This window comes from Hylobates moloch, unplaced genomic scaffold, assembly GCF_009828535.3.
Source record: "Hylobates moloch isolate HMO894 unplaced genomic scaffold, HMol_V3 SCAFFOLD_20, whole genome shotgun sequence".
NCBI classification, from domain to species: domain Eukaryota; kingdom Metazoa; phylum Chordata; class Mammalia; order Primates; family Hylobatidae; genus Hylobates; species Hylobates moloch.
This window is the reverse complement of record NW_026652295.1, coordinates 19,212,533-19,356,711: the sequence shown is the minus strand read 5'-3', so window position 1 is coordinate 19,356,711 and position 144,179 is coordinate 19,212,533. Positions and strand designations below refer to the sequence as shown.

Below are 144,179 nucleotides of genomic sequence, written 5' to 3'. Positions count from 1 at the left end.
TAATGCATTTTGAGATATGCAAAGTTTGGCCTAGATTTTAAGTAGCTGGTATGTGTAAACTTTGGGGAAATTCGGCAGAGACTACTCAGTGGAATAAAGAGATGGCAGAAAATTGGGGCCTGAGGAGAAAGGAAATTCCCAGTGGGTGGCCTGGTCAGGGAGACCTTTAAGAATAGGAAAGTGGAGAATTTCTGGACTCTTACGTAATGTTCCCCTCTACTACCATAGCTGGAGACACATTTCATCTTTAAAAAGAGAACTAAACCTGTTTCCAGTTTAGGCTGGCATTGGGAGGAGATAAGAGAACAGACTAAAATATGCCCAGCAGTAACCAAGCCTCCCTCAAGAATCAATCTCCAGAAATACAAAATACTAGCCATGGGGTTAGGGCATGGAGCTATGTTCTCCATTATTTGAATTTCTAAATCCAGGGGCATCTTATAAAGTGGTAGACCTTAGGGATATGCAGGTAACAGATGCCTTCACAGATTTTTGATTACAAACAGACTCCTGGGTCCCACTCCCCAGATAGTCTGATTCAGTTGGTCTGAAGCCATGCCCGGGAATCAGTATTCTTAACGAGCTTCCCACAAATTCTGATGTGCAGCCGGGTTTGGGAAGTACTGGCTTCATCTTATTTTTTACATTTGAGGAAACTGAGGCTCAGGGTGGGTGGGTGGTTTAATGTCTTGCCCCAGGCATCACAGATCACTTCTGTAGCAGACATGAGGGTGGAAGCACCTTCTCTTGACCCACTAGGGTGTACTTCCCAGAAATAGACATGCTTTCTCTAAAAAACACCCAGTACAGGGTCTCAGAGGAGCCCTCTGTCTTTCCTGGGACATTTTCTCAGCTGAGAACACCCTCCTTAGGACTGAAAAGGAGGGTCCAGGTGAGTTGGGTGTGTCCTGGGGACCTATAAGTCTGCACTCTCTGAGTGTGGGTTGGCCTCCGATCCTACGCAGCCTCACAGTTTTATTCTAACTGCTGATCCAACCTGTGGAGGCAGACGGGGAACAATTTTCTAGAAAAAAGCCATTCTGTATCCACATGGCCCTCAGGATCCAATGGCCCCTTTTGTTCTCGAACAAAGAAAATTCATATGGGATAAGCACTTTTGGCATTACAATTTACACTGTCTAAGCAGTTGGCCGGCTACAATCAATCGTCCATTCATCCCTGGCTTTCTTTCGGTCTATTGTCTGCTTGACGGGCAAAATGACCTTTCAGCATTTCCAGCTGCAGTCCCAGGTTGCAACTGTCTCTGTGTCCGCTGGCCTGGAAAAGCCACCAGATGCTGGGACAAGTTTTCTGCATGGTCACTGGTAACCTTTTCCCTCCAGTCCTCCATGCTGCTGCCTGGGACTCTTCCTGGTGAGCCCTTCAGGATGCTCCTCTTCATCAAAACTCTGCTGGCTCCTGCTGTTTACACCATAAAACCCATGCCCTTCCCTTCCACCCTCACCAACCTGGGTTCCTGGCCCTCTTTTCAGGTAGGCAGCTGTTCCACGTGCAGCCAGAGTTTGTGACTTGGTGCCTTTGTACCTTTAAGTTCTGCTGCCTAAAAGAACATTTTTTGAATAGGCACTTCCCAAAACAAAAAGGGCAGAAGGCCTTTTAGGCAGAGAAAATGTGCTGTACAAGATGCTATTTTTCCTGTGAAGTCTTTCTCACTTCTAGCTTCTGCTCATAGATCCCCGATAATACCTTGTGTTGTGATTAGCTTGATGTCATTTGTTCTTCCCCAACCAGATTGCCAGGTGCCTGACAACTCATTTCTTCATACCTGGCAAGGCTCTGACTCAAAATGGTATTGGATCAATGTTAGTTGAACAAATGAGGGAATGAATGAATTCCATTAGCCACGGCAGGATTTTCTCTGGGATAATGAAGAGGGGCCATCTTGGACAGGTGGGTTGAGTTTGGGGTTCTGGCCCCTGCATTTAGTGACCAGCACTATAAATGGCCCTAGTGAAAATGAGCCAATAGCTCTCTATTTCCTAGTCCCTTAAAGTCCAGGCTTTCCCTTGATGGTGGTGCTCAATCCAGTTCTGTGGGCCTCTAGGATTCGGGTGGGGTAAGTCCAGCATGCTGGAACGAAGTTCCTACGAGTTTTCCATTTCCTGGGAGTCCATACTGGACTTTCGTCTTTTACAGCTTTTGGTAGTTAGTGGTTCTGTTAGAGACCATGTAGTGTCTCATTGTTTGTATAACCGAGAACGTATTCATCTGTGCTCCTCCCGATGAACTGGCTAGCCCTGCCATAACCAAGTACCACAGGCCGCATGGCTTAAACAACAGAAACATTGTCTCATGGTTCTGGCGGTTAGAAGTCTGAGATCAAGGTGTCGGCAAGTTTGGTTTCTTCTGAGGCCTCTCCTCTTGGCTTGTGGCTGCTGTCTCCCCACTGTGTCCTCACATGGTCTTCCCTCTGTGTGTCTTGTCCTAATCTCCACCCCTCTTTTTTTTTTTTTTTTTGAGACGGAGTCTCGCTCTGTCGCCCAGGCTGCAGTGAAATGGTGCAATCTTGGCTCACTGCAACCTCACCTCCTGGGTTCAAGGGATTCTCCTGCCTCAGCCTTCCAGGCAGCTGGGATTACAGGCGCCCGCTACCATACCTGGCTAATTTTTTTGTGTTTTTAGTAGAGACAGGGTTTTGCCATGTTGGCTAGGCTGGTCTCAAACTCCTGACCTTAGGTGATCCGCCTGCCTTGGCCTCCCAAAGTGCTGGGATTACAGGTGTGAGCCACCATGCTTGACCATCTCCTCTTCTTATAAGGTCACCAGTCACATTGGATTAAAGCCCACCCTAATGGCCTCATTTTAACTTATTTACCTTCTCAGAGACCTTGTATCCAAATCCATTCACATTCTGAAGTCCTGGGGGTTAGGACTTCAACATATGAATTCAGGAAGGATGCAGTTCAACCCATACAGACCTTTAGTGGTTCTTGCTGTTTCTGTGGTAATAAACTATGCTATGGTGAACGTTCTTTTGTATTTCTCTGGCGACAGGGTGGACATCATGAAGGGGCATTGCAGGATCTTAGTGTGAAGAAATGCACTCTCAGCTTGCTCGGGTGCTCTTGTTCTCCAGCTGGTTGTATGCATTTTTTCTTTCCCCAAAATGTGTAACAGTTTTTCTTTGTTTACATTCTCATCAGTACTTGGTATCAGCAGACTCTTATGTTTTGCCAATTGGATCAGTGAGAAAAAATGTATAGAGAAATGTAATTCTCAGGCCAGGCGCAGTGGCTCATTCCTGTACTTCCAGCGCTTTGGAAGGCCGAGGTGGGTGGATAACGAGGTCAGGAGTTCAAGACCAGCCTGACCAACATGATGAAACCCCGTCTCTACTAAAAAATACAAAAATTATCCGGGCATGGTGGTGCACGCCTATAATCCCAGCTACTCAGCAGGCTGAGGCAGGAGAATTGCTTGAACCTGGGAGTCAGAGGTTGCAGTGAGCCGAGTTTGTGCCATTGCACTCCAGCCTGGGTGACAGAGTGGGACTTGTCTCAAGAAAAAGTAATTCTCCCTCTTAGGCCGGCCCTCAGCTCTCTGGTTTCATCATCTGGATGCAGCCAGTGTTATCTTCTTACGTGGCCTTTCAGAGAAATTCTGTGCCCTGCATCAAACTTTTCAAGTTGTTGCAAATGTTTTATATCATAAGCATTTCTCCATATTATTGCAGAAAGCTCCTAAAAGTTGTTTTTGATGGCTGCATAATAGTGTGTAAATAAATGTGCCATAATTTTGAAAAGCATTCCCCTAATTGTTGGGCATTTGGTTTCTGCTACTTTATTTAAAATATATATTCCTTTTCGAAAAATTTGAAAATACAGAAAAGGAATAAGGCATCTATAATCCCAGCCCCGTTGGCATTTTATTTCTTTGTGTGTGTGTGTGTGTGTGTGTGTGTGTGTTTGTGTTGAAGGCTTGTTTTGTTTTGTTGTTTTATATTTCTGGTTGTTCTTTGGTATCAGCATTTATCTGTAGAAAAGTCTAATGCTTCCTATAGAGTTTGGAATTTTAATTTTCCATTTAACTTTACAGGATGAGAATGTCCACATGCCATAAAATCTCCCATCTCTTTCTCTTCTGCTCTAATGAGCATAGCAAGGAATGAAAACCAGTGAAGTTGTAATGGGGGTTGACTTGAATGCGGTTAGGTAATTTATTTAATTTTAAGTGGTAAATCACTTGCAAACCTTAACTCTTTAAACTATTGCTAGTAAGAAATTACTTTTACATATTGTATAGTCCATCACAGTGTGGAGATGGAGGCCTCCTTCTCTGAATCATTTAACCATTTGCCTGGCAAGTGACCATTTGTTTAGCCTCTCAGTAAGTAGGATGTATTTGTTCTTCCTAAGAGGTTAAAGTGGCAATTTCTAAGCCTTCTAAGCATTCAGAGTGTGAATGAATGAATGAATGAACAAATAAATGAATGCTTGACTTCCTAATTCAACATGGAAATCACCAGAAATTCTTGATTAATGCTTCCCAGCTTTAAGAGCATTCAGCCTCAGGCTTCATTTAAAGTCTACACTTTTTGCAGTATCTCTTGAGGTAGATTTAAGAGAAAACAAGGAAGCAGTCCCAAAACATATGCAAAATAACTAAGCCTTTCTCAATGATGAACAAGAAATTCCCTCTGTCCAAAGGATCTAAAATTCTTGACTTGGAATGTGATTTTTCTGAAGTGGTGTGAAATATGGACCTTTAAGGCAAAACAGCTTTTTTGGCCTATAAAGTTGAATGATCCCCAAACCCACCAAGCAGCTTCTTTTTATGAATGAGCTTCCTTCCTTCTCAGGCCCATCAAACTTGAATGGCTAATTAATGAAGATTATTTATCAACAATTTCAATGAGAAATGTTAGGAAGGGGAATCTAATAGAGAATGCCAATAAAATACATCAAACTCTAAAACTTTCTAGGACTGTTAAAAATCAATCTACAAGCATCAGTTGATCTCGTGAATAAAATATTTCAATCAAAATAAATTTGAAGTTTATTTTATCAATGTTAGGTATAGCTGAAGTTGAAATATCAAGCTTGGTTAACGTCATTTTGGTGTTTAAAAACTTTTAAGAACTTGAAATGATGATTTGCAAACTGGAGTCTCATGATACTTAAAAAAAATACCAATAAGCCTAGGACAGCCCTGAACTGAATAATTAAATGCATTAATAGCTTATGTAAACTCACTGCAGTAATTTGAACCTTATTCCCGGTAAGGAAGGTGTGAGGCAAACATTTCAAGAAGAAAGCGCTATTTAAAACCCCAGTGTGCTGCCTTTTGGATGTTGCTGAATCACTGTTTTTTTTGTGTGAATCTGAAGCAATGAGAGAGGTAGAATTACAAGAAAGTGCTTAGAGAAAGCTTTGCAAACAGAGCAGGGTAACAGAGTAGTCAAAATGTCAATCCTGCCTTTGTTTTTGCTGAGAAGTCCCTGGAAACAGGTGAGTGATTGACTTCTTGATTAATGCTTCCCAGCTTAAGAGCATTCAGCCTCAGGCTTCATTTAAAGTGTACGTTTTGCAGTATCTCTTGAGGTAGATAGACTTAAGAGAAAACAAGGAAGCAGTCCCCAAACACATGCAAAATAACTAAGCCTTTCTCAATGATGAACAAGAAATTCCCTCTGTCCAAAGGATCTAAAATTCTTGACTTGGAATGTGATTTTTCTGAAGTGGTGTGAAGTAGTGACATCTTGTGGCCATGTGAGGTAATTTCTGATGATTTCCATGTTGAATTAGGAAGTCAAGCATTCATTTGTTCGTTTATTCATTCATTCATTCACACTCTGAATGCTTAGAATGCTTAGCAATTGCCACTTTAACCTCCCTCGTTTTTTCTTTCTTTTTTTGTTTTTTTTGTTTTTTTGGAGATAGAGTCTTGCTCTGTCACCCAGGCTGGAGTGCAGTGGTATGATCTCGGCTCACTGCAACCTCCACTTCCTGGGTTCAAGCGATTCTCCTGTCTCAGCCTCCTGAGTAGCTGGGACTACAGGTGCGTGCCACCATGCCCTGCTAATTTTTGTACTTTTTAGTAGAGATGGAGTTTCACTGTATTGGCTGGGCTGGTCTCGAACTCCTGACCTTGTGATCTGCCCGCCTCAGCCTCCCAAAGTGCTGGGATTACAGGCATGAGTCACTGTCTGGTGTTTCTTTTGAACAGCAAATGATAGTCTTTCAGAGTAAAGGTCAGATTTTAATGACTCTATTGCTATAGGGTCAAATAATGAATTGTTTCCCTGCCCTGTCCTCTCTCTACTATAGGAAAAAAGCACACAGGAGGGTGTGTAAACTCAAAGGAGCAGAGATGCTGAAGGCAAAATAGCTTCATTTAGGCAAATTTCTGCCTCTACATGCTGTGGGACCATAAAAAACGTGAGCAACCTGCTCTGAATACTTTTCTTCTTAGGAGGAATGCTAGCAATTATAATTACCCTTCAGAATTGTGGGGATTAAATGAGTTAACCCATAACGTGAGTTATGAAGCTGATAGAATTCTCAAATGATGATATAGTGGAAATAGGTCATTGTGATATGGGGTCATATAAGTTCTTTGGAGATCAAGTTTCTTGTCTGTAAAAGGTGGGTATTAAATAAGCTGACCAGCATGGTTGCTTCTGCTTCTAACATTTCATAATTTGATGTTTTTCTTCACACTCTTCTGAACCTCTTTATTTCCAGTACTGAGCTTCTCAACACTTATTTTTTGGCCTATAACTTTGTAGTAAGTATTTTGTTTCCTGGGTAATAAGTTCTGAATGACTTAAAGCAAAATACAGGTGTTTTATACGTTATCTTCCACCACTGACATTTCAGTTTTATGATTGGAGCAGTTAACGCAAGTTTTTTTTGTAGGGGGGAGGTGCGGGGGCGGTAGGATGGAGTCTCGCTCTGTCACCCAGGCTAGAGTGCCAGTGGTGTGATCTCAGCTCACTGCAACCTCCATCTCCTGGGTTCAGCGATTCTCCTGCCTCAGCCTCCCAAGTAGCTGGGATTACAGGTGTGTGCCACCACAACCAGCTAATTTTTGTATTTTTAGTAGAGACAGGGTTTTGCCATGTTGGCCAGGGTAGTCTCGAACTCCTGACCTCAGGTGATCCGCCCACCTCAGTCTCCCAAAGTGCTGGGATTACAGGCCTGAGCCACTGCGTCCGGCCATTTAGGCAAGTTTCTGAATTTAGAAAGAAGCACAAAGCACAAACATTCTGGCAAATATTGAAGTCTTCACTCCGTGCCTAGCAGGCACAATAAATAACATGACTTGTTCACACATGGAAGTGTGAAGTAGGCATAGGTTCTCTTCTGGCCCATGGTTACTAGGCCAAGCAATGCAGTGAATTAATCTTTCTTTCTAGTTCTTCCTTCCCAGCTCACTTGTTTCTCAACAAAACCTGGGACTTGGATAAAATTCACGGATTGAGTTTATGTCTTACCATCATGGGGGAAAATATTTCAAAACAACTTATCTTTTAGGCAAGTTTATTCTTTCCTTCCTCCCTTCATTTTTTCTCTTTCTTGTGATTAGTTTTCCAAACACTGCAAGACTAGTTCCAGAACCTCATGGAAAGAGGTGACACTCTATTTCATCCCACGTTTTGTTTGTAATTCAGTTTATAAAGCCCTTTCTCTTACGTTATCTCCTTTGTTTCCCAAACCAACAATCTAAAGTTAGCGGAACCAGATGTCACTATCCGTTTTAAAATTAGGAACCTGAGGCCTGAAGAAGTTGAGTGAGTTTCCCATGGACATACCTCCAGTGAGTGATGGTAACAGAATTGAAACCCTGGGCTTTCCCCTAGGACTTAGGTCAGGTGTCGCCAGACTGCTCAAGTTCATTTTAAGAATGATATTGGCAGGGCACGGTGCCTCACACCTGTAGTACCAGCACTTTGGGAGACCGAGGCAGACGGATCACTTGGGGCCGGGAGACCAGCCTGGCCAACATGGTGAAACCCTATCTCTACAAAGAATACAAAAATTAGCCAGGCATGGTGGCGCATGCCTATAATCCCAGCTACTCGGGAGCCTGAGGCAGGAGAATCACTTGAACCTGGGAGATGGAGGTTGCAGTGAGCCAAGATCATGCCACTGCACTCCAGCCTCCATGACACAGCGAGACTCCATCTCAAAATAAATAAATAAATAAATAATTATGCCAAAAATTCTTCCTGCGCTATTTGAATAACTTATAACTTATATTTAAAATTTGTTTGTTTTGGTCATGTAAATAAAATTGGGAAGCAGAAAAAAGTAAGAAAAAGAAAAAAATGTTTTTTAAGCTTTGTTAATCTCCGAATGACGGATAATCCCTTTAGAGAGAAGGAAAGGCCGACAGACAGTCTTGGGTTATTTCCCATATGTAGACCCTGAGATGAGGATTGAATTTAAGTAAAAGTAGTTTGTTTGGGAAGTGATCTCAGGAAGGATTTGGAATGGGGCGGTGAGGCAGGGAAGGGATGGATGCTAATGCAGAGTGCATTGATTCGCAGATGACCACTGTGGGCTCTGGGGCTCAGCACACCAGGTACCTCTGTGAGACTGCACAGAGCACACCTCAGAGTCATTCCACTGGAGAGAAGAGGACGCTGGGGTGCTCATGGACCAACTCTCATTTGTCATTGACACAACTTCCAGCATCATGGAATGTCCTGCAAGCAGGAAAAGCATGCTCAGCAGTTGGAGAGCCCCTTGGCACAGTTGTAGAGGATTGTAGTAAGAAGCTGCTGCCTGCACAGGAAATGTGAGTGTTGAGAGTATGTGGGCAGGGCACGCTAGCCCTGTCCCCTCTACCCATACACCTGCTCTGCCTGTGTCTTACGTGATTACCGATTGTGATTCACACATCTAGCACCATGCAACGTGCTAACGGAGACGCAAAATATTTGTAAGGATCTAGTACCTCATCTTATCACAATAGGTTGATTGAAAATCCGTGCACACCTGAAAAAGTAGCACAGTAAGAAGGTTTATTGTCAAGTGTCAAAATGAGTAAAGCAGACGTCAAATACTACAGAAGCTCAGAGAAGGGAGTAATCAGCTGAGAAGTCTTGCTGAGGGATTTGGGTGGGAAGAATGAAGCTTGAATGTGGGACCGAACAGGCAGGTGTGCCACATCGTTCTCACCTGTCCTCTATACAATGGGAAGTTGAAAATTTCCCCCTCCTCTATCAAATTAATATATGAAGATAAGGCTGGGCGCAGTGGCTCACACCTATAATCCCAGCATTTTGGGATGCCAAGGCAGGCGGATCACGAGGTCATGAGATGGATACCATCCTGGCTAACATGGTGAAAGCCTGTCTCTACTAAAAATACAAAAAATTAGCTGGGTGTGGTGACACGCACCTGTAGTCCCAGCTACTTGGGAATCTGAGGCAGGAGAATCACTTGAACCCAGGAGACAGAGGTTGCCATGAGCCGAGATCGTGCCACTGCACTCCAGCCTGGGCGACAGAGTGACACTCTGTCTCAAAAAAAAAAAAAAAAAGAAGACAACTTAAAAAATAGTTTAGAGCTTATGAGGGGATGTGATTAAAGATCTAATATTTTTAAAATAATTGATAAAAATAATTGATAAAAATAATTGATTCAAAGTGACAAAGGTGCTACTACTACTACTAAACCAGATGGGTGGGGTGCTGTTAAAGCCATGCTTAAAGTTTGTAGCCTTAAATTTATATGTTAGGAAAGAACAAGGTATGGAAATAAATGATCTAAGCTTTCATCTCAGAGGTTAGAATCACGTAAGAAAATTAAACTCCCCAAAAAGTTAGAAAGGATAGAATAAAGATAAGAGGAAAAGTTAATGAAATAGAAAACAGTCAATAAAGAGGATCAGTAAGACTGAAAGTTCGTTCTTAAAAATGGAGCAATAAAATTGATAAACTCCTGGATATTCTGATTCAAGAAAAATAGATAGAAAACACAAACGACTATTACCAGCTATCAAAAAGGAGACAATACCATAGATCCTGATGCAAACAGGATCCTTTTCAAATGCAAATTTAAAAGATTATAAGAATATAACGAACAGCTTTAAACAGTAAGTTTGATGAGTTAGATGAAATTGACATGTTCTTTAAAAGGTCACAACTGACAAAAACTGACACAACAAGGAATATAAAAATCAGAATAATCTTATAACTGTTAAATAAATTGGATCTATAATTACCAACTTTCCCATGAGGAAAACTTTAGTCTCAGAATCTCACTGGTGAATTCTTCCAAATATTTAAGAAAGAAGTAATGCTAAACTTTTGCAACTTTTTCAAATAATAGTAAAGAACAAAGATAATCTCTAATGTCTGAATAACCTTGATACAAAATATAACAAACATTATAAGAAAACTACAGGTGAATCCTACTCAGAAACCCTGAACAAAATATTAATGAAGTGAATGGAGCAATATGTCAAAAGGATAATAAACCTTGCTCAGATTGGTTGATTTTAGAAATGCCAGTTTGGTCTAGCATTATAAAAACCTATATGATTAGCATGCTCACAGATAAAGAAGAAATATTATAATGATCATTTTAATAGGTACACAAAAAGCAATTGGATACATTCAAGATCTACTCAAGATGTTAAAATCCTTGGCAAGTCAGCAATAGAAAGGAGGTTCTTTTATCTAATGAACACACAAAAACGTACAACAGCCAACATGTGTGACAGTGAAAAGTTGAAACTTTTTCCTTGAAATTGGGGACAAGAAAACATGTATTAGAGTTACTAGTAAATGCAATAAGGCAAGAAAGAAATACAGGAGAAAAGGGTTGGAATGGAAGATATTTTTTATTAAATTGTGTTGTTATAGTTTTATACATAGAAATCCTATAGGAAATACATACAGATAAATTATTAGAATTGATAAGTGAACTTAGCAAGATCATGAAATACAAGGTCTATATACAAAAGTACTTCTATAATAAACATAAAAGAAAAAAGCAAAAAATCCAGACAAATAAATACATATTACAGGGCCCCATTTTATGTAAAGTCCAAAAACCAAGAAAAATTCAGGTATATTATTAGAAGTCATGACAGTTACTTTTGAGGAAGAGGAAGGGGTAGTGATTGGGTGTGGGCAGAAGGAGTGCTTCTAGGGGGCTGGTGCACTCTTTCTTGATCTAGATAGTTTTTCACAGATGTTCACTTTGTGATAACTGAGCAGCACACTTGTGTTTTGCTCACTAATTTGCGTGTAGAACATTTAACACAATAGAAAGCCCAGTTTATCAGTTTAGTAAGCAATAGTATCTATAAATAACATATAATTTTAACTTTAGAAACATTAAATTATTTGAAGGCAATTGGAAGAAAACCAACTAGCATTAATTTATAACCACAGAATTCACAAATAGTGGCAAAAAGTAATTTTGCCATTTTAATGGCAAAAACCACAATTACTTTTGCACCAATCTAATATAAATAATGAAACCTAAGCATGTGTCTTTAACAATTTCTGGAATACTACAGGTGCATCACTTCTTCCATCCTCTCTGGTTACATCTGTGTCATTAGTTATGTGATTATGTATGCAGGTGTCACATCTGTGACACTAATGGATTGGTATCTCTGCCTGTAGGAATCTAGGGTCTGAAAAAGGTGCTTGGTAAATTGACCTGGGATTGCAGTGACCTTAGCAGCCTCTTGTTTGGAATGTTCTTCCTGCACACTGCTTTGCCCTTTTCTGCTCCTGCACCTTCCCCAGTCCTGCCCTCCAGAGGCACCCAACTTCAACTCTTCATATCTTTCTTCAGTTATTTCATCTCCATATTTCTACTTAGCATCCTACTGACGTTTTTTCATTTACCCATTTTAGACCTCATTCGTTGACTTCCTATTATGGTACTTTGTACCTCTTTAAACCTCTATTCACTTCCCCTTCCTCTACTCTCCTAAGATTCAATATTTACATTGTGTTCTTATGTAAATATTGTCCATCCTTAAGCCAAGTGGTGTGTCATGATAACATTTCCTTTCTTGAACAACTTCTATTTTGCCTAGATTAATAATTGTCTGTTTATCGTTTGCCTAGTTTTCCTTATACCTATTGGCCATCCTTCCCAACTATCTCATATATCTCATGAGTATCTCTCAATATTATTTCTCACATGGTCAATATCTTCAGATTATTGATCAATTCCACTTTTTACCACCCCCCCCCCCCCCCCCCCCCCCCCCCGGAGATACCTTCCTAAAGCCTTCTGTTTTCCTTCAGTCTAGACTCCTTGCTTTCTTGGGTGGCTGCTCATCTTCATCCACCTGGGACTTGCCTTTGCCACCCTCCTCTATTGAATCCCCTGTTTCTTGGAGTCTTTTGCATAACTCTTTCTTGGTTTTCTCCATTTTTTTTTTTACTTCAATCTTTCTCCTGATGCTACTCCACTGGAGTAAGAGAGAAAGATTGTTCAGGAAAAAGATTGCATGAGATATGATGTCTAGTCTACTCAAAATTTATTAAGAGGTTGATAGGGTATAGAATTTATGGATGAAAGCCATTTTCCCTTAGAGGTTTAAGGAAAAATAAACCTCCATCAGTTGCTCCATTGTAGATTGTTTTTATTTTTGGCTCCAGAAGTTTTTAGTTATAGAAATGTGTCATGTTTTGATATTTCTTTATGTCTTGGTGTGGGTCATTCTTTATTTACTATTCTGGACATTTGGTAGATCCTTGCACAATGCAAAGTCAAGTTTCCACAGTACTGGGAAATTTTCTTTTATTATTTATTGGAAAGTTTCCTCCTTTTGCTATCCCTTCTCCCTCTCTGGGACTCTTATTAATCATATGTTAATTTATAGTTCATTATTCTTATTGAATTTAAACATTTCATATGCTTAATTTCAAATGTTTTGTATTCTCTAACTGTTCCCTTTTAATGGGAATTTGTTCACTTATCTCAGAGGAAGAACAATGACAGGCAACCACAGTGAGTCCTACAACTATGAAAAAGGGACATGGGACTCAACTTAGTGTGAGGGAACAGGGAACGCTTCTTTGTAGATGTGACATCTGTGCTCAGCTAGGCTTAACTAAGCAAAAAGGAAACTGGGGGGCACACATTCCGGGAAGAAGGAAGAGCCTATGTAAAAATCCTGAATAGGGAAGGTGTGCAGTGCATTAGTAAGGAACTGCAAGTGGCCAGTGTGATTAGAGTTGAGAGCAAGGGGGAAAGCAGCTCATACTGAGGCTGATAATGTAAGCAAGAACCAGACCATTCAGGGCCTCTGGCTACATCAAGGATTTCAGAGTTTATCTTAAAGGCATGAGAAGTTATTACAAAGTTCAAAGCAGAGCAGATCATGTAATGCTAAATTTTATGGGTGAAAGTTTGACGAGAAACAGAATATTTATATAGTGTCAAAGTAGTTTGCCACAAAATACTGACTGAGTGCCAAGAGAAAGTAAATAAATAGAGAAAGCTAACAGACACCACTCTAACCAAGTGATCAAAGTTACCGTTACCACTAATGGATGAATCAGCATCATGTGCCTCCTCATGTAATGCACTGAGAAGAACATAACATCACTCTGTGATACTTCTGCTAACAATGCATGCCTGGATCAGATTGTGGGAAAACATAAGACACACCCAATGGGAGGGACATTCTACAAAGTTTCCTGTATTCTTTTCACACACACACACACACACACACATACACAGTGAAGTATCAACAGACAGGGAAAGACTGAGGAACTGTTCCAGGTTGAAGGAGACTGAGGAGACATGGCAACATGTGATCTGGGATGGATTCTGGACCAGCACTTTTTTCTCTTGCTATAAAGGGCATTAGTGAGACAATTGGAAAAATTTGAAAAATATCTATAGATTAGACCTCAGATCAATGTCAATTTCCTGATTTTCATAATTGTACTGAGGCTGTCTCAAAGAATATCCTTGTTTTTACACACTGTAATACTTAAGGGTAGAAGGGCATCATGTGTGTAACTTACTCTCAAATGGCTTAGGAGAGAAAGTACAGATAGAATGAATGAGAATGAGAGTTACTATGAAAACAATAAATGAACCATGATAAAACATGATAAAATATTAATATTTGTTGACGCTCAGAATTCAGGAAGAATTAAAATTTGGAGAACCCAGGTGCAATAAATTCTTCATGTGCTTTTGCAACTTTTCTGTAAGTCTGAAATTATTTCACAATTTTAAAAGAGATTGCTTAGACTGCAGTAAGAGCAGCCATTAAAAGAGGACAAAAGGGGATACAGCACATGGAGCCCATTCAGCAGGCAGTGTAGGCATCTAAGAGAATGCTTACGGTAACTTGGTGTTGAGTGGTCGCAGTCGAGATGAGAGGAGTGGATGGAATCAAGAGGTATTAAGGACACGAAGTAGACACGAGTGGAGAAGGATGTAGAGCCAATGGGTGATGCCATTCACTGAAATGAGGGAGAGTAGGAGAAGCAGGCTTAAAGAGAATGCTGCTGAGTTCTATTTTGTACGACATATATAAGATATCTTTAAAATATACAAGTGGAGAGTTAGAGTAGGCAGTGGATTTGTAGCTCCAGAGATCAGGGATGGGTTCTGTGCTGAAGACAATAATTTGAGACCATTTAGCACATAGATGACAACTGAAGCCATGAGCATGGGTGATGTTGTATAAGGAACAAGTGGAATAGAGAAGAAGGCTAAGAAAGCCCAGCATTTAAAGGTTGGATAGAAAGGAAAACAAATGTGTTCAGCATTGGAATGAAAATGGAGATGCAACCACAGGTATTCACATGGTGAAAATAATTATAAAAGGATATTATATGCAGTTCTATAATGTATTTGAAAATGTAAAGAAAACAGATAATTTTCTAGCCAAAGACAAAATAACAATGACCAAACTTGGGCAGACTGTAACTGTAGAAGAGTAATTCTACATAATTACATAATACAATTCTACATAATTACATAATACAATTCTACATAATTACATAATACAATTCTACATAATAAATAATTGTAGAATTACTCTTCTACAGTTATAGTCTTCAGAACCACTTGTAGGGCCATTAAAGATCTATTTACCATTGAAAAAAGGAGACTTTTAAAAAAATAGTTGAGTTCTTTACAACTTTCAAAGAACAAAAAATGTCTGTTTCTACGGTCATAACCTTGGAAACACTCTTAGTTTGGAAGCAAAAGAAGGTAAAAAGAAATGATGAAAGACTGAAGAGGAGAAGAAAAAAAGTGCAATGATATGATAATTCAAAGAGACAGGAAGGCTAAATCCTTCCCTGGTTATTGGACTGGTATTAATCATAAATATTTTCCTTCTCGCTACTCGATAGGAATAGTTAGCAGTATCTCTGGATCAAGTCAGAATGTGACAAGCAGATGTTTGACACGTGTGACTAATTATATAATATGGAATATTTGCCAGGTGTTGAAGAGAAAAGTTGTAGTATGAAAATGTAGGTCTAATTAAGGTCTTATTTTCTAGGAATCTGCCATTGAAGATTTGGGCACAGTACTAGTATCTCCAAGAAGTTGAAGTTGTGTTTGGAGTTAGGCTGATCCCTCTTCCTCTCGTTTGCAAAGCCCGACAAAGGGAACAGGCTAACATAATCATATGCTGTGATCTGGTTTGTACTCTCACTGGATGGATCCTGGAAACAGACCATGGTAATGGCTAATCAGGGTGCTAGCAAAAGAGGTTGGTTGACAGAAGGATGGTCATGAGATATCACAGCCTGAATTGTTTTATTTCAGTTGGTTTTTGGGGAACAGGTGGTGTTTGGTTACATGGATAAGTTCTTTAGTGGTGATTCATGAGATTTTGGTGCACCCATCACCCAGGCAGTGTACACTATACCCAATGTGTAGTCTTTTATGCATCACCACACCCCCTTTCCCCCAAGTCCCCAAAATCCAATGTATCATTCTTATGCATTTGCATCCTCATAGCTTAACTCCCACATATGAGTGAAAACATATAATGTTTGGTTTTCCATTCCTGAGTTACTTTACTTAGAATAATGATCTCTGATTTCATCCAGGTTGCTGGGAATGCCATTATTTCATTCCTTTTTATGGCTGAGTAGTATTCCATGGTGTCTGTGTGTGTGTGTGTATGTATGTGTATATATGTGTGTGTGTGTGTGTGTGTGTGTATATATATATATATATTCCGTGAGTAGTAATTCATGGTGTGTGTGTACATTATATATATATATATACACACACACACACATCATATATATATGTATATACACACATATATATATATACATGTATATACACACACATATATATATATATATACACACCACATTTTCTTTATCCACTTGTTGATTGATGGGCATTTGGGCTGGTTCCAGATTTTTGCAATTGCAAATTGTACTGCTACAAACATGCATGTGCAAGTATCATTTTCATACAATGACTTCTTTTCCTCTCAGTAGATACCTAGTAGTGGCATGCTGGATCAAATGGTAGATCTACCTTTAATTCTTTAAGGAATCTCCACATTGTTTTCCATAGTGGTGGTACTAGTTTACATTCCCACCAACAGTGTAAAAGTGTTCCTTTTTCACCACATCCACACCAACATTTATTAATTTTTGGTTTTTTGATTATGGCCATTCTTGCAAGAATGAGGTGGTATTGCATTGTGGTTTTAATTTGCACTTCCCTCAACATCATTAGTGATGTTGAGCATTTTTCAATATACTTGTTGTCCATTTGTATATCATCTTTTGAGAATAGTCTATTCATATCTTGGCTCACTTTTTCATGGGGTTGTTTGTTTTTTTTCTTGCCAATTTGAGTTATTTGTAGATTCTGGATATTAGTCATTTGTCAGATGTATAGATTGTGAAGATTTTCTCCCACTCCGTGGGTTGTGTGTTAACTCTTATTTCTTTTGCTGTGCAGAAGCTTTTTAGTTTAACTAAGCCCCATCTATTTATCTTTGTTTTTCTTGCATTTGCTTTTGGGTTCTTGGTCATGAAGTCTTTGCCTAAGCCAAAGTCTAGAGGGGCTTTTCTGATGTTATCTTCTAGAATCTTTATGGTTTCATGTCTTAGATTTAAGTCTTTGATCCACTTTGAGTTGATTTTTGTATAGGATGAGAGATGAAGATCCAGTTTCCTTCTTCCACATGTGGCTTGCCAATTATCCCAGCACCATTTGTTGAATAGGATATCCTTTCCCCACTTTATGTTTTTGTTTTCTTTGTTGAAGATCAGTTGGCCGTAAGTATTTGGCTTTATTTCTGGGTTGTCTATGCTGTTTCATTGGTCTATATGCCTATTGGTCTGTATGTCTGTATGCTTATGTTTATACCAGTACCATGCTGTTTTGGTGACTATGGCCTTATAGTATAGTTTGAAGTTGAATAATGTGATGCCTCCAGATTTGTTCTTTTTGCTTAGTCTTGCTTTGGCTATGCAGGCTCTTTTTTGGTTCCATGTGAATTTTAGAATTTTTTTCTAGTTCTGTGAAGAATGATGGTGGTGGTTTTTTTTTTTAATAGAAATTGCATTGAATTTGTAGTGTGGTCATTTTTCTCAGTATGGTCGTTTTCACAATATCGATTCTATCCATCCGTGAGTGTGGGATATGTCTCCATTTGTTTGTGTCATCTATGATCGCTTTCAGCAGTGTTTTGTAGTTTGTCTTGTAGAGATCTTTTATGTCCTTGGTTAGGTATATTCCTAAGTTTTTTTTTTTTTTTTTTTTTTTTTGCAGCTATTCTGAAAGTGGTTGAGTTCTTGATTTGATCCTCAGCTTGGTCGCTGTTGGTGTATAGCAGAACTACTGATTTGTGTACATTAATTTTTTATCTGGAAACTTTGCTGAATTCATTTACCAGTTCTAGGAGCTTTTTGGATGAGTCTTTAGGGTTTTCTAGGCATGTTATCATATCACGAGCAAACAGCAACAGTTTGACTTCCTCTTTACCGATTTGGATGCCATTTATTTCTTCCCGTTGTCTGATTGCTCTGGCTAGGACTTTCAGTACTATGTTGAATAGAAGTGGTGAAAGTGGGCATCCTTGTCTTATTCCAGTTCTCGGGGGAATGCTTTCATCTTTTCCCCATTCAGTATAAGGTTGGCTGTGGGTTTGCTGATTTTGCTGAGAGTTTTAATCATAAAAGGATGCTGGATTTTGTCAAACGCTTTTTCTGCATCTATTGAGATGATCATGTGATTTGTTGTTAATTCTGTTTATGTGATATATCACATTTATTGACTTACGTATGTTAAACCATCCCTGCATCCCTGGTATGAAACCCACTTAATCATGGTGGATTATCTTTTTGATATGCTGTTGAGTTTGGTTTGCTAGTATTTTGTTGAGGATTTTTGCATCTATGTTCATCAGGGACATTGGTCTGCAGTTTTCTTTTTTGTTATGTCCTTCCCTGGTTTCAGTATTAGGGTAATACTGGCTTCATAAAATGAGTTAGGGAGGATTCCCTCTTTCTTTATCTTTTGGAATACTGTCAATAGGATTGGTACCAATTCTTTTTTCAATGACTATTAGAATTCAGCTGTGAATCCATCTGGTCCTGGGCTTTTTTTTTTGTTGGCAATTTTAAAATTACCATTTCAACCTTGGTGCTTGTTATTGGTCTGTTCAGAGATTCTATATCTTCCTGGTTTAATCTAGGAGGGTTGTATATTTCCAGGAATTTATCCATCTCCTCTAGGTTTTCTAGTTTATGTGCATAAAGGTTTTCATAGTAGCTTGGAATAATCTTTTGCATTTCTGTAGTATCGCTTGTAACAGCTCCCATTTCATTTCTAATTGAGCTTATTTGGATCTTCTCTTTTCTTTTCTTGGTTAATTTCGCTAATGGTCCATCTATTTTATTTATATTTTCAAAGAACCATCTTTTTATTTCATTTATCTTTTATATATTTTTTTCAATTTCATTTAGTTCTGCTCTCATCTTTGTTATTTCTTTTCTTCTGCTGGGTTTGGGTTTGGGTTGTTTTTGTTTCTCCAGTTCTGCAAGGCGGGACCTTACATTGTCTGTTTTCAGACTTTCTGATGTAGGCATTTAATGCTATGAACTTTCCTCTTAGCACTGCTTTTGCTATATCCCAGAGGTTTTGATAGGTTGTGTCACTATTATCGTTCAGTTCAAAGAATTTTTTAATTTCCATCTTAATTTCATTGTTGATCCAATGATCATTCAGGAGCAGGTTATTTAATTTCCATGTATTTGCATGGTTTTGGGGGTTCTTTCTGGAGTTGATTTCCAATTTTATTCTACTGTGGTCTGAGAGACTGATATAAATTCAATTTTCTTAAATTTACTGAGACTTGTTTTGTGGCCTATCATATGGTCTAACTTGGAGAATATTCCGTGTGCTGATGAATAGAATGTATATTCTGCAGTTGTTGGGTAGAACGTTCTGTAAATATCTATTAAGTCTGTTTGTTGTAGGGTATAGTTTAGGTCCATTGTTTCTTTGTTGACTTTCTGTCTTGATGACCTGTCTAGTGTTGTCAGTAGAGTATTAAAGTCCCCCACTATTATTGTGTTGCTATCTATCTCATCTTTTAGGTCTAGTAGTAGTTGTTTTATAAAGTTGAGAGCTCCAGTGTTAGGTGTGTATATATTTAGAATTGTGTCTCTATTTTCCTTTTGAACTAGTCCTTTTATCATTATATAATATCCCTCTTTGTCTTTTATAACTGCTGATGATTTAAAGTTTGTTTTTTCTGATATAAGAATAGGTGCTCCTGCTCACTTTTGGTGTCCATTTGCAAAGAATATCTTTTTCCACCCCTTACCTTAAGTTTATGTGGGTCCTTATGTTTTGGGTGAGTATCCTGAAGACAGCAGAAACTTGGTTGGTGAATTCTTATCCTTTCTGCCATTCTGTATCTTTTAAGTGGAGCATTTAGGCCATTCATGTTCAATGTGAGTATTGATGCGAGGTGCTATTCATTGTGCTATTTGTTGCCTCAATACCTTTTTTTTTTTCATTGTGTTATTGTTGTAGAGGTCCTGTGAGATTTGTGAGGTTATATTTTGGTGTATTTCAAGGATATGTTTCAAGATTTAGAGCTCCTTTTAGCAGTTCTTGTAGTGCTGGCTTGGAAGTGGCGAATTCTCTCTGCATTTGTTTTTCTGGAAAAGACTGTCTTTCTTTTATTTCTAAAGCTTAGTTTCTCTGGATACAAAATTCTTGGCTGATAATTGCTTTGTTTAAGGAGGCTAAAATAGGACCCCAATCTCTTGTAGTTTGTAGGGTTCATGCTGAGAAATCTGCTGTTAATCTGATAGGTTTTCGTTTATAGGTTACCTGATGCTCTTGTCTCACAGCTCTTTAGATTCTTTCCTTTGTCTTGACTTTAGATAGCCTGATGACTATGTGCCTAGGCAATGATCTTTTCGCAGTGAATTTCTCAGGTGTTCTTTGAGCTTCTTGTATTTGGATGTCTAGATCTGTAGCAAGGCCAGGGTAGTTTTCTTCGATTATTTCCTCAAATATGTTTTGCAAACTTTTGGATTTCTCTTCCTCAGGAACACCAGTTATTCTTAGGTTTGGACATTTAACACGGTCCCAAACTTCTTAAAGGCTATGTTCATTTCTTAAAAAGTTATTTTTTCCTTGTCTTTAATAGATTGAGTTAATTCAAAAGCCTTGTCTTCAAGCTCTGAAGTTTTTTCTCATGCTTGTTCAATTCTATTGCTGAGACTTTCCAGTGCATTTTGCATTTCTCTAAGTGTGTCCTTGATTTCCAGAAATTGTGATTGTTTTTTATTTATGCAGTCTATTTCACTGAAGAATTTTCCCTTCATATCCAGTATCATGTTCTTGATTTCTTTAAGTTGGACTTCAACTTTCTCTGGTGGCTTCTCGATTAGCTTAATAATTGACTTTCTTGACCTTATTCTTTTTCTGTCAATTCAGAGATTTTGTCTTGGTTTGATTCCATTGCTGGTGAGCTGGTATGATCTTTTGGGGGTGTTAAAGAACTTTGTTTTGTCTTATTACCAGAACTGTTTTTCTGATTTCTTCTCATTTGGGTGGACTCTCTCAGAGGGAAGATCTAGCTACGACTCAAGTGCTACTGTTCAGATTGTTTTGTCCCATGGGGTGTTCCTTGATGTGGTGTTCTCTCTTCCCCTAGGAATGGGGCTTCCTGAGAATCAAACTGTAGTGACTGTTTTTGCTTTTCTGGGTCTGGCCACCCAGTGGAGCTACTTGGCTCCGGGTTGGGGTACTGGGGAGTATCTGCAAGGAGTCCTGTGATGTGACCCAGCTTCAGGTCTTGCATCTGTGGATACCAACACCTGCTTCAGCGGAGGTAGCAGGGGAGTGAAGTGGACTCTGTGTGGGTCCTTGATTGTGTTTTTGTTTAGTGCCCTGGTTTTGTGTTGGCCTCCAGCCAGGAGGTGGTGCTTTTTCAAGAGCACGTCAGCTGCGGTCCTATAGAGAGGATGCAAACTTGCCCTAGGGACACCTGGTTAAGTATTCAGGTTTCCTAGGCAGTGAGCAGGGCCGTAGAGCTCCCAAGAGATTATGATCTTTGTCTTTGGCTACCGGGGTGGGTAGAAAAAGACCACCAGGTTGGGGCAGGGATAGGCATATCTGAGCTCAGCCTCTCCTTGGGCAGGGCTTGCTGCAGCTGCTGTGGGGGATGGAGGTGTGCTTCCCAGTCCAATGGAGTTATATTCCCAGGGAATATATGCCTCTGCTGAGTCATACAAGTTGCCAGGGAAGTGGGGAAAAGAGGGCAGTCACAGGTTTCACCCTGCTCCGATGCAGCCTGCAGTCCTAAAGGCTGGTCTCACTCCCACCGTGCCCCTACAACAGCACCGACTCTATTTCCAGGCAGCCGATGACCAGGGCTGAGAACTTGCTCCAGACCACGAGTCTCCCCTTTGAGAGAGCAAGTAGACTCACAGTTTTTCAGCATCTCAGGGAGCCTGCAGTGGTGATCCAGTTCCTTCAAAGGGTCTGTGGGTTCTCTCGGCTTTCCTGGTGTGTTTCTGTGGTAGTTCTTGGAGCAAAAGTTCATGATGTGAGTCTCCACGGGCTGCTCTGTCTACCTGAGTGGGAGCTGCAAGCTAATCTTGCCTCCTATTTACCATCTTCATCTGCCATTTTCAGAAACTCTCAACCATGGTTTTCTTGTCTTTCCCACAATGTCTGGCATAGAGTTGCCCTCAACGAATGTTTGTTGACTGACTTGACAAAATATAGGTAACCACTTCCCTTTCTGAAAAATCGAACATGCAGACAGCTTTTTAAATTATTTCCTGAGATTCTGGTTGAGTGAGTTCCTTGGGAGACCATATGGCATTTCTGTTCTTGGGCTCTATGAACTTAACTTTAAAATTCATTCTTCCCCAAGAAGAATGAATCATTAATACATCCCTTTGAGATCATTACTAGTATTATCCCATAATAAAAATGAAAAAAAAAAGAGACATTAAAAAAAACGAAGTCATATGGTCAAGGGCATACAGCCAGAAATGGCAGCAGCAGTATCTGCTCAATCTTCCCCAAGAAGAATGAATCCTATGTTTTATTTAAATGAGTTTGACATTTATGTATTACCTGGAATCAAAAGAAACCACTTTTCTGGATGTTTGGAATCTTTTACAATGATCATATATCATTTTTATGAGAAAAAATTTTAAAATGATAAATCAGTTATTCTTGTATAACTGGTAAAAAGCACCCTTCACATCTTCTCAGCTCTCAAGTCACAGTGCTGTCATGAACACTGGAGCAGATTAGAGTTAAAGTTATGAGCCTGGGATTCAGATGCTGCTGCTGCCATTTCTAGGTTGTATGCCCTTGACCATGTGACTTCATTTTGTTTAATGTCTCATTTTTTTTTCCATTTTTATTATGGGATAATACTAGTAATTATCTCAAAGGGATGTATTAAAGATTAAATGAATAGTGCATATAAAGCACCTGGCGTATGGCTAGTACTCAGCAAATGTTATTAGTAAATGCATTGAAGTTAAAATAATAGGGAGACTTAAGCACAGACAATTAAGCCCGTCTCTAAAGATAATTAGTGATACCAACAGAAACTAATCTTTACTGAGCATTTAATATGTGACTGCAACTATATTATAGTTATATAAGTTTTAATATGTAACTTATTATGTAAATAAGAGCTGAGGTTATCTCATTTAATTCTCACACTCTATAGGGTCAAATCAGAAACCTGATTGATGAATGGCTCTGAGTGTCATTGCTGAATATCAGGGGGCCAGGCACGATGGCTCACACCTGTAATCCTGGCACTTCGTGAAGGCAAGGTAGGCTGATCACTTGAGTGCAGGAGTTTAAGACCAGCCTGGGCAACATGGTGACCCCGTCTTTACAAAAAAAATACAAAAATTATCTGGGAGCAGTGATGTGTTCCTGTAGTCCTAGCTACTTGGGAGGCTGAGGGAGGAGAATCACCGGAGCCTGGGAGGTGGAGGTTGCAGTGAGCTGAAATCACACCATTGCACTCCAGGGAGTGAAAACCTATCTCAAAAAACAAACAAACAAAAATCTCATGGGAGAGTCTGATTGGCCCGCTGCGATAGGGTAGGCAGAATTATGCCCTCCCCCACAAAGATGTCCACACCATAGTCCCTAGAATGTATGAATATATTCCATGGCAAATGGGAATTAACACGGCAGATAGAATTATGGTTGTTAATCAGTTGACCTTAAAATAGGGAGACTATCCTAGATTATCTGGATGGGCCCAATTAATCACAAATGACACAAAATGAGAGACTCCACCCACCATTGCTGGCTTTGAAGATGGAAGAGGGCCCTGAGCCAAAGAATGTGGGCAGCCTTTAGAGGCTGGAATGGGGAAGAAAAAGGCTTTTCCTCTAGTCTCCTGAAGGGATGCAGCCCTGCTCAAGAACATTTATCCCAATAAAACTAATTTTAGCTTCTGACCTCCAGAACTGTAAGGTAACAATTTTGTGTTGTTTTAAGCCACTAAGTCTGTGATGCTTTGTTACAGCAGCTGTAGGCAACCAATACATGGGGTCAGCAATTTAAACCAGGGAAATACTGACATTGCTCTCCCAGAACATTGCTGAAGCCTCATAACTGGTCCTGCTTCCAGCCTGGCATCAGGCCCTGCCTCTACTCTCTTCTCAGCAATGCAGCCGGAGCAATGCCTTTGAAACATAGGTTGGGCTGCAGTGGTCCTTCAGTGGATCCCCTCTCCCGCCTCTCCTATACACCACTACATTCCCAGCACCTAGAATGGAGCCTGAGCATGGTGGTTCTTCAGTATGTGCTGTTAATGAAGGAATCGACTCTCTTAATGCCACAAAAGCTGGTGTCAGCAAAATGAAGATAGTTAAAAATCATCCTAATTTCCTATTCCTACTACAGTAGTTCTCCCTTATCCACAGGGCATATGTTCCAAGACCCCCAGTGTATGACTGCAACCTCCAATAGTACCAAATTCTCTATATACTATGTTTTTTTGAATCTGATAACCAAGAGGGCTACTAAGTGTGTAACGAGAGGGGAGCATCTCCAACGTGGATAGGCTGGACAAAGGGAGGATTCACGTTTCAGGTGAGATGGTGCAGGACAGCGTGAGATTTCATCACGCTGCTCAGAACAGTGTGCAACTTAAAACTTATGATTTGTTTATTTCTGGAATTTTTCATTTAATATTTTCAGGCTACAGGTGATCTCAGGTAACTGAAACTGTGGAAAGTGAAACCGCAGATCAGCGGGGACTATTGTGTTCGGAAATAGTTAACGATATCTTTGTGGCGAATATTCTTTCAGACATGATTCTAGGCATATATAAATACTAACAAGATAATATTTTAGCATCACTATTGTACCGTTTTGTTTTTTGTTTTACAGCTTGGACCTTTTTCCAGGTTGGCCCTAGATATTCATCAGACTTGGGAAAACTTAGGATTTTTTAAAAGAAGGTACACAAAGAGAAAGAATAAGGCCATTTCCAGCTTCTGGCATACAAAATAGATTAGAAGGCAACACAGTAAACAGGGTAGGGTCTAGAGAGAGTGTTTCCAAAATAACTTGATCCTCTCTCTTCCATCTCTTAAGGGCCTAACCTAGAGGAATCTGCTTATCACAAGACTTGCCACTTGTAAGCAAAAGGAGGGTAGGATGTAGGGAAAGTAAAGGAAGACTTCTTTTTTTCCAGCTCTAGATGAGGGTGAGAAGGAAACTGAGGGAGAGAGAGGGAGTCCATCCTGGTGTTCCGGGCACAGGCCCTGTGATGGGGAGGTATGTTTCATAAGGGAGGGTAACGTGGAAGGCAGAGGAGGTGACTCTTAGGACTCTGGGAAGAAGTCCCCTCTCAACACGTCCTAACCCCAGTTTGAACACAGCTGCACTATCTCAAAGGTGAGCACAGTCAGGCCAAGGGAAGCCTGAGGTTGTTTCTTGATTTCCTCAAGTTCTATGTGGGGTGGATGATGGATGGAGGCCCAGAGGGCCTGTTTTGGGAGTTTCTCAAGGTGAAGCCCAATGACTTGGCTACAAAGCTGGGTGAGCCCCTGGGCCTGCAGACTGGATGGGGAGCTTGAAAAAGATCTGGGGCCTGAGTCTTGTGAAGCCCAGGCAAACCCGAATCAATCAGGAAGGAGCTCCCATCCTGGGCAAGCTGAGAAAGAGACCAATGGCCACAGAAGTTAGCTGAGGGACAAAGGACACTGCCCCAGGCACCAGAGACTACTCAAGAGACCATCAAAGACCTGGCTTTTCCCTCCACCAAACACACAGTTCTCAGCTCGCATGCCTGGGCAACATCTAGGGAAGAGAAGTGGGTAAAGAGAGTATATTAGTAAGGGTTCTCCAGAGAAATAGAACCAATAAAAGCACTATATAAAGAGAGTCATTATAAAGAATTGGCTTACATGGTTATGGAGGCTAAGAAGTCTTAAGATGTGTAGTTGGCAAGCTGGAGACCCAGGAGAGCTGATAGTGGAGTTTCATTCTGAGGGTAAAAGCCTGAGAAGCTGATGGTGGAAATTCCAGGCCAAGTGTGACTCTGAAGGCATGAGAAGACCAATGTCCAGCTCCAAGACAGACAGAAAGACAGTGAATTCTCCCTTACTCAGCCTTTGTGTTCCATTCAAGCTTTCCACAGATTGGATGAAGCTCACCCAAATTGGGGAGGGCAATTTGCTTGGCTCAATCTCCCAATGTAAATGTGAATCTCATCCAGAAACACCCTCACAGACTCACCCATCATAATGATTAACCAAACGTCTGGGCACCCTGTAGCCCAGTCAAGTTGACACAAAATTAACCAGCATAAGAAGCCATGTAGAAACTGGGAAGTTTTCCTAAAAGAGACAGAGTATTAGTGAAAGGACCATTTACATGGTCAGATTGGATTGAGCTTAATCAAAATCAGAAATTTCGTTTTCTGTGTGTTTGTTTTTTGCTTTCTACTAACTGCTGAATGGGAGATTATGAAAGGGAATGGAGAGACACCAAGAAAAAAAACCTTACATTTTCTCTGCTTATTCAGCCATGGATAAATATATGGAAACACATTATATCTGTTCTGTAATCTGCTTTTTTGACCATGCAAATATACATCATAGACAGCTTTCTGGATTAATAAATATAGATCTCCATGAAAATTATCTTAAATATGTCCTTGGTATTCCATCGTCTATAAATGTCAAAATGTAGACACTCAGAACCCTATTGATGGACATTTGTTGTTTTTAATTAAACAGACACAATTCACTCCAGAAAGCTTTCAGAGACTTTCAGTTATAACTACAGCTTGGTTTTCTTTTTTTCATATATGGAGAAAAATAAATTGTATTTATTCTTTGGATATGGGAGTGTGGGGGAATAAAAAGAAAAGAGAATACGAATTTCACAGAGAGCTTGTAAATGGCTGTGGGATGTTCAGAGATGGGGCCCATGCATGCCCTGTACATGCCTGGCTACTTGTCCCTGCCCAACCGTGACCACACTGGCAAGATAACGGAGCAGGGTGGTGATTATTCATGCCTCTCAGAAAACTGTATTCATCTGCTCTGCACAGTGTCTCCACTCGGTGCTTGCCATTGCAGACTTCCATGTGCTCTCCAGGGGCCGACAGACAGGAAGAGGATAAAGCTGGGAGGATGGCATGCTTCCGCCTTCCTGCCGAGATAATGAACTGAAGGAGGCAGAGAAGCTGGGGCCACCTGAAGGACGACCGGCAGCCCTATCTAAACCGTCCAGAGCACAGGCTGCCATGGGCGAGCTGTTTATCGAGAGCCACATGTTCCCGATTGCAGGCTACTGCATGGCTACAATTAGACTTTTTGACTGATGGCCAGTTTAATGAGCCTATTTACAGAGGGTCATTCAACATAGCAATTACACCTATAAATCTATTTGCAGCAGGACTCGAATAACCTTCTGCACACAGCCTTGTATAAAACTGCTGTCTGATTAATTAACATTAATTTCCCCGCCGTATGGAACCAGCTGCAGTTGGTGTAAATGCTTCCAGCTCCTCTCGGCAGGCCCCCTGCGAATGGCAGGGGTTCTTATGGTGGGGGGAACGTTTCAGGGGCTGGGAGGGAGGGAAGGACCGGTAGTTGTGTTGTTGCTGTTCCAAAGAAACGCTTAGTTTTTCTTCCATCCCTCTGTTCTTTCTCTGGTCCTGTTTGATTGATGTTTCAGGGCAGTGTCATATATAGGGGGCAAAATTCAATTAATTGGATATGAAATATTTATAACCCTGCTGTATGTGTCTATCAGAAAAGAGCCCTTAATAGGTCTTCTCATTAGCATGAGCTGGTGACTCATTTCTCCGCTTTCACAGTCATTCGGAATTAAAATCCAATTAATCTAATATCCCTGTGAATGTTATTAAATTATTGGAAAAACTGCATTCAGGAGATAGGGTGAGGGGAAGGAGCCGGCCTTGTGGGTTCTCATTTCCTCTCTGCAAAGCACACAATGCCAGGGGGACCAGCCCCTCTTCCTTTGGGCGCTCAGCTTCCCGCTTTTGGGTTGTGTCTACACTTGGCAAATAAAGCACCGGATTGTGAATCAGGGACTCTCAGCTGCCAATGCTAACACTGCCAAAGCTAATAACACAACAACAACAACAACAACAGAAGCAGCAGCAGCATCAACAAAACCCAGAACACCGGTTTCTGAAACCAGCAAAGTATTTACAAAATGCAAGATTGTAATTAAGTGAAAAGGTAAGATTTGCACTGTTTTAAGCACCTCTAAAAGAAATGAGTCTCTTTAAGGTGGAAGCAGCTTTAAGAAGGAAGACTGAATTGGAAGCTCCCAGGCTCCATGCAGTTCTAGAATGCTGTGATTTTATGAATTCTTAGTCCGAGGACCCTGTGAAAAAGTCAGGAAGAACAGTCTATGATTTTACAGAAGTGATGAGTTGAACAAAAAGCTAAAGGCTCCTTGTATTTGGAAAAACAGGGACCATTGCTATCATTATTAACAAATGTTTTCATCACAGGGCATTTCCTTTGTCCAGTGGTACATGGAGACACTTGAAATTTTTTGCATTTTTTTTTGGAAAGGGAGAGAGAAAAAATTATGGCAATTATGGTAGGCAGTGTCCTGAAGTTCTGCCGATCAACTGATATTATGACGTTTTGGCCCATAATTTGGAGGTCGCCAACTCTAGACTTTAGTTATGACCATGACATAAGGATTCTAGAAACTCCTGAGAGAGCTCTTAAATCCCTCTCTCCTTGCAGAATCCAACACTGAAGTTGGACCAACATTGACTGAGTTCCTACTGTATGTCTGGGACTGTGCCAGGAGCAAGGGGTTACAGTGCTGTGGATTACATAAACATTTATAAACAGAAATGCTCCCCCAAAGAATGTGATGATGAAAAAGACTTGGCTCCTGGCTTTGAGAGGCTTCTAAGTGAAGGGCGACAGGCTAGTCAGAGACGACACCGGTGGCAGCCAAGAGATCTTTATTGGAGAGGTAGAGGTCAGGTCACGCAGGAGAGAGAGAGGAGAAGAGAAGAGAGAGAGCTGCTGGTGTGCTGGGTTTTATATCCCTTGGGCCTACGTGGGGCGGGCCCAAGGGAAGGCGGGAGATGATTCTTTCTGATTGGCCCTCCTTTGGCGGGTTCAGACAGTTCCCGGTCAAGGAGGGGAGAAGAACCTGGAACTGGCGCCATTAAGGTACCCCTGTTACCTAACATTCCTCCCTTTTTTGTTTCTTAAGTTTGGAAATGGGCGTTGTAGTTCGTCTGACTACTTCCTGCTGAGCGGGGGCGTCGTGGGGGAGGGGTATGGGAGGACTGTGGGGGTTGTGTATGGGGCACAGCAGGATCAGGCCAAGCAGTAGGGCGCTGTATGTGAACATCTCCTCAGTTGTGAAGTCCAAGAATGTTCCTTGTAGCCAGCCAAGGGGCAGGGAGGGGTCTGTCATGAGCCAGCAGTCTTTGCGGAGATCATCTAGGAACTGGTGGAACCGAGACATGGCGCTCAGAGTCTGTCTCTGGAGTCAGCCGCTTCTTCGCTGGTTGCTAGGAGTTGATAATGTGTAAGGAGAAGCTGGTTAAAGGTTTGGTTAGAGATGGATGAGACTTGCTGTCTCATGAATTTGAGAAGGCACGGAAGGAGAGCACAAGAGGACCCATGAGAGGGCCTAGAAATAGGAGGATCCAGGCTAGGAGGGGGTCTTTAGGGTGTCCCACAATGATGGGGATGAGTTGGCCCCTATTAGTTTCTTCCTAATGTTATGTAAGTTTTAATGTTTGTAAGAAGATGCAAGTACCACCTTTTTCAGCAGTGAGTAAATCTAGAGCTCGGCGGTTTGAAGTGTTACCCCTGCTAGGGATGTGATTTGACGTTGTAAAGCGGAATCTTGAGATCAGAAAACTGAGACACGCTGTAACCTAGGGAGGCAGCCCCTAGTCCTGAGCCTAGTAGGGAGGTGGTGAGGGATAGCCCAAGAATGAATGGTAGGAAAACTGCTCTCTTGTGTCGGTGTGCTGATGAGCCTTCAGAGAAGGGTAATAGGGTGAGTTGGGGAAAGAGAGTGACGGGAACACAGGGGCCAACAGTGGAAGGGTTGATAGACTTGTGTGGGGAGCCATTGCACCAGCCTTCGGGGGCTGGGAAGTTTGGAGGAGCGGTGGTGTAGGTGCAGTTGGTGGGGGGCGGGCAGGCGCCGCTGGGAGGCGCATCTGGTTGATCTGGGCCGGAGGCCAGAAGGTGGGGCGGAGGGTGGTGGTATGGGGGGGGCTCATCGGCTGGGTCGAAGTCGGGGGCAGAGGGAGGGTTTGGCAGTTTAAGAGCGGCAAGGAGCTGCTGGCGTTCGCAAGGGAGGCAGAGGTTAGGTGTGTCCCGTAGGAGGAAGAAGCCGTGAATATATGGGATCTCTACCCATTTTCCTGTTCGCATGCAATAGTTGTAGAGATCCTGAAGAAGATCAGGATCGAGAGAGCCATAAGGAGCCCATTTGTTTTGGTTGTCTAGGGGCTAGGTGGGCCAGTTTTGAGTGCAAAATTTAATTAGGTGTTTTGGTTTGATGTCTGAGGCGAGGCCAAGGGCCGACAAATTATTTAAAAGACATTGTAGGGGAGAGTCGGCCGGCAGGGACGCAGAGCCTCCCGTAACGAGAGGAAGGAATAGACGGCGACGAGCTAGGCAGGGCGCCCCCTGCTGGCCGCTTGCCGCAGAGCGAGTCGGAGCCTCCGGATCGATCTTCACCGAAACGGAAGGACTGAGGAGCTTCTGAGAGGCGGGAGGCCGTGGATCACTTGGTACCAGGATTTTAACGAGTGAAGGAGAGGGGCCCAGGCTGGAGACGCGAGGAGGAGAGGGAGAAAACTCTGTTCCCTGCAGGCCGAGGCGGAAGTGAATGATGGGGGCCTACCACTGCCGTAAGGGCGTCGGGCAAAATGTGTCCGTCACGGGAGCAGCTACGGTCTGGCGATTTGCCCGAGAGGTAGGCCCGGGAGGGGAAAACTTACCGAGATGAGGCCGGTGGTGGGCGAAGAGCTTGGCGAACAGGAAAATGGGTGAAGGCTGGCCGGAGGTCTAGACTGAGCCTGGGAAGGGGATCGGGGAATCCCGATCCGAGTCACGGCACCAAAATGAAGGGCGACAGGTTAGTCAGAGACGACACCGGTGGCAGCCAAGAGATCTTTATTGGAGAGGTAGAGGTCAGGTCGCGCGGGGGAGAGAGAGAAGAGAAGAGAGAGAGAGAGCTGCTGGTGTGCTGGGTTTTATATCCCTTGGGCCTACATGGGGCGGGCCCAAGGGAAGGCGGGAGATGCTTCTTTCTGAGTGGCCCTCCTTTGGCGGATTCAGACAGTTCCCGGTCAAGGAGGGGAGAAGAACCCGGAACCGGCGCCGTTAAGGTACCCCTGTTACCTAACACTAAGTGTGTAAACTGATAATTTAAAATATGATGGGCTGTCTCACTGCAAAGCAATGATAAATGCATGAGGTGCTGGATATGCTAACTACCCTGATTTAATCATTATAAAACACATGTATGTATTGAAACATCAAACTTTACCCACAAAATGTATAATTACGATGTGTCAATTTAAAACAATTTAAGAAATAGAATGGTTTGAAACGCTTTGCTACTGGAGCATAGCAGGGTGATGGAGGGGCATCAGGGAGATCTTCCTGGGACACCTACACTGACTCTGGGGTGTAACGGGGCTGTGTTCCTGGGTGGGCTTAGACTGTTTCTCTAATTATGACAGCTTTCTCCTTCTTGCTGTAGTTTTGTCTTTTCAAGAATGTCATATGAATATTTGATATGATTTGGATGTCATCCCCTCGAAACCTCATGTTGAAGTACAACCTCCAGTGTTAAAAGTGGAGCCTGGTGGGGAGCGTTTGGGTCACAGGGGCGGATCCCTCATGGCTTGGTGCTACTTTTTCGATAGTGAGTTCTCCCGAGATCTGGTTGAAGAAAAGTGTGTGGCACCTCCCTTCTCCCTCTCTCTCTTCCTCCCACTCTTGCCATGTAAGACACCAGCTCCCCTTTCATCTTCTGCCATGATTGTAAGCTTCCTGAGGCCTCCCCAGAAGCTGAGCAGGTGCTGCCACCATGCTTCCTGTAGCATTGCAGAACCGTGAACCAATAAAACCTCTTTTCTTTATAAATTACCCAGTCTCAGGTATTTCTTCATGGCAACATGAGAACGGCCTAACACAATATTATACTATACATAACCTGAGACTGACTTCCTTTACTCAAAATGATGCCTTTGAGACTCATCCAAGCTGCTGTACGTGTCAACGGTTTGTTTCTTTTGCTTAGTGAAGAGAATTCCACGGCATGGATGTTTTTCTGTATATCCATTCACCTGTTAGACATTCAGGCTGTTTCCCATTTGGGCAGCTGTGAATAGAGCTGTTCCAAATATTTATGGACATGCTTTTGTATGAGCATGTTTTCATTACTGTTGGGCAAATACCCAGAGGTGGGATTGCTGAGTTGTGTGGCAAACGTGTGTGTACCATTATAAGAAACTGCCAACCTCTTCCAAAGTGGATGTACTTTTTCCATTTCCTCCAACAGTGTATGAGTGTTCTGGTTGCCTCCCATCCTCACTAGCATTTGATGTTGTCAATATTTTACATTTTAGCCACTTTACTAGGTTGAGCTATTTCATCAAGGTTTTTATTTGAAATTCTCTAGTAGTCCATAATGTGCTTATTTGCCATCCTTATATCTGCTTATATGCTCTTTGGTGAAGTATCTGTTTACATTATGTGTGTATATATATATTACATATATAAAATTATAATTATATATTATATATGTACACATTGAATAATGGGAATGTACTACTTACTTGAAAATTAAAATCTACAAGTGGCTGCCCTGTTCCCAATGTTTCAAGGCCATTTCCCTGTTCAGGGAGGAGCTCTCAGCATGGCAAATCACTTCATGATGATTCCTCTTTCCCCATTTTGAAAAAGGGAGTGATAATATTTATTCCACTGACCCAGAGATTGCCCTCATGGGTAGGTCAGCGATAAAGAGATTTCAAGACCTTCCATGGTCCAGGGTGGTTAGTTGAAGAGCTAATGCTAGAACTGAAATCTTGGGTTCTCCAGTTCTCAAACATTGTCAGGGTAAGAGACCCAGTGAACTTATCTGCTGCTGGTTGTGGTGCCAAAACTCTTAGCAGATAAGTGAAACTTTTGTCTCAAAACATGGAACCATTATTTTGCATATGCATTTCTGAGTATTAAATTCACAGTTGGCAGAGGTTTAAGTAAACAAACAAGCCTACTATTTTATACCGGGATTACTTTTAGACCAGCCGGAGGACCCTCCCTGGAGCCATTTTTCTTTTATTTTATTGGTGGGAGCCTGGAGTCCTGTTTATTGTGAGTCCACTTGGCAGGAAATCTGTCAGTATCACTTAAGTGACGGAAAATGAACTCACAACCTCCCAATGGCTCAACATCAACTTAATTTACATCAGGAAACATTTTGAACTCTGACTATATGCCCAGCCTGCGTTAGGAATATCAAGGTAAGTCTCTGGTCTCAAGAACTCATCTGCAGTCAAATGCCATTTTTTATAAGGCACACTGTAGTGATAACCTAGGAGGTGGAGGGGGGATGCGAATCCTCATTTTATAGAAAAGAAAACAGATCCAGATAGGTTAAGTAATAACAAGTAGGCAATCTGGGATTTAAACTTAGGTCTGTCTGACTCCATTGCCCATGGTCTTTCCAATACACCAGTGATTTATTTTGCCATCAAATTTTAAAATGCATATTCATATACAATTTTATTGGCCATTTTTTTGGAGGAAATTTGGGCATTAAACTTTAGGTTGCTAAAATACAGGCTATCTAAACAAGTATAAAAGTATAAAATATCCACCCACCTTGGAATACATTTTAGTGAATTAACTCTTAATATCTTTAATATTTTTAAACCACAAGCCTATCATATCAAAGCCTTAAAGCAAACCAATACAGAGTGGTTAAGCAGCTTCCCACAGAGAATTCATCCCAATGGCCAAGAAACAGTACCATCTGCCTAGTGGACGCCACTAGTCGGAGAAAGGGTCTGCCTATTGCTAAATCTGTTTTATAGAAAGTATTTTTATAAACTGTTTAAGCCGAAAATTTAACCTACGATAGACCTTGCAGCAAGGAGGCAGCGGGTCCTAGTTGCCCAGGAACTTGGTTAAACAAGTCATTGGCAAAAGATGGCACATAGGCAAGAAGTCTCAGGAAGCATTTAAAAGTAGAAAATGTCAGAAGGCTGTGCCCTCCACATGAGCAGCCCCAAGGTCAGTTTGCCTACCTCCCCGCCGGTACGGCCAGAATTCAAGAGGCAAAGCATTTGCTCATTCTGGCCACGTCCATGAGACTGACATTTTCCACTACCATCTGAGTTCGATCTCTTTTTAAAGCATGTTAATGGTTTTTAAAGGAATCCTAGTAGCTCCAGTGTCACATCAGGTTAACAGAGTCTGTGCAGGTTTTGTGATCCATCTCAAACATCCTTCCAAATAACAGAACTGCATAGTTATACAAATAAAATAAAAGAGTAGGTAGCAACGAGAGAGACATTGTGATGTGCTGTAAACATGCTGAATTTTCAGTGGGATGCAGATTTTACAGTCAAGAAATCTGATAAAAACCCCCTCTTCCTGCCTCAATGATGATGTCCAGGTATGACAACATACTTGACAGATGTCAGCTTCCACTGTTAGCCAGTTTATGAAATAAGGCAACATTTCTATCTTTCTTTAAATTCTTTAACAGAATCTTGTCAAAATATATCCATAATTTTAGGCATTTGTACATGTAAAAAAAATTAGAAGTCCATCCACACTTGAAGAAAAACAGGGATGCAAAGTTCCCTCATTTTGTCATCGATTTTGAGTAACAATGTAAAAGTTGAGTTTGTGAGTGATGGTGTGTATCTCAGAGAAAGATTATAGCCAATCGTCCATGTATAGTGATGAAAAGTAAATAATTTTTTTAACTGAAATGTTTATTAAATCAATAACCAATATAAACCATCATTCCTAAGGATCCCGTTTTGCTTAGTGATTCATATTTCGTGTTGGCAGTAGTAGTTGCTTGAGTAGTTAATGCGGCTCTTTTGGTTTAACTGTGTTTCACCATGTTTGTGCTATTTTATGGAGTGCATAAGATCACAAGGAGCTCTTTTATACAGGAAAACACCTAAGAGGAACCCGTTTATTTGGTGGAAAGAATACAGCAATTTGGTGTGTGTATACTTCACTTCAGACTGCAGAGACTGAGGGCTTCCCCAGTACCCTGGAGAAGGCAACAAGGCATGTCCTGAGATTAATATCTCCATCACAAGTAAAAATAAATGTCATATGTACATGTAGAAAAACAGGGTCCTATTTAGCGGGAGTAGGTAAAGCTATTATCTTTAAATCTAAACATACAATGGGTTGGGAACTTGGTCTTTTGGGTAAATGCTTATTGAAGTTGAGGACTGATTCAAGTCAGTTTGATAAACTTGGCTCTGTTTCAAGTTAATAAACTCTTTTTGGATGTATTTCCATGATTTCTTTACTATTTGTATAACTAGTGTCCTCTCTGTCCTTCCTCCTTTGTGGACATTGTAATTCATAATCCCACTCCAAACCCATCAAAGACTTTGGTGTCCACTGGTGAGTGGGCTTTTTCAATGAGGAGACCAGATGGGTCTTCACTTGGCCCCACCCCATTGTGCCAGTGTCCTCTCCACCAAGAATGAAACCAGACCAATTTTACAATAAGCCAGATGCCCATAGAACTTAAGCTTGCGAAACTTATATTTAAACAATGAGACAGGCCTGCTGCCTGTTGCCCAACTCCTCTTCCTTGCCCCTCTTGCTTTCCTCCCCAACTATATAAACCCCTAACTTCAGTCGGGGAAAGAGACAGATTTGAGGCTTGTCTCTGGTCTCTCCAGCTGATGTTACCTGTGATAAAGCCTTCTTCCCTGGCAATACCCTTTGCCTCAGTGATTGGCTTTCTGTGCAGCAAACAACACGACCTAGGCTAAACCCCTGGCATTCAGTAACAAGAACAGAGCGTTCCCCTCTCAGTAGATAGGGAATTTAATGATGATCTGTCACCCTGATGCCCAGAGACCAGGATATCTTCATGCAGAGAGGCATTGTTTCGGAGAGTTTCTCAAACATCTGTGGCTAATACTCTTTAAGAGCCTCCTGTTCCCCAAGAGTCAAGAAAGAAAAAAACAACAACAAACAGAAAAAGCTGATATGTCCTTAAGCATCACTTTTTACAACAAATACTAAGTCTTCAATACAGGAAAACACTGTTTAGGAGAAAAGGTGTTAGGGATGGCAAGAAACGGATACTTAATGTTATTGTACTTAATTGATAATTAAGGGACATTGTGCCCAACGCGACAGAGAAGGCAAACAAGCTTTGTGTGACACATAGGAGGTCAGCATGGTGGGCCAGCTCCAGTCATCCTGCTGAGGGGTGTCCCTGGGGTACCTCACATGAGGACAGGCTTTCACATCCACTGGGACTTCTGCCTGGATCTTCTTGGCGAAGCCAGAATGTCAGGGCTGCCTTTCTCCCAACTTTGAGAATCCTTGAGTAGGTACATTTTCCTCTTTTGCCAACTCAACCCCTTCTAACCTTTGGAATAGCTTGGCCTCTCTGGGTGTCTGTCCTGCTGTTCAACTCACACACACAAAAACTAGCTTGAAAATCATCTGGCCTGCCTCAGCTCGTTTTGCTCTGCTCTTCTGGTGAATATATCTCTCTGCTGAGGAGGTGGCTTCCTTCCTGCTCTCAACCACAGTCAGAACTTCTATCTACAACTGAGGCATAGTGTGAGTTTAACTCTCTAGTTTAACAACGCTCTGCAGAATTAGCTTGTCAATTGAAAATGCCTCTTGTGGCCAGGTGTGGTGGCATGCACCTGTAGTCCCAGCTATTTGGGAGGTTGAGGTGAGAGGATTGCTTGAGGCCGGGAGTTTGAGACCAGCCTGGGCAACATAGTGAGACCTTATCGCTACAAAAAATAAAAAATAAATCACCCAGGTGTGGTGGCATGTGCCTGTAGTCCCAGCTACTCAGGAGGCTGAGGTGGGAGGACCACTTGAGCCCAGGAGTTCAAGGTTACAGTGAGCTATAATTGTACCACTGCACTCCAGCCTGGGTGGGAGCAAGACACTGTCTTTACAAAAAAAAAAAAAAAAAAAAAAAAGCCTCTGGCGATCTGCTTTCCATTCTATTTACAGGCCTTAATTGACGCTATTATGGAGCTTTATATTTTAAAAATTACTTTTATGGTTCATTTGATACAAAGATTAATAAAAGACTTTACCCTTATAAATACAACATACTAATCTGTAATGTATAAAAAGGAGGACCATATTAAATAGGTTTCTTCACAACCTGCTCCTTAACATAGGAATATATAATATGTTTTGCCCATGTTATTAGGTGTATTAGCTATCTGTTGCTGCATAACAAATTAGCCCAAAGCTTAGTAGCTTTTATACAACCAACATTTGGTATCGCCCACAGTTTCTGAAGGTCAGAAACACTTGAGCTGGGTGGTTCTGGCTCATGGTTTCTCACGAGGCTGCAGTCATCTGAAAATTGACTGGGGCTGAAGTGTTTGCTTCAAGCTCACTCACAAGGTCTCTGTTTGTTGCCAGGTGGGTTTCATCAAAGGGCTGCTTCAAGACACGGCAGCTGGCTTCCCCCAGAGTGAGTGATTGGAGAGAGCAAAACTGCAATGTCTTTTATAACCTAATCTCAGAAGTGGCATACCATCACTTCTGGCATGTTCTATTGGTCACAGTGCTCTATGGGTCACTAATATTAGTACAGTATGGGGAGGAGGGCTACACAAGGAGTGGGGATTGTTGGTGGCCGTGTTGAAGTCCGGCTACCACTCTGAGTGTGTGTGTGTGTGTGCTCTCATATTTCATCTGTAATTACTTTGCCCCAAAGATCTCCCCTCACCCTTACCCCTTAGTACACACAGCATGTAGGGCTGGACCAGCTTTTGCCATTCCAGCCTCTGCTCTTCTTTTCCCCTTTCACATTTCAACCTGCACTTGAGTTTTGCAGAATGACCTGTACTCTCACCCTTAGGCTTCTGCATTTTCTGCACATACCTCCTTCATCTACCTTCAGTTTAAGCATCAGCTCCTCTTAGAAACCTCTCTTGAACCCCCAGTCTAAATTAGCTACCCTTCCTAAGTGTTCTCATGGCACCCAGTTCTTCCTCTGCCAAATACTTCTATGTGGAATTTTAGAATCATGTGTTGATATGCCTGTCGCTGCTTCTTGAGCATGGGGTCTGGTCATTTATTAATAGACTTAGGATCATGATAGTCCATACTACATGGTCAACAACTTTTGCTGGGAGAATAAGTAAATGAATGAACACGTTATGAAAGTGCCTCAGGGCTTTGTGATCCATGAGAGATTGGCTGATAAGACTTTTGTTTCGCCATCACTGCCACCCCCACCACCACTAACATCATCATCATCATCATCATCACTATAGTTTTGTTGTTATCTCCCCAGTGAGCTCCAACCTATCCAGAGCTCTGCTGTGTGAGCTTTTCCAGATCCACAGCGTGCCAGCCAGCATTGCAATCAAGTTTTGTTTTCATTATGCAGGCTTCCTGTGAAGTTTTAAATTAATTTTAATCCTCTCCTCACTTTTAAGGCCTCTAAAAAGAGCTGTATTCCCGCCTTCCTTGGTAAACTGGGGCCTATCCCATTTCCCTAGGACGGCTTTCATTCTGGCGAGGGCTGTGTGCTCCCACACCCCTGCACCACTCCGTGCCAGGGCAGCGGGCTTCCAGACTTCCAAGCTGTGGGCGGCCCTCCACCTGGGCTCTGGGGAAGCATGCCCAGTCCATGAGAGCCACGCCAACACCCACCTGGGTCTGATGGATCCTCAGCTTTTTAAAATTCACTCCACAACATGCATTTTTTTTTGTTTTATTGTTTGCTTTTACCACTGTTAAAAGTAGACAATATGAAAACAATTATTCTGCAGAGCATTACACATTTCTAACAGCCTTCCTGAAATGTTTTTTCTGAAGCTGCCTCTATGGTTGTGAGAAATACGTGTAGTACATTTTTTTCTCCTTTCTTGATAGAGATTTCCATTTTATTGCTGAGAATGGGTTAGAAGTTATTCACAGACCCACTCAGGAAAATGAATATAAAGAAATGGAAGTTACTCTCATAATCTCTATCATTTATTTAGTGCTTGCTAGTTCCAAGCTTGGTGTTAAGTATTTTCACATACTTGGTGTCATTAGAGCCTCACGATAACCCTATGCAGCAGATACTATTAACCTCATTTTGCAGAGGTTCAGAGAGTTTAAATAATTTGCTCAAGATCACAGAGCTGGCCATGCTGAGATGGGGTCTTTTGTCCTCCGATTCTAAAGCTTACTCTCTTGTCACTACCCAAAGCTGTCTCTTTTCCAGCATTTTCCAACTGCCAATCTGCATGAATGTCTTGGTTGCCTGAAGATGAATTTGTCCACCGAGAGTGAAGAGTTTAGTGATTTGAGAAGCTGTGGAAAGTAAATGAAACGAGATACGGTGCCCATTCTGCTGCTGGGCTTTTAAAGAGAGAGGTGAGCAAAGCAGGTTTGTTGTTTTGGGCTTAGAGCCGAGCCTTCTGGGGCTGTCCCTGGGAAGAACTCTGCTGTGTTGTGGGGTAGAGCTTAGTGATGGCATGGTGCAGAGACAGGGCCTAAGGGGAGCTGTCTCAAAACCACTTCCTCCTCCAGGGTTCCTTCCCTGTGGGAGCCATTCTACTTCCCCACCCATGGGGAACCTCTCTCTGTATTTTTTCCCCAACACTATTTCTAGGATCCGGATACTAGTAGGTGCCGGGCAGGGATAGACGTCATGCTGGCTGATACTGCTAACCAGCTAAACTGTGTGGAGCCTCAGTTTCCCCCACTTCATGGTCAGCAGGCTTTTTAGAACAGGAAGAAATTTGGTGGTCTCTCTAGGAACCACGGCCAGGTTCCCACTGTTAGACACACACATAAGGGTCTCAGATTCATCTCAGGCTTGGGCCTCCCATGTGGTAGCCGAGCCATCAGGCTGGCTGTGAAATGCCTTATTTTATTTTCTGCCTAACATCAGGCTGCAAATGAAAATACCTTTTCAACCCTAGTATTATTACCCCTATGGATGGCACCTTTAATGTGCGCTATTCATTGTTATAATGGCCGCACCTGTGTAGCACACGCACACTGGAACTGCAGCAGCTGTGGACTGTAATTGCAAAACATTATTTTCTGTTTCTCCCTGAAAGCTTTTGTGCATGTGCGCGTGTGTGTATATCTGTGTCCGTGTGTTTGTTTCATCTATAATGACTCTGGCCCAAAGATTCCCCATCCCTACCCCCCTTTTTAAACATAAAACTAAATGTAAATACACTTATTTCTAAATGCACATTTCAGTGAAAGTCAGATGTAACCCCCCCATCCCTCCCCTACACACTCAGTAATGAGACTTCAGAGAGCTACTTCGGAGCGTGTGGTCTGTGGAAAGGTTCATGCAATCGCCGCTGCTGGGCGCAGTGGTCTTTATGCGCTCTGGCACACAGGCTCTCCCATGATTAATGCATTTGTTCCTTGATATTCAGCCCCTGCAGGACAGAGAATCAATTTAGCACTCACAGGCCCAGATTATCACCAGTACCAAAGACATTTCTGCACCAGGGGCTTCCCCATTCAAAACAAAAAGATTTCTTTTTTTCTTTTCCTTTTTTTCTTTTTTTTTTTTTAGAGACAGAGTCTTGCTCTGTCGCCCAGGCTGGAGGGCAGTGGTGCGATCTCGGCTCCCCGCAACCTCCGCCTCCCGGGTTCAAGCAATTCTGCTGCCTCAGCCTCCCAAGTAACTGGGATTACAGGCACGCACCACCATGCCCGGCTAATTTTTGTATTTTTAGTAAAGACGGGGTTTCACCATGTTGGCTCAGCTTGTCCCAAACTCCTGACCTCAGGTGATCCACCTGCCTCGGCCTCCCAAAGTGCCAGGATTGCAGGCGCGAGACACTGTGCCCAGCCCAAACAAAATTTCTAAGAAGAATGTGTTTTTTTTCTGTTTTCCTCCATTGGTTATCACGTCTGGTGGATGAGGAAAAGCACTGTCTGCGATTTGGTCGAAACAGTTGGCTTTTCTCCTTTCCGTGCACTTCTTTCATTTGCAGAGATGCCATGTAGTCCGCTGCTGCAATGACTGTGGGGGAAACCAAGGCAACGGTCTAGCACAGAATTGAGTTAACACCTTAGATCGTGCAGTAGGGCTCCTGGTCAGCCACCTGAAGGGCTGGAGAACAGAAGACAAGGCTATCAGCAGTGTTAGGGACATGCCACAAGTTGGGGCTTCACCACCGAATTTCCCACCTGCGAAAACATGGATGAGGTAGACAGGGCTGTCAATTTCATCAGCCACATCCTCAGAAAAACGAATAGAGCTTCTCTGAGAAGTACTGCAGCCTTCCTCTAAGCCCTCGGCAAGATCCTGAATGAAGAGGGACATTGGGTTTATTGCACATTTAAACAGCTCTGAGAAGATCAAGTAATGCGGTCCTCATCCAGCAGAGCAATAAACTTCGTCGTCTTGCAGACTCCTCCACGTTGGAGACACAAACCTCAGGCGTAAGCATGGGGAAGATGCTCAGTACTAAGTGGGCAGGCGCCTTCTTTGCACAATGCATAGCTGTTCACATAAAGCGTGTCCACCTTAACTGCCTTGTTTTATTGAAAACATTGGTAATGAGAATTGACTGATGGGAAGGGCCCATTACGGTAAAGAAATGTGAGCGTTTTACAAATTCTCAGGATAGGAGTACAGGTGTCTTTGTTTCTGAATGCTCAAAATATTACTGATGACTTTAAAATACATTGAAAAAAGTCAAATTCAAGACTGTTTGGTTAGATGAATTTGAATCTATTATTAAAAGAGAGAAGTGGTAATTAAAAAACAAACTGTAAAGAGAAAACCTGGTTGAGAATCTACCCACCATTCTTCAAACCCTGTAAGAGTTACGAAGTCCATGAATGAGATATTTTTTTAATCTGGTAAACTCTGTCAGTGTGAGTATTTCTCTCTTGAAGAATCTGCTTAATTGGCAAAGTGGGCTTTCTGTTCTGTTAGGCATATGATTAGTGCTTTTATAGTGACTTGATTTTTTGAGGCTATCAGTGCTGTGCAGGTAGAATAATAGAAAAGTCACAGCAAAATTATTTATTAACTCAATGTAAATGAGTTTATAAATAAGCTGGAGAGCAGGGTTGTGGTGAATGCTTACTGAGCTTTTGTCCAGAAGGTGGCAACATTTCCTTAAGAATTTGGGAGAAAATGCTGGCTTCAGAAAATGACGATTTATCTTAGGACATTGTGTTCTGTTCTCTTTTCAAAGGTACAGCACAAAATGCACGTCCCCACACCCATGCTCCCTCCTTATTCTCAACAGATTCCAGGGGAAAATCTTGCTGTTTCTTCTCTTTCTCTTTCTCTCTGGAGAGTAAATTTACATTGTTCAGATTTTCAAGGTGAAATGAGTTTATGCTGAAATGAATTTATGTAGCTGAAAATATTAGATTCTTAGTCTCCCCACTTCACTTCATCTCTCAGAAAGGTGGTGTTTCTGGAGAAAAGGGCCCATGTGAAGAGTCACTTACATTTCTGGCAGGTAAATCGGATGCCCACTCATAACCGTGAACACGTCTTACTTTCTGAAAATCCCAGCGAACCTCAAGATGACTATTTGCAGTGATAGCGCTTTGCTACACTGGATTGCGCTCGTTTCTTAATGTTTTGTTCATGCAAACATTAAGATTCAGCAGCAAGACAGAAGAGAGTGAGGACACTTGTTTGGGCTGAAGGAGTGAAAATAAAACAATGGATTAAGTTGTCCAGATACGAACATTCTGAATCCTGCATGCAGCCCAGTGTCTTAATAGCAAGTTGGGGAATCCCGCTCAGGAATTGGAAATGTTGGTTTGTTCATCTCTACTCCACCCCATCCCTATAGTTCCCCATTTCCCAGTATATTTTAATTTTGGGAAGGCATGGTGGTTGAAAACACACACACACATATACAAAAATGGGCCTGTTTTAAAGTAACTTTGAAAATTCATTACTTTACCCATGACTTTTGTTTCTGACTAGCATATCCATGTGTAACATATTTCTTTCCTGGTTCAAAAAGAAAGTTGGAGTCAACTGTTAGAAAAGAAAATTTGAGTTATTTAAATATTATTTAGTTATCAAAATTGCTCCAAATTACAAAAAAGAATAAAATAACATTTTGTTTGTTTGTTTGTGTTTTTGAGACAGGGTCTTGCTCTGTCGCTCAGGCTGGAATGCAGTGGTATGAACACAGCTCATGGCAGCTTTGACCTCCCTGGGCCCAAGTGATCCTTCCACCTCAGCCTTCCGAGTAGCTGGGACTACAGGCATAGGCCACTGTGCCCAGACAATTTTATTTTTTATTTCTAAAGAGATGGGAGGTGTCCCTATTTTACCTATGCTGGTCTTGAACTCTTGCCTCAAGTAATCCTCCTGCCTTGGCCTCCCAGTGTGCTGGGATTACAGATATGAGCCACTGCACCCAGCCAAAATTTTGTCTTTTTGAAGCCAGTAGCATCCTCTCCAAGGCTCACAATCTTTCGTGTCTACACATGTAGCTAATTGAGACTTCCTGAAGCTGCCGAACCCAAGTGGCAAATTTGCTCATGTTACACTTTTCTGCTCAAAGAAAACCTGGTTTCTTTATTGTTCTCATCTTGCACACAAGTCCCTGTCTGCTGGGTAGGTGTGGGGGGTGGGGGCAGTTAGGGCAGGGGACACCACCTTTAGTAAAATTCTAGAAACCTAGCCTGATGTGTAGTTGTGCCTCTGCCTCTTTGGATATTTCAGATTTCTCACCCCTGGCTCTCACTGCCCACCCCAGGTGGCATGCAGTCTCCTAGCAGTGAGGCCATTTATGTCCTCACTGTCTTCTCAGACAGAGTGGTTGGCCTTTCCTGCTTCCTGGTCTGGTGATCATGGAGAAATGCTGGTTCCATCTGGCTTTGGGCCATTTGTCCCTTTTCTTAACACCCCCACCCGAGAGCATCCTCATTCTAACCCAGCCTGTGTGGGTCCTTTATGCTTCCTCACAGTGAGGCATGTGATTACCTGAGTCCCCATGCACACTACTGGGACAGGAATGTCAGAAGACTCACCAGGCCACTCCTCTGATGAGCCTGGGCCACGGGGAAGGCTTGCCACTGCCCCCTGCCATACCCCAGGAAGGTGCCACTAGCGGGTTCTCGTATACCTTGTTGGATTTTTTTTTTTTTTTTTTTTTTTTTTTTTTTTTTTTTTTTTTTTTTTTTTTTTTAGGCAGAGTCTTGCTCTGTCGCCCAGGCTGGGGTGCAGTGGCATGATCTTGGCTCATTGCAACCTCCGCCTCCTGGGTTCAAGCGATTCTTCTGCTTCAGCCTCCTGAGTAGCTGGGATTACAGGCGTGTGGCACCACATTTGGCTAATTTTTGTATTTTTAGTAGAGATGGGGGTTTCACCATGTTGGCCAGGTTGGTCTTGAACTCCTGACCTCAGGTGATCCGCTCACCTCAGCCTCCAAAAGTGCTGGGATTACAGACATAAGTCACCGCGCCCGGCCCTTACTGGATATTTTAAAAGCTGCTCCACCCCACAGTGGATTGGGAGAACCTTGATATTGGACCTTGCTTTCCTGGCCTTTCTCATCTCCTCTTCCCACAATCTCCTTCTGGGGGCAGCCTTTAGACTTTTCTTAAAGGTTCAGAATTTTCTATCTGTACGTCTTCCTCTTTGGCATATCCTCTTTCCACTTTAGGGCAACAAGCATAATGGCCTGTCATAAGCAGAATGGGAATCTTATCTACATTATAGAAGAAAGTCTGAGACCTGAGCCCTCAGGCTTGTTTCCTGGTAGAGGAAAAGAATTTAGAAGATTTTCTTTCTCTCTCTCTCTCTCTCCATCTACAAAATCTATCAAACTATTGTCTTTCCCAGCTTTGAATGCTGAAAGCTAAATTCAAATACACTATTTCTCTTCGAATTTGTCTTGATAATCCTAATGTCTTCTACAGTAGCCTGCCCTTCAACAGATGCTTCCAGATGAGAGGAGATAATGTACTATGTACAGAAATGCACAGTAAGATTTCTTGCCTTTCACATTGATTTCACTCATGCCTGTAAAAGAGGGTCCCTCCCTGCCCCCAAGATCTATGCAGAGGAAACGTTGCTTCCCTTTTCTGGTAGTCCTGTTGGTGCAAACACCTCAGCTGATTGCTTTGGAGTGAATGGTAGTATAGGGTAACTTGTGGCAAAATGCGAGTTTGGATTTAGGTTTTAGTGAATATGTTTAAGTTACTCACTGACTCTAATTTACTTACAGACAGTATCCTATAATTTAAATTTCCATCTGGTAAATTATTAAGTAAAGTACGTGTGACATTTGTGGGTGTGGTGGGGTGTGTTGTGGCATGGATGTGTGGTGTGTGTGGGTGTGTGCGTATGGAGGTGTGTATTTGGAGGGTTGGGATGGGCAGAGGGAGTGTCTAGGAAAGTCCAGTTTCTACTGCCATTCAATCTTTTTTTTTTTTTTTTTCCTGAGGCGGAGTTTTACTCTTGTTGCCCAGGCTGGAATGCAATGGCACGATCTTGGCTCACAGCAACTTCCACCTCCCGGGTTCAAGCAATTCTCCTGCCTCAGCCTCCTGAGTAGCTGGGATTACAGGCACCCACCACCATGCCTGGCTAACTTTTTTTTTGTATTTTTAGTAGAGATGGGGTTTCACCATATTGACCAGACTGGTCTTGAACTCCTGGCCTCAGGTGATCCACCCACCTCGGCCTCCCAAAGTGCTGGGATTACAGGCCTGAGCCACTGCGCCCGGCCTGCCATTCAATCTTTAACTTACTGCTGATAATTTTTTAAAAAGTATATTCTTGCCACTGGCACCAAACTCAGATCAGCACTTTTATTCTTGCCGGTTTGGGCTGACATTTAGAAAATTAAATTTTTTTGGTCATTCTCAGGACAAGATGGCTTCCTAATGAAAAAGCACCACTCTTCTAGCAAAATGGCAGTGGGTCGCACTGGGAGTATCAGAGGCCCTTTGAATCCAGAAGCTCTTGGTCCCCCAACCTCCTGGTGCTCTGTGGGGGCCTGAATCATAGAGAAGATCTTCATCATTAGAAATCCTAGGAGTCACTGAATGATGAAGAAATCTCGGAATTCTCGGGAAGAATTTCTTTCTATCAGTTAAGCCCAGATGGTCTGCAAAATACGAAAAACGATTATAAGATATGTTGATTTAGGATCACGTCTGCACTTCCAACCGTCAATGCCAGCAGGTTGTTTGTTGGATCTGAGGTCTCAGTTTAGTTCATTACTGTTGGTTAGCGGGAGATTATAAACTGGAATTTCAATGGCATGTGTGAAGCTCAGCCTTAGTCAATATTTACACATAATGATAGTTCTCATCAAGGCATAAGGACTTAGTTATGAAATGATTATACATCACAACCTATCTATAAACAAGATTTTAATTATCAGCAGCCGCAGCAACAACAAACATTTTTGGAGGAGCTACCCTGTGCCCTAATTGAATTAATGAATTTGTTAATCATTGTTTTCTGTTTCCGTAAACATTTGCTAAGTTCAATCTCAGTCAAATTACCTGGGGACCAGAACATGAGACCTCATTGCTTAAAAGGATGATCTTTTTTTTTATAATGTGAAGAGATTTTTGCTTGTGCTTGAAAGTGTAACTGAACTTTTCTCAGCAATACCAGCCAGACAGGGCACAGTTGAAGTCCATGTCTAGAGGGGACTTTTTCCAGAACCTCTAGCAGTGGGATCCCTGTATATGGAGGCCCCAGTTCCCTGGCAGAGTCTCCAAGCATTGGGCACATTTGCCTTGCCAGTCCTCTTGCTCTGGTGCCCTGTGATTCCCTTGCTGTTTGTCTGCTGTGTGTCCATTGCAAAGCTGTATGTCCGTGTCATGGCTCTCAATAGCCCCTGCCTAAACATGACCTCTCTTATCTGCTTGGTCCTCAGGGCTCTTTCAAGCCAGCTCTAGGTGCCGATGCTGTCCTGCAGAGAAGCTTCTCTCTTCCTCTTCAGCACTCCCTGCTGGCGTGGATCTGGTCAGCCCTTTGGTCATGAATAAGGTGACCTCTCCACAAATATCCAGCTGGATTTTCGGCTCAAAGGTAGACTGGTCTTGTGTTTGCAGATTCCTGCCATGCTCTTGGTCTTGTGATTCTTTCAGTTCATCTCCCCTATTCCATTTAACTTACTGCTACTCCAAGCCCATGGGAACCTCTGCCCAGAATCCCTTGAGGGATGGGTGGGAAGGCACATGGGGGTGCTGCCCTGAAACACCCATGATAACTTCTTGGTTCTCACACTTAGCCAGTGTGCCTGGAGGTGGTGCATCCTGACTGTGGCTCCCAGGACTTCTCTGTCTGGGAGAGTTGGTCCTACCCAGTTCCCAGGCCAGGAAGTCAAGGGCAATTCATCTGCTTTTTTATGACACCAATGGGATGGCATAATTTCCTAAGATTTCAGTATTGCTTCCTTCTTGGAGTCACTTCTATCCTTCCCATTTCTAACCGAAATCCAGGCTTTGCCTTCTCTTGCCTCAAAAGCAGAAGGTCTTCCTGATTTTTGAAAAAGCCTAAGCTCAGACGAGATTAGATTTCACCAGAGAAGGAGAGGAGAGCCCAGAATGCTTTTGAGAGCATTGAGCAGGGAGGGGAGAGATCATTCACCTGAACTAGGAGAAGGTTGGAGGTTGAGTTCCATCAGTAGTGGGGGGGCATGTCCCCTCTAGTGGCAGCCACCCAAGGGAGCAGCATGACTCAAATGGGACACCTGTTTGATGTACCTCAGAGGCAGGGTACTTCCAGTTTTGCTGAGGATTTTCTGAACCCCACAAATGGAACAGAAGCAGATGAGTGGCCCTATCCCAAAGGGCCAGGACCATGGAGACCCTGGTGGTTTTCTGTGTCTCCCTATGTCTCATAACCAGTGGGGTCTCCCCAGTGTCTCGTCCTGCTTCAGACCCAGGGACTTTTATGTGACCTATGGTTGGAGAGCTCCAGTAACGACTGAGTTTGACTTTTCAACTTCTCAAGGGAGTGGGGCTTAGAATTGGACTTAAGTTGATTTAGAGAAAAATAAGGAGGCTGGGTACGGTAGCTCATGCCTGTAATCTCAGCATTTTGGGAGGCCGAGGTGGGTGGATCACTTGAGGTCAGGAATTCGAGACCAGCCTGGCCAACATGGCAAAACCCCGTCTCTACTAAAGACACAAAAATTAGCGAGGCGTGGTGTGCACCTGTGATCCCAGCTATTTGAGAGGCTAAGGCAGGAGAATTGCTTGAACCCAGGAGGCGGAGGTTGCAGTGAGCCGAGATCATGCCACTACACTCCAGCCTGGGTGACAGAGTGAGACTCTGTCTCAAAAAAGAAAAAAAAAAGAAAACAAAAATAAGGAAATGTGATATTTTCTGTACTCTCTGTGCTGGTGAATGATCATTGATTGGCTACATTCTGTCTGGTCTTTGCACATTTCAGGAGGTCCCATCACAAATGAAATCCATGCTGCTCCACTTTGACAGGTTTGATGTTATGTCATGAGCATGCTCAGTGGACAACCTTGTGTGACCCTAACGACCAAAGAATTACCTAACACTTATAATCCGTATTCTACATTCTTAATACAGAAGGATTTCTTATTGCATTGCAAAGTCTAGGTCAGATGAAAGAAGCAGGTTGAACTTGTTCCAGGTAATAGGTTTCTTAGTGGCTGAGCAGCCTGCACACACAAAGGTAGGATATACAGAGAGCAAGAAGCAGAACAAGTGGGTGAACAATGGTTTGGATTGTGAAATTATGTTAAACTTTCCATTAGATCACCTGGTTTGGGAGTGAGCCTTCATTCATTATTCATTAGTACCTACTGATTTTATACTGCGTTCTAATGGTTGCCCATGTGGCCCTGAACTAGATAGAAATTGTGTATTTCAAAACAGCAATAAGTAAATTTCAAATATCGCACCAGAAAGAATAAGTGAAGCGATGGATATCTTAATTCGCTTGATTTAATCTTTACACATTGTATACATATATCAAAATATCACATCATACCTTACAAATGGATACAATTATGATTTGTCAATTAAAAATGTGAATAAAAAAGAAATTGCTACAATGAGAACTATTGCTATTTATTACCTTAAACTGCCTAGTGTTGATCTTAGGAATTTAAACACAATGGCAGCAGCTCTGTCTCTCCTACCTGGAGGTTTTCTGTACACAGCAGATGATTGTCATTACATGTACAGAAGGTCCGAAGACTCTTCCTTTGAAAGACTTTAACATTGTAGGCATGAATGGGGAAATCGCAGGGGCACAGTGAGACCTTGTTAAGGAGGGGACTTCCTGTTCACGTCTTTCTTTACTAAGAAAATTTAGGAGATATATGATGGAGAATAGTACACATGGTCTGTAGCACACACATTTAAGTCACGTGCCTTCTTCTGCCTTATTTATCCATTCAGGAGGATATACACTTGTCCTGACAACCCCGTCACTTCCATCCCAGTAATGGTAATAATCGAACTTACAATACATAACAAAATAAAAATAACTTACCAAAGCACTAAACAATCTTACTCCCTGTTCATTAGGTCATCAACTAAACACACTTGCTTGGTTGGCTTTTTTTTTTTCTTTTTTTTTTTGAAACAGGGTTTCACTCTGTTGCCCAGGCTGGAGTGCAGTGGCATAAACATGGCTTACTGCAGCCTCAGTCCCCTGAACTCAGGTGATCCTCCCACCACAGCCTCCTGAATAGCTAGGATACAGGCAAATGCCACCATAGCTAATTAAAAAAAAATTTGTAGTAACAGAGGTCTCTCTATGTTGCTCTGGCTCATATCAAACTCCTGGCCTCAAGCAATCCTCCTACTTCAGCCTCCCAAAGTTCTGGGATTACAACAAGTGTGAGCCACCATGCCCAGCCTGGTTCACCATTTCAAAAAAGTTTTACTAATTTGTCTTTTCTGAAATAGAAGATACAAATCTGCACCTTCTATACTATGCTTTGACTATGTGAATTAATAAGCCAGAGTCTAGGAAATGAAACAAACACCACCATTCACAAAACATGATTCTAAATGCAGAAAAAAACAAGTGATCCCATTTGAGGGTGAGGAAAGGCTATGTGTATGAATTAAGTGACCTTTATGTATCAGGCACTTCATGTATGTTATTTCATTTATGAGCCAGGCTGTAGTGTGACCATTTTACAGATACAGAAATGGAGTCTTAGAGAGGTTAACATATTGTTTAGGGTCTCATATAGGCAGTTCCGTGGAACTGAAATTTTAAATGTGGTCTATTTGTAGCTAAATTCATACTCGTTGCATTCTACCACATTGCTTTCTAGACTTAGAAACTGAAACAGGGAGCAGAGTTGCTGCAGAAAGAAGGGGTTTGAGAAATCTGGAACCATAGGATTTTATAGAACCGGTGAAGAAATGGAACCTACGAAGTAACTGGCCAATTACTTGATCATGTTATGAGACAGAGATATGATAGCTCATCCTGGAGCATGGTCTAAATTGTTGCGTTTAGATTAAAGTGTTTGAGAAATCCACAAGAGGGTTAAAGTACAATCACTTTCTATTGCTTTATTTAAGTCATAGAAAAGATTAACATGTAGTAAACAGCTGAAATGACATGGGCAAAGCTAATAAGAAGTAATTTTGCATTTGACAGATTTCCTTCTTATTCCTTCACTCACTCCAGATGGAGGGTAATGTAAACTTCATATCATAGGAAGAAATGCCTATTGATCGATTAAACGTCAATAATGGTGCTCTGTCTCCATCTGAGTATATGAAAGTGACTGTTTTCAAAATTAACCCTTTTCTGGGTCCTACACATGTTATCACGATGCATCCTGAATTTTGGAAGCCAGACTGCCCACAGCTGTGCAATTATGTAAAGTAGGCTATTTTCCAGCCATCATTTGCATGCAATGGTAAAAAGCTACTTTTGTAGTTTAGTTTAGATACAACACACATTAGAATACTGTTATTGACTTCATTTCTTCGAGCACACATGATGCTTCCTAATTATTTGGGACTTTCCTTTTTACTGCACAATAAACAGATTTTCTCTGAGTGCAAGTTCACTATGCAAGAGTTGCCCATATAGTGGAAATAAAAATCTTTAACTTAAGATGTTTGTTTCTTAGCTAGGCAGTCTTTCTGGCCTGATAAGAAATACCTGTATATCCTTCCCTGCAGTCAGAGTGAACACTAAAAGAGGGATTTGTATCTACTTTGTTTTATTTTCTTTTTTAAATCTGAATAGCAGCCTTTCTAGAGTGCACAATCCTTCACTTGGTTTGTGAATTTAGAGCATAAGAATTGCTGTTGGTTTAGACCTGCAATTTATCTCACCCAGAGCTCTGTCCTTGACAGGGGTCCTAGGTACAGACCTAATGACTAGATCTGGTTGTCTTGGACATCAGTCTAAAAAGCCTAGTGATATAATCCAATATATGCATTGTTTTCATTCAGCAACAACTTATTACTACCATGACCGAGGCATTGTTATCCACTGCAGAGGACACAAAAAATGTATGGGACCCAATCACCACCTTTAGAATTTAGTGGGGAGAGTAAAATCTGCATACGTAGATCTAAGTACAAGGTAGACAATAATAATTGCTGAGAGAGAGGGCAAATTACTGCAGGAGGATTTAAACAACAGAGATAATTAATATTAGGCCATATATTAGGAATGCATTATGCATGAATTTATCCAAATACTTCGTGAACATTTTCCTTACCATTTCTTTTTCTAAACTAGAACTTTTTTTTTTATTGATACATGGTGCATGGGATGACATGTCATAAATTAACCTGTCTTCAAAGATTTAGGAATAGTTTTATTTCTTTGAAAAGTTTCCAGTTTCATCCCCCTTATTCTTGTAATGACATTACTTAACAGAATCTAATATATAGTTAGGTGCTGACTAATTACAGATTTCTAATAGGTCAGCATTCAGGACTTCGATAGCTGTGAATCAAAAGTAGATTAGTGTGAAAAGAGGCACCTCTAGGTTAGCAAGATATATGATTTAATAGGTAGGATAAAATATTGGGTGCTATTTCCAATTCTGCCACTCGTTCACTGGATAGTCACTTAACTGCTCTATATTTTAGTTTTCATAGCAATAAAATGCGATAATAAGATTTCAGCAGCCATCATAGAAAATTAATGGTAGAAAAGGTCTTTAGAATCCTAATATTTTTTTTAAAAAAATCGTTCCATCATTGTTCAGGTATAATACGCAGGAAGAGAAGTTAAAGTACCCCTAAAGTAACATTATGAACATTTTACACATGCATAAAAATATTTTTTAAAATTATATAACTTGTGTCTTGTCATTGCTCTGTTATTTAATTCATGTCATCCTTATCCTTTTTGAAATATTTCATTTCCTTGGAAAGAAAATTAATATTAAGGTTTTAAAAATTGCTCTCTGGACATTCCTCTTTCTATGGGTCCCTGTTTCTGTTGGCCAGTGATGCCATTTACACCTAGATCTACCTTTATGTCAGGGGAGGAGACCTGCTCTTCATGAAAGCTCTGTAGCCTTCATGGTGGACAGATCTCTTTCTGAAGGTGACCTGCTTTCAGCACTGCTAGGGACTCCTGAGATGAAATCAGTTTCAAGAGCTCTCTGGCTTTGAAGTGAGTTTTGTGGTGATGTCTTTTTTTTCCCTTTCCAGTTCATGCTTCTGGCACAAAGCAAACTTTATGAGTCCACTCAAATTGGCAGTGAGTAGGAAAAAAAATGTACCAAGCAAATGCCTGTAAGCTATAGTACCTCAGGGATTCTAATCCATGCTTGCTTGACCGGCGAGTGCTTCTACTTCAAGACAAAAAACAAATTCTCCTGGCAAACTACTTGGATACTGTTTCCCAGGAGTTAAAAGAACAAAACCTGACAGGTAGCATTGGTTCCTCTGGATGGATCCCCAACCAACTTCAGTGTTGGCTAATAACTTTAGCATTTTTTTGGGGGGGGGATTCCATCAAGAACATGGAGGCTACTGGACTGTACCACCCCTAGGCCTGGGCAAGAGGAGCTTCTGCCCTGTGCCCTGATCTTCAGAGAGCATCATTCTGGCCTCATACCTGAGCTCCTCCATACAGGGCAAGGGGTGTGTGAAGCTAAGGGGCACATGTCCACCCAGAACCAAATTTCCTTTTCTATATTACGCTATGAGTACCCGGAACCTCAGAATTCCTTGTGCAGATTGCCATGTGCCTGTTTATAGGTCCTTCACGGACTTCTTCCAGAATCTTTCCCCCAAGGATGGCTGAACCCACTGTGGATGCATCTCTAGGCTCAAGGAGTGGTCAGGGAGTGGCTATTTCCAGAGGGGTGTGGCGTGAGTCTGGGCTTGCAGGCTTGGGTGTCCACATGTGTCCTTGTAGGTCTCTTGTGGTATACTGTGGGGCCAGAAGTAGGATGACAAGAGAATTGGATCATGGGCTGGGGTGGCTCTCTCAGGTCTCTATATTCTAGCACAGAACTCCAAGGAGTCCAAAACTCTAAATTAAGTTGGCTTCCCAAATTTTAAAGAAGGCATATCTGTCAAGATAGGCATTTTCTATTGAACATATATATCTAATATATTTTATTTAACTACTTTTTGCTTGATTGATAAATTTTAAATATTTGGATATAGACATGTGAGTATCTATTTATACTTTCACCCCGGGCTCAGAAAATAGGAGGAATGGGATACCGCCAGATATGCACTTCCTTCCTGCTCCTCACATCCTATCATAGGGAGGTCTGAACTCTTCCTTCACCAGTCTCAGAGGATAAGGTTCCTCTTCCAAGTTTTAAGGACCACCCCTTGATTCCAACCCCTCATATCATTCTATATCTTGCATCACAAATTGTCCCCTTTTTCTATTAGATTTCCTTATCTTATTAATAAGATAGGTCTCTCATTCCAGTAAGAATGACTATTATTAAAAAGTCAAAAAATAACAGATGCTGGCAAGGTTGCTGAGAAAAGTAGACGGTAATACACTGTGGATGGGAGTGGACATTAGTTCTACCATTGTGGAAAGCAGTATTGTAATTTCTCAAAGAGCTAAAAACAGAACTACCAGTTTACCTAGCAATCCCATTACTGGGCATATACCCAAAGGAATGGAAATTATTCTATCATAAAGGCACATGCACATGTGTGTTCACTGCAGCACTATTCACAATAGCAAAGACATGGAATCAACCTAAATGCCCATCAACAGTAGACTGGATAAAGAAAATGTGGTACACATACACCATGGAATACTATGCAGCCATAGAAAAGAATGAGTTCATGTCCTTTGCAGGGACATGGTTAGAGCTGGAGGCCATTATCCTTAGCAGACTAATGCAGGAAGAGAAAACCAAATACTGCATGGTCTCACTTATAAGTAGGAGCTAAATGAGGAGAACACATGGATACAAAAAGGGGAACAACAGACACTGGGGCTTACCTGAGGGTGGAGGGTGGGAGGAGGGAGAGAAGCAGAAAAGATAATTATTGGGCACTAAGCTTAGTACCTGGGTGATGAAATAATCTGTACAACAAATTCCCATGGCATGAGTTTACCTATATAACAAACCTGAACTGTTGAGTCAATACCTCCTACTGGTCTCTCCTCCTTTCAATCTTGGCTCAGTATTATCTGTCTTTATATTTCTACCAGAATAATTTATGTAAAACAAAAATCTGATCAATTCATTCTCCTTTAAAATCATTGATAGTTACAGCATAAATACGAAATTCCTTAACATAGCATACACAGCCCTCTGTGATCTGCCCACTGTTTATCTTTTCCTTTCTGTCCCTTGTCACAACTTGTGTTAAAGTTATATTCAACTTCCGGTTCTAGGTGCTTCAAGAGCTGTGGCTTAAGGTGCAGACATGGCCAAGTCCAAGAACCACACCACACACAACCAGTCCCGAAAATGGCACAGAAATGGCATCAAGAAACCCCGATCACAAAGATACAAATCTCTTAAGGGGGTGGACCCCAAGTTCTTGAGGTACGTGAGCTTTGCCAAGAAGCACAAGAAGAAGGGCCTAAAGAAGATGCAGGCCAACAGTGCCAAGGCCATGAGTGCATATGCCAAGGCTATCGAGGCCCTCGTAAAGCCCAAAGAGGTTAGGCCCAAGATCCCAAAGGGCATCAGCTGCAAGGTCAATTGACTTGCCTACATTGCCCACCCCAAGTTTGGGAAGTGTGCTCATGCCTGCATTGCCAAGGGGCTCAGGCTCTGCTGGCCAAAGGCCAAGGCCAAGGACCAAACCAAGGCCAAGGACCAAACCAAGGCCCAGGCTGCAGCTCCAGCTTCAGTTCCAACTCAGGCTCCCAAAGGTGCCCAGGCCCCTACAAAGGCTTCAGAGTAGAGATCTCTGTCTGCCAATGTGAGGACAGAAGGACTGGGGTGACCCCCCTGGGCTGCCATCTGCATGGGGCTGGTGTCCTCCTGTGCTATTTGTACAAGCATGGGGCTGGCGTCCTCCTGTGTTATTTGTACAAATAAACCTGAGGTAGGATTCGTTTTTTAAAAAGTTATATTCCAATAATGTTGCCCTCTTATGCAACCCTCCTCCTCAAAAAGGACACTTACCTAGCTGCCTCACACAAACGAGCCTTTTTTTTTTCTTCAATTTCCTGTCTGCCTGAAATACTTTTATTAACTGCCACTCCTCCTAAATTCTGGTCCCAAATTACCTCCTCTATGAAACGTATCCTGCTTCACCACTCCCCAAAACTCAGCTAGAGCCCACAATTCTGGGATCTCATTGTACCCCTTGAATGCCTGTATCACTATACTTACTGCATTGTATTGAAAAAAAACTTATTTATGGATAATTCCTCTCTCTATTCATAGCAACTCAAGAATTTGGAGTCTTGATACCTCACCACAGAAGGTATTTAATGTGTTGAGTAGCATCACCCCACTCTCCAGTGTATTATAACATTTACATTCTTTGTTGTACCGAGAAGTTCTGGCTTTAGCAATAGAGGGAAGCTATTCCTCTTCACTTCTTCCTCACCAAATGACTCTAACTGGCACCAAGAAACCCAGTTCTCTAACCATGAAGACACCAAAACACTGGGGAGTCATGTTGGACCCAGTGATTCAGTTGCATGGGCGCAGCAAAATTCCCCGACCTCAAAGCAGTGTTTATATACAGACAGACTAGCTGATAATTAACAAACTGAAGGGCTGTCGGCTTTTTTGAGTTCAGGAGTATAAAGTATGTGAGGGCGATGCATAGGCAAGAAACCAAGCAGCCGTCATTCCGCATGTGAACATGGTGTGGCAGTACCTGGCACGACACCTGGGGAGGTATATTGGCATTGTTCCTGAAGCTTGGAAATCTGGCATGTTATGTGTGTCCCTCAGCAACAGATGGTATTTTGGGGGAGCTTATCTTTGAAGATGATAGTTTACTAATACCTTACAATCTTTAAATGCCTGAATTAGATGCATCTTATGTGCATGCAGATTTTCTCTGTGGACTTAAGATGAAATCCCTCCAGTCCTTAGTTGTATTAGTCTTCTACCACAGTTGAGGTAAGAGCAAGGGTGAAAAAGGAGTAAAGGTTTCTTCTGCACTTAGCATGAAATCCAAAGTCCTTCACATGGCCAACAAAGCCTTGCAAAATCTCTCTCCCATCACCTTGTCCCACAACCCTTCCATTTCTTGCTCCTTCATCCTTAGTCAACTGTGATTCCACCACAGTGTTTTTTTTTGTTTTTTTTTTTAACTCTTTGTCATTCCTCCCACTGAATTAGGGCAGGGCTTGTGACTGAGTCCACCAAAAGAATATGGTGGAGGCACCACTGTGCCAGTTCCGTGCTTTGCCATTAAAAAGACTAGTAGCTTCCATCACATCCCCATGGGAACACAGCCTCCATGCTGGAGGAAGCACAAGCAGCCATGTGGAGAGGCCACGTGAAGGAGAATCAAGGCCCCTGATATCTTAAGTCACATCGTGGGGGCTGATAATTAGTCAGCAATAGACACTTAGAAGGTCCTCACACCTCCTAAGTTCTTTTCTGTCTCTGGGCCCTGGAACAGGTCCTTTCTCTTCGTAGAATAATTCTTCCTTTCGTGTTTGCTGTGACATGCCTGCTCATTTTCATTTTTGTCACCTCTCCACAACAGTTGATCCTAAAAACAACCTATCAAAGCTGGCTTTCTGTTTTAATCTGACTTGTCACTTACTTTTTGACCTTGGGCAAGTTACCCAATCTCTCTGAACCTCAGGTATTCTTATCATTAAAATGGGAGTATTGATAATACCTACCTCCCAGGCCTGTGGATGGGATGAAATGAAATAATGCACGCAAAGTACTTAGTGCAAGGCCTAGCATGTAGTAGGCACTTCACAATCATAAACAGTGTGGTTGATCTCAGCCTGTGAGAGAATCATATCTGGAATCTTCTTTAGCTTCCAGGCCTTGTGGAAGTATCATGCGTATTTGGGGGGAAGAGAAGTGGGTGGTTCTGAAAACATTTGTTATCCTTGGATGAGAACAGCTAAGCATCATCTATAATGATGGTCTTCAGGCCCTCAAGTGGCTTTGAGACTGGAGATGAACATGGCTCTTCTTATTAAAAGACCCAGGTCTGGCGTGGGGTTATAATTTTACTATTATAGCCCTGGTCATCTCCTTCTATTTGCCCGGTTCTTGTCCTACACTGAACAGGAGAGCCCAGGGAAGCTAATGATCCTCATTTGTATCAGTTAGGGTCTCAACCTGCTCTGAAATGTTCTTCATTAGGCTTGTAAGCTGTATTTATTTTCATTACTCTTGTGCTTGCAGGACCGTTTGCTGCTGCCTTTTTCTGTACTTTTCTCCCTGCAGAGCTCTTCTGCTGTGTGAGAAATGCATATTCTTTTCTCTTCCTGTGCCTTTCATTCTGTTTTTTTGTTTGTTTGGTTGGTTTTTGTTTTTTGTTGTTTTGAGACGGAGTCTCTCTCTGTCGCCCAGGCTGGAGTGCAGTGGCACCATGTCCTCTCACTGCAAGCTCCACCTCCCGGGTTCATGCCATTCTCCTGCCTCAGCCTCCTGAGTAGCTGGGACTACAGGCATCCGCCACCACGCCCGGCTAATTTTTTGTATTTTTAGTAGATACGGGGTTGCACTGTGTTAGCCAGGATGGTCTTGATCTCCTGACCTCGTGATCCGCCCGCCTTGGCCTCCCGAAGTGCTGGGATTACAGGCGTGAGCCACCGCACCCGGCCTCATTCTGTTTTTATAGAACACATGGCTGTCCTCATCACTTACATACATGTACTCCCTAGAGCCACATCTGGCCTTAGGATGTTTGGGCCAGAACACCTGCGAGGTCCCTTCTATCTCTGAGGGTGCCCTGCCCCACTGTCTTCCACCCATTTTAGTGCATCATCGCAGCGGTCAGCTTCCCATAATTGTTGAAGGTTTCAACCTTGAAGCAGCTCTGTTCTATGGGATGAACACCCAAGCCTACCACAGTTGAGCTAGAGAGAAAATATTTGATCGGAAAAAGGTAAGTTGCCCTTTTTTAGAGCCATCAGACAACTAATAAACAGTCATGAATGTCTTCTAATTTCTCGGTGTGTGTGCAGTCTTTGGCAAGAGACATCAACTCAACATGCATAAAAATTAAGGGCACAGTGGCTTTGGAGCCCTGGCTTCACCATTAGAAAATAAGAAGTTTAGGATCTAGATGGTGTGTGTTCAGGCTGGGAAAGCTGAGATTCTCCCAGAACCTGGTTAGGAGCACTTATATTAGCATTTCCCAGCTCACAGGAAGGTCTCTGTGTTCCTGCTGATCACAAATGGCCCGCTGAGAGCAGCAGCATCACAGAGAACCACTGAGCAGGAAACAGAACTCTCCTTCCAGGTGCCATTGTGAAATACCAAACACATTTGGTATTTACTACAGCCCTCGCTCCCACGTGGTCTTCTCACAGTAACAAGTGTAATTCTGCTAGTAACTGTTTTGGTAAATGAGTCATATTGTAGCAATCTTCATGAATCAAAGATAATTATATTTTTACTCAGCTAGCACTGGTTAAGAAAACTCTCTCATTCTTCAATTAGTTGTCTTTTCACTGTCGTATTTATCTAGAGGCCCTTCCGCATAATTTCAACCTAGTTCCTTGCTCCCTTTTCCCTATCAGTTAACGCCTTTTTGATTTGCATGCCTCCCCATGTTATTATGTTCTTTATCATTGTTCTTTATATATATATATTTGCATTGTTCTTTATATACACACACACACACACACACACACACACATTGGTAGGAAACCACTGTGGTGGATTAAACAAGGCTTGCCTGGGGGGGACAGAGATAACAGTATTCCATAGCTGGGAGAGTTATTTATAAACCATGACATTAGGTTTTCATTCTACAAAGAGGTTATTGTTCACATTTCATCTGCCTTCTACTAACTTAAAATCTTACTCAGAATGACCATGGGGTTGAAATTGAATTGCCATTAATTATTATTACTATTTTTGAGTGTAGGTACCAGAAATTTTGTCAAGAGCTTTAAATGTTTAGTTCCTGACAGGTCACAATGACTTCATAATTAGCGATTATTTTCTTCATTTAACAGATAAGCAAACTGAAGCTTAGAGGTTGAAGAATTTGCCCAAGGTCACACAGCTATGACATAACTATTAGAACCTAGTTCTAATTCTAGCATCTCTTATGTACTGCCTACCTCATAACCTTCTTGTCTTAGTTCATTTATGCTGCTGTAACAAAATATCTCAGACTGGGTAATTTATAATTGATATGTTAATTTCTCACTGTTCTGGAGGCTGAGAAGTCCAAGATCACGATGCTGGTGGTCTCTGTGTCTGGTGAGGGTTGGCTCTCTTCTAAGATAGTGTTTTTTGTAACATCTTCACATGGCAGAAGGGCAAAAAGGGCCCTGTATAAAGCCTCTTTTATGAGAGCCTTAATTCCATTCATGAGTGAGGAGTCCTCCTGACCTAGGTGCCTCCCAAAGGTCCCACCTCTTAATACGACTGCAATGGGGATTACATTTCCACCTGTATTTTGGAGGGACACAAGCATTCCAACCATAGCTCTACTCCTACTTACCCAGCATAGTACACTGGGACTTGAAAGTCATTTTTCTGCTCTTGCTATGTTTCAAGGTGGACACAGAATCATCAGACTTCAGATCTTCATCTCTGCAGTCAGCCATGGTCTGTTCCAGTCCATATCGCCGGGGAATAGACAGAGACTGAGGCACCAGGCCTCCCCAGCCTCCATGTCTTCATCCACGCTTCTTTTCCTGAACGTGCCTGGGGACTCCGCAAAATGTGATTTCAGGTCAGTTTGTCTCTGAGGCCTTTAAGCGCGTATCTTGTGCCCTGCTCTCTTCTCCATGGTCCTTGCCTTTCTAAAAACCACCCATGGCAGGCCACACTGTCTGCAGATTCCAATGTGTTTGACCTGGGGTGGGGCCCAGGCATCAGGTGGTTCCATTGTGTAGCTTGAGCAGTGCTTCTCAAACTTCAGCAAGCACAGAAATCACCCGGGTTCTGATTAAGCAGGCCAGGTGGGGAATGAGAGTCTGCATTTCTAACAAGCTCACAGGGGCTGTGAGGCCTGAGAGATTCAAATTCGGTTTTTGCAATGTGGTCCAGGCATCAACATTTTTACTCCCCCTCACCCCCCAATGATGTTAATAAGTGGCCCAAGTTGGGAACCCCTCTTGTGGACTCTCCACTTCTGTGTCTCTCCATCAGAAACTGTTGTCAGATGTGTTACATTTCCAGGGCAAAACATGAACCCCCAGAGTCAGGAGGATTTTTCTGGATATCCATCCTCTTTAGATTCCTACACCCAACACTGATTCCTATCTAAGACTTGCCTTTTCACCAGACCTTGATCAATGCATGGCTCCAAAAGGCTCAACTGTTTACCTGCTAGGTGACCGTGGGCAAATCTGCCCACCACGCTGGACCTCAGTTTCCTCATTGTCAGTAAGAGAGAGTTGAAACAAATGCTAATAATTTCTCTCAGGCACTCTGGGTTATACCAGAACAGGGCACCATCCTTCTCCTGGGGAAGATTCGTGAATGTTGCTGCTTTGGGAAGGTGGGGCTGTGAGGCTGTTAGAGCTCATTGTGTGGCTGGGAGGACAGGTTGGAGGAGGAGGTGGTGGCTGCCGGCTGGGCCTCCCTTCCAGCTGGGGATCCTTCACCCCGTCACACAGCCAGCTTGGAAATAGACCAAGGAAAGCCTCAAAACCACACCCAGGACAATCACTTGGACTTCAAGGAATATCTGCCATGGAATATTACAGCAGAAAAAGACCTGTCAGCTCCTCAGTCATTCTCCAAGGTGATATTAACATGAGGGCATCTGCAAAGAAGCCTCTTTACTCGTTTCTCCATCTGGGAGCCGCCCTGGCTGCATCAATTCCTCCCCTTGAAACCAGCAAGCCGGCGGATGGATGTGACTGCATGGCTTTCCAGGGAATTCGCTGAGTATCTTTCATGTCAGTGATATCTGTGAGAAACAGGAAACTGTTTTCCCATCTCATTCACATAATAGATAAGATGAGAAATTAGCTGCTGGATGAGCAACCTGGGGGCTGTTCATTTTGTCACAATAAATAAGGCTCTGCTCATGCTGGCGCTGCCTACTAGCACATTTCCTGGTGCGCGTGGGCTTGCTGCACTTTCTCATTTCAGAGCCTCCCAGCCTCATCCTCACTGATGGCTCCTGTTCTGTTTTTTTTTCCCTCTGACCCTGCTAAAGGTTTCCCCAACCCAGAGACCCCTGAATTGTGGAGTTTTGTGGCCACTTAAAGCTTTGCCTCTGAGCAACCACAGGGACCCCCTTCCCCAAAACACCTCCCCCACACCTCTACCCTGTGATGATCTGCAACCTTGCACCTTAGGTGCAGTTCAGGCACCAGCTCAGTGTTGGCATCACCGGGTGCCTGTTAGAAACACAGACCCTGCAGCCCCGGCTCAGACTTCCCGAATCAGAATCAACATTTTAACGAGGTTTCCACGTTGATTCATTCCTGCGCAATTAAAGTTTGAAGAGCGCAAAGCTCTGGTCTAAAAGAGCTAACATGGATTTTGTAACGCTCTGATGAGGCACTGGAGAGGGAGCATTTTGCCTGACATTTGGGACTTCTGGCGCAGCACCCCGCCTCCAAGCCATTGTCTCAGTACACACTGCGATCAGCCAGGTGACTGCTCGGGGCGTCCAACACACCAGGAAAATGAAGGGGCAGTGACTGAGTCTGTGGATGTAGCAAGGACATTGTGACTAGCGTCCATGTCCATAAATGCCCTGATGTTTTAGGACGGAAGGCACTCTGATCTGCTGTCACAGAGAAGGAGGGGATAGGGATTTGCTTTAAGATTCCGCTGCCCCTCGACTGACTTCTTTAATAATATGCTTAATGGTGTAAGAAACTGACGGGGTCTAGGATGTGAAGAAAATGAGAACTTGGATTAACATGACATTCAAGTTAAAGGTGAGGGTTTCTTGCTGCATGCAAATATTAAAGATACATATTGTGTCAGTTTCTGAGGGCTGCCATAACAAGGTGGTACCAACTGGCTGGTACTGGGTGGCTTAAATAACAGAAATGTATTGTCTTCTAGTTCTAGAGGCCAGAAGTCCAGGATCAAGGTGTCAGCAGGGTTGGTTTTTCCTGGGACCCCTCCATTTGGCTTGTAGATGCCATCTTCTCCCTGTGTCCTCATATGGTCTTCTCTCTGTGTGTGTTTCTGTCCTCATCTCTTCTTCTTACAAGGACACCAGTCATACTGGATTAGGGCCCATTCTATTGACTTCATTTTAATTTATTTATTACCTCTTTAAAGGGAAGGGTTGGTTCCTTTTGAAGACTCCGAGGGGGAATCTGTTCCATGCCTTTCTCCTCGCTTCTGCAAAGACCCTATGCCCAAATAAGGTCACATTCTTAAGTATGAGGGGTCAGGACTCCAACATCTTTTTGCTGTGAGGGAGAGGGGCATAGTTTAGTCTGTAACGGATGTGAATTTAAGGATTTCACGTGACCTGCGTCTGATGTTGCTGAGAGAAGGGAACTTTTCTTTTCTCACTCCTTCCTTTTGGAAATTCTGGGATCAGGAAAGGGTGGGGGTGGGGGGTGTGGTCAAGAGCACAGCACAGGCAGCGCAGCTGGAAGAAAAAAGTGTAGCCACGGCAGTGCTTTGTGTTGTTGTTTAATGTTTAGAAAACTAAAAAAAGGGAAATCAATTATGGGGCCTACCTGAATTTTATTTCCTCACCAAAAACCAAATTACTCAGCAAACTTATCGCTTGCTATTGCAGGCTTTGGTATTAAAGAAAACAATCAGGCGGGCAGGATTAATCTCTGACAGCTGCCTTATCTTTAACTTGCACCTTTGTTATTTTCTGATGAGCTTCTCCTTTCTTCCTGCCACGTTGTACCATACCTCACTGGTTCCTTTCATTTTATCATCAGGCGAGAGCGGAGGACCTTTCAGTTTATTAAAAAACCTTTATTTGTGAAGAACAAAGAGGGGGGAAAAAGGCAAACAATGAGGTCAGACAATCTCCTTCCTGCCAGGAGTCACTCACCTGTTATTTAGAGTGTTATCAGTTAGGGGGAGACTTGCATTCTGGAAAATGAGGCTCTGACAGGCTACTCGGTTACACACACACACACACACACACACACACACACACCCCCGAGATCTGACTGGCACACATCAACCTCCACGAAAGGTCCTTGACTAACAAAGATGCAACATTTTCTTTTGTTTCTAAGCTTCCAAAAAAGGGGCCTTACAAGCCTGCCCCTCTTTCTATCCCCCAGCCCTCCCCACTTTCTCCTTCAATGTAGCCCAGGCTTCCTGCAAAGGAGAAAGCCCGGGCCATTAGTGGCCACATAAGAACTGTCTCCTGTGAGCTGGGAATAACTTGGTTATCAGGGGAGCTCTTGTATCTTGGATGCATCTTGCTGCTGAGTTTTGTTGTAGGGATCAGTGGGCAGGCAATGGTTTTTGGTGCATGCCGACTGATTTCTGTTTAGTAGGGCAAGGCATGCGCATGGTTATCTGTTGCAGGGCTGCACTGGCTGCTTTGACGTGGCTCCAGGAATCGGAAAGTATACACTGCAAACTCCCTAATCTTCCATGCCTCGGTTTCCTCTTGTCCCAGAGAGGCTTCCACAAGATGGTGTCTAAGATTCCTCTCATTTTTGAGTGCTCTGGATCCTCAACCCATTGACTTTACTTTCAGATATGGGAATGATTAAGAATCACCCCCATAGTTGCCATTAATTGGTAGCATGTCCTTGAGCAAGTCACTTAAACCTCTCCGAAGGTTGGAAGACATGCTCTCTAAGGCCTTGTGTGGGTTTATTAATCTAACATGTATGTTGATCTGTTCTGCATCACAGAGCACATCAAAGAAGCCTGAGGTTCAGGTTAAACCTACTACTGCCGGCCAGGCACTGTAGCTGATGCCCGTAATCCCACTGTGTCCAGAATTGGGTTCTTGGTCTCACTGACTTCAGGAATAAAGGCTCAGACCTTTACAGTGAGTGTTACAGTTCTTGAAGGCAGTGTGTCCTGTCCCGAGTTTGTTCTTTCTGATGTGCAGGGTTTTTTTCTTCCAGTGAGTTCGTGGCCTACACTGGTGCAGGAGCAAGCTGCAGACCTTCCTGGTGAGCGTTACAGCTCATAAAGGCAATGTTGACCCAAACAGTGAACAGCAGCAACATTTACTGCAAAAAAAAAAAAAAAAAAAAAAATCCATGGTTTGGAACCAGACCGGAACAGCTTGCCACTGCTTGCTTGGGCAGCCTGCTTTTATTCTCTTATCTGGCCCCACCCACATCCTGCTCATTGGTCCATTTTACAGAGAGCTGATTGGTCTGTTTTACAGAGAGCTAATTGGTCCGTTTTGACAGGGTGCTGATTGGTGCATTTACAATCCCTGAGCTAGATGCAAAAGTTCTCCATGTCCCCAGTAGATTAGCCAGATACAGAGTGTGGATTAGTGTATTTATAAACCCTGAGCTAGACACAGAGTGCTGGTTGGTGCATTTACAAACCTTGAGTTAGATACAGAGTGTTGATTGGTGTATTTACAATCCGCTAGCTAGACATAAAGGTTCTCCAAGTCCCCCCCCGACTCAGGAGTCCAGCTGGCTTCAACCAGTGGATCCAGCACCGGGCAGCGGGTGGAGCTGCCTGCCAGTCTCCCGCGGCACGGCACCGGCACTCCTCAGCCCCTGGGCGGTCGATGGGACCGGGCGCCGTAGAACAGGCGGCGCGCTCGTCGGGGAGGCTGGGGCCACGCAGGAGCCCACAGCGGTGGTGCGCGGAGGCTCAGGCATGGCGGGCTGCAAGTCCCCAGTCTTGCCTGGCAGGGAGGCAGCTAAGGCCCGGGGAGAAATCGAGCACAGCGCCAGTGGGCCAGCACTGTTGGGGGTCCCGGCACACCCTCCGCAGCTGCTGGCCCGGGTGCTAAGCCCCTTACTGTCCAGGCCGCTCCCAGTGCGGGCCGGCCGAGCCCACGCCCACGCGGAACTCGCGCTGGTCCGCAATCGCGGAGTGCAGCCCCGGTTGCCGCTGGCGCCTCTCCCTCCACACCTCCCCGCAAGCTGAGGGACCCGGCTCCTGCCTCGGCCAGCCCAGAAAGGGGCCCCCACAGTGCAGCAGCAGGCTGAAGGACTCCTCAAGCGCGGCCAGAGTGGGTGCCAAGAGCGAGCGAGGGCTGCCAGCATGCTGTCACCTCTCACCAGCACTTTAGGAGGCCGAGATAGGTGGATCACCTGAGGTCAGGAGTTCGAGACCAGCCTGACTAACGTGGAGAAACCCCATCTCTACTGAAAATATAAAATTAGCTGGGCGTGGTGGTGCATGCCTCTAATTCCAGTTACTTAGGAGGCTGAGGCAGGAGAATCACTTGAACGTGGGAGGCAGAGATTGTGGTGAGCCAAGATCATGCCATTGCACTCCAGCCTGGGCAACGAGTGAAACTCCATCTCAAAAGCAAAACAAAGAAACTACTGCTGCCTTCCATAAGGTAGGAGAGGTGGATTAGCTTTTATTGCTGTATAACAGAGGACTACACACTTAACCACACTTTCTGAAGCTCAGAAGCCCAGGCTGGGTCTTCTACTCATACTCTCACCAGGCTGATATCAAGGTGTCAGCAGAGGCTATGATCTCATCTGAAGCTCAGAGTCATCTTCCAAGCACATCCCAAGGCTGGGGAATGCTCTCAGCTGCCAGAAGCTGCCTGCAGTTCTTTGTCATGGGGTCTCCCTAGGTGGGTCACAACACGGCATGCATCTCCCTCCAGGCCAGTGGGGGAAGCTGTCTGTGATGCTTCATCTTTTTAAAGGTTCGCCTGATTAAGCCAGGCCCACCCAGGAGAATCTCCCTTTTGCCTGGGGTGGTATCACTCATATTCACAGGTCCCCCCATGCTCAAGGAGGAGGAAATGACACAGATGCAGGCATGCACATCAGGAGGTGGGGGTCTTGGGATTCATCTGAGAAGCCCACCTACCACACTAAGTTTCCAAATTCTCTGTTAACGTACCACTAGGGTCCACAACCCCACTCGACCAGTCTTAAAACTTTTCCCATATTAGTTCGGAGGTGGGGCAGATCCATCTGGGGTTGGAAGCTCTGACTTAATCTGTTTGCTCTGATTTCTCTGCTTACCGCACTGAAAAACTGGAGAATCAATGGTATGGTTTGCCTAATGACTACTTGGAAAGACCTTGAGTGTGTTATAGTCCAATGGGGGACAGTGGCAAAGCCTGTGGGAAGGGCCATTGGTTGAGTGGAAGAAGATACACAGCTGAGTAGAGCCATTCCCGCCAGCATGATGCTGCCAATCTGCTACTTTGCACTTAACTGGACTTAGTCAGTGACCTTGAACCCTACTGCCTCCTCAATTTTTTTTAAAATTTAATTTCCTGTGTAACTGATCCCAATTTAGAAGCCAAAATCAAGCCTTCCAGTTTTTGACCTTGTTTCCTGTTGTTTTGTCTCTATTTCACTCCAGATCCTAATCTTAGAGGCTCTGACCTCCCTGGTAACCTTACCCAGATTCTGAATTTCTCCCTTGTTAATATCTGATTCTATCTTTGAATCTGGGCTGGGCCCTGGCTGTTGTACGGTTTGCTTTGGTAACTCAGTGAAAGAAGCCCAATCCCTTCCCATAGCAATGATACTTGGGCACTTTCCCTCTCCTTGGCCATGCTGAGCTCTGATATACACCCTAATTCTCCTGTCTCCTCTTCCCTGCTTCCCTCTCTCCTTTTCTTCGTGACTCTGAAGAATCTTTAGGAAGTGAGTTTGAAAAAGCCTGGAAGGATGCTAGCTTCTCAGCTTAACATGCTTCTGTAAACTTTCGTGAACTTGCTCATAGCATCTGGGCTGAGATCAAGAGTTCTATCCTCTCTCTGGGGACTGAAGTCCTGGCCTTCTCAAGAGGATAGGGCTCAGGATGTAATGATAGAGGTCTTGTCCAGCCCCGAGAGAGTCGGCTGCTTTCTCCCTGTCACACACACGCGTGTGCGTGCACACACACAGGCAATTGAAACCACAATGAGGCAACACTTCACACTCATGATGATGATTATTATTAAAACAACAACTGTGGAAAATAAGCAGTGTTGGTGGGGATGTGGAGAAATTGGATCTCTCATGCATTGCTGGTAAAAATGTAAAATGGTGCGGTCACTCTGGAAAGCAGTGTCACAGTACCTCAAAAAGCTAAATATAGAATTATCATATGATCCAGCAATTCCACTGCTAGGTATATGCTAAAGGAATTGAAATCAGAGACACAGCAGATACTTGTACTCTAATGTTCATAGCAGCATTATTCACAAGAGCCAAAAGGTAGAACCAACTTAAATTCATCTATTGATAGATGAATAGATAAACAAAATGAGGTATATACACACAATGAAATAGTATTCAGCTTTAAAAAGAAAAGACATATGCTTCAACATGGATGAAACTTGAAAACATTATGCTAAGTAAAATAAGCCAGACACAGAAGGACAAATGCATATAATTCCGCTTATATGAGCTACCTAGAGTAGCCAAATCCACAGAAGCAGAAAACAGAATGATGATTTCCAGGGCTGAAAGGAGGGGGAGTAGGGAGTTACAATTAAAGGGGTTCAGAGTTTCTGTTTAGGATGATTAAAAAGTTCTGGAGATGGACAGTAGTGTTGGTTGTACAACATTGTCCGAGTATTTAATGCCAGTGAATCGTATGTCAAAATGGTTAAAATGGAAAATGTTGTGTTATATATATATTTTACTACAATAAAAATAAACACACAAACATGTTCACGTGTGTGCTTTGAAAGCTCATAATACATGGATTATATAGTATATTACAGAGATACAGACATCTTTTATGGAAAAATGCCATGCTTTAGTTCATGATAACCTGTCAAGATGAGAAAAGTTGACGGGAGAACATTAAAGTGTGTAAAGAATTCTTTCCAGCTAGATGGCACCATATGCGGTTATATCTATTGCATGTTTAATAATTAAATACAAAAGCAGCATTCTAAATAAAAACATCATGCTCAGTATTTTTATAATCAACTTTTCGAAAGTGGTAACAGTTTATTTTTCATGCTAAGAATTGCATATCCTGCTCTTTTATTATGGAATATGTTTAAAGGGATATAAAAGTGACATGGAAAGGAAAGATAAAATAAATTGGGCTCATTAGCTCAGAGAAGGAAAGGTTAAGGTCAGCCATTCAGTGAGGGTGAAAGGGCCCAGGGTTGGGAGGCAGATTTGGGCTTTGGTTTTGCACCAACCAGTTTTATGGTGTTTTAGCAAATCATTTAGCCTCTGGGGGCCTCAGTTTTCTCTTATGTGTCTGTTACACAAAATAAGAGGGGTTGTACTAGAGTCATTCATTCATTCCCTTTATATTTACTGAGCATCTGCTTTGAATGAGGGACTCTGCAAAGGCATGCGTGTCCACTGGAGAGGACAGGAGAACCTGGTTCTGGCTATGCTGAAGCTCACAGCCTGATATGTCATCCTGCTGTTCTCCAAGGTGCCTTGCTGGTCTCTGGTTTTCTCATCTGTTTTCATCTTGTGAGCGCACAGGGCTTCCTTCCTTCCGTCTGGCACTGAGTTGCACTTGCCAAATAGCCCTGTGAGTGTGTCATCACCCCACAGACTGTGAATCCCAGAGGGCTGGAGGTCATGTCTTGGACCATCTTCAGCTAACGGTATACATTACACAAAATATATGCTCACTAAATGTCTTCCTGGGTTATGTTTCTAATTGTGAAAGTAATACAGTGATCAATTGGAAAACAGCAGATAACAGAAAAGCATCAGGCCTGGATGGAGGCTATTGCTATAGTCCAGGAGAAATGATGGGGCCTGAACTAGGGCGGTGAGCGAGGAGAAGATGGAAGCTGGGGGGAATGACACTTGACAGGTGGAACTGGCTGGACTTGGAACCTTAAGAGCTGCCGGATGGGGACTCAGCAGGCCAAGCTGCTGGCCACACCCACAGGGCTGGGGTGCGAGGAGCATCTTGGCCAGTGGGTGGGGCCCACTGTGAGGGAGTAAGAGGCAGGTGGCAGGTGGAAGCACTGGCAGCTGGTGAGTGTCAGCAGATGCAGGGCTGTGGAGGGTGGGGTGAAACACACGAAGTGAGGGGACAGGCCATGTGCGTCACCCTGGGCCCGAGTTAGCTCCTGGAGGACCGGCAGCAGATGGGAGGGCCGCTAGGGTGGAGCGGGGTCAAATTCCCTCATGGGGCTGGCAGAGTGAGTCAAGGACCAGGCTCTGGAGAACAGTGTAACAGGTAGATCGTTAAGGCAGGGATCCGGAAAGGAGGCATCATATTAGACCTGGGTACAGGGTGGGGACTTGGTAAGAGAGAAAAAGCAGAGTCAAGAATAAAACAGGGTTTGATGTTTATTCAGTTCTCCCCTGAGTCAGTAACAATCAACCATGTACCTAGTACCTGCCACACATGCTGCCGGACCAGAGGGAGGTGCAGAAGGGAAGAGGAGATAAGACAGGAAGATCCCTAGCTCTGTAGAGCCTGCATCCTAGCGAGAGGGACCAGGATGGGGATGGAGATGGAGATGTAGATGGAGTGTGTGTGTGTGTGTGTGTGTGTGCGCGCGCGCATGTGTGTATAGGAAGGGAATACTGAAGGTCTGAGATACGAAGTTATTAAAGATTTTACAACAAATTGTTTTTACTAAGGACAGGAGAAACTTCCAGAGTCTGGGTTTTGACAAATTAGAGTTGTGAACAAGTGGGGTTAGATGTGAGTACCAGAAGCTGGCAGGCCATCACAGTGAGTGACTGAAAGACAAGTGTGTGTTTTTGTGTATGTGTGTGCACATGTGCTCCTGCAGAGGTTAGGATTGGAAAGAGAAGGGAAAGGATGGATGGAGGGAGAGAGAAAGTCACCAGTACCCAGCTCAATAAACAGCACACCCCCAGCCCCTTCTTGCTCCCTCTGGCCACAGCCCCTCCTCCGAGTCACCACTGCCCTTGCTTCCAACAAGCCTGGGTTAGTTTGTCCTGTTTGCGGACTTAAAAATAAATGGAATCGCTGGATGCTATTTTAAAGTTGTTTCCAAAGCTATTTTGAAACTTTTTCCAAAATGACACATTAACTTAGAAAGACGGAAACAAAGAGATAAATGAAGACATGCTGTTGAAAGCCATGATGGTTCATCTATAAAAATGGCTGCTGATAATCAGTTATTCCAAAGTGTCTTTAAATTAAGGGAGAAACCTATCACGTGGCACGTAGCTCTGGAGGCACATCTGTCTTTAGAAAGCTCATCCCGGGCTGGACACGGTGGCTCACTTCTGTAATCCCAACACTTTGGGAGGCCGAGGCGGGCAGATCATGAGGTCAGGAGTTCGAGACCAGCCTGACCAACATGGTGAAACCCTGTCTCTACTAAAAATACAAAAATTAGCCGGCCGTGGTGGCACACGCCTGTAATCCCAGCTACTTGGGAGGCTGAGGCAGGAGAATTGCTTGAACCTGGGAGGTGGAAGTTGCAGTGAGCTGAGATTGCGCCTGAACCTGGGAGGTGGAAGTTGCAGTGAGCTGAGATTGCGCCACGGCACTCCAGCCTGGGCGACAGAGCGAGACTCCATCTCGAAAAAAAAAAAAGCTTATCCGATATCCTGCTATTGAAAACCTGATCGTTCTGCTACCAGGAGAAGTAGAATGTGTTAGAAGGGGATCTCTGACCACTGGCTAGCTAGGCTGGTCCCCTTGGCTATTAATGTCCTACCAAATTTCATACTTTGTCTTTTGCAAAGCAAAATATAAGAACATAATCAATGGAAGGAAGCCAATCAATTTTTCTTTCTTCTGTATCTTATTTAATCTTCACAACAATATTTTGAGATAGGCATTATTATTATAATTTACCAGATGGGAAACTGAGGCTCAGAGAGGTTAAATAATTGTCCCAATGTCACGTAGCTGAAAAACACTCATTATTAATTTTTCCTGCTCTAAAATCCAGTCTCTCCATCATGCCACCTTGCCTCTAGCTATACTAGCATATCTCAGTATTACTTTTTTCCTCTCCCTTTATCAATTATGATTATTAAAACATAAAAATAACAATATATATTTGATTTGTTCATTCAGCAAATGAATGAGGCACCTCATGTTATTGAGGCTCTCTTATACTCCGCAAGCAATGTCTCAGGAATTGGGGAAACAGTGGTAAACAAATATAGATATGGTTTCTGCTCTTGTGGAATTTGGAGTTCAGTGTGGGAAACATCCAAAAAACTGCACAAACAAATGTAAAGTAGAAACTATGAAAAGTGCAAAGAAGGCTAGAGATATAGGTGTTAGGAGAAGCTATACTGGAGAGGAAGGAGGGATTTGACCACACTAGGGATTTCAGAGAAAGCTTCTTGAGAGACACATGCTCCTGAGTTGAGTCCTCAAGGATGAATGGGAGATAAGAGGGTGAAATGGAAGAAGGTATGTGAGGAGCATGTGCAAAGGCCCTGGGGTAGGAGGGACCATTGTGAGCATGAAGAAATGAAGGGGGAACAGTGTGGCTAGAGTACAGACAGCAAGGCAGGACCGATTGGAAAATGCGGGAGAGATACCAACAGGGGCCAGACCAGGGCTTTGTGAGCCTGGAAAAGAGTTTGATGCCACCTCACAGTGAGTTTTTACTGAGGGGCAAGGAAAAAAATGGACACAAATTTTCAGCTCCCTTTACTATCTCTTGTATTCTAGAGAATGCATTGCAGCTAAGTGTGAAGTCCCTTGGAATTAACATTATTTGTTTCCTTTTGGGAAATATGTTCATCCCACAGTGCTATCCAGAACCAAATTAAAAATAAACATCTAAACCAAATTAGGCTGCCTAGAAACACTGACAAATATGAGCCAAATTGAAACCAAGTTTAGATTCTGAGTTCAAGTCAGGTTAACATCACTGTGAGTCTACTGATAATTTACCGTATTTAATTTTTTAAGGCTTGCTGTGTCCATTAATCAAGAAGGCTTACGTTGCTTGCATTGCACAGTGAGAAAGAGACAGTATTATCATCCCCAGTGGATCCAGAACAGTTAAGAGCTTGGCCTCTTGAACGTGGGCCACAATAATTCAGCCCACGTCATTTCAGGCAGGTTCCTTTCTACTGATTTCACGCTGTATTTTTGCTTTAGATGCACGGAGCAAGCAGCAACCCCACAATTACATGCACCTACTGAGCAGTTCTCAGCCGGTAGGTGGCAGATCCCTAGGAAGACTTAAAATTACCTCAAGGGAATCTAAGACCCCATAGGTATACCACGCATTGTGCATAGACTGAATACAAATAAGGTCATCCCTTCTCCCAATTTATAAACTGTATATAGATGCTTTTGTGATTATGTAAATGTATATGTCATATTTAGGCTTAATCAGCAGAGAGTAAATGTATAACTACTCTGTTGGAGGTAGATCTGGCCAGTTGACGTTTAAGAAGGGAGCCTCATACTTAGAAAACATGTGGAGCCTTTGCCTGATTAAGCAATCGGCATATTCAGATTTGACAAACATTTAGTGAGTGTGGGGGTGACTTATTCTCACATGAATTCTAGGATGCTGGTGTGAAGGATCAGGAAACTGATTTTGGACATAGCCATGATGCTGAGGGGTGATAGATGCAAAAGAATCGTTTATAAACATCCGGTAAGGGAAATGCTTGTGCAACCCAGCCGATGCTGAGATATCTCTGGAAGAAGTGTCATGGAAGCACCCACATCGGTGATCAAAGCTGCCTGCCTGTGTGTGTGAATGCATGTGCACGTGTAAGTAGCGCTGGTTGTGAGTGGAAATCGGCAGCCTCACAAGTGCACTGGGGATAAGTCGAAATAAACTTCTGGGCTCATTTTCTGCCAAACACCTCAGACGTCCCAGCTGGGCCGCTTAGGATCTACGTGAAGGCGTCTTCCTCCGGAGGAGGGGGATGGGTAGTTTGTGGTGGTAGTCTTCCAGCTCAAACCTGAAAGGTATTTTTAATTACCAATCATCAAGCCAGGCGTGGTGATGTGTCCGGAATTGGTGGGTTCTTGGTCTCACTGACTTCCAGAACGAAGCTGCGGACCTTCGAGGTGAGTGTTACAGTTATTAAAGATGGTGCGTCCGGAGTTTCTTCCTTGTGGTGGGTTCGTGGTCTCACTGACTTCAGGAGTGAAGCTGCAGACCTTCGCGGTGAGTGTTAATAAGCTCTTAAAGGTGGCGCATCTGGAGTTGTTCGTTCCTTTCGGTGGGTTCGTGGTCTCGGTAGCCTCAGGAGTGAAGCTGCAGACCTTCGCAGTCAGTGTTACGGTTCATAAAGGTGGCGCGTCTGGAGTTGTTCGTCCCTCCCTGTGGGTTTGTGGTCTCCCTGGCTTCAGGACTGAAGATGCAGACCTTCCCGGTGTTAAGCTCACAAAGGTAGCGTGGACCCCAAAAGTGAGCAGCAACAAGAGTTACTGCAAAGACCAAAAGAACAACCCCTCCACAGCATGGAAGGGGAACTGAGCGAGTGGACGCTGCTAGCTCGAGCAGACTGCTTTATTCCCTTATTTGGACTCACACACATCCTGCTGATTGGTCCATTTTACAGACAGCCGATTGGTCCATTTTTGAGAGCACTGATTGGTTTTACAGAGAGCTGATCGGTCTGTTTTGACAGAGTGCAGATTGGTGTCTACAAACATTTAGCTAAACACAAAAGTTCTCCAAGTCCCCCCCCCCCACACCCCTAGCGAATAGCTAGACACAGAGTGCTGATTGGTGTGTTTACAATCCTGTAGCTAGACAGAAAAGTTCTCCAAGTCCCCACCCGTCCCAGAAGCCCAGCTGGCTTCACCTCTCAGTGGCTTACGCCTGTAATCCCAGCACTTTGGGAGGCTAAAGTGGGAGGATCCCTTGAGGCTAGGAGTTTGAGATAAGCCTGGGCACATAGTGAGACCCTGTCTCAACTAAAAAAATTTTAAAAATAGCCAATGTGGTGATGCACACCTGTAGGCCCAGCTCCTCAGGAGGCTGAGATGGGAGGATCACATGAACCCAGGAATTTGAGGCTGCAGTGAGCTGTGATCATTCCGCTGCACTCCGGTCTGGGTGACAGAGCCAAACGCTGTCTCTAAGAAAAAAAAAATACCAGTCATCTTGTATTATGCTGTTCTCGCTTTGCAATAAAGAAACACCTGAGACTGGATAATTTATAAAGAAAAGAGGTTGAATTGGCTCACAGTTCTGCAGGCTGTACAAGCATGGTACTGGAATCTGCATGGCTTCTAGGAAGGCCTCAGAGAGCTTTTACCCATGACAGAAGGCAAAGCGGGTACAGGTGTCTTACATGGTGGGAGCAGCTGCCAGAGAGAGCATGGTCGGGGAGGTGTCATGCCCTTTTAAACAACGAGACTCTAAAGAGCTTACCATCACAAGGACAGCACCAAACCATGAGGGATTAGCTCCAATGACCCAAACACCTCCCACCGGCTCAGCCTCCAATGCTGGGGATTGCAGTTCAACATGAGATTTGGTGGGGACATATATGCACACTATTTTACCTCTAATCAGGTATGCTTTGAATAAACCATTGCACTTTTTAAGAAGACTGATTTTTTTCACCTTCCTTTCTTGGCAAAGTAGGACCCAGGTATTTTATTTTCATTTTAAAAAGGCAGATGAAGATCTCAGAGCCCTGAGGACACTGCCATCTGCTAGTGGCCATCCTTATACTATGGTGACCCCATGGGTAACTTCATAGGAACGGGGGAGGATGAGGGAAGGTAGCTAACATCTAAGTGTTCTCCACACTCCTGCCTTTTTCCATGCTTGGTCTCCTGCAATTCTCACATCACAATAAAGGTAGTATTATTTTCCCATTATACAGGTGAGGAGACTGAGGCTCAGAGAAGCTACATAGCTTGCTCAAGGTCATACAGCCAAGAGAACAGCAGAGATTCTGAACACAGGTTCTCCTGATGCTGGTCTGGGCTATTTCCTGAAAACCTTGCTCCCTCCTGGCACATTCAAGCAGTGGGAAATTGACTTCCACAGGAAACCCACAGCACATGGAGGCTTTGCTTTGCCAGAAGGGCAGGTGCTAGGTCCTGGAGTGAGTGGGAGCTAGACAACAATTACTGGTGGGGTGAGCTGGAATTGTCTACAAAGCCCCACTATAAATGTGATAGCTCAGGCACAAAAACACATTGGACATCCTTATCTCAAATGTCCCTCCCCATAAAGCCCTCCTGCCCCACCAACCAGAGTCTGGCATTAAAACTCTGGCTGGGACACTATCAACAAAATTAATTCCAGTTCACATTAATTTTAATGTGTGTGTACACATGTCACCCAGTCTTTTTTCCTCTTGGGTGATTTTCAAAACTCTGCCATAAAAACAAACAAAAACAACGACAAGCCCAAGCAGGTTGAGAATCACCAGGGTACTGATGAAATTAGGTTTTCCTATTGGCAATCTTAATGCCTCCTGCCTCAGGATAGATTTATTTCCCCTTTTCCTTTTTCATTTTTTTTGCTGTCCGTGGGAATGATGAATATGTTATCTTCTTGGGTACCTGAAGACTATTATGCCACTTTTCCCACCTTTTCTTCCCTAAATACAATCATCCACTTAATTTTTCCTCCACAGTCATTTTCAGCACTCTAATCAATGTCAGGAAAGCTCTGTTGATTCAGGTAAATCTTTTGTCAAATGATAGTCTTTGGATGTGTGGCTGCCATTCTTGAACTGGTACTTTTCCATTTTTACTTCTCATTGCCTTTTTTCATTTCTTTTCTTTTTTTTTTGAGACAGAGTCTTGCTCTGTCACCCAAGCTGGAGTGCAGTGGCACAATCTTGGCCCACTGCAACCCCGCCTTCCAGGTTCAATCAATTCTCCTGCCTCAGCCTCCTGAGTAGCTGGGACTACAGGTGCCACCACTAAGCCCAGCTAATTTTTGTATTTTTAGTAGAGACAGGGTTTCACCATGCTGGCCAGGCTGGTCTCAAATTCGTGAACTCAGGTGATCCACCCACCTTGGCCTCCCAAAGTGCTGGGATTACAGGCATTAACCACCGTACCCAGCCCCAAAAAACTATTTTTAAATGGACATATGAAAATTGTATATATTTATCACATACAACATGATTATTTTAAAATATGCATACATTGTGGAATGGCTATATTGAGCTAATTACCATATGCATTACCTCACATACTTTTTTTGTGTGCTGAGAATGTTTAAAATGTGTACTTTTAAGATTTAAGAAAGACTCTGCATTTTAAATAAGAATCCTGAGAAGTTACACAGTAAGTGGTCATTGGACCACACCTTTAAATTAATATGTTTGTTTCCTACTTCTTAGCGCTAAGTATTTTATAATTTGAAAAGCAGAATAAATAATACTGATAATTTTAAAAGTCTACTCTTTCAGCAATTTTCAAGAATACAATACATTGTTGTTAACTATAGTCACATCTTATACATCATATCTCTTGAACTTATTCCTCCTGTATAATTGAAACTTTGTACTCTGACCATCATCTCTCCCTCCCACTTCCCTCCAGCTCCTGGCAACCACCATTCTAATTTCCACTTCTATGAGTTCAACTCTTTTAGATTCTACACATAAGTCAGATCATGCGGTATTTGTCTATCTGTGCTTGGCTTATTTTACTTAATATAATGCCCTCCAGGTTCATTGTCACAAATGACATAATTTCCCTTTTCATTTTGTTTTACTTTAATTTTATTTTTTGAGATGGAGTCTTGCTATGTCACCCAGACTGGAGTGCAGTGGCACGATCTCAGCTCACTGCAATCTCCACCTCCCGGGTTCAAGCTATTCTCCTCCCTCAGCCTCCTGTGTAGCTGGGATTACAGGCGCCCGCCACCATGCCCAGCTAATTTTTTTTTTTTTGAGACGAGTCTGACGCTGTCGTCCAGGCTGGAGTTCAGTGGTGCAATCTTGGCCCACTGTAACCTCCGCCTCTCAGGTTCAAGCAATTCTCCTGCCTCAGCCTCCCGAGTAGGTGGGACTATAGGCGCCCGCCACCACATCCATCTAATTTTTTGTATTTTTAGTAGACATGGGGTTTCACCGTGTTAGCCAGGATGGTCTTGATCTCCTGACCTCATGATCCGCCCGCCTTGGCCTCCCAAAGTGCTGGGATTACAGGCGTGAGCCACCGCGCCTGGCCCTATTTTTTGTATTTTTAGTAGAGATGGGGTTTTGCCATGTTGGCCAGGCTGGTCTCGAACTCCTGACCCCAGGTGATCTCCCTTCGGCCTCCCAAAGTGCTGGGATACAGGCGTGAGCCATCACACCCGGCCTAATTTCCCTTCATAATGCCTGAATGGTATTCCATTGTGTCTGTATAACATGTTTTCTTTATTCATTCATCTGTTGATGGGCACTTAGGTTGTTTCCCTATCTTGGTTATTGTGACTAGTGGGCCAATAAATGTGGGAGTACAGATATCTCTTTCACACGCTGATTTTATTTCCTTTGGATATATACCCAGAAGTGGGATTGCTGGATCATAAAATCATTCTATTTTTCATTTTTTGAGGAACCTCCATACTGTTCCCAAGATGGCTGTAGTAATTTACAGTCCCACCAACAGTGTGCAAGAGTGCCCTTTTCTCCACAACCTCTCCAATACTTGTTATCTTTTGTCTTATTGATAATAGTCATTCTAATGCGTGTAAAGTAATATTGCATTGTGGTTTGAATTTGCACTTCCCTGACGATTAGTGATGTTGAGCATATTTTCATATATCTGAAGACCATTTGTATATCTTTTTCTGAGAAAGATCTGTTCACGTCCTTTCTTATTTTTTTAGTTGTGTTGTTTTCTTGCTATTGAGTTGTTTGAGTTCCTTATACATTTTGGATATTAACCTCTTATCAGATAGGTACTTTGCAAATATTTTCTCCCGTTCCATAGATTGTCTTATCACTCTGTTGATTGTTTCCTTTGCTGTGCGGAAGCTTGGTAGTTATTGCCTGTGCTTCTGGGATCATATGCACAAAAATCATTGCCAGACTAATGTCATGCAGTTTTTCCTTTATGTTTTTTTTCTAGTCGTTTTACAGTTTTAGGTCTGTGTTTAAGTCTCTAAATTCATCTTGAATTGATTTTGTGTATGGTGTTAGATAAGGGTCTAATTTCATTCTTCTGCATGTGGATACCCAGTTCTCCCAACACTGTTGATATAGTTTAGATATTTGCACCCTCTAAATCTCATGTTGAAATGTGACCCCCAGTGTTGGAGGTGGGGCCTAGTAGAAGGTGTTTGAGTCATCCCTCATGATGGCTTAGTATCCTTCCCATAGTAACGAATGTATTCTTGCTGTGTTAGTTACAGTGAGATCTGATTGTTCAAAAGAGCCTGGCACCTCTTCCTTTTTCTCTTGCTGCCTCTCTTGCCATGTGAAATGCCTACTCCCCCTTTGCGTTCCACTGTGAATAAAAGCTTCTTGAGGTCTCACCAAAAGCAGATGCTGGCTCCGTGCTTCTTGTACAGCCTGAAAAACCATGAGCCAAATAAACCCCTTTTCTTTATAAATTGCCCACCCTCAAGTCCTTTATAGCAATGCAAAAGTGACTAACACAACTGTTTATTGAAGACTGCCCTTTCCCCATTGTGTGTTCATGGTACCTTTGGGAAAATCAAATGGACTGTAAATGTGTGGATTTATTTCTTGGCTTTCTATTCTGTTCCATTGGTCTCTGTCTGTTTTTATCCAATACTATGTTGTTTTGATTACTATAGCTTTGTAATATATTTTGAAGTCAGGTAGTGTGATGCTTCCCGTTTTGTTCTTTTTGCTCAAGATTTGCTTTGTTCACTGCCTTTTTCTAAGGTGCTTTCCTTACTGCCTTCTTAATTTCCTCCCAAATGGTCTTAGATGTTTGAAAGAGATCAGAAAAATTCCCAGCAAGTATCTTGCTTATTTCTGGACTTGAACTTGATGGTAGCAAAGCCTCAGAGGGCAATTATGGTAAGCACCCTAAAACCATCTTGTTTTGGGGGACAGCAAGGACAATGATAAGGAACATCAGCTTCTCTCCTGCAGATATTCATACCATGCAATGGCACCCTGTAATAATGACCATTGCCATCTGCCATTGTTACTAATTTCTGTCAAAGCATATACTGTATTATTGAGGACTAGTAACATCAGGATTCTGATCTCACTTGCGGTTTGGCATTTTGAGTAAAGATGGTCAAATGTTACATGTCTCACTGATTAGCTGTGTGCCCTTGAATAGGGCATTAAACTACTGCTTGAAACTTGTTTCTTCATCTATAAAATAAAGGTAAAAATACCTACATTAAGGGTTTCTGAATATGAAATCAGTTAACACAATTATTGACCTAATATTGGAGTGACTATTTTCCCTGAACACTGCGCTCAGGGTTGGATTTGCAGATTCAGTTTAGTCCCTGCCTTTATGGAGTGTTCAGTCCAAAGAGGTAATATCTAGCAAATACCTGGTCTAAGGTAAATATTTCTCATGTAGATAACACTGTCTTAAATTTAACCATAATGAATTCTGTAAAATGAAATGAATGAAGATTCCCAAAATATCTGCTTTGTTAAGAAGTTGTAAATGTGAATATAGCATTCACATTCTTTGTTATTATCCTTTTGGGCTGATTGAAAGGCTATAAAATGTTTTTATCTCTTGTTTTTAGTATTGTAAGCGAGTATGATTCCATCCTGGAGATTTGTGAAAAATATCTTGTCTTGAGTAAAATTAAACCATTAAACACACACACGTGCACGTGTGCACACACGCCCCTGTACTTAGTAGTAACAAGTTAAAAAAAAAGTTACTGTGATAATGACAGCATGTGCTCACCTGCAACGCAGCTTCTCCAGTGACTGCCTGGTTCTACATCAGAGTTTGAATTCTTTCACCAAATTGTGTCTATCATCAAAACAAATGTCCAGTGCATTTTGTGCTCTAACAGGGCTGAGAGGGCCAGGTCTAAGGAAGGATGTCCTGGGCCTGAAGGAGCCTGGGCCTTGCCTGCCCTGCTGCTGGCTGGGCCTTTGGGGTATACAGAGTTGTCTCTCTTGTTGAAGCCACGAATGAGACAGCTGGAAAACACACATTTTATTTCACCTGTGATGTCAGGGCTGCTGTGCTTTCTCCCAGTCCTGTTTCACGTATGACCCTCAGAGGGCTGCTTAGAGAATATTTTATTCTCATTTATTTTATATGCTGGGCAGAATTTACATCTTGTAAAATCAGCATCAAAGTCCGCTGTCAAACAGCTTATGTTTTCTCTTTTCCAAATCTTGTTTGTGTGTGTTGTTGTTGTTGTTTGAAAAACCCAAGTTTTAATGGTATTAACCTCACTTTACTTTAGATGTCTCTGTCTCTCTCTCTCTCTTTTTTTAAAACTATGCTTCAAATCCCAGTTCTGCCTCAATGAATCTGATCTTGATTTGGGGAAATCTTTTAATCTTGGGTACTGAAGTTCAAGAATGAAGGGAGCAAGAAAGAGGAGGAAAATAAAGTGAAAAAAGAGAAAGTCTCAGGAAAAATAAAGACAGACACAGTAAGAGAAAGCCAGAGACACTGAGATGTTAGACACTACATCCGTGTCCATCACAGAGTGACACAAAGCAGAGAAGCCACATTCTGAGACAAAGTCTTTGTGAAACTTTGTGGACTTAGTGTGTCTTTGTGGCCTAGTGGCCTCATATTCTGGACTTCTAAGATATTACCACAAAATAACCTTACACAGGTCCACTGAATTTTTCTTAATAATATGCCTAAGTGTTGCCTCTTGATATCACTCATGCAGGCTCTTACATGGAAAGAAGATTATGCATAAGTTTTAGCCCTCAGTGGGGATACAAGACAGTAAATACTAGCTCATTGAAACTATGGCAAATAATGAGGTAGCAAATTCTCTGTCATTAGGCCGGGGGCGGTGGCTCATGCCTGTAATCCCAGCACTTTCGGAGGCTGAGGTGGGTGGATCACCTGAGGTCAAGAGTTCAAGACCAGCCTGGCCAACGTGGTGAAACCCCATCTCTACTAAAAATATAATAGCTGGGTGTGGTGGTGCACACCTGTAGTCCCAGCTATGCGAGAGACTGAGGCATGAGAGTCTCTTGAACCCCGGAGGCAGAGGTTGCAGTGAGCTGAAATCATGCCACTGAAACTCAAGCCTGGGCAACAGAGCAAGACTCTGTCTCAAAAAAAAAAAAAAAAAAAAGAATAAAAGAATTCAAGCCCTAGCTGGAGACCACCTTGTAGAAGTACCATAGAGGGGATTTCAGGATTAGAAAGGGAAATGCAGTCTAAATTACATCAAGAAAGTATTTATTCATCATGGTTCCTGGTATGAAATATAACAATTAAAATGCAAACATGAAATGCAAACACAATGTCATTTCCAAATTAGACTTGTAATTAGAAATAAATGAATAAGTTTGTTGGTTTGGTTATTATGACCATATAACTAATTACTTTGTTAATTGTAAGATTTGCCAGGATGTATCTTTAGCCTTAATATATGTTAAAAAATAATAGACTTAGAAAAGAAAGAGGAATGTTGGTACCAGCTGCCTGGAGAAGCGCTGGACAAGTTGGTCCTGTCCCTGAGGTGTCATGGTCAGGCCCACAGACAAACCATCCCGGCTCCTCTGACCAGCACCAGATGTAAATTATGGGGCCACCATTCAGTGGAGTAGAAATTTTTTTTGAAAGTCTAAGGGAGCCCACATTGAATATAGATAACATAAAGTCAAGGTTTCTGATTTGATTAAGAGTATTCTCAAAGCTCAGAATTACTGGAATTTGTTGGAGCAGTTGAACTTTTTGACATGAAAAGATGGATTTTCCTGTGTATAAACTCTCTATTGTGTTAAAGTTGTTGGTGCAAAACCATTTAATGCATTTTCTTTAGGAACTCTCAAACACCTGTTTATGCATTGTTTAAGACTATATAAGCAGAAATAAAAAGGACATTTCATAATAATAAGGTGTAAAAGCTGTTCCAGTTTGATTTATGCTATGAGTTTTTTAAAGAAATGAATGCATCATCCTTGAACACATCTGTAAAATTCACTCATCAATACTTATTTGGGAAGAACAACATTCTTGAATGACTCACTAGGATAATTTTTACCAAAAAAATTGTCTTAACTAGGTAGAATTAAGTAAGTCCAAAATTTTGGATTAATGGTTTGCTCAACATGTCTCATCCAAGTAAAAATTTATTCCCCAGATTTGCTACTTGAGGCATAAAAGTTTTCTGGAAATCAGACATGTGAAAAGAGAGTCAAGTACATTTGCCTAAGCAGGCACCAGAGAAATAAGTAAATATTACTTAGTCGTACAGCACAATCATCATCGAAATACATTTCTCAGGTGACTGCGTGGATGTAGCTTTTGGCTGCACAGCATGCATGTTTCCAGCTCTGGGACCACAGCTTTAGGTTTGTGGGGGGACAGGGAGGAAAGGGGATGAAATAACACTAAAACCTCTGTGAGCTAGGAGGTCCAAAAAGGGCATTCTCTTTTCTTGCTGGTGGGAATGAGAAACACCGCCTGTCTTTTGGAAAACAAGCTTGCAGCATCTATTTCAATGCAAATACATGTAATTGACCTAGGAATGCTCCTGGGGGGAAGTTATCCTGTAGAAACACAAACTCAAGATTTAAGTATATATGAACAAGGACTTTTAAGTAACCATGTTCCTAGTGGCAGTATTTGTAGTGGAAGCAACCTCAATGACCATTGGTAGAGAAATAATTGAGTACATTGAGGTATATCTAACCTTGGAATACCATGTACCTGTAAAACAAAATAAGAACTTAGAACTATATCCATTAACTAAGGGGAATGTTCATTATGCATTAAGTGAGAAGACAAAGGGCAAGGAAGTGTATATAACATGAATGCATTTTGTAAAAAAAAAAAAAAGAGAGAAATGGAAAATACAAACATTTGTATATGTTTATATGACCGTGAATAAAGACATGTCTTTATCACTGAAAATTGAGGAGTCATGCTAGAGAGAAGAGGGGTTCAAAAGAAATATAAATCAATGAAAAAGGGGAAGTCACCCAAAATACAAACAAGCAAAAAAAAAATAGCAAGTAGACACTATGCAATCCTTAACTATACATACTTGCAGGACTAGGGTGTAAAAATAGTTTACCTACAGGTTGTAGGCAGAAGACCCGATCCCCTTCCAAAAAGATGCGTAGGTTGTACCTGGTGATTAGAATCTTTCATCCACACAGGTTTCTGGATGCTGCTGTTTGGAAATTCTATGGCAACTTGAAACTCCTATTCCCTTTATCCTGCTTCTCTCAGTACTCAGCGTGGTGCTGTGCACAGGTGGATGCTCAATAAATGGGCCACTATTGTGGCAGAGGACAAGGAAGCAGAGCAAGAGTGCTGAATGCAGACAAGCAGGGCGGGGGGCTGGGGGTCCCCATGTGGTCCAGTCCTCCCGTGGCTGGAGCTCAGCAAACAAAACAGAGCCTGCTGGGCTTTCTGCCTGGCGGCACCAGAAAGGGACAGAGGAAAGGCCATTCCTGGACACCCTCTCAATAGGTGTATTGATTCTTTGGACAAAAAGTGAATTTGGAGCTGGCAAAAGCTGTGTCCAGTGGCCTGAACAGAATGAGAGGGGTTGACCGAGCAGCGTTTTTTTGGTCTGTGCTTTTGCCACAGGATGCAACAGCGCTGGCCTTGTTTCCAGGATGGGGAATCCTCCAGTTCTGGCATGCTTCTTCTGTGCACTGTGGTATTCAGTCCCAGGCCGGAGATGGAGATCTGACAAAAATGACTATTGGGTGAAGCAAAAACCATTTTTGTGAAGACAGCTGAGCTGTATGGGGACACTCTGCCTATGGCAACAGTGTTGGAGCCAAAACCTCCTCTTTCTATAGCATCGTTCCTACACATTCCCCCTCATCTCATTCCTCTCCCTCCTCCACTTTCTCTTTTGTGCAGTGGTCTGAGCTCATTTGCTTGGATTCTTTTCATGGTCGATTTCAATTCAGCCATTAAACTGAATATCGTCTGAAGCGGAGGAGGAGAAGAAAGAATGCTATAAAAGAAGACAAATAAAACAGTGGGGAAAGCATGAGATGGCAAGTCCTTTCAAATTATTACGCTGGAGAGACTAACGATTAGTGGTTTGCCTCTCTTGCTGGGGATGGTTCAGTCCTATGTTCTCTCTCCTTTGTTCTGGTCCACTTGCCTCCTGCTGCCCAATGAAGAGACACTCCTGTCAGGGAACTCTTGCTAGTGGCCAAAGTGAATGAAAATGCGGGTCCAATTCCTTCACATTTTCACATTCTACCAAAATTCCTGCACGAATGAACACGTAGTCAGACATACCCACATATGCTCCTGCATGGGCACACACATGCATGCTGGCATACATACGCACATATACAACACACACACACATACACAGTGCTATTATTGTTGGTGTCCCTAAGAGAATGAATTCTCTCACAATTGCCCAGTAGTATGGCACGAGGCAGATGATGGATTAAAAGTTCTTAACTTGGGTAAAATAGAGATACAGTTTTGTGCCTTTGGGAAGATCTTTAACAAATTCTCAGTTCTAACCTCCCATGGTTGAATTCCGAACTACTTGCCAAATCTCCAACATCAGCACTCTGAGCTGGCTCAGCAGAAGCTGCCAGTTTTCAGTGGTGTCTGTGTTAGTTTCCTAGGTCTGCAATCACAAAATACCACAATCTGGGTGGCTTGAAACAATAGTAATTTATTCTTTCATGGTTCTGGAGGCTGGAAGGCAAAAATTGAGATGTTGGCAGAGCCACGCTCCCTCTGAAGGCTCTGAAGAATCTTTCCTTGCCTTTTCAATTTTCTAGTGGCTCCAGGCATTCCTCGGCTTGTGGCTGCATCACTCCAATCTCTGCCTCTGTCTTCATGTGGCCTCCTTTCTCTGTCTGCCCTCTCTTCTGTTTCTTATGGGACACTTGCTATTGGATTAGGGCCCACCTGGTTAATCCAGGGTGGTCTAATCTTGAGATCCTTAACTTGATTTCATTTGCAAAGATGCTTTTTTCTCAATAAGGTCACATTCACGGGTTCTGGAAGTTAGGACTTTGACATAATAGTTTGGGGGAGGTGGCACCATTCATCCTGCTGCAATGTCCAAAAGCAAGATAAGAAATTCCCCTCATTTAAAACCCAGCCCTGGCTTACCATTGCACTTAGACTTACATCATTACTTACATGCCTTACCTGAAAAGGCTTCCATACCTTTCCATGATTTGTAAGACCTTGCCCATCTGGCCTTCTCCATAGCTCTCCACTGTCTCTCAATGTGCTCTAGCCACACAGTTCTTCCTTCAGTTTCTCAAGCAGGCCAACTGCGTTTCTTCCTCTGGATTTTGTGCATACTGAAACCTCTGTCTGGAATTCCTTCACCCCTCCCTGTCATTGGGCATTCCTTCTGTAATCTCTCAGCTTAAATATGAGATTGGTGTAAAATTAATTGTGGTTTTTGCCATTACATCAAAAGCAATGGCAAAAACTTTCAAGTAATGGCGAAAACCACAATTACTTTTGCATCAATCTAATACCATCCCCTGTAACTCTATGTAAGTAGGTGTTCGCGTCATCCTCTATAGCAGCAACTCCTTGATTATTTCCTTCTCACCGCTTACAATGATTTATTTATTAGTTTATTGTCCGACTCTAGGCTAAGAGTTCGCTGAGCTCTATCATCATGAACTATCTCTTAGCTGTATCATGGACTTTATTCATCTTGATCTCTGTTTTAGCCCCCAAATCTGGCACATAGTAAACCATAAATATGTGTTGAATAAATGAACGAATGAATGAACAAAAGATGCTCTTATTTTGGGAGATGCTCAGATGGTACCCATGATGGTGGCAGTACTTCATACACATATGAATTGCATCAAACACTTGGATCATTAAAGCATGAAGCCATTTCTTATTACACATCCCAGACTATCCTAACAGATCAACAACGTGTTCAGAGATTTCTGCTGTGTAATGGGTTAGTATTAGGTTGGAAGAAACTTCTGAGGCAGCAAAGGTCAGGCAGTGATGGGGCTCAGTCAAAGCCTGAACCTCTCCAACTCTTCCTGCTTCCCTTTGCCATCTTCTATAGGAAATGGAGGTTTGTGGTCGCTGTCCCCCTAGAGCTACCCAGAAAGAACTGCATTAGCCCTCACAGAGAAGCATTCCTTTTCATCTGGTGCCCAGAAGAAACACGTGTGACAGGGTATGAAGTGGGACGTTTCCTGTTGCCTTAGGTTTTTGCTCAACACCCTAAAGGTGAGGACGGTAGATCCAAGCACCTCTGCTTCATAGGACAGCAGCCATGGGGCTGCCAAGATCCCATTTTAGGGTCTAAGAATCACCAGGCTTATCTTTTAACCCTCACTCCACCAACTGTGTAGATTTAGCCCATTTAAGCAAAATCCTAGAATTCATGGAAGAAGGGAATTTGAGGAGTAATGAGGTAAAAGCCTAGGGAAGGCCCTCCTGGAGGGAGGCCTCCAAAGGGGAACCTCTAGAAGAGCGGGGTGAGGGAAGAAAGTGCAGGTCCAGGAGCCAAGGGTCAGGCTGGGCTGGTGGAGAGGGTAGGCTCAGAATGGGAGTTGGAGTAACTTGAACATTCTAAAGCCAGAAAGTGAGTCTTAACTATTAAAATGGGACTGTTCTGAGTGGGACAGATGGCTAAAAAGGGTTTGCAGCTGAGAGGCTCTCAGGGCAAGGAGAGGAGGTATTTTAAAGAGTGTTTTTGAAAGCTGTGGTTTCGAAAGAAATTAAAAGGCACCTCCTTCTTGTTCCCCATGGATTTTAGTCTATGCAATAAACCAATTAGATGGATGAATAATAAGGTCTGACATTTTTAGTTTTATAAATATAATCATGATTAGCCTTTGCTGAACTGTACTAAGTGATTTATATACTTGCAGTGTGCGTGTGTGTGCACGCATGTGCCTGTGTGCGTGTGTACACAGATGTACTGTGCCACACACATATAAGTTCTCATCAGCTCTCCTGACAACCTACTGAAGTAGGTATAGCTATTATCATCTCATTGTAGAGGGGCTAACGGAAGCATAAGAGAGAAGACAATTTAAAGTCACCCACTTAGTAAGTGGCAGAACTAGAATTTGAGCTCTGATCTGTCTTACTCCAGAGCCCCAAGATTTTAGCCACTCTGCTCTCCTGTCATTGTCTATAAAAATGTATGCACATGGCCGGGAGTGGTGGCTCACGCCTGTAATGCCAGCACTTTGGGTCAAGGCAGGTGGATCACTTGAGGTCAGGAGTTCGAGACCAGCCTGGCCAATGTGGTGAAACCCTGTCTCTACTAAAAACACAAAAATTAGCCAGGTGTTGTTGCGCATGCCTGTAATCCCAGCTACTTGGGAGGCTGAGGCAGGAGAATAGCTTCAACTCGCGAGGCAGAAGTTGCAGTGAGCCGAGATTGCACCACTGTACTCCAGCCTGGGCAACAAGAGCGAGACTCCATCTCACAAAAAAAAGTGTGTATATATATATGTGTGTGTGTGTGTGTGTATGTGTATATATATGTATGTATATATATGTATATGTGTATATATGTATGTGTATATATATGCACAAATATATTCTGTTGGCTTGAAAGGGAGGATGAAGAGGGGATAATATTCTGGATTCTTTAAGAAAAACACATAATTTATCATTGAGTTCTGTACAAAACATACTACTCTGCCTGAGGATCGCTTAGAAGCCTGAGAAGCTGGGTATGGGAGAGTGCAGACTGGGAGGATTTCTGGGGCCTGTCCAAGGTGCGAGTTTGTTTTTGCTCTGATTTGTGAAACAGAGCAGGACTCCATCCTGTCACTGTGTTCCCATTTTTCACTGACGTCTGGGTCACACAGACTTTAAGGTGCTGAGGGGGATGTAGAACAAAGAGCAGTCAGGAAAGCTGTGCTGGATGCTCCCCTGGATGGTGCTGGATGGTGACAAGGGCATTCCGGTTTTGGGGCAGGCTGCTGCTCTCTAGAAGTGGGATTTGGGGCAATGCATTTCACTCCACTGGGCTTCAGTTTTCTTATCTGTGCAATGAGGCAGTTGGGTTGGTTTCCAAGGTCCTGCCCAATTCAAAGTTCTGTGATTCCGTGAGATGATGGAAAATGGCTTGAGCAAGAAAGGAGTGAAGGCAGGAAATGAGCAAAGTGTGAATGAAATATTTAAAGCAAAGAAGAACTAAAAGAAAGCAGAGTTAATCTTTGACTTTCTTGCCTTGTTAGCATTCCTTCCTAAAGAAACCAATTCCGAAGAAAAAGCACATGTGTACCTCCTTGGTCAACTTGTAGCAGGAGCTAGGGAAGCAAAAGAAACTTAAAATAATCTTGCCATTAAACACAAGAGTCTGATCTCCAGAAGCGCGTGTGTTTGTTGCATCTTCAAGGAGACCCAGCATGCTTGGAAAACTGCCTGAGAAACATGCCACATTGCTTCGCACAGGTTCAAACACATCCCTAATCATGTCAGCATTTTGATGCTTCCTGGGGCCCTACTCTTTCTCATTAGCATTTTCAGAAGGTTATATGACTCAAATTTATTAGTCAGACCCTCCCCCTGTACCCGAATTGTGAGGGGCTGGAGTCAGAAGAGACAGGGTAATGAACTTGGAGGACACTCACGCCCCAGCCGCACATTCTTCTGGGAACTGGAAAAGTCTGTGTCTTCCGTTGTGAAAGCATGGGTGATGACCCCTTCAGACACTGTCTGTGGAGAGGCAGAGGTCACAGGCTGCAGAGTAGGGGGCATTCATCTGAAGGACCGTCGCTGCCAACTCCATCTCTGTCCTTGAAGAGACTTTTTTTTTTTTTTTTTTTTTTTGCTTCTGTAGACACTTACAGGCACCCTGGTGAGTTGACCCCAGGGACTCATTTTATTTTGAGACCAGCTCCCTGGCTGTCACATTCACTTCAACTGAACTCCCTCCTTTCATGCGAATGACCTAGAGATGACCCTCCAAAGGAGACAGTGTGTCTCTGATGTTTGGCAGAACAGAGAGCTATAGTCTATTCTCAAGAACAGTGAAGAGAGGTGGTGAAGAAATACAAGCACATGAGTGCCTCTGACTAGCTATTTAGATGTGGGACTAAAAACACTAATTTGATTTAAAAATGTTTATTGATACATAATAGATATATATATATTTTGGGGTTACGTGATAAATTTATACATTCATATAATTTGTAATGATCATGTCAGTGTAATTGGAATATCCTTCATCTTAAATATTTGTCTTTCCTTTATTCTGAAAATATGTAAATTGTTTTCTTCCAGCTATTTTGAAAAAACAAAACAAAAACAAAAACGCTGGTTTGAGAAAAGGTTAGATCAGAGCAGGACAAGTCTTTGATGCTGTTTGTGAAGAAAGTGATGAGGAAACAAAAGGTTTTAATTTGAGTTAATAAGAATGGATAGCTCCTTTGGCCCAACCAATAGGTGGATCTGAAAATAGAGAGAGAGGTTTTGGAAAATCTGCTTAAAGTAACCCTGGGATTGAGTGAGTCCTTAATAGAGGTGTCTGGAGTAAATTAAGTTGTTACTCTCGCCTAATCCGGACAAAGGTAGAAAATATATTGATCCTCTGTATAAGCAAACACAGGTGCATCGGCATGAACTCATTCATACTGCCCCCAAGCAAGTCATCTCTTTTACATGTAAAATGATTCAAAAGGGTTTCAGGATAAGTAATCTAGCGCTGTCAAGCAGGATGGGTCTGGGAGTGTGGAAGGACAGAGGTAGCAAAGGAGATCTTTATAAGGCTCTTGTGGAGATTTAATATTTAGATACTGAGAACCTGGACCCATAATGGTGGCAATAGGGCTGGAGAAGAATTTGCTACAGATGAAAAGGGCATAGAGCTATTGGTCTTGCAGAGAAGCTCCTCAGTGAAAAAGAAAAAAGTTGGGAAAATGTGGAAAAAAAATTTACCACAAATATGATGAACAAAAGCAAATCTTTTAAATATCTAAAAAGTGTATTCAAATGGCCAGAAAAGACACTGAGACCTCCAACAGCAATCTGGCAGAGGAAGTGGGGAGGGGGAGTTCACATAGAGAAAATACAAATGGGCTAATAAACCTGCAAAAATGTGGAACTTCACTAATAGTTAACATACTAAAATTTTAAACAGTGAATTTTTCAGCAATCACATTATTTGTTTAAATATGATAACATTTATACATTGATGGCGGGCACCTTAGTTGCCATAACTTTTCTGAAAAGGAGCTGGCTGATATACATCAAAATATTTAAAAAATATTTTCACCTTTTGGTTTGCATTCTGCTTTTCAGTGAGTATCCTAAAGAAATAATAGCCAAGTGAACATAGATTTATTTGTTTATCAAGGTGGTATTTGGAATAGCATGAGGAAGAAAGAGAGGAGCCAACCAAGTGTCCAATGTTGGGGACTTGTGGAATAAATTATGGCATATCCTATCATATGATGAACTATTAGGAAATTATTTTAAAATGTATTTTTTAAAAGTGAAAATGTTTCCACATACTTTGGATACATACTTTCATGTAATGGTTGATATAGCTTTTTCAAAGTATGATTGATTATAATTATTTATCTATAGACTTATATATGCTGTGATATATACATTTATACATCACATATATAACATATAAAAGTCACATATATTTATATATACATCACAGCACATATAGGTCTATATATGTGATAAAAAAAATGGAAATCTCTATTTCCATAATCTGTTATGTAAAGTAATGCACAAGCACCATTACTAGCAAGGAAAAACGGGGGAGAATGATAGGTCTTGCTGTTTTATGGATTATAATATGCCACCAAAAATTTTTACTCTGATATATCTTATTTCCAAAGCTAAACTGACAGCTAGGAGGCCACTGTTCTGGACTAGCTATTACAGTAAGTAATTTTGAGCAAATCATTTCATGTCCCTAAGAATCAGATTCCTCATCTTTGAAATGGAATCTATGATAACATATGGTATTCCCAGTTTTAGAGCTGTATTGCCTTAAACTTAACAGATCATAAAATGCTGACATAGCATTGTTTTCCATTTTTGACACCTGGCTGAGTAGAAAATATTTGGTATGGTTTCAATTTGCATTTCCTTGGTTACTAATAAGGTTGCAGCGATTTCATATGTTTATTAGCAAATTGAAATTCTTCTGTGATTTCTGTTTTTTCTGATTTGCAGGATTTCTTTATATATTCTGAATAGGATTTTGTTATGTAGTTTGTAAATACTTGATCAGTTTCTTAACTGTCCTTCAACTTTATCATACAGAAGTTTTCATCATAAAGAAGTTTAAAATATTTATGTATTTAACCTTGCTTGTCTTTTTAAAAATTACTATAAAAAGAAATCCTGACCCCCAAATTACAAAAATATGCTGCTACATTTGCCTCATAATTATATCACTACATTTTATAGTTTTATAAATCTATAAATCTAGAACTCAAAGTGTGTTCCATGAACGAGCAGCACCATCACCTTAGAATTTTAGAAATGCACTCTCAGCTCTTACCTCAGGCCTCAGGTCTGCTATTTACATCTTCCTGTGAACACTAACGTTTAAGAGGTATTAGTCTAGGAAATAATTTTATTTGTGAGATAAAGATACAATATTATGTTTTGCTGCTTCTGTATCCAATTGACCCAACACTGTTTAGTTCTGCATTTCTTTGGATTGCAATTTTAGCCCTATACTCAATCCAAAGTCTCCCAAAGCTCATGTGGAGGAGGAGAATGTGTCTAGAGAGGTGAAATCATTTTTTGTTCTTTTAGTACTCAGTAGGTCAAATAGAACACTCTAAAAACAGTGTCTGCCCTGTGCATTAATTCTGCAGGAGCACTTACAGAAGACGAGAAGAGTGATTCGTCTGAGATGCATGTAGTTTAGGTTTGGGAAAATATTTGAATACACTCTGACAGGTGGGACAAAAGTTTCTCATATGAAGGTGACAATTTATACATTTTCTGAGTCATTTGCCATGTTTCCTTTTGGCTACAATTCAGTAAGGGTTGTACAAGTGTACTGTTCTGTGGGGACCCTCTCCTTCTTTTTTTTTTTTTTTTCTTTTTTCGAGATGGAGTCTTGCTTTGTTGCCAAGCTGTAGTGCAAGTGCAGTGGCGTGATCTCGGTTCACTGTAACCTCCGCCTCCTGGGTTCAAGCCATTCTCCTGCCTCAGCCTCCCAAGTAACTGGTACTACAGGCATGTGCCACCACGTCCAGCTAATTTTTGTATTTTTAGAAGAGATTGGGTTTCATCATGTTGGCCAGGATGGTCTTGATCTCTTGACCTCGTGATCCACCTGCCTTGGCCCCACAAAGTGCTGGGATTACAGGCATGAGCCACCGCTCCCACCCCCCGACCTTCTTACACTGTCTTCTTGATATTGATAAAGCCTAAAAATCATGATGGATTCCTAGGTTAATTTTAAAATGCAGACATAAATAATATGGACCCCAGACTAAGAAATATCTTGACAATGTAGCAGAGAACACACTGGCACTATTCTACTCTAAATAGGTGATGAATTAGGTTTCACAGAATTAGACACAATGTAAAAATCTCTAGAAATATAGGATTAACTATTAAATGAAATACAAAATAAATAATTTTTATTCCTAAATAATGGAAATATTTTGCTTTCCTGGAGACAAGTGCAAAAGAGAGTGTAGATTGTTTTCATTTTCATGTTTAGCCTGCAATAGGGTTTTATTTGTTGAAATTGCAAGTTTATATGCAAAAATGCTTTGTACATATGGAGTAAATCTAGTTTGCTGGTGGATCAAATCACTCAAGATGCAAAATGCAAATAAACCCAGGATTTTTGTTCATAGTTTGAAATTTTTGTTTTGTCACTTTGACATGTGGGGACAGCAGTTGTGCCACCTCGCCCACCACATAGGAGATGGGGGGTGCATAATAGCTTCCTGAGACCACCTTAACAAAGTGCCACAGATTGGCAGGGGCACAGATAGGGGGTACTTATGCAACAGAAATTTATTCTGTCATGGTTCTGGAGGCCGGAAGTCTGAGGCCAAGGTGACAATAGGATTGGTTTCTTCTGAGGGCCAAGAGGGAAGGGTCTGTTCCAGGCCTCTCTCCTTGCTTGTAGGTAGCCGTCTTATTCTGTGTCTTCATATGGTCTTCCCTGTGTATACGTTTGTGTCCTGTTTTTATAAAAAGCATCAGTCATATTGGATTAGGGCCTACCCTAATGATCTCATTTTAATTTAATTACCTGTTTAAAGAACATATCTTTAAATACAGTTAAATTCTGAGGTACTTTTGGGGGTTAGGACTTCAACACATGAGTTTTGGGGAGACACAATTCAGCAGTAACAGATGGTTCTTGGAAGGGCTGTGAACAGAGAGGCAGGTTGCTTGAGTTAACCCTAGTCTTGCCACTAGCTGGTTCTCTTAGTCTTTTAGATCGCCGGGCTTCTGTTCCTGCATGATGTCTGTTGATTCAGGCTAAGACTCAAAGACTGACATCAGTCTTATTAGTGAGCCATTTGATGATATTAGGTGTATGCAGCCCCAGACATCCCCATTTCCTGCAAAATTCTTTGGTCATCCTTTAGTATCCAAATGAGATGGTTTGAATCTCCATCACATATGTTTCTGGAAGTATTCCTGATATTCCTTGGACTATCAGAGGAGCCTCAATCCTGGAAGCCATCGTGAAGCAGCTGTCTTGCCTCCTGAGTCTGCTCTCTTCTTGGATGGCCCTTTTCATGCAGGGCCCAACCCTGGTTCCTTCTCCCCAAAGTGTCCTAACAAAGGCTGTTGTGGAGAACAGAACTTTATTGGCAGCCTTAGGGGAGAGGAGGAGTTTGAGGCTGATAACAATGCAATGTGCTGCAAGAAAAATCTTTAACGAATTGTAGATTTCTGTGTCTTAAGGATTCCATGCCTTTTCTTAATTCGGGGCATTTCTTACCGAGCCGTCATCTCCTATTTCAGCTTCTATTTATAACCCCTTTCTTCTCCTCTAGAACTTTCTTCTATTTCTCTTCCTTCCTCCTTCCGTTTCCCTCATACACCTCAGCCCAGCCTCTCAAGCTGTCAATGAACAATCCTTAACATCCTGTTATTTTCATATGCAGACACACAGCTCTTTTCCAGTTGCATCTTTGCTTTTAGGTGGCCCCTGGGAGCAGTGGAGTGGGGCTGGGGCTCACCTCTCTCAACCAAAGATCTGTCGAGAAATGTTCCCAACCCAGAGTCGTCTCCTCCGCTGTGAATTATGCCAGTAATAGATGAAAGCTGCTCAGTCTCTCTCTTAGTCCGTTTTGTGGTGCTATAACGTAATACCTGAGATTGGATAACTTATAAAGAACGGACATTTATTCCTTACAGCTCTGGAGGCTGGAAAGTCACCAGCAGGTTGAATGTCTGGTAAGAACCCTCTTGCTTCATCCTCAGATGGTGGAGGTGAAAGGGCAAAAAGGGGAGGACAAATGCTGTGTCCTCACATGGCAGAAGAGCACTGAGACTGAACTCACTCCTGCAAGCTCCTTTTAGAATGAGGTTAATCCATTCAGGAGGGTGGAGTCCTTTGGACCCAAACACCTCCCAAAAGGCCGGGTCTTCCAACACCAACACTGGGGATTAAGTTTCCAACACATGAATTTTGGGGAACACATTCAGACCACAGCAGTCTGTTTTGTTTAAAATCAGATCCTCTCCTTTTATCCCATCCTTCTTTCAATTACACTTTATGCAGGAGCATTAGGAATCAATATTTATTTATTTATTTATTTATTTTTATTTATTTATTTTTGAGACTTGGTCTCACTCTATCACCCAGTCTGGATTGTAGTGGCACTATCTCGGCTCACTGTAACCTCCGCCTCCTGAGTTCAAGTGATTCTTGTGCCTCAGCCTCCCAAGAAGATGGGATTAGAGGCACTCACCACCACGCCCAGCTAATTTTTGTATTTTTAGCAGAGATGGCGTTTCACCAAGTTTGCCAGGCTGGTCTCAAACTCCTGACCTCAAGTGATTCGCCCGCCTTGGCCTCTCAAAGTGTTGGGATTATAGGTGTGAGCCACCGTGCTGGGCCAGAAATCATTCTTTAGTCTGTAATGTAGATGAATAGTAGCTTTTATTACATACTGGTATTTTTGTGTACCATAGATATCAATGGTCTGAAAAAAGAAGGCATACTTTGTTGTACTGGTTGTATACTACCAATGATTATTTAAGCAGAAAAGCATTATAGGGCTGTCTACTTGATTTCCTCTCAATTGAAGATTATATGGGTCAGGGAAGAAATAGCCCACTTCATGCTCATTACTGGTGGAAGATGTCAACCCCTTTTTTCCTATTAAAGAAAAATACAGCTCCGAATCTCCTGAAAACCCTCTACAGCTGGGCTAATGTTTTAGCATCTTCACCTTGCCAGGCCTTTCTGTAGTCAGCGCTGTATATCTCAACAGACCCAGGGGACACAGAGGAGCTTAGTGGCAAGAACACACACTCTAGAGGCAGAAAGTTTGGGTTTCAGTGCTTAATTTGTGACTTATAGGTTCTATGACCCTGGGAAAGTCACTTATACTCTCCAAGGCCCAATTCCCTTACCTATAACATGGGGAGGAATCCTGCTCACATTCCCATAGGATCAACCGAAATTTCATTACCTAGAAGAACTTTTTGGCTAGAAAGACTTGAAGCCAAGGCCAAACTAGGTAACTGCTGTACAGGCCTCAGATGTGCTTGGGCATGTCTGGAGGCTTAAGTGGCAGATTGGCCGGTCTGGGCTTGCCTGACAAGCTCAGAGGAGGCACAATGAGTGGTTTGATTGAATCTGACATTGGTTCCCAAGAGTAACAATTGGTGCCATGTGTAATGGGGAGCTAGAAAAAAGGTGCTCATTCTGAGTCCAGGAATGCTGGTTGAAAGGAAGAGAGCAATCGTTGTGAGTACAGATGAAAAGTATCTTCATATTGCCTTCCAACTCAGTCTCGAAGAACCTTCACCATGTTCCTTGAGAGAAGGGAACTGGTGTGAGGACGAAAAGAGGCATCCCTGGAGATGCCCTAGGGTGCTAGGAGTGAGAGCAGTTCCCCTGTAAGACCTAGTAACTCTGGGCAATGCAGAATGTTAGCAGGGTGATGCTAGCTGCTGTGTTGGGGTGGACTTAGGTTAAGTGGGGCCTAAAGATTATATTAATAAAATGTTGCAGACTTTCTTTGAGAAAAGAATGCACAATTACAAATATAAAATTTGATATGAAAGCGAATATTTCTTTAGAATATTACAATAAATCACAATAAATCACATTAAAAAATCTGACAAATATGACAAAGCTCAGAAAAGTAATAGTATATTTTATTAATGATGTGATGTACCTCTCCAATACCTTTTTTCTCTCTTTCTTTGTTGGCGTGCCTTTAATGATTTTAAAATATCAGTGTCTTTAGAGAGAATGAAAACATAATTTGGCCTTTCTTTTAGGATGGTTAATCAAAATCAATTCTTAATTATTGATTGTTAGAATGAATAAATGAATGAAAATACAATGCAAACAATGTGCTCTTTGTAGCATTTCTACAGCAGGTGCCCAACAAACACAAAAATTCTGAAAAATTATATTTTGAGTGATTCTTGTAAGAAACAGAGAGACAATCTTTGTTTTCACTAGGTTTGATGAGAGCCAAATTCCCTGCTTACATGTTTACATATCTTATGATTACAAGATATTTCCACAAAGAAGCTTCCGACATGCTACTTTTCACACTTTATTCTTTCCTACTACCTACCCCTCTGGTGCAAGGTACCATAGGACCTGTGCATGTTGAGTTAAACCTTCTGGTCTTGCTCCTTCACATCTGGATGTCAGGTGAGTTGGCACAAAAGGCAGTAGGAGAATTCCTGGAAGCCATTTCTCTACCGGTACAGCTAGAGTAATAACTTAACTGTATCTGGAAGAGATTTTGATCTAGATGAATAGATCCCATTAAAAATCTAAAATAAACTTCCCTTGACCAGATTCCAAAAATGCCCCTGGCCACTACCAGAGCACATTGCCAGGGCCTTTTCTATGTTCTTTGAAAGGAGCCAGGCAAGTGAGGGGTCCTGAAACTTATGCTTCACAATATGCCTCTGGCTGTGACAGATAAACTACCCGATTTCAGTGGCCTAGCACAATAGTTTATATTTTGTTCATATGAAGAGCCATTGGTGGGTGGCAGTAGTGGTATTGAGCAGGGTGGTGGGATGACAGGTGGTAGGGGAGACCTTGCTCAGTCACATAGGAACCCAGGCTGACAGACATTCTGGCATCTTCAATATGTGGCCTCCAAAGTTGCCCCAGGCACTGACAACCAGGAAGAGAAAAAGAAGGCAGGGAATCATGGAGGCTTTATGGGCCAGGCCAGGAATTGGTGACCATCACTTCCTCCCACAGTCTATTGGCTGGAATTCAATCACATGGCCATACAATTGCAAAGGAGGCTGGGAAATGTAGTATAACTGTGTGCTGTGGGGAAAGAGGAAATGGTTCTGGTGAATCATAGTAGTCTCTGACACAGGAGAGGATGAAACTTTCCCTCAATTGGGACTGGAGTGACACGAGTATGGCAAGACAACAGTGTTAGAGCCATAGGAAGCAAACTGAAAGGTCATCATATGTTCACAAAAAACTCCCGGTATCTTTTTTAACCAGAGAAGACATTTGAGGCTGTGGTACCAAGGATGTGTCCTGTTTGTTGACAGAGACTATTGTTTTGTAACTGGAATTTTTATGCTCTTTGTGCCCCCACCCTACTGTGGTTTTTGGAAACCAGCCAAAAGGATGATGGTAATGACTATGAGTAAAAGGAGATGTCCAGGGATAAATTTGAACAGTCCAATCACTAAATTCTACCTATTGCCATTCACTGAAGGGGTTTCCAATGGTTGCTTTTATTTTACTCTGAGTTCCAGTACAGAACATGTCTCATTTATTTTCGGGTCCCAGTGTCTAGCACAGTGTTATTTTATTGGGTTACTCCTAAACATATAAGGATGTTATAAGTGCGTAATACTTTTTGATATATAATATTGTTCAAAGCCTCGACAGAATAGATTTTAATGCCCAAGTTTAATGAATTATGCTTATCCTGATCCACAATTCCCAGATATTCAATATTAGTTGAACTTGGGTTCATGTTTTAAGATTGATTCTTTCCATTAGACCTTTTCTACAACAATTAAAGAAAAACATAAGTCTTGTTTATAAACATATTTTCTTGGCTTTCTTGGCATGTGGAAATTCTCTAAATCAGTTGGACAAGGTAAGTCCTTCATGTCTTCTGGCAAATGGAAAATTGCTTTTCCTTTGAAGCTCTTTTCTCCATGTAAGTTAAAAATCCATTAGTAAATTAGGCTTTGCTGACTCCATGCATTGATATTTGATCCTTGGAACCTCTCAAGAAAAATCAATGCGTGGCTTTTCAGTTAATTAACATAATGTTAATGTAACACATGATGTCAGCATAGCTGGAATCCTCATTCTTAGTGTTCTGCTTGGGCTGAGTGAGCAGAGAGGGTAGATATTGTCCAGAAGAGAGAGGATCCAGACTACTCAAAAGGGACTGGCATGGGACTACTCTTAGGTTAAATAGCACCTGTCTGCTTTCCTGATGAGGTTTGCTAAGGCAGGAAGAAAAGAGGCTGGAATAAATTTAAAATGAAAAGGTGGAGGATTCAAATTCTGTCCATGCAAAGGCAGTTAGTGGCAGCAATGGAATCTGACTGAGACAACAGATTCAAATTACGGCCTCTTAGCCAGGAGTTTGAAATAGGATGTGATGAGGAAGCGGGGGCTGTTGCACGCATGACTTGGACAGTTCTCTCTGGTTAGCAGATGTAACCATAAAAAATAACCACCCAGAACTGGGGCCCAATTTTCAGACATGCAGATAGTTTCCTTCATCTCCTCTCCCTTTAGAAACATTGGTGGTTCACGCCTGTAATCCCAGCAGTTTGGGATACTGAGGCAGGTGGATCACAAGGTCAGGAGATCAAGACCATCTTGGCTAACAGGGTGAAACTCCATTTCTACTAAAAATACAAAAAATTAGCTGGACATGGTGGCGGGTGCCTGTAGTCCCAGCTACTCGGGAGGCTGAGGCAGGAGAATGGTGTGAACCCGGGAGGCGGAGCTTGCAGTGAGCCAAGATGGCGCCACTGCACTCCAGCCTGGATGACAGAGCGAGACTCCGTCTCAAAACAAAACAAAACAAAACAAAAAAAATTTTAAACTATGGTGAAATACACATAACATAAAAGTTACCATTTTAACCATTTATGAGTATATAGTTCAGTAGCATTAAGTACATTCATATTGTTGTGCAATCATTACCACCACTCATTTCCAGAACTCTTTTTATCTTACAAAACTGAAATTCTGCACCCATTAAACAACTCCCAAATTCCCCTTCCTCCAGCCTCTAGTAACCACCATTCTACTTTCTATCTCTATGAATGTGACTACCTTAGGTACCTCATGTCAGTGGATTCTACACTATTCGTCCTTTTGTGGCTGGCTTATTCCCCTTAGCATAATGACCTCAAACTTCAGTCATGTTGTAGCATTTATCAGAATTTCTTTCTTTTTAAGGCTGAATAATATTCTATTGTATGTATATAGTACGCTTTGTTTATCCATTGTTTTGTTATTTCCAGCTTTTAGATATTGTGAGAAATGCTGCTATGAACACGGGTGTACAAATATCCCTTCAAGTACATGCTTTTGATCCTTCTGGATCTGTAATTGTTGAATCATATGGTAATTCTATGTTTAATTTTTTTGAGTAACTTCCATACCATTTTCCTTAGTGGCTGTTCCACTTTGCATTCTCACCAATAGTAAATACAGTTTCCAATTTCTCCACATCCCTGCTTATTCTTTTCTTTCTTCCTTTCTTTCCTTCTCTCCCTCCCTCCCTCCCTCCCTTCCTTTCTTCCTTCCTTCCTTCCCTCTCTCTCTTTCTTTCTTTCTTTCTTCTTCTTTCTCTTTTTATTTGATAGTAGCAATCCTAATGGATGTGAGGTGGTAGCTTATTGTGGTTTTGGTTTGTATTTCCCTAATGATTAGCAATGTTGAGCATCTTTTCATATGTTTACTGGCAAGTTGTCTATCTTCTTTGGAGTCATGTCTATTTAAATTTTTTGGCCATTTTTAAATTGAGTTTTGCTGTTGTTGTGGCATTCTTTCTCCCCCTTTAAAGATGAGGTGTTCTGTATGACTCTGGTTTTGTCTTCAGTCAGTCTTGTTCAAGGCACTAACAGTTGCCATTTGATCTCAGTTTGTTTTGAGGCAGTGATTTTTGAATTGTGCCCTCCTGAACCCTGAGGAGTTGATAGGAGCCTGGGACAACTGGGAGGAGAGAAGGCAAGGGGTGGTGGTGAAGTGGGGATGCGCCCACTCTTGGTCCAGCTAAAACATCTCTACTTTTACCTGGCCTGCCTATTGGGACTCCCACCTATGATGGCTTTTAATGTTTTCTCTGCGAGAAAAACTGTCCAAAACGTTTGTCACAGGGATAAGTTTGGCTTTAATTACCTCTCTCAGCTCCACTTTGTTTAAAAACAAGAACTGCCACTGTGTGCTTTGAATTGTTTTCCCAGAAGTGAGTTGAGGGAAGCATCATTCCGTTTGCTTCTGTAAATAATTGTGGAATGCCCACTAGGTATCAGGCGCTGCGTTGATTTCCATGGAGTTGCTCATGGCTGGCTGGCTTGAGGGTACAATCTGTGACCTTGGGTTGGGTGAAGGGGGCTTGGGACCAGAACGTAATCCTAGCCTCATGTGCTTGATGCTGGAGCCGCTGGACCCGCCCAGGTTCAGAATCCAGAATGGGGCCAGTGGATTCCCTCCTGCCCAACCCAGCCTCCTGCAGGGGACCCATGTGGTTGGTCAAGGGCAGCGGCTGGGTCCAGACACTGCCTGCTGACACCATTTGCTCTCTCCACCAGCACCTCTCCAAACCCCCTCTCTTTCCCACACCCACAACCTTTTACCCCTCCTCTCCTCCAAATCTCACGCACCATCTGCCATAACTAGTGTTCTCATTCACCTTTTCCTGCTTATCTCCTCTTCAGCAGGAAAGTGCTTTGGAGGCTGACAGCCTAATCTCTCCACTGATCCCGTGTTTCTGAATTCATCATCCCGCCCCTCAGGCTGCTGCACCTGCTGCTGCCTCCCCTGAGTTGCTGCCCAGGCTCAGCAGGCGGAGGAGGAAGATGAGGCTGCACCAGATGCCCCCCACTCTTCCCCCTAGAAAAAGAAAGAAGAAAAAAGAAAAAGAAAAAGAGTAGGGGAGCGAGGGAGTCATCCAGGGCACAGGGAATGAGGCTGTGGTCACGCCTTATGGTTCTGGCGGTGGCTGAAAGAAGGGCCTTCTGTTCCCAGGCTTCTGGGAAGGAAGCTGCTCACTGCTGCCTCGGTTCTGAGACCTGCCCTTTCTGGTTTCCAGTTACCAGTTTGAGCAAGGTCAACTGGGGAGTAGGCTTTCTACATTGCTAGTCAGATGGTAGCTGTGAAAGATGTTTCCTTTTTTTGTTTTTTAAATGGTCTTTAAATTGAGAGAAGCTGGGATTTATCGCTTAGTAGGAGGGGAGGAAATCCAGTTGCAAAACAAGTACCTTAAAACATAGACTATGACTTACAAAGTGAGGCCATGGAAGTGTATGGTGCTACCACAAAATTTTTTAAATGCACAATTTTCATTTTTATTCTACCTCAAACACACAATTTTCATTTTTATTCTCCCTCAAACAATCTCCACCACTCTGTCCCTCCATGGCCCCTGCACCATGGGGATGTAGGTTCTGCTTCATATACTACAATTAATAATACCTCCAACCGTTTAACATTTCCAGAACAGCCTCTGTTTATTTCCTCTTTCACATACATGCACAAGTTCTTCCTATATGCTTTCTTCCCTTCCAAACCTGGCAGATGGGCTGGACCTATTTTTCTTTTTTGGCTAATTTTAGTATCCTGGAGTATCAAATAAGTATGCTTCAAGCACAATATTGAACTGCTGTGGAGAGCACTTTGGGGAAATGAAACTCAGGTAATATGTCCACTCTCTGGAAAGGAGAAATTATGATAAAGTGCTAGAGTTTTGTCACTGTTACTGAACTAGCATGTCTTGGAAGGAAGTAAATTGTCATTATTGCAGCTGTTCTCTTCTTGCTCCTCTATCCCCAGCCCCAACATAGATCAGGTAATAAAATAAAATTTCTGGAACAAATGGAAGAAAAAACTGTGTGGTTGCAGGGTGGGAGGTGCAGCTGATAAAATAATGCCATTGTGCCCAAACTTTTTGTTATCTTTTTAAAAGCTACTTTCTAGGGCAGCTGCATATCACTTCTCCCATTCGATGCTTTGAGCTGTAAAATTTCACTTCGTAAGGACACTCTACAGTAAGTGGTATTGTCCAGTTGATCCACTGAGCCGGTAGGCATTGATTTTAGAACACTGGTGTTTTAGAGACTTCTTGCAGCGTTTTCTTCTTGTGATGACATGAATGTCATTCAAGAGCCACAGGATAACACAGCTGTAGGGAGGGAAGGGACTTGAAAAATCTCGGTCATAAATGCCACAATTAGCAAACAGCGTCTCATAGTGGCAATAGGAGGGTCCCAGTTTTTGTTCAGCTTCATTCCTGGGAAGAAGCAATAATAAAGCAAACTTTGGCCAGAGGAAAAGTTATAAGGTCCACAGAACATATCGAAAGACAAAGGCAAGAAGTTTGGCAGTTTCTTATAATGTTAAACCTATACCTTCTCTATGATTCACTAAAGCCACTGGTGTATCTACTCAAGATAAATTTACTCAAGTATTTACTCAAAATAAATAAAAATCTATGTCCACCAAAATACTTTTGTAAGAATGTCTATGGTAGCTTTATTCATAGTAACCCAAGACAGGAAATTTCCATTAACAGAAGAATGGATAAATAAATTATATTTATGTAATGGCATACTTACTACTCAATACTAAAAGGAAACAAATGGTAGCGATATGTAATATCATGGATGACTCTTACAGAAATTATGTGTGTGAAAGAAAACAGACACAAATGAGTACATATGGTATGATTCCATTTATGTGAAGTTCTAAACCACACAAAACCAATCATTAAGGATAAAAATCAGACGAGTGATTTCTTCTGGTGGGGAGGGGATAGGATTGACTGAGAGGCCGCATGAAGGAACTTTCTAGGGTGAGGGAACTATTCCATATCTTGATAGAGTGTGGGAAACATGGGATTTATATTTGTCAAAACTCATCAAAACCTGTTGAACTAAAAATTCCAGGTTTTGCATTTCACAGAATATAAATTTTACCTCAAAATTTAACAAAACCATAAACAAATATTTTAATAAATTAGTATATAAATTAGCAGCAAATGTGGGTGCAGTGTTCCACAACTGGAGGGTCTCCCGTGAATTCTTGGTGCTGTATCTGTGAATCTCAGATCTGGCTGCATGTTAGACTTACCTGTGAAGCTTGTATTCACAGAGTCTCAGTCTGTGAATTCTGACTCCAGAGGTTTGTGAAGTTGTCCAGGAATCTGGGTTTCAGAGTAAATTCCAGGGTTTCTTAAGGCATATCCTGGAAGGGAGAGAAATCATAATAGTGAATTCTAATAGAGAATTAGATAATAGCTGATTTTTTTTCTTTCTTATTCTCTACCACACCTCTGAGACAAGCAGTCAGTGTTTTTTAAAAGGCTGCAATAATAGCTGGTCAAAATCATATCTGACATTTTTGAGTTGTGACACTGATGAATAAAAAGATAAGTTTTTTTTTTTTAATTCGAATCTATGTGTAGCTTCATAAGAGAAGTAGGTGTAAAGTGAAGATGGAGGAAAGAAAGTAACATAATGAGGGTCTAGGGTGTACCAGGAATGGTATTAGGCATTTGATATAGATAATTTCATTTAAATTTTCTAAGAAGCACGTTTATCATTGATTATGCATTTCCACTGCAATCACCGTAGTCCAGGCTCTTGGCTATTAGCAGTCATGCCTTTTATGCTCCAGCAAAACCGACTTTATTGCAAATCTCTTAATAGGCAAGGCTATTTCAGGGCCCTAGGTCTTTGCAATTTTGGGGATGCTTTTCCTCCTAATCTGTCAGATGTATTTCTATTCATCTTTGAGGCTCCAGCTTATGTTTCCCATATTATATGCAGTCCTTCCTGCTCCTTCTCTTACCCTGTAGGAGAAATCTCATTCCTCTTCAAATAGCAATTGTACCTGCTGTCCTAGTATTTGTACCAAAGTAGGACTTGCAGTTCTCTTACATGAATTAGAGTTACTCACTGGTAACTGATTTAATGCTAAGTCTACTTGAATGGAGAAAAGCACTACATATAAATATTTTGGCAGTCAAATGTAGGTTTGCACATGACTGCATTCTACTTTTAGTATTACATTTATCACATGCCATTATAATTTTTTATATACATTTCTTTCTCTCTCACTAGACACCATATCTCCTTAAAGATGGAACCATGTCTTATTCATCCTCCAGAACCTGGTACAAAACCTAGCACCTAATCAGTGCCCAGTGAATTATTGTTGAATAAGTGAATGGATAAGTGTGTCTTCTTAAGTCTGGCTTGTATCCAGATAAATGTTCAATAACTACCCAGTGATCTCAAGATAAAATATAAACCCTCGAAATGGATTTCAAGAATATCCTTGTCCTCTGCCCTATCCCAACTCTAGCTCCAGCTGATCTTGTGGGCTAATAGTTACTAAATTAAATCTCCTGGCCAAGATATATTGATCTATTTCTTGAATATCATGCACTAATTTTTTCCTCCATGCCCTTGGTTAAATTGCTCTTTGCTCCATGATATAATGAAAAAAGCATGTCTGAAGAGCCAAGAGCGTGTCTTGGTTCCCACCCTGTTAGCTGTGTGACTTTGGTCAAATGACTTTACAGCTCTGAGTCTTCGTTTTTTCTCATTTATGAAATGGGATAATATCTGGGATAGCATATGTAGATTGCTCTGGAAGCTGCATAGAGCTTTATGAATATTATTTTTCTACATATCCTTCACTGTGAAGTTTAAGGTCCAAGTCCTCTTTGAAGTTAGGGAAGCTACTTTTTCCCCCAAAATTCTGTGTAACTTATTGCTGAACCACTAACTATAGCACTTCAACATATACTGTTACTATTAACAGTCTCATTTGTACCCTTTCTTTCTCCTGTACTGAATTGGGAATCCTTTAAGGGTAAGAGCAGGGGACTTGTGTTACCCTTCTTTTCATGTCCCTGATCACTTAGGAAAGCAGAACAATATTAAGTTGTATTAATATTAAATTGTCTTAAATAAGGAGGATGGAAAATATATTTAGAATTATAGGGTTTTGGAGTGATAAATTCTTAAAGATAATTTTATACAATCTTCTCTTTTTATAAAAACTGTAACATACACGTTATGTGTCTTTTCTAAGGTTACAGCTAATAATAATACTAGCTGATTTTTTGTCAACATCTAGGCACTATGCCACGTAATATAAATGAATGATATAATTTAATGAAACTGGAGTTACTGTCATCCCAGTTTTATGGATAAAAAAGATGACGCTCAGAAGCTGAGATTTAAACCCAGGTACATTTTTCCAGAGCCTCTACCTTTAAACCTGCGTTTGGCACAGAAGGTTTCTGATTCCCATACCAGTGCTCCTCCTGCTATATCAAAAACTGTTATCTTTTCTCAATAACAGTGGTTCTTCAAGTGTAGCCCCAGACCAGCAGCATCAGTGTCACCCAGGAACTTGTTACACACCCAGATTCTTGGGTGCCAACCAGAGCGCTGAATCTGGGGCCTTGGGGGTGGAGCTCAACAACCCATGCTTTAACAAGCCCTCCTGATTCTCACGTTCAAGCTTGAAAAACCTGGCTTTAGGTGAAATGCGGTATTTTTATTTTTGCTTCTTGCATTGGTCATTTCATTGCTTAACAGATTTTTATATTGTATACTTTTATAACAAGAGTGAGAAAATATGCATCTCTCCATCAGTAATCAATGATTTCTGTATTTTGCATATGAAACTTCATTTTAAACAAAGAGAGCTAACAAACTTGGAATTTGCCACCATGCATCTTAAAATTTAAGTATCTTAACTAGTTACATGACTTTTCTTGTTTTTACATTTATTTTTATATTTTTACTTGACTGAATTGTATGGAACAATTCACATTTTACCTGCAGAGTGCCTGGAATTCTTAACGAAAATTGCCTCTTCTCTACTTCCTACCCAAGAGTTTCTATTCTGATTAGAACCATTTAGAGGGCACTACAACTAAAAACAGAGTAAAAATGCTCTTTATTAAAATATGGGCCAGATTTAATCATAAACATGTTATATACAATACATAATAATTAGGGAAGAAACCCAGACTTTGTTTTTTACATAATACTTACATATAGACTGACAAAAATGTTACCTTAGCCAATATTCATAAGCTTAGTTCATATGAAAATAACAAGAACAAGGGTTCAATGTCTTCGTGTGATTTCTTCAGAGAAGTCATTAAAAATTATGGTGGTGATTTTTCCAGAATGTATTAAAGTGCAAATATAAACTCGTGACTGTCATGAGAGTGGTATGTGCTGTTTGTCATTAATGTATTTTTAATATTACTTAAAATGGGTAGCTAAGTTAAGGAACAGTCTATCCTATTTTTGTTAATAACCTTAGAAGCTTGGCAGTTTAACATTCCTACCGCTGATGATTTTATTCCAGTCGAAAGAGTACACCAAAGGACTCTAAATCCTTTGAGACATGTTAAACATCCAAAATTTTTGACTTTTGGGCTCCAGAGAATAGGAGGTTAATGACTCCATTTTTCACAGAATGAAAAATGTAAAAGAAAAAAAATTGGTGGTTGTTGGAATGTCACCTTTAAGATTTCAAATCACAACAAGTTTCATGTGTAATGAGATTTTCTTAGTTTGAAGGAAAGGATGGCTAGTTTCTTGAATACTCTAAGATATTTGCTGGGGAGTATTTATACAGAAACTGTAAAAGAAATAAACAAGTTTCTAATCTCGTTTTGCACAGAACAACTTGTACTGTACTTTTAAGGAATAAAGTTAGTGTAAATATCATATGTTTTATATAAAGGAAATAATTGTTGATGTGATTAGAAATTCATTTGGAATAATACATGTATTTCTATCTTCTAAAGAAAAAGCAGTCATGATTATTTACCAGGGAGTGGACTTTGAATTGTTTTCTGAAAAGTAATGCATTATAAGGTCATACTAAGAATTAAGCATGGCACATAAGTAGGACTTCGGGTTAATTCAATAGAACTTTAGAGTTGTAAAGGCTGTTGGTTGACATGTGGTTTAACTCCCATCTAACCCTACATCTTTTTAGTATAATCTCTGCTAGAATGTTTTTCAACTACTGTTTTAATACCTTCCCCCCAGAAATAAAAAGGCAACTGATTCTTTTAGATAATTGGATTCCACCTTCTTCTCTCTTCCACTTATTGGCACAAGTTCTGTCTGCTGAAACCACCCTAAAAGGTCTAGCCTCTTAATTCTAGTCACCAACATCAGGATCATCTCTAGTTGGTGAATGTCCCCCTTCAAATGAAGTTTTTAGAGCAAACGTAATTAATACAGCTGCTGTCTTAAAGCAATGCAGCCTGTGGCAGGACTAACCATGATCCACCCTGCAGAGCTAGTTGTCAGACATATTTCTCTTTTTTATCATATATTTCTCTCTTTTATCATATATTTTTCTTTTTAAATCAGGTTTATTGAGGTATAGTTTACATAAACTATAATTCACCCTCTATAATATAGAGTCCTGTGAGTTCTGTTGAATGCATACAGTTGTGCCACCATCATGGCAATCAAGGTATAGAACAGTTTCCCCACGGTCCTTGTGCCCCTTTGTAGGCAACTCTACCCTCAGTCCTCATTCTCAGCCCCTGGCAATCACTAACACATTGTCTGTTTTTTAGAGTTTTGTCTTTTCTTCTTCTATCACATCTTTATTGCTCAAGTGCAATGTTATTTTAGTTACGAGGATCTGCATCAGGACTACATGATGTGCGTGCCAATTTATGGAGTAAATAAATTTTTTTAATGATGAGAAAAAAGTTAATGGATGAGAATTTGAAAAGGCAGGAAAGGGTTTAAAAACAAAAAAGAAAGAACAAAAGAAGGGCCTCTAGTTGTGATAGAAGTGCCTTGGATGTTGATGTCCAACATCTGTTTGGAAACCTAATCTGCCATTGTGATGAGATAACCCATTAGAGGGATGGGAAACCTGTGAGAACGTGCAGCTAGTTTCACAGAGGGAGCAGTAAGTCTCCAAAGCCCCAGTACTCAAGAATAGTTAGAAAGAAGGGTTATGTATCATCTATCGCCTACCGTCTACCTTAATAGCGACCACTGTCCGAGGTGCTGAATCTCTATTGCATGTTAGGGCATATATCTTAGTTTCAGATTCTGGTGACTTCTATCCAATCTCTCTGGGAAATTCAGATCCAGGTGAGATCTGAACAGGATTTTGTTGGACAGAATCTAATGTGGGTTTGGGACACTGACTTTTGTAGAGACAATTTCAGAAAATAAAAGATATTTGTTTGAAAATAATTTTCAAATAATTGCAGTTGCTTTGAAAACCTTTTTTTTCCTGGCCAGTTAGGAAGATATATTCCCTCCTCTATTTATCCAACCCCATCCATGTTTGTGCTTCATGATTTGCTTCTCAGATTGGGTTAGTTGTAACTTTCCTCCTGGGTTTGATCCTTTGTGGAAGGTGCTCAGAGCTGAGAGTCCTGAGGTTTGAGTTCTGGTCTCAGCTATGCCCCAACTAGCTAGCTAACTACCTATTGCTTCCCAGAGAATAGGAGTAGGTTTATCAGAGCTAGCAAATAAAAATACAAGATTCTCAGTTAAATTTGAATTCCAGAGAAACAATGAAGACTTTTAAAGTTATGAATGTTTTACAATAAGTTGTTAAAATATCCTGAAATATAAAAATGCTTATAAAATGTTAAATAATTGCATTATTTAAAAAGGTGTGTTTCATTTGTCGGTGCCTTCTAGTGATTTGGGAGAATGAATATTAGTATATAACCCTTGTCAAAGACGTAATTTTTGAAAGCCAAATATTGAAGGTAGCTTGAATCTGTGAAACCACCAGACTGTACTGGGTACCTGCATTTGAAGGTGGGAAGGGGATCCACACAAGACAGTGTCCACCTGGATGTCCCTAGAGTGCTTCTGGGGTTGTTATTATTTAAGGTGATGGCACTCTTCCCAGTTCAAGTGAATGATATTTCCTGTGGTTTTTCAAATGCCTTTTCTTTTACTTATCTTTTTCTGTTTGCTTATCAGCTCATTTTGGCCTCCCATTTGTGTTTTAAATCTTCACTGTTTATTTTAATTCAGAATGTCATCTCATGAAAAATAGATTTTTTATTCTAGGCCCTGGACAGAGCATTGCTGATTTTTATTTATTTATCCATCTTTTCCTGCCTGAGGGAAAACAAGTATTTAAAATGTATTGTTGTCTGCATCTGTGAGTAGGTAAATTTAGTGCTTATTTGTGATGGTGCTGTAGTATAGTTTCTTACTCTCAATTTTGCCAACACCAATTATTTGGCTACAATCTTTAGCATATTATCTATACTATGTGTATACCTACAGTCTTACTAGGCATTTAAGATGAATGAGAGTAGAATGAACAATGGAAATGGACATTAGATAATTATGGTTAATTCTTACCAAGAGTAAATGTAACTTCAGGTTTTAGCTTTTTAGAAAATGGCTGTATTAAAAATTTTATAAGTTCATCTGTCCATCAAAAATCTAGTGAGTACAGATCAGAATAACAGATTAATGTTAAACATTATTTCTGAGTGGCAGCAAATTTTGTTCTAGATGGAGCTGATGTCTCATACATGTGTGACTGACAGGTTCATAATGGCACAGTACATTTACTCTCCCACTCCTCTCCCATGTGGATTAAAAAAGAATCATTTACAATAAAGGTAGTCACATTTCCGATAACTTACTGTTAACTCATCATGTAATGGCAAGTTCTTTCAATGAATAGTCAAGCAATATATTTTGTGTTGATTTACTCTTGGTGATGCCTCTGGCTCTCCAAACCATTAGGTGCTAACTAATTAAGGTAAGTCACAGAAATGAGATTATGGTTTTCTGAGCATGGATAACTTAACTCAATACTTTAGTGAACAGAACCAGCTGATAAAAATTGGTCTTCTTATTGTCACCTGGCATTTATGGCACCCCAAACTGGGCATTGCTGGATCTGTGAAGGTCATAGCAGGGGGCTATTCCTCAAGAGGAAGCTCAAAGGCAGGATAACAAGGCCCCACATTTCTCTCAGAATTAATGGTAAAAGCAACAAGTTAAGCACATTGAGATTAGCACGGGAATAATGGACAGAGACTGGAGCTGAGAGACAGTTTTCTTGATTATATCTCTAACCACCAAAATAATTTGTTACATCGTTTGTCTTCCTTTTATAAGATGGACAAAATTTTGAGCTAAGAGAGACTTTGATGATCCTCAACCCAACATCTCACTGTATATATGAAGAATCTAATAGCCAGGTGGGTTAATTGAGCTACTCCGTGACACAGATAGTATTTGGTAGAGCTAGAATCAGGACTCAGTTCTGCAGATCCTTAATGGAATGCTCTTGCAAATGTAGTTGAAAGGAATGAGCATGGAGTTTAGGTTTGAGTCTTAGTATTGCCATATCTGAGTTAAATGACCTTTTTAAGTAACAAAGTCCTTGGATTCAGATTCCTTATGTGTAAAATGGAGTGTAATGATACCTGCCATCTACCTCTTGAGGATTTTGTGCATACTAGTGAGATATGTAAAGTGCACCCAAGAGTCTTGTGTTACTTAGTTACTGCTATGTTACAAGTTGCCCCAAACATAGCAGCGTAAAATGATAAACACTTATTATATCTCACAGATTTTGATGATCTGAAATCTGAACCCAGCTTAGCTGATATGTCTGGCTCTGGTTCTTTCATGAAGTTGTAGTCAAGCTGTCACCCAGAGCTGTGGTCACATCTGAAAGGTGTGGAGTGAGGTATGTTTCCAAGTTTGTCTGCATGATTATTTGCAGAATTCAGTTGGCTGAAGACCCCCTTCAGTTCCTTGTTTATGAACCTGTAGAAGCCCACTCACAATATGGCAGCTGGTTTCCTCAGGGCAAGTGAATGAGAAAGCAAGAGTATAAGCAAGAAGGAAGCAAGACATTTTGTTATCTGATCCTGGAGGTAATATCCCATCCTGTGTGTGGTTTTCTGTTGACTAGAAGCAGGTCACTAGGTCCAGCCCACACTCAAGGAACACAGATTACATGAAGGCATGAATACCAGGATGTGAGGATCACTGGGGCTCCAGTAGAGGCTCCTAACACAAATATTATTCTCATTGTTAAGGGTAGTTGCAAGGAAAGCATTAAGTATTAGATAAATATCTGCTTTAATAGAGGATAGACCTTTACAAAAAAGTAGTAATAATATTTTCATTTATAAGTGTTGATTGACTCTCTGCTTCCAAGAGGGATTTGAGGTGATATCCATATCTACTACCAGTATACGCTATTCCTCCTGCTCAGAAAAAAGCCTCCTTCCCAGCTCTTGTTCACCTGAGAACTGCTAAATCCACCCAAATCCTTCTGCAAATCCACCCAAATGTTACCTCTTGGATATGTTACCATGGTTCAACTATTATACTTTCTAATGTAAATTCAGCCAAAGGGCACTGTATGATCTGAAATACAGTTGCATTTTCTAGTAGTATCAGAGTCAGTGGAGGTGCCCAGCAATTACCAAGTGTGTCTTCCGATAGGGACAGTAATGAATGCACCAAGGCAGAGGAACCTACGGTTAGTTCTATTTTGAAGACTAGACCTTCAATGATTTGCTAAAAAAAAATATTGGAACCTTTTCAGGTACCTTAATAGGGCTGGAGAAGCATTGGAAGAACTTTGTTGTATGGAATATTTATCAAAGTGAAGGCAGAGGATCACTTGTAGCAAAAACATTGGAAGGCTTTAAAAGTGCAGATTCCTGGGCATTGCTTCAGACTTGCTGAATCAGAATCTCTGGAGTTGATCCCAGAAATATGCATTTTCAACAAAGTGATTCTGATGTAAAGTTTGATAAGCCTCAGTCTGAAGGAACCCTGGGAAGCTTGTGAGTGACATCACCCATACAGATGCCCTTATTTGCCTTTATATTGGCTATGATTTGTGATTATAACTCTTCTAAGACACCAGTGATTGTAAGACTCACTATTATATTACACATGATTGTAAGACTCACTATTATATTACACACTATTAAGAAAGAAAGAAAAGAAGAACTCTGGTGCTTATAATTTTAAGGCTCTATAAATTGTAAAATCCATCCCATTTGAAAGATGTTAAAATATGAGAAAATCTAAGAATCAATGCAACGTGACAAAATATCTTTGTTTTTTACTTGACCAGATCTGTAAGATAGAAACTCTATATTCTATTTCTTAGAGACATACTTTATAAATTCGTGCACTCACCCATCCAACTTTTTTTGTTTTTTGAGACGGAGTTTTGCTCTTGTCGCCCAGGCTGGAGTGCAATGACGCAATCTCAGTTCACTGGAACCTCCACCTCCCGGGTTCAAGTGATTCTCCTGCCTCAGCCTCCTAAGTAGCTGGGATTACAAGCACCTGCCACCATGCCTGGCTAATTTTTGTACTTTTAGTAGAGAGAGTGTTTCACCATGTTGGCTAGGCTAGTCTCAAACTCCTGACCTCAAGTGGTCCACCCACCTCGGCCTCCCTAAGTGCTGGGATTACGGGCGTGAGCCACTGCACCAGGCCCATCCAACAATTTATTCATTTATTCCACATATAGTTACTGAGGCCCTACTACGTGTCAGGCACTGTGTTTGGCAGTGGGGAGATAGCAGCAAATGAGAAATGCCCCATAGGGTTTCCCTTTTCTCTAGGGGGAAGACAGAAACTAAACAAATAAACACATAAATACACACATACCTGCTAATTAGGAAGAGTGCAATGAAGGACAAACAGTGGCTGTTGCCTGGCAGTTACTCTGTGGATAGAGAGGGTCAAAGGAATTGGGGAGGGTCTGGGGATACACTCTCTCTGTGACGCTGATGGGGGCCAGTGAGAAGCAGGAAGTAATGGTGGGTGTAAGGCAGTTTGTATTAAGAATGACTTCTCTAAAAACAGCACATGCGCCTGTGAACCTGTGCAGGTTGTCCTTTCCTTAGCCCAGTACGTAGACCACAGGCGTGCACACCAGTTTGCTCTCAGTCGACGGACGTCTGCAAAGGGAAGCCATGGAAAGGGTGAACCTGATGGAGGATGTCTGACATTGTGGTCAAAGAGAAATGGTGAGGGCGGGCGAGAACTCGAACTCTCTCACAAATGCAGCCCTGCAAAATCAGCTGCTGTGCTGTGTCTTGCTTGTCTCCCTTTCTCCCAGCATTCTCCAAGGTTGAATTCCCTGTTGACTTCTGGGCTTACCACGCCACTGCCATTTGCCTTAGTTTGGACTGAACTGAATACCCTGAGTCATCAATGTCATTCTGAGATGGATTCTTTACAATCCTTAATGTGACAAACTGGATTGATACCCTGCCCACTACCTGCCAGCTTGCTGCAATTTCTCCTTAAATCTCTTCTTCCCCCTCCCTTTGGCTCCCTACAATACACGCAACAAAGGAAAGAAAGGTATTTTCTTGTGAGCGCTCCACGTTTACACAGCGTGGTTAGGCAAGATGATCGGATTCTCAGTCCACCCTCGCTCTCATTTTCCTTCTCATGCTAATTTGACATGATGGAATTCTACAGCCTTGTCAGCTCTCTAAATGCATTTCAGTCTTTATTTTATGAGAATTTTGTAGAAAATCGAAGCAATCTAGGTGTCATCTGGCAGTCTAAAACAAACGAGATTGTAAAAATGTTTATTGCTGAGCAGTAATTTGAATAGACCATCCCCCTCCAAACAAAAACGCCTTCCATAGAAGGAGAGCAGATCAGTTGTCTCAGAGATATTTAAAATAAAAGGTACGTTTCATCTTAAAAATGGAACTCAAGATGTTGTTTAACTAAATGTGCCATGCATTCAGTATTCACAGGGTAAAACATAAAAGAAATAACATGGATTTTTTTTAAAGATATTTTTCTGCTGCATGCTGCTTGTATCAAACCACCTGAGAGGTGATTTGAGAAGAGCATTTTAGAATAAAGACATTGTTCTGACAGCAAATACAAATGAAATAAAATTGGCCCAAGGCTTTGATGCCGGAACCCACATGGAGAGCTGAGACATAGCAACTCACTAGCTTAATGCACTAGAGGAATAGAACCAGCGTAATCTGTAGTAGAGTATGAAGCAAAGATGAAAGAGGAAATATTTTTTTTGAAAATTAAAAGCACACAGAGAGATTAAAACAGACTTTTCAGGTTGAACTGATTTTTCTATTTCAAAAACTTACCCATACACATAAGAAAAGAATAAAAGTTCAGTCATAATCTATTTGTCCCTATGGTCAAGGGAAGCTTTGTGAGAGGGGTGGAATGAGCTGTGTCCCTCTGATTTTTAAGAGAGTGGGAAGAGGCAAAGAGAGCGTGAACGTCTCCTTTTGGGCATCAATGAGATTGTTTTTGGCTTCTGACTCAAGCCTATGACATGCCTTGAAACAAACCCCAGAATCTGTAATGCAAGAGGCTGATACTGATTTTACTCACCTGAGTAGCTTTGCCCTAAGTGCGAGGAAGATGCTGAAAATTCTATCTAGTTAGGCATAAAACGATTAAGGAAGGAATAAAACCAGCAACAACAAGGAAGCAAGAACAAAGCTGTCTCAGGCCTCGCAGGTGATCCTATGTTCATGAGGTATTTTTGACAAACTGGTGTGAGAGAAGTTTAAGAATAGAAACTCATTCTTAAATGACTGTCATTTGCCCATTCTTTTTATTATAGATTAATCACAAAAACTGCAGGACAGGCTTATAAGAAAGATTCCGAGTGCCTTTGTTGTACTATTGGTGAGGTAAATATCGTGTTTCTGGAGGTGATATGATCAGACTACACGTATAACAGAAATTATGGTTGATAACTGATAACTATCCTTATACATTGCGAATTATTTTGCACTCATTTGAAAAACTAAAACAGTGGTGGCTGATTTTGGAAAAGACACTTATTGAATTTCTTTCCTGCTCTTTCAATCTCTAAACAAACAAAGACAATGCAAAAGCTCAAATTAAAAGTGAATTTAAATCTTATTCCTTTAATAAATAAATTCATAATTTATTTTTCCTCATAATAAATAATTTCACCTGGAAGGGTTGCTGTCTTAGGCAAGTCAACATTGATGATAAGGTGGACATCGTATGGTATTGAAACACCAACCCTGGTTCTTCTTATTCATATGATCTGGGGTAAGATGCTTACACTTTTTGAGCCTTGTGTTCTTTACATATAAAAATAAAGTTAACATCTATTTTTCAGGGTTATCATAAAGATTAAATGAGATATGTCCAATTGCGTAGCATAGTGCCTGACACATATTAGATACAAATGGTTTTCCTTCTAAGAGTTAAATAATTAGATAGATGTCATTTATCACAGAAGACCAAAAAAAGCAAATGGAAAAAGCCCTAACTTTTCAAGTCTTTTAAACCTCTACTTTTGTTCTGATTGTAGAAGTGACACATATTCTTATAAAATATTAAAGAACAAATCATTGAAACAAAAAATATTGTTATTCGTAATTTCACCACCCTTACTATTTGTCTGCTAACAATGTATGCATTTATTATAGTCCTTTAAAGGCATTTTATATTTTATATTATATGTTATATATACATATAATTAAAGAAGGAAAGCCTCTCAAAAATTATCTTTTCTTAACTCAGCCAGCTCTTCAATAAGAGCAAAGCAGTTAGAATCTGTATTCTATTCTTCTTTCTCTAAGTATAATCCATTAGCATTTCTTTATGTTATTAAAAACTCTTGGCACATATAATTTTTTGGTTGTATATTCTATTTATAGAAGTGTGTCATAAACATATAGGATATTTTCAATAGTTTACTATTGAAATGTACATTGAGATAAATATACTCACATATTTTGAAAAATTCCCTTAATTTCTGAGTATTTTCCATAAAGGAATTTCAGAGTAAATGAGTATGAACATCTTTATGACTCCTGAAACACTGCCAACTGCTTTCCTATAGATTAGGGTCATTAATATATCACCAGGTGAGAGTCTCAGCTTCACCTCAGCCTTATTAACACTGAGTACTACTATTCCGAATATTTTGCAAAAGTAAAAAATGATATCTTGCTGTTGAATTTTTATGACTCTGGTTGAATGCTTAGAATTGTTCTTTCACCTCCTGTGTCCTAGTTTGGCTATTGGGACTCTCATATTTTCTCATCCATTTAAATGTATTCTCTGTATAGAAAAGATAAACACTTGGTCGATTTGCTGTGAATATTTTTCAATATTATCTTTTACTTTTTAAATACATATGGAAGTTGCTTTGTTTTTTAAAGTTGTATTTTGTCTTTTCTCATGAATTTGTTTCTTTAAGATTACTGCTTAAAAGAAGGTCCTGGGATTATTACTTATTTTTCTTTAAAAAAAATTTGCCACCCAAACAGTTTCTAAGCTGTATAAAAAAAAGCCCATGATTTCCTTGTTTGTGACCCTAGTTAGGGAAACTGAAGGGTAGAATGGAAGAGAAAGGTCACAAATACAAGCCTCAAACATGATGAAAATTATTTATGAGTTTTTTTTTTTAAACTAAATGCCAGTGGAATTTCATTCTGTGGTTTCAAGGTTTGGAAAGAATAGAAAGAGTTGTTGACAACAAAATGGAATGTTAAAATCAGCAGGTTTCTTGACAGATGGGACAAACAGTTATATTTGAGACAACAAGAGACAGTAAAATAAGTGGCAGAATCTATCCAGTTTTTTGCTACTCTCAAACACTTTTCCTATTTGTGTTTGTCTGTGCCTGTCTGTGACAGATCTAACTGAATCTGGCCCTGGAAATCTGTGAACAGCAAAAGAAAGATGAATGATTTTTGAATAGAAGGAAATTTACACAAATGTGATTCTTCTTTACACCAACAAGAAAACTGTATGAAAAGTCCTTCTCAGCTTATGGTCCCAATTAAGCTCTCTCAACACACTTTGTAGCAAATTCTGTAACCCCCTAACAAACATAGTTGGCCACATGCACAAATTTCAGTAATCAAAACATTTTTCTGTCTGAGTGTATTCTACTTTCTAATTTTCTTTGCAAACATTAATTCCAGAGCAAAGTAGAAATCAAACCAGAAATACTATCCTTTCGACTCTGTGCTTATAACAAAACATATTATTGAGCCATGAATTCTGCATGTAAATGTGCTGAGTGTAAAGAATTACATAGTCACCACACCTGGTTGCAAGGAGCTTACAGTGTGAGAGAGACCATGCTGGGTGCACAGTGTAAGGGAAATAGAAGCAGTAAGATAAAAATACTAAATCAGAATAGGAGTGGGCCAAAAGCATCACACATGACATCAGAAGAGATGTGTTAATACATTTATTCACCTAATATATATATATATAAATGGATAGTCATTTGTGATTAGCATCAAGTCCTCAAGGTACTTTCTGTGTGGCACCCACTCATAATAAAAAGTCTCTGTCAAAGGTGAAGTAGAAAGGAAATTCCTCAACCTTATAAAAGACATCTGCAAGAAACCTACAGCTAACATTGTACATATGATCACTTACCTGGGATATACTAGAAGTCTCCAGAAAAGCTATAATAATGACAGGGAATGGCAGGAGGTGGTCAGTCCAGTCATTGTCTATGGTGCTAAAGACTTTGGAATTCATTTTCTAAATGATAGGAGCCATGGAATGCTTTGGGACCAAGGAATGGACACCTGATTCTCATTTGAGAAAGCTCCTTCTGGCAGGAGAGTGAAGATAAGTCTGGAGGGCTTAAGACTGGGGGCAAAGAGACTGATTAAGAGGACTTTGCAGCTGGGCGTGGTGGCTCACTCCTGTAACCCTAGCACTTTGGTAGGCCGATGTGGGCGGATCCCTTGAGCCCAGGAGTTTGAGACCAGCCTGGGCAACTGGGCGAAACCTCATCTCTACAAAAAATACAAAAATCAGCCGGGCGTGGTGGTGCGCCTGTAGCCCCAGTTACTCGGGAGACTGAGGTGAGAGGATCACCTGAGCCTGGAAGGTCAAGGCTGCAGTGAGCCATGACTGTGCCACTGCATTCCAGCCTGAGTGACAGAGTGAGACCCTGTCTCAAAATAAAGTTAAAAAAAAAAAGAGATTGTGCAATAGCTCAAGTGAGCCATGAGAAGGAGGTGAATGATGATGGGATGGATGGAGAGCATGGAGTGGATCTGAGACTCACGTAGGAGGCAAAAATATCAGAATCTGATGAACATGAGAATGAGGGAGTAAGAGTAAGAGGAGTCAAGCCTAATGTTGAAGGAGTCTACACACTGTTGGAAACCAAATGTGCATGCATGCTTCTGAGTTGTTTAAAAACACTAAAGGAAAAAAAAAAGGCATTTGACGTTAAGTTGAGAAGGGAAAAATAATAAAGATCCAAGTTGTATTTTTCTAAACAAGCTGAAATACACTTCATTTTTGACGCAAACTTGCAGGCTAGGATTATACTTCGTTGGTTGTTTGTACTAAGTGATTATTTTCATGATTTTGAATTTCAACCTCATCTTTTGGTGGGAGTTTTGTACATTTTCTGCACCCTCATCAAAAGCGATTTTAGGTTTGAAAGACTGCATTCTTCAAGGATCTGCCAAACAATGACAATGAGGGTTTCTTTCATCAGGTCTCTGAGAAGGAACTTTAAGTTATAACCAGTGGTAAGTTACTGCTGGAACTGTTACTTGTTTCTAAAGATTAAGATCCATAATGAGTTAGAGTCTGAACATAACAGTTTCACATTCTGACCTTTTTCCTTCATGGTTGCAATTCCTTGATGTCAAATGTGAAATATTAGCAGTGTAGAAAGAGACTTTTGGGTGAAAAATGCCTTTGCTTCCAGGAAAGCTTGCTGTTTTTCCTTTTCATTCCTGTTCATTTGGGAATAGATATTAGGCCTTCTTGTTCTGTAGCTATTATTTCAGGGGGGAAAATACAAATAGAAGCCAAGAGTATATTTTAAAAATTGAAGAGCATCAAGACATCACAGCCTGAGTTGGCCATAAAGATTTACAATTACATTTCCATCACAAAGACCCTGGCCCATCATATTTGGCCATGACCATTTATGTTTTGATTTCTATTTCTTTGGCGGGACAACACCCCAATTAGACAGATGAGTGTTCAATTCTGATTTTGGAGCACATCCTTGCTGGCCTAGGTTACTCCGGGACTCCTGTGGCTACTCTCCACTGAACTGTGCCTTGGTGGTTATAATCCTGCTATCCACGAATTCTTAGCATACAAAAAACTATCCAGGTGAATACACTCATAGTAATTATGCCTGAATTACCTGGATAATTGACCAGAAATTCCCCTGAATTTTCTAGGTCCTTACCTCTGAGTCGTTTTTACTTTGTGCTGTATAAATTAAGCGGTGGTGATGGGGGTGGGAGGGGGTGTCAGGAATTCATTCCTTAAGCCCAGCAACTAGGTCAGACTGTCTAGTTTAACCTCCTGGTAGCAGGCAGTATTCGTCTTTCAAGTATGACACCAGAATCATCACTGGGAATTATTATTATGAAAGCTGAGTTCTTACTGTAGTTCTGATTTGCTTGGAAAAAGAACCATTTTTATTCAGAACTCATATATTGCTAATATAACATATAACTCCCCTTTTCACAATTGTACATATTTACACTGTACATAGATTCCCCATGTATCTTCAGCAAAGGAAAAACAAAAGGAGAAATAACCAGACTTCTGCTGCTTGCAAGAAACAAAACCTGCAATCGCCACCTGGGCTTCTCCAGTATTTCAAACCATTCCAAGAAGAATAAGAAAAAAAAAAATTAAAAGTGACTCCACGGACAGATTTTCCTTTCATCAGGGGAGAAGCTGCATTTCATTACTTTAAAAATCCTCGCTCATGTAAACAACACTAAATGCTTCCTGGTCTGGATATATAAAATTATTGGATGGCCACTGCTGCCCATTCATCTGAGACCCTGACGTGCCACAGTCGATTTTTGAGAACTGCTCTGCCACTTAATGTGACAAACACCCAGCCTTGCCGTTTAAGGGATCTTTGAGAAAGGCCATCCCCACATGAAACGAATTTAACAGCAGCAATTTGTCATTTTGCCCTTCCTTTGCTAGGGGAAAAAAATGCTAGTGATTTCTTTTGACTTAAACTGGGCATTCAAAAAGCTGTTTTTATTAATGAATCATATTAAGCCACTAGTGAAAGGCTCCCTGACTCTGTTTAAATAACAGGCTATGATTCCTCTCCCCTCAAGCTCTCCCCCCACCCCCATTTGGCTCTGCTGCTATTAATTGAGGAGTTTCTTTGTTTCTTTCCTAATGAAGCTAACAGAACACATCTGTCAGGTGCCCGTATTCTTTGCCTGTCTATAGTATGTAATAGACCAGCTGGAGGCTATAATGCTACACAATACCCCTGGCCGTTACAGCAACTATTTATTCCTGGGCTTTTCCTCCGAAAGGGATTTGAAAAAAAAAAAAAGTCTGAAATTTGGGCCTAATTGCTATTTACCCAGCGATAGACACCTGTTCTAGCTGAGACATTGGCTCATGGATCCCACACCTGAGACCTTAGGGAGAGTAGAGGGGAAATTTCAAGCAGCTGCCAGTCCATTTAGAGATAGAGAGCTTTAACTTGTGGGTTTTGCGTGTTTATATGTATACGCATATATTTTAAAATACTGTTTGTTTAGTATGCACACCCATAACCAGAGGGTATATATTAAATGCTGCGTACTATTATTTCACAGTCAATTGCTTATCTGAAGGCTATACACATACTGGCGTACAGCTACAACTGTGATCGCTTTAAAATAATGCACTGAGACTGAATTCAGTATCAATAACAGGCACGTGTCCTTCAAAATGTCCATTCCAGGCCTTGGGGGAAAATGGTTTCTTAGGATGAATCAGAGGGAAAATTTTAATCAAACATAACTTTTCTTGGAAAGATTCGACATCGTTTCCGTCATTTCCTTTGCTGAATAGCTACGACTTCTCTCTTTGGACATGTTAAACTTATTTTTCCCTTCTGTCTTGGTCAGAGCAGCACAATCTTCTGTTTTTTTGTTAATTTTTTGAAATCAGTAATGATATTTGTCCTTGTTTCTTGGTTTGCCTTCAAATATCTCTCATACATACTCAAGAGAAACAGACTACGAGCATGATGACAGCATTCACTTCTTGCGAAAATATAAAATACAAAAACCAAAAAGTAATTAATAATGAAGACTTTATGTAACACAAGTTAATACGTTACCTAATGTTATGTTTAGTAGCAGTTTGAAATTCAAGTTTATTAAAATGTTATTAGATCACAAAAAGTACTGCCTTCATTTGTAAAAGAATAGAAGTTATTATTAGTATATACGTATATGAATGTGTGTGCGCGTGTGCACGTGTATTTTCCCTGACTTTATACAATCCAGTTCCGTTGCCTCTGTTTTGCTTGAAGTATATATACCTGAAGGGAGGAGGCTGGGAATAGAGAGATTCAGCACAAGCTCATTGGCAACCAAACAGAAATAAAACATTATTGCCCTGCTATTTTGTCTGGCCTCGAATCGAAGAAAACCACACTGCAGAAGGCTAGTGGGGAGGGGGAGCTTAGGAGGTTAGATGAGGAAGAAGGAGAAAGGAGAGGCAGGGTTTTTTTTCTCTTGTCTTGTCTTTTATATCTTTTTTTCCCCCAGTCAGTGGGACTTCCGAGCTTTTTGATAGATTCTCCACTGCTATTGCTACAGCAGCCTCCCATTTACTTACCGTTCTGAGAAATTTGGCCTTTCTAAGCAAATCAAATAAACTTCATCTAATTTGCTCCCAACTAGAAAATTATTTATTATTTCTCCCAAAGGATACATGAGCCGTATTCAATACTGGTGTGAGAATTCACAAAATAAAATGAAAGGGGTGAAAGGAGACTTTAATAAAATGCAGAACTACAATTCATACACGAAATCAGAATGATCTGAGTGATACGTGCACATATGCGTGCACGCACGCATACACGCACAGCATGCTGGTTAAGAAATTCCCTTTAGTCTCATCTGAAGCCAGAGGTGACTGAAGAGTCAGAGCCTTAGGAGGTAGCTGGGGATGACAGGAGAGATGGACAGTACTCACATACAAATGAGTTTTTTGCCTCGGGGCTCACACAGTTGGATAGAGAGCTGATGCAGAGACAGAAATTCATTTCCCATGAGAAAGGAGAGAAGTGCACAGGGAACAGGGTCAAACCAGAACAGGTGATAATGAAATTAGAGTTAATGAAGGCTGGAAGAAACCTAGAGCGGATGGGTTGGTGAAACTGTTATCTGAGATGCACACTAAAACCAGGGATGATATCTCAGTACCGGGGAAACAATGGTTGGAGATGCATGGTAGAAAAGTCCTGGGAAATATAAGAATCCTACCCTCATCTCTGAAGCAGGTCATCTCTTTGTTTCTGTGTTGCAAGATTTCATAAGTGGATCATTCTAGGAGGCAGATTATATGACGGAGAGTCAGATACATAATGTCTCTGAGCCTCAGTTTCCTCTCTGGTAAAATGGGAATAATAGCACCTACCTTCTTCTTTTTCAGAAGATAAAATGAGATACTGTTTGTAGAACACCTAATACAGGAACACATAGTTGGTGTCACATGCATGTTAGTTTTATTATATTTCTTTATAAGCAATTAGGTCATTATTATAAAAACACCAGTCAAGGCATTGCAAATTGGTTCATCCATGTAGTTGTCAACTCTCTAGATCCCTAATAGTGAACATGCCACATCAAAAAAGAGAAATAAGCCTTAAATATATCTGTTCTTAATACACTTTTATATCTGAAGTATATTATGAAAGAAATGGATTTTGTCAGGAGCCAAGAAACTAAGTGATACACAGATAACACATAGGACAGTTGTTAAACGAGTATTTATGTTATGGCAGGAATCAGTGTTGGTCCCAGAATTAAGTGAATTTTGAGCCTGGTAGAGATACAGATTGAGATAGCTAGGCATGATTTTCCTCTCAAAGCATCCCGTTTGCATTGCCACCCTATTAAACTGCAGAGTGAGGCATTTTTGCGGCATTTGCTGAACAAATCTTTCTTTCTCTGAGCTGTGATTCATTTGCCCAGGAGTACATTTTCCTGGGCCCACAGAAGCAGTGAATGACATTGCATGTTGAAGTACTATTTGGTGCTGCTCAAAATCTTCTGGATACTTTTCTGATCTTGAATACATCCCACACTGAATCCTACCTTCACAGGTAGATGCCGGACACGCCATCACCATACTCTGTGGAAGCTAAGGTTCAGGCATATGACCTGGGTTCTGACAATCGGACATGCACACGTGAGATTTGGATGCAGTTGAAGGCACCATGAGATCAATCTCCAGGCAAGCATAGTGGCAAAGGTGTTTGGTGGTGTTTGGAGTTTTTTTGTTGTTGTTGTTTCTTTGTTTTAGAGATGGGGTCCCACTATGTTGCCCAGTAGCTGGGACTATAGGCATGAGCCACTATGCCTGGCTGTTCAGTTTTTTGGTGTTGATACTGGCTTCCTAGCATTCGGTTCTACATGCTGTATTGCCAAATGGTATTATGAGGTGTTCCAATAGCAAAGAATTTGGTATGGTTGATTAGCTTTATGGTCTAGTTCTCTGAGTCTTCTGAAAATTCTAAGAGCTCCTTAATGCCTTTAATAAAGTCTTTGTTTACTTTCACCAGCTAGAGTGTATTCAGTTGTTTGCTATTAAAAATCTTGACTGGCTAGGTGTGGTGGCTCATGCCTGTAATCCCAGCACTTTGGGAGGTTGAGGCAAGCAGATGGCTTGAGCCCAGGAGTTTGAGACCAACTTGGGCAACATGGTGAAACCCAGCCTCTACAAAAATTAGCTGGGTGTGGTAGCACTTGCCTGTAGTCCCAGCTACTTGGGAGGTGGAGGTGGGAGCACTGCTTGAGCCTGAGAGGTCAAAGCTGCAGTTAGCTGTCATCATGCCATTGCACTCCAGCCTGGGTGACAGTGAGACCTTGTCTCAAAGAAAAAAAAAAGAGGGAGAGAATCTTGACCATGGTGCATGTATTACATGTTTTATAATGCCGTGGAAAGTAATGATATTTTAGTTAAATAGTATTGTACCGGTGGTGCCTACTTCCTAAGGACCCATTCACCCCTCTGTTGGTAATTACCCTCACTTTTGGAGGGCAGGGAACATGTAGCAATTCACAGTTCTGTAGTGTGGCTGTCTGATTGTGGGGGGAACTTAACTCTACCTTGACTCTAGAAACAGTCATGTCACTCAAGCCTATGTTAATCAGTGTGATTCTATTTGTTGGTCATTGCTATAGAGCAGATATTTGGTCCAGTGAGTAGTGCAGGGGGTAGTGTTCCAGATGCTCCTGGGAAGGATCTACTGAGGGAGTTTCCAGCAACAACTTGTTTTCTAACTACATTGAAAATATAATTCAAGGGGTTGTTTGCTGCCTCCTTTCAGCCACAGGAAGGGAGCCAGCTCCAGGATGAATATGATACAATGAAACACATAGCAGAAGGCCAGAAAGAAACTATGTACTTGATTTTATCATTGGGCCACCAAATCTACCCAACCCTTATGTCCACCCTAGATAGGGACTTTCTAGTTATGGGAAGCAATTAATACTCTTTTTGTTGTTTATCATCTTGCATTGGGTTCTGTTTCTTGCAACAAATGCATCCTAAATTACCAAATCCTCTTTTTTTGTAAAAAAAAAAAAAAAAAAATGGAGCAGCATCATGTGACTCACTGTTATTTCATGAACTATTAGGAAGGGGGGAAAAGCTGTCAATTAAACTGACACAATGTTTTTGTTACTTCCAGTTTTTTTGTATACTTTCTGCAAAAGCTCTTTCACACACATTTAGACATTTTTGTTTGTCATTTATTGTTTCTATGCACATAAAAGGAAAATATCAGTAAAATAAATTCGTTAAATATTCTAGAACTTCTTCATATTCTGTAATTGCCCCTGCAGTTCTATATGTCTGTCTTTCTCTGTCCAGCTCTGTTCCCTGGGGAGCTCACCACTGTGGGCTGCATCTCCCAAGCTCAGTGTCTTCCAGGTGCTGATTGGCTCAGCCAGTGAAACGCACCGTCAGGAGACTGGGGAACATGAGAAAAGGAATATTGGAGTATTTCTCCCAGCTATGGCAATGTCTCTAGTAGTCACTGTAACCCTCTGGGACTACAGCTTCTCCAGTTCTCACTGAGTTCCTATTAAGTTCTCCTGCCTTAATATTTTCAAAACTAGGGGTAGTAATGACTTCTCGGTGGGACCTTAGTTCTTTTATTAAAGTCTTTTTATTTGAACCCCCAATGGTGAATTCTGATCCCTGACCATTCCATGATTGGCACAGAGTCCTACTCTTCTAGATAACTTTTCTATTCAAAATCTTTATACTCTGTGTTTTTCCCCCTTGGTTCATTCCCTGCGCCATCAAGAAAATTGATGGTGTGGGATTTTTTTAAAAGAGTGGTCACTGTTTACTTCAGTAATACTTTCAAGATCTAACTTTGAGGGGCAGATACCTTCCTTGGGATGACCTAATATTGCTTCCTATGTAATAATAAATCTCTTATGTTCTCACACTCATTTGTCCCATCTTTCCCATTTCTGTGGCCCTCCTCAGATTCTTGCCTGCTAAATATTGTCTTCTAAGTAGCTTTGCCTCCAGCCTTTCCATTCTCCTGCTCATTTATGTACCATGGTCACACTCAGGCTCAAAAACCATCTAATGCATCCAAATGTTCATAGAACAAAACCTAGTTTCTTATCTGACGATCAAGATCTTTCATAATCTCACTTCTTCCAGATATAATTGTTTTAAAAAACACAAATTTTTATTGTGCTCTAGATGTATACCAGACACTGTTCTAGGAAGATAAATATTTTCCAAGGTTAGGACACAGCCAGATAAGCCAATAATTATACTGCAAAAGAAGTGCAATATATACAGCCCATATCTTGTTAGATGACACTAGTCTGGGCAGAGAAAACTGGGTAATTTAAACAAGAACAAACATCGTTTTTATTTTTATTTTTTAGCTTTGGGGAAGATGGGATAGTATCTTGGGCCACTCCACCCCATCATTTTTATTTTTATTTTTTAGCTTTACTTGAGAAAGATGGCATAGACTCTTGGGCCACCCCACCTAGCTTCAAGTCCCTGTTCTCTCATTTACTTGTCGTGTGACCTTGGACATGCTACCTAAACTGAAGAAGCTGCCTCGGTTTCCTCTTTTATAAAATATGGATAACAATGATGGCCATTTCATAGCGTTGTGAGAATTAAATATAGTTTAAAATATTTGTTTGGCCGGGTGTGGTAGCTCACGCCTGTAATCTCAGCACTTTGGGAGGCCAACGAGTGTAGATCACAAGGTCAAGAGATTGAGACAGACAAAGACAGTCAAGAGATTGAGGCCAACATGGTGAAACCCCGTCTCTACTAAAAATACAAAAATTAGCTGGGTATGGTGGTGGGTGCCTGTAGTCCCAGCTACTTGGGAGGCTGAGGCAGGAGAATCACTTGAACCCGGGAGGCAGAGGTTGCAGTGAGCTCAGATTGTGCCACTGCACTCCAGCCTGGGTGGCAGAGCAAGACTCTGTCTCAAAAAAAAATAACAAATTAAAATAAAATATTTGTAAAGTGCTTAGCACAGTGCCTGGAATGTAGTAATTATTCAATCAAAGTTAGCTATTTTAGAAGCAATAGTATTTGACTCTTCCCTGTAGCAGGACTTTGGGTTTTCCTAAAAGTCCCCGTTCCCTCATCCTGTAAACACTTCTTGAAGTTCTCGAGGGATGTCTTAACTTTTCTTTTCCTTTTGGGCTATACCCTTCCCCAGGCCATCTTAGGAGAAGGGGGTTTATTATAAAAACTCATGAGGTCTGGTGCTGGTCCTGAGAAGCCGTCTAATGGCTTTAGGGGGCAGCTGCCTTCCATTTCACTCTCATGGTCCCTGGGTTCTCTACTTTTTGGCATATTTCTGCCTTTCTCTTTGTGCTCCCTGCCCTTATTTCTTTTTGTTAGATAGGCTACTGTGCTCTCTCTCCACTGGAGAGAACCCAACTGACTGGTCCAGAGATTAGCCTCTCCCAAGCAGGCTGACTTTCATGTGCTGTGTCTCATTAAATAGATTAATAGTCAGTCAATGAGCAGGCCCTTTGCGGGTGAGATGTCCAACCTAGTTCTGTCAGCGGCTCCCCCAGTGCAAGGTCTAGCTCAACCCCGCATCATTGGCATGGGGATGTAGGCTGGATGGCATTAACTAATCAAAGTGTTGTCCAGGCACCAGTCCTGGTTCACGAGCTATTAATAGTCTGAGTGAGAAAAGCACAATGCTGATATAAGTGGTTAGAGAATGTTACAGCAATTTGACTTTGCTGAAACAGCCAAATGCATGATCAGTGGTCTTAAAAGTCTTGAATCAGGGTACGGACCAGTTGGGGTGTTGTCAAACACACCTGATAAATTGCATGCCTCACACACAGAGTACCGGTCACGGTCACATGCAGTAGGACCACAGGATGCTCTTCAGTAGACTGGAAATTGAAACAGCACAACACAAAACCGGTCCTTCACCACAGATAAATAATATGCCTTTATATCAGATGCATAGGTATAAGTATTTCGTCATGAATAGAAATGATCATCCTCTCTGAGTAGACAAATTAGTTAAATCACCTTCTCTGGATGAGCACAGCTCTTGGGTGAGGTTATGGGGACACAGTTTAGTAAATAGCTAGCCTTGAGGATTTCAACACCGACTCACCCCATCAGCCATGGCTTCTGTGTGGTGCACAAACCACACAACCACATGCAGCCTCACATGGTAGCTGTGCCCATGGCCTCCTGGACTCAGAGACCTGTGCTTCAGTTCACATGTGGGATTTCTTTTATCGGGAGGCTCTTTAGCAGAGGCAACTTCAACAACAGTCTGATCTCCAATTTGGGATAGAACTCAAGATACTTGTCTCCAAAATCTTGGAGCCCAAATTCAGATATGTTTATAACCACTGTTTCAGCAATTCCCAAACAATGAGACATTCCATGATAGAGATGATGCTTCTGAAATAGTCTGTGATGTTTGGAAGCTGGTCTGCACAGAACTCCTAGTGGACTTGCGAGGCAGGTGTCACCTAATTCCACCTGCCTTCTCTGGTCGGTAGATATAATAGCGACCCCCAATGAATTATGTCCCCAGTGTCTACATGCCCTTGTAATGTGGCACTATAGCTCCGGTCAGCAAGAAGATGGACCTATTTCCCACCCCCTTGAATCCCATCTGGCTTTGTGACTTGTTTTGACCAATACAATATGTAGGCTTTAAGACGTTCATGGCTTTCACTGTTCCCTTATTGGAATACTAAGATGCCATGTTGTGAAATAACCTAGTATAGCCTACTAGAACATGAGGGGTGATGTGGAGAACTAAGACATCTAGCTGATAGGTAACATTAACTGCCAGATGCATGAGTGAGCCTATCTAGATCTACCAGCTTGAGCTGAGCAGTCAAATGACTGTAGCCCTATCAGTGATCTTGACTGTGACTGGTAGAGGAATCATTGGGGTAACAAAACCACCAACCATGAGAAATAACAAATTATTGTTGTAAACCACTAAGTTTTGGAGTTGTTTGGCATGCAGCAGTAGATAGTGAAGACATCATCCTACAAAGTCTCTTCTCTGACCAGTCAAAATATTGTGAACATATATTATTGCTATTTCTGTATCAGCTTTTTACTTCTACTAAGCCTTATGCTTTTTTTTTTTTTTTGACAAAGTCTCACTCTGTCACCCAGGCTACAGTGCAGTGGCACGATCTCAGCTCACTGCAACCTCTTCCTCCCTGGTTCAAGTGATTCTCCTGCCTTAGCCTCCCGAGCAGCTGGAACTACAGGCGCCTGCTACAACTCCTGGCTAATTTTTTGTGTTTTTAGTAGAGACGGGGTTTCATCATGTTAGCCAGGATGGTCTCGATCTCCTGACCTCGTGATCCACCCGCCTCACCATCCCAAAGTGCTGGGATTACAGGCGTCAGCCACTGTGCCCGCCCAAGCCATATGCTTTTTGAGGCCTCTTTGTACATCTAGTACATCTCAGATGATTCCTCTTGAACATCTCAGAACAAATATCAAAATGCCTTCACATAGTAGACACTCAAAAAACATGTACTTTAAAATAATGCGGTTATAGGTTGCAGTGAGCAGAGATCGCACCACTGCACTCCAGCCTGGACGACAGAGGGAGACTCCATCTCAAAAAATAAAAATAAAAATAAAAAGCCCAGGTGCGGTGGCTGACACCTGTAATCCCAGCACTTTGGGAGGCTGAGGAGGGCGGATCATGAGGTCAAGAGATTGAGACGATCCTGGCTAACACAGTGAAACCCCGTCTCTACTAAACACACAAAAAATCAGCCAGGCGTGGTGGTGGGTGCTTGTAGTCCCAGCTACTCGGGAGGCTGAGGCAGCAGAATGGCGTGAACCCGGGAGGCGGAGTTTGCAGTGAGCCGAGATCGTGCCACTGCACTCCAGCCTGGGCAATAGAGCAAGACTCCATCTCAAAAATAAAATAAATAAGTAAAAATAATGTGGATTATTCAACATTTTATAATCAAAGGGTCACACAACACAAATTTTCACTTAAGGTTTCGTGCCGAATAATGATGCATCATCCGTTTAGAAATGTGGATTGAGGCCAGGCGCGGTGGCTCATGCCTATAATGCCAGCACTTTGGGAGGCCGAGGCAGGCAGATCACAAGGTCAGGAGATTGAGACCATCCTGGCTAACAGCGTGAAAAGCCACCTCTACTAAAAATACAAAAAATTAGCCAGGCGTGGTGGAGGGCGCCTGTAGTCCCAGCTACTTGGGAGGCTGAGGCAGGAGAAAGGTGTGAACCTGGGAGGCGGAGCTTGCAGTGAGCCAAGATCGTGCCACTGCACTCCAGCCTGGGCAATAGAGCGAGACTCTATCCCCCCTGCCAAAAAAAAAAAGAAAAAGAAAAAAAAAATGTGGATGGAAAAAATATGGCAACTTTGCCAGTCATGGTGGCTCCCACCTGTAATTCCAGGACTTTGGGAAGCCGAGGTGGGTGGATCACTTGAGGTCAGGAGTTCAAGACCAGCCTGGCCAACATAGTGAAACCCTATCTGTAGTAAAAATACAAAAATTAACCAGGCGTAGTGGCAGGTGCTTGTAATCCCAGCTACTTAGGAGGCTGAGGAAGGAGAATCGCTTGAACCCAGGAAGCAGAAGTTGCAGTAAGTAGAAATTACACCACTGCACTTTAGGCTGGGCAACAAAGCAAGACTCTGTCTCAAAAAAAAAAAAAGAATATGGCAACTTAAGGACCTACCTTTGCTGCTTAAGAGGAAGAAGGAAAAGACAAGGGAATTGGAGATTGATACTCTGTATGCATGTGAGGCTTTGGAGAGCTCTCCCTGCAGGTTCTGGTCAGTTTGATCCAAGCAGGACCTCAGCTTCCCTCCCACTGTGGGGTTAGATAGTTGTGAGGTGGGCTGCTTGTGAGTGTCTGGTCCCGGTGACCGTGATTGCTGCTCCTTCCCAGAAGGAGACACTTCTTTTCTACGAAGTTTGGTTGCCCACCACATTTAGCATCTGTTTTTCTTCCAGCTCTTGCTGTGCTCCCTGGCTGGGTTGTCCAGCTCTCACACATCCTCCTCTTCTGACCACACAGTCTTGTGCTTTCTCTTCTAATGCTACTCACAGTGTGGTGCAGCTCACGCTGGCAGTTTCTTGTTCCATGTCTGTTTACCATTCTGGTTTGTAAATTCCATAAGGCAGCCTGTCTCTCTTTTTCTGGAACATGGGTAGACGTGTTTAAAGAGCACAAAGAGCTGCTAAACTGCTCCATACTGCACACATTTACTAATATGTGAAAACACAGTAACCAGATAATCCATCCAATCTATTCTGATGTAGTTTTCTTTGCACGTTACTTGTTACAGTTGTAATTAAAGTTCAATCATGAAATTTAACGTTGGTTTATCATGCCTTCCTATGACCTAACTTTAGTGTCATAAAATGGAACTAAATAATTTCTAATATTGGTCTGATTCTTTCAACATCTGTTTGACACAACTCTCCATTTGGAAACATTTCCTTATTAATGTTATTTGTCTTGGTTCCCAAGCTTGTATTTTATCTACTTAGTGTTCTCTCCAAAATTTGACTTATATTAAAATAGCTAAAAGGTAACTTTTGTGGTAGTTTTTAGATGGCACTAGATCAAAAGCTTTCTTGATGATCAGCTAAATTCAATTTATATCACCTTCCCATTGGGGCCTTTTTGAGGAAAAAAAAAGACAATCTACTTTGTTGTGTATAATTCTAATTTAAGAATTTAGACAGTCTATAATTAATTGCTTCACATTTTTCTCAATTGCAGTTGTGACATTCATGTTTCCTGTTTGTCTCTAAAACTTTTAAATTCCTGGATATAAAGGTACAATTTTTAACTTCTAGCAGTTTAGGTATACATTTCGCTGATGCTTTGAATAATACCAATACTTTAAATTTTCATTTTCTGGTAATGGTAAATTGGATGAGAGGGAAATAACATCCCAAATTGGGGTCTAGCAGGGAAACACAGGTTTGCTTCTGTGCATGCAATATATTTCTTTCCTACAATTTCATTTACAGTGGAGCTCTTGGATTGATTGTAGGTGAACAATAACATCTAGCATTAGAAGAAAGAATTTTAATGATGGTGAACTTAAAAAAAACGCATTATTTCTGACTTAAAAAGTTGATCCCTTGACTCTGTAACTATTTTTTGTTTGAAACCCCTTACACTTGGCTTCTCTGGGTATTTGTGAAGGTTTTCACTAGACAAGGCATGAATTATCTGGAAATGAATAATAGTTCAAGAAACTAAAAAAAGCCAGTTGCACTAAGATGCCATTAAGAACTAATTATAATCTCTTCTCCTTCTCCTCTTTCTTCTCGCTAACTTCTGTTTTATCTTATCTTAACCTGTTCTCATATTAATTGTTAGTGAGTGATAGGTTGGGTATGGATGGGAGACAAAAAAATTCAGAGTAGTAACAAGATGAATAAAATCAGATAGTTAAAAATAACCTCTAATACCCAAATTGCTGCCTAATAACAAAATTATGTTATTATGTTATTAAGGTCAATAGCTCAGATGAAATAGGACAATGTACAAATTAGCAAAAATGTTAAGATTTTTCATTGCTCAACAAATGTTTATTGACCAACAAATGTTTACTGACGTGTTCAGACACATGGAGGATCTCCTAAACTGTATAGCCTTACAGGTCCTGATGAAAAGCCTGTTGCTTTGTCACACCCTTTAAGGATTCCCAAGCAACCACCATCTGTAGAGGTGCTGCTTCCAGCATGCCCAAGAAGTGAGTCACAGGGAATCCCATGGAAATCTCAGAGAAATTCACATGCTAATTCCTGGTGATATTGCAGAGGCTAGTGCTATAGGAGTTGACACTGCGTTACATTACTCGGTTGTTTCATTCCCAAGTTTGGAGGTTGCACTCTTGCTCATGATCTCTGTGACCAGTGTCTTGTAAAGGGTCTTCCTGGGTTGATAAACCTGACCTCTACCATTTGCTGGCTCTTTTCCTAGATCTTATCAGTGGAGGAAATGGCATGGACTCAAGTATGCAGGCTCTTTTGTCGGCTTAGTGTAACCCAACAGAGGACAAACGGATAGACATTGTCCCTATTTCCAGTGACTTTACAGTTAATAAGCAAACAGAACAATGAGGAAGCATGTAGTAGAGTCTCTAACTCCCAAGAAAGGTTAGGTCTAAGCCTGGCTCTGAAGAAGGGATAGATGTTTCCCGGGTTGTGGGTAGGGGAGCAGGGTGAATTCTCCTGATGGAGAGGTGCATTGACCAGTAGAACTTGAAGGAGGTACAGTGCGTGTCAGCCCAGAGTATGAGGCCAGGAGGAGTAAGATGGGCTGGAGGGTCAAAGAGGGGCCAGACCATGCTGTATTTTGACAGCCTCAGGTAAACAGTTCGCAATGGGAACACTTTAAAGAGTTCTACAAAGGGGAGTGATAAGTGCCATCATTCCTTCCTAAACCTTGAAGATCAGATCTGCAGTTAAGACACTCCTGGGGGTGGCTAGGGAACATGGATTAAAACAAACAAACAAAGCTGGGCATGATGGCTCACGCCTGCAATCCCAGCACTTTGGGAGGCTGAGGCGGGTGGATCACTTGAGGTCAGGAGTTCGAGACCAGCCTGGGCAACACAGTGAAACCCTGTCTCTACTAAATATACAAAAAATTAGCTGGGCATGGTGATACGCACCTGTAATCCCAGCTACTCAAGAGGCTGAGACAGCAGAATCGCTTGAATCCAGGAGGTGGAGGTTGCAGTGAGCCAAGATTGTGCCACTGCATTCCAGCCTAGGCAACAGAGTGAGACTCCATCTCAATAAATAAATAAATAAATAAATAAATAAATAAATAAATAAAATAAATAAAACCAAACCCAGGTGGCTTCAATAAAATATAGGAATTAAATTTAGTCACTTTAGAAGTCAATATCAAGGAAAGAGTCAAACAACAAACTCTGATTCATGGCTGTATGTACAGCAGAGAAAATGCTCTATAATATTGAAACTCAAAGTTTATAGTCAGCTAAAAGAATTAAAAACTTAAGCCACATTTGTTGAATTTAAGAGTGACTATGCTAATTATGCAGTCATACTGTTAGTGAGCATATGAAAGCATGTTTTGATTTTCTTCTTTAAACTTGCAAACTCAACAAAGGGAAATTCTTGGTTTGTTTACATGTTTAGTTTTGATTAACCAGACTGTCCTTAACTTAGTAAGAGTAGTTTTTGCACATAATTATGCTTAAACATTCAAATCAACTTTTCTGCATTCTAGATCTACTAATTTTAGGTGGTCAAACTACTTATGGTAATAGCTTGGATTTTTAGAATTTGCCATTATTCTACGAAGTCTGGTATTTAAGATGCTATGAGGTTCCTCTTTGTGAGCCCTGTATGAGTTTGTTGTGGCTACTGTAACAAATTAGCACAAATGGAAAGGCTTAAAACAAGTCAAATTTATTGTTTTACTCTGTTAGAGGTCAGAAGTCCAAAGTAGGGCTGCATTCCTTCTGGAAGTTCTAGGGGAGAATCCTCTTCCTTTCCTTTCCCGGCTTCTCAATGTTTGCTTAAAAACCCCCAAATATTATTTAATTATCTAGGAACTGTACCTATGTTTGATTTTATTTCTATTACTTAAAGTTTCAGACATTGGGTTAAGTGTTAAATATATGTTAACTTGTAAACCCGAAAAGAGATGGGAGTAATTGTTGTCCAGGAAAGATAATCCCCAAAGTTATGGTTTTATTACCCTTATGACCTACAGGACATTAATCTGTTTTTTCTCTAATTCAGCAAACTTATTTTAGAATTATCTCCTTGTATAATATCTTCTCATCTTAATTTTAATGTTATCATTTTAATGGTTCAACTCATTAATAAGTTGAATACATTTTTAACACAGATGCATACAATCTTTGTACAAGAGTTTTAACTTTTTGACAGTTATGGTTTGACAATGAATTTGTTGGGTGAATGATATTAATTGGCCCAACAGCAAACTATATTGGCATAATAGATATTCAATATCCCTCCCACTTCAAGAGTCTATGATGATCTTTATTTCTCATCAGTACTCACAAACCAATGTTATACTCTCAGGGAAACCTAAATAGATGGAATTTTCAGTCTAAATGTTGAAGCTTAAGATTTTTTTCCTCTGACATTAGCACTATAAATTTTCTGTGCTTCACCATTTTTCTAACTGATCTATGGAGTTGGTGGCAATAGTGATGAGTAGCTGATGCAGCCTGCTGTAACATTTACATATTAATAACTTAGTAGAGCTTGACAATCAGTTTCACTCAAGGTAGATAGGAAAAAGGAACCTAGAGGGCTTGAATATAGTAAGTTGGCTTGTCTCTCTTGAACATGAGGAACAATAAGAAACTGACGTGGCTGTTAATATGTGGTGAAACCAGCTTATGATGTTTGTGATAGATACAAAACAGGCAAAAATCATACACTGTTGGGGAAAAAAAATGTTAACTACTCTTGGTTTAAAAATAAAGAGAGGAAATCACTACTGGTGATTTTCCTTTTGAAGGTAATTGGAAACAAAATATAAATTGTCGTATAAACACATTTTCAAAAATGTGTGGCTGTATTCTGTGTTCTCAAAGTTTGTAGTGTGGCAGGTTTGCAGTAACAGAAGTGTGTACCTAACTCTGCAGAAAGACATAAAAGAGTATTGTGTTAAAATTTTGTAGACAAACTTGCACCCCATCAGCAACTTGGACAAATTAACATGTTTCTAAAGCAACAGAATGTTGCAATACATTATCAAGATGGCGTAGGGGCTAAGTGGTTCCATGCTATAACAGTCAGATACTATTTACTAGAAAATATTTTTAATTAAGCAGAAAAGAAAAAACCAAGACTCAGCAAGTAGTAGAAAGCTATAAGGATTGCACACTCTGTATAATATTATAGTTTCCTTTTTGTTAAACTTGGTGAGAAACACAAAGAAGAGTAATGCCTCAGTGATGAAGAAGGTTGGATACCAATAATACTGGGTCATTCCCTTGTTTGCAAATTGTACTTTGACTTTTTCTCACTTTGACTTCCATTCAATTCCTTCGGCCATTTCAAATTCACTCTTTAACATTTAATTGCCATGGCAGATATTTATTTTCTTACATGGCAATTTAATCTGTATTTTAAATTTCAAATTAAAACATGTTTGTTTTTCTAGGAATGCCTGTATTAAGTAAGCATCTGTTAATATGTTCATCACACACTGAAGACATGTAGTCACATACTTTGGGCATGGAGGTGGGAGGTATGGGAGGGTTCTCACTAAATAAATCACCTAGCATGGCTTTGGTAGAAAGGACCCTTACTACCTCCCTATTACCTTAAGGCCAGTGTCTAAGAAAGAGAATTCTAGTCATCCTAGAAGTGAGCAGAACATTCAAGGTACTACAGCAGAGGATTACCTTTTTTTAATGCCAGAGAAAGCAAAGTCCAGTAGAAACATTGAAAAGATTCCCTTGAGGTGATGGTACTGAAGAATGATTTCTGAGCACTAGGAAGAATTTTAATTAGGCTGCTACGGATACCTATAGCATCAAACAACTTCTATTTGGCTGCCTAGCTAGAGAATGACAGCCCCTGGATGTGATCAAAGCCCCCCTGAGTTCTCGGGGGTTCCCCTTGAATCAAACCCATCGTAGCTCATTTAGATGCTGTGCAGTGTTCAGCATGGCTCGGGAGTTGCTTTTCCTCCCAGTGCTTAACCTCCTTTCCCCTAAGATACAAATGTCAATATTGGATTTAGTCTAGGTGAATGGATGTGTCAGAGGGGAGATTAGTGACTGGCAGCCACAAAAGGGTTTTTCAACTGGCAAAAGTAAATTTTTCACAAATGAATCAAAACAGTTTGAGGTGGAAAAGAAGCAGGGGGAAAAAACCCTTGCCAAATTTTGTCATGATGCCTCATTAAATGGATTTGAATACTTCAGTGTGGGCACTTTATCTAGAAGCTACTGGATTCACCCCACAGGAGGCTCCAGAGTGAGGGAAAGAGAGCATCTGCTTTAATATCCTCAAAAGGGCATTTTCTGTGAAAAGCCGCAGTATATTGTCGCCTTTTATAGCATGAAACCATCCGCAGCCTAGCTTCAGATGATCAGAGTGCCTTGCTCATTATAACAATCCTTAGACCATTTAACGTGATAAATTTAAATTGTGGAAGTTTTTTATTGGTGGTTGTACTCATGCCTTTTAGAATTAGTTGTGCTGCTTGCTTTTTTGCTTATTTGTTTGTTCTGAATGACTTTTGATAGTCAAACATCCCTACATTGACTGATTGAGAATAAATGGAGGTGGTTCCCACCTCCTTTCTTGAACAATTCACACTCTCTGGCATAATTGCTAAGGTCATTGTTTCTGTGGTCACATTTATGCTTCTGGTCACTTTAAATATTATGGGCATGTCTATTTCAGGGAACTGGTGTTCCAGCAGGAAGGAAAAAATGAAAAACATCCTTTGGGATGTAGTTATTGATTTATTAATTAAAAGCAGTCATGGATTATCCTTCTCAGGTTTAGCAAAACATGCTAATTGTTATAAACTTAGAAGTCGCAAGAAAGAAACTTGAAAATTATGGGAGAAGGGTTTGGCAGTACCAGCTTATCTCCTAATCAGCTCTGAAGATTCATGGAGAACTGTTGACAAAATGTTTTAGAAAAGTGGACTCCAAATCCTAAGAAAACATCATGACATTCATGACCCACTTCAGTTCAATCTTCTAAATTTGAGCTTTTGCCAAATGGCTGAAGAAAGCAGTCAATTTGTTAAAGTCTAACTTTAGAGCCCATGGCTGGCTCTTGATAGATCCCTAAATATGCTATATCAAAAGATTAAAAACACTGAAGAAGTTTCTACTTTATAAGGCACATTAAAAAAGGCTTCTTTTTTAATAATAAAAAATTTTCAGGCTACATAAGTTAGGATTAGATTTGGCCATATGCAACAGAATGCCACCAATACCAAAGCCTTCACCACACAAGGTGCATTTTCTCACATGGAGGAAGTTCAGGAGTTTGTCAGCAGAAGGCTGGTACAGCAGCGCAACATTTCATCTGGACCTTTGATAGTTCTCACTTGACATTCTGCACCTTGAGCCTGACACATTAATAAAGTACAAGGCACTTGTAATTCTTTTTTTTTTATATACTTTAAGTTTTAGGGTACATGTGCACAATGTGCAGGTTAGTTACATATGTATACATGTGCCATGTTGGTGTGCTGCACCCATTAACTCGTCATTTACATTAGGTGTATCTCCTCATGCTATCCCTCCCCCCGTCCCCCCACCCCACAACAGGCCCCAGTGTGTGATGTTCCCCTTCCTGTGTCCATGTGTTCTCATTGTTCAATTCCCACCTATGAGTGAGAACGTGCGGTGTTTGGTTTTTTGCCCTTGTGATAGTTTGCTGAGAATGGTGGTTTCCAGCTTCATCCATGTCCCTACAAAGGACATGAACTCATCATTTTTTATGGCTGCATAGTATTCCATGGTCTATATGAAGGCACTTGTAATTCTAAGTGTTTTAAGGTGCTCATAAGTTTGTAAGACACAGGTATACATACATTTAATTATGATGAATACATAAAATAACAATATAAAGATATAGAAATACGATGCATGTTTTTTCTTTCTAAAAGAATTTAGGAAGAATGATAATAATAAGCATGAAGTACGAAAAAAAAAGACATTTGCGTGTAGGCGGGAATAACACTTTTTCTCCACTCCTGGTTGCACCAATCCTCGCTAGGGAGCGTGGTGTTCCAGCATGCCTTTCCTGCAGTGTATAAGCGCTCTTATGTCCCTCGGTCACAGAGAATGTGGCCATGCCCTAGGCTGTGGCAACATGGTGCATTATAAAAGGGTCAGGAACCCTTGTTCTAAAACATGGGTGGTAAATTGACAGCCACGAGCCAAATATGACCTGCAGATGTAAGTTTTTGACCAACTTAAAATAGTTACCAACATTTCAAAACTGAGAGATTTCAGAGAACAATTTGACCTCTAGCTTTTCTTAAAGAATTAGATTAGCTAATCCCAGCAATTTGAGAGGCCGAGGCAGCTGGATCACCTGAGGTCAGGAGTTCAAGACCAGTCTGGCCAACATGGTGAAACCCATCTCTACTAAAAATACAAAAAATTAACTGGGCGCAGTGGTATGTGCCTGTAATCTCTGCTACTTGGGAGGCTGAGGCAGGAGAATCACTTGAACCCAGGAGGCAGAGGGTGTGGTGAGCTGAGATTGCTCCACTGCACTCCAGCCTGGGTGACGGAGCGAGACTCCGTCTCACAAACAACAACAACAAAAAGAATTAGATTAGCGTTGGACCTCTGTTCGTTGGGTAACATTTCTCTGAAGCTGATCAATTGCAGCCACTTCAGATAAAGCACTCTCCAATTTCCCACCTACCTACCCTCTCCTTACTGCTGTTATCTACCTGGCCCTGTAGGTGCTTGTATGTGCTTGGTGTCCCCTGTAAGCAAGCACATTCTGAGGTTGGTGTATTCTTTTAGGGTCGAAGTGCTTGTGCCAGGTTTCTTCCAGCTTTGGGATGCCTCCCTTCATATATGTTTGTAGTAGTATATTTTAGGAGTCCTAATTCTTGGGTCTGGGTCCTCACAGCCTATCACAGTCAAGACAGATTAGACATGGGAGGAGGGAGAGAGTACAGATTTGACCTGCTCCCCTGTTTTTACCCAATAAGATTATTGTGAAACCTCAGGTCATTTAGAAGTTCTCTGAATTTATCCTAGACCACATTTGAAAGCTCAGGGAAAACCTCACAGGTACTTTCAAGTTATCCTGGTAACCAGGTGTGGCAGAGTGATCCAGCATGGCAGCCACCAGGTTTTGCTTATGGCACTCAAGCAAAGCTGACTGTGCCTTCCTGATAGTCCTCTGCTGTTTTGCTGTGGCAGATTGCACAGTGGAAACTGGTGGTGTTATGGTCTCAGCTATGGTGAAATGCCAGTGTTCCCAGAAATGCCCTGTAATGAAATACTTAGGAATATCTCAGCGAAGTGTCTTGGAGGGCCAGTTATGCTTAGAAAATTCTCATTAATGCCCAGGCGTGGTGGCTCATGCCTGTAATCCCAGCACTTTGGGAGGCCAAGGCGGGCAGATCTCGAGGTCGAGAGATCAAGACCATCCTGGCCAACATGGTGAAACCCCATCTCTACTAAAAATACAAAAATTAGCGGGGTGTGGTGGCGCACGCCTGTAATCCCAGCTACTTGGGAGGCTGAGGTAGGAGAGTCACTTGAACCCAGGAGGCAGAGGCTGCAGTGAGCTGAGATTGCACCGCTGCACTCCAGCCTGGAGACAGAGCAAGACTCTGTCTCAAAAAAAAGAAAAAAATTATCATTAACTATGACCATGTTGCCCTCTGTCATTCTGAATCTGCTGAGGTGTCGACTACCCCAGGCTGTTACCTTATGATTGCTAAACAATGCCATTATCTAATGATTTTCATTAGGACAAATGAAAAAGTTACAGACTTCCTTGTTACTCTTTTTGCTTCTTTGCATTCTGTATGAGTTTCCAAAGTGTGTAGCAAGCGACTCAGCAGTAGCTGAGACTAACTCATTTATGGGGGTTCCAGAAATATAGCTGGCTATCTCAATCTCTGTGTCAAAATTATTTGAATAGTTCAGAATTCTTTACTCCCATTAGCTGTACCTGGAGAGTACAGAGGTCAATGTAATAGTAGTAAAGAATCTTAAAAGGCAGCAGTTACACAGTGCTTAGTACAGGTTGAGCATCCATAATCTGAAAAGCTAAAATCTAAAATGCTCAAAAATACAAAACTACTTCAGCATTGACATAATGCCATAAATAAAAAATTCCAGCCCTGACCTCATGTGACGGGGCACAGTCAAAAAGCAGTTACACAACACACAGTTTATTCAGCATTCCCAATGGAAAATAAAATTTACCTTTAGGCTATGTATGTAAGGTGATCTAAAACATAAATGAATTTTGGTTTAGGCTTGAGTCTTATCCCCAAGATGTCTTATTTTGTGTATGCAAATATTCCAAAATCTGAAAAAATTCAAAATCCGAAATTCTTCTAGTCCCAAGCATTTTGGTTAAGGGGTACTCAACCTGTATGTGCCAGGGACGAAGTATGTCCTCAATTCTTTTGACAAATCTAGGTGGCACTATAATTTCTTCTATTTCATAGATGTGGAACCCAAGGCACAGAAGGGTTAGAGTACATGCTTTGGATCATCAAGCTAGAAAGTAGTGCAGCAGGAATTTGAAATGAGGGAGTATAGCTTTAGAGTCCACACTCTCAAGCAAAAAGGGCACTCTTCATTATAGGGCAGAATAGTTCTGCATGGTGAAGCCAAACTATGTTAAACTTCAGCTTCACTTTATGATTAATTTACTGTCATGACAATTAACTTTACATAAAAATGATAATAAGGGCCGGGCACAGTGGCTCATGCCTGTATTCCCAGCACTTTGGGAGGCCGAAGCAGGCGGATCACTTGAAATCAGGGGTTGGAGACAAGCCTGGCCAACATGGTGAAACCCTGTCTCTACTAAAGATACAAAAATTAGCTGGGTGTGGTGGCAGGCACCTGTAATCCCAGTTACTCAGGAGGCTGAGGCAGGAGAATCACTTGAATCTGGGAGGCAGAAATTGCAGTGAGCCAAGATCGCGCCACCGCACTCCAGCCTAGGTGACGGAGTGAGACTCCACCTCAAAAAAAAAAAGATAGCAAGAGCATAGCAATAATAATATCATAATAAGCATTAGCTGGCAGTGTACTGAAGACTCCTGAAACATATGCTGCTTATTATAACATTTTGACTTTTTTCTCTTCTTATTTATTACAATATTTATAAGGATAATTTTAAAACTTTAAGTTTGGATTGATTAGACAGGCAAAGAAGACTAAGAAGAGGTACCCAGAGAGTTAGGAGAAAAACTAAGAGCATGGGAAAATAAGGTACATCAAGAATGAAGAAATGGCTGCATATGTTGAATATCTTTCAGAGGCCTAGTAAGGTGAGGCTGAACACTGTACATGAAGTTTGTCAACATGGAGGTGTCCTTGGCAAGAACAGTTTTAATAAATGGTAGAGGTGGAAGACCCATAGATATGGGTTGAAGAGTTAATGGTGATTGCAATTTTCAGCAACATAATTAACTAGATATTCTGTAAAACCTTCCAATACCAACATTTTAAAGTGCTTTGTAAAATATAACAGATATCTTACTAGACGTCATGTTGAACTGTCAAGAAAGTAAGAGCAATCCCAATGATCAAAAATTTAAAAATAATCAGGGTCATAAAGCAAAACTGAAGCTACGGCTACCTCAAACATATTTACAAATCTCATTAATGAAGACAGTAGGATTTGAATGGCTTAGCCCAATGGAGAGACTAGGCTTTGGCCCATGTGAGATGGGGAGTTAGAACTGATATCTCCGTATAAACCTGAGTGCCTCAAAGTTCTACATCTTTGCCTTTCATCAAAAGGAAATGTATCTAACTCAACCTGTACTCTACATGGAAAAAAGTCACCTCTGAGACTTCATAACAATGTGTCAGTCCTCATGTAGGTTTTGGCTTTGCATTTATGCTATTCACAAGGTCCATAAATCTTCACACTAAGAAATTAAAGTCATCTTAGTGAATTTGGTAGAAGAAAAATAAATTTGCTCTGAAGAGACATGCTTTTAACTCAACCTCACGGAATTTCTACAGTTAAAGTCACTGGGATGACGAGTTCATAATAGAAAATTATAAAAACAATAGAAATTACAAAACACAAGTCACTATGAGTGACAGCCAGCATTATAATCAGCAGAAGTAGGACCCAAATAATTTAATATTAAATTAAATTATTTAAGGAATTAGAAGGCACAATAGAAAATTGTGAGGAGAAAGGAATTAAAGTGAACTTCTAGATGTGAAAAATATAATCTTTGAAATTAAAAACTAAATGAAATGATTAAAGCAAAAGATTAGCCAGAGCTAAAGAGAGACTACTGAACTACAAGGTATGAAACTTAAGGAAACATACAGAAAGAAAGAAAGAAATAGAAAATATAAAGAGAGACTAAGAGATACTGAAAATAAGATTAGAAGTTTTACCATGTGTCTAAATAAAGTTCCAGAAAAAGATAATGAGACAGAGAATATTCAAAATATCGAAGGCTAAGAATTTTCTAGAAGGGAAGACAATAAATCATCAGATTTAGAAAGGACAAGAAAAGGAACAATAAAAGAAAATCCTACCAAGATTGACTGTATGAGCAGAACACAGAGACAAATAGTTCTTAAAAGCAATTAGAAAGAAAAGGGAAAACATCCACAATTCAACTGTAAGTAAAGACTTGAAAACTGCTGAATTCTACCAAATATTTAAAAAAGAACTAATACCACTTCTCAAACTAATTTCAGAAAATTTAAGAG

The 144,179-nt window shown here is 41.5% G+C and overlaps 1 pseudogene; it reads left to right on the top strand.

Moving 5' to 3' along the window:
• The first annotated feature begins 55,039 nt into the window (after positions 1 to 55,039).
• LOC116460253 (large ribosomal subunit protein eL29-like) lies at positions 55,040 to 55,535 on the top strand (annotated as a pseudogene).
• Positions 55,536 to 144,179: the final 88,644 nt, after the last annotated feature.